Source organism: Myotis daubentonii, chromosome 6 (genome assembly GCF_963259705.1).
Source record: "Myotis daubentonii chromosome 6, mMyoDau2.1, whole genome shotgun sequence".
NCBI lineage: Eukaryota > Metazoa > Chordata > Mammalia > Chiroptera > Vespertilionidae > Myotis > Myotis daubentonii.
In genome coordinates this window covers 39,829,358-39,941,841 of record NC_081845.1, presented here as the reverse complement: position 1 = coordinate 39,941,841, position 112,484 = coordinate 39,829,358, and the positions used below count along the sequence as shown (strand labels likewise).

The 112,484-nt window shown below is 46.3% G+C and overlaps 2 protein-coding genes and 1 long non-coding RNA gene across 10 annotated transcripts; 1 reads left to right on the top strand and 2 right to left on the bottom strand.

Moving 5' to 3' along the window:
• Positions 1-10,323: 10,323 nt before the first annotated feature.
• On the bottom strand, positions 10,324-15,030 carry LOC132237029 (uncharacterized). Its single transcript, XR_009453446.1, has 2 exons — positions 14,806-15,030; positions 10,324-11,965 (listed from the first exon to the last, which is right to left on the bottom strand). It is a non-coding gene; the product is annotated as an uncharacterized LOC132237029 (long non-coding RNA).
• Positions 15,031-41,035: 26,005 nt separating this feature from the next.
• Positions 41,036-56,111, top strand: MTRES1 (mitochondrial transcription rescue factor 1). 6 transcript variants are annotated; one of them, XM_059700807.1, is made up of 5 exons: positions 41,082-41,218; positions 44,446-44,651; positions 49,227-49,705; positions 51,844-51,916; positions 55,909-56,111. In XM_059700807.1, exons 3-5 carry the CDS (start codon positions 49,239-49,241, stop codon positions 56,086-56,088), a joined length of 720 nt encoding a protein of 239 aa, XP_059556790.1. In that variant the 5' UTR covers positions 41,082-41,218; positions 44,446-44,651; positions 49,227-49,238; the 3' UTR covers positions 56,089-56,111. The 6 variants fall into 6 exon arrangements, with proteins under 6 accessions (XP_059556793.1, XP_059556790.1, XP_059556788.1 ...); XM_059700810.1 differs by lacking the exon at positions 44,446-44,651 and having other exon boundaries at positions 41,036-41,088; XM_059700805.1 differs by lacking the exon at positions 44,446-44,651.
• Positions 56,112-68,799: 12,688 nt separating this feature from the next.
• Positions 68,800-101,643, bottom strand: BEND3 (BEN domain containing 3). Of its 3 annotated transcripts, XM_059700802.1 has the most exons (4): positions 100,794-101,639; positions 85,585-85,632; positions 84,906-85,108; positions 68,800-71,455 (listed from the first exon to the last, which is right to left on the bottom strand). In XM_059700802.1, exons 2-4 carry the CDS (start codon positions 85,619-85,621, stop codon positions 69,206-69,208), a joined length of 2,490 nt encoding a protein of 829 aa, XP_059556785.1. In that variant the 5' UTR covers positions 85,622-85,632; positions 100,794-101,639; the 3' UTR covers positions 68,800-69,205. The 3 variants fall into 3 exon arrangements, with proteins under 3 accessions (XP_059556785.1, XP_059556786.1, XP_059556787.1); XM_059700803.1 differs by lacking the exons at positions 84,906-85,108; positions 85,585-85,632 and having other exon boundaries at positions 100,794-101,643; XM_059700804.1 differs by lacking the exons at positions 84,906-85,108; positions 85,585-85,632; positions 100,794-101,639 and adding an exon at positions 84,603-84,857.
• Positions 101,644-112,484: the final 10,841 nt, after the last annotated feature.

Below are 112,484 nucleotides of genomic sequence, written 5' to 3'. Positions count from 1 at the left end.
ATGTATACATGTACACTGATAGTCCGACAGAAAACTTTATGACTCCGTTTGATATTATCAGTGGGACTTTGCTGCTGCATCACTGATGACAGAGATTTTACATCAGGTTTATATTTCATGACCTTCAGAGATATGCACGAGCTACTACTTTCATCCATCAGGCTACTCCGATTACGAGACTTAACAAAATCCATCACAGAAAACAAAGATTCACAATTGTAAATGGAAGATTATAAGAGAGGGTTTCACGTGCCTGCAAAAGTTACTGGCGTGCCATGTTTGGCACGCGTGCCAGTGGTTGCCCACCCCTGTACTAGGATGTTATTGTAACACTATTTATGGTAGAATAATTAGAAAATACCTAAAAGTTCATCAGCAGGAAATTAGATACATAAATTGTGATGTAATTGTATCATAGACTGCTCATAGAAGTTAAATAAATTGCTGTAAATACTAACTTAGCATGGATTGGATACATACCAAATTCCTTATAATAATTGCTTCAAGGAGGATAGGAAGAGAATGGGACCAGAGAGAGGACTCCAGGGGACTTCAATGGTATGTGGATTTTTTTTAAAGGTCAAAAGGTAAAAAAACAATTTCTTTAATTTAAAATATTTGTTTGAGCCTGCCGGCATGGCTCAGTGGTTGAGCATCGATCTATGAACCAGGAGATCACCATTCGATTCCTGGTCAGGGCACATGCCTGGGTTGTGGACTTGATCCCCAGTGTGAGGCATGCAGAAGGCAGCCAATCAATGATTCTCTCTCACCATTGGTATTTCTATCTCTTTCTCTCCTTTCCTCTCTGAAATCAATAAAAATATATTTAAAAAAAGAAAACCTGATCTTCAAGGGTCTCCCATTTCAGAGATCACCATCCATTCACTTGTGCACCTGAAAACTGGGAGACAACCTGCACCCCTTGGTGTCTGGAAGAGAGGGTGGCTGGCATAGAGTAGGTGTTCAATCAATATTTGATCAAAAAATATTTTTTAAGACTCCTTATTCTTCACCCAGGATATCCAATCCATTACCAAAAAAGTGTTGATTTTATTTCCCAAATATCTCTTCAATCCACCCACTTTTCTCCTCCACTGTTAGAAGTGGAGTCTATTTATTTCTCACCCAGATTATAAAATAGCCTCCTCTTTGGTGTCTACACCTCTGCTCTGGCCACCTTCTACTCAGTTCTAAGCTGCAGGCAGGCCATCTTTCCAAAACAGAGATCTGATCATGTCACCCCAACCCCAACTCCTCATGACCAGGGCTGAGGTGTTAGGCAGAGAGGAAGAAGGAGGAAAGGACTCAACTTTACTCTCCTTCACCTTCCAGATCTCCTGCTGGTACCTCCCACTTGCCAAACCCTCCTGGGAGCCAAAGAGCATGGGAAACCCAGAGGCTGTCCGTACAGGTCAGCCTCCAGGAGCACAGCAGACGGGGTGAAGCCAGGTGAAGAGTGAACTTGAAGTGACAAAGTAAAGTGTTAGTGCTGGGGCTGCCATGACAAAACACCACAGACTGAGTGGCCTAAGCAGTAGACATTAATTTTCTCACAGTTCTGGAGGCTAAATGTCCAAAATCAAGTTATTATCAGGGTTGATTTTTTTTTCCTGAGATCTCTCCCCTTGGCCTGTAAACATCCTCACCTGGTCTTTTCTCTGTGAATGTCTGTGTCCTAATCCCTTCGTATAAGGACACCAGTCATATTGAATTAGGGCCAACCCATCTAACGTTATTTTACCTTGATTACCTCTTTAAAGACCTACCTCCAAATACAATCACATTCTGAGGAACCAACAGTTCGGACTTGAACATAGGAATGGGGGGATGAGGTGCACTACTCAGCCCACAACACCATGCGCTTAGGCTAAAACCCAAACTGTGTCCATGGCTGTGCTGGAGAGCTTTGCTTGGTCCCTTCAAGTTCACCCTTCACCCCGTCTGCTGTGCTCCTGGAGGCTGACCTGTATGGACAGCCTCCGGGTTTCCCATGCTCTTTGGCTTCCAGGAGGGTTTGGCAAGTGGGAGGGACCAGCAGGAGATCTGGAAGGTGGACGGAGAGTAAAGTTGAGTCCTTTTCTCCTTCTTCCTCTCTGCCTAGCACCTCAGGTTGACTGTGTCCCTCTCCTGAAGCCACATTGCCCATCAGGCAGCCCTCTCCACACGGGGCCAGACTGGATTCCAATAACTGCTCCTCCAAGTTTGCTAGTTAAGGGCTCCCTGCTGGTTCCAGCCCCCTCTTAGCCTTTACTAAACTCTGCCCACAGCTTTGTAAATAGGCTCTTCACTCAACTGTCCTGGAATTGCCCAATTGAATGTGTTATCTGCTTCCTGCCATCAGATCGAAAAGGCCTCTATGGTCTGGTCCTTGCAAAACTCTCCACCTTCATCTCACACTTCTTTTTTCTTCTTCTTTTTAATATATTTTATTGATTTTTTTACAGGGAGGAAGGGAGAGGGATAGAGAGTTAGAAACATTGATGATAGAGAAACATCGATCAGCTGCCTCCTGCACACCCACCACTGGGGATGTGCCCGCAATCAAGGTACATGCCCTTGACTGGAATCGAACCTGGGACCCTTCAGTCCACAAGCCAATGCTCTATCCACTGAGCCAAACCAGTCAGGGCTTCATCTCACGATTCTGTCATCACTCTCCACTACAATCACTCTAGCCTTCTTTCAGTTCTTCAGATGGGTCTGCCGATCTGAAATATTAACAAGCATACATTCCTATTACTTTAGAACTATATAAAATTACATAAAGATGCATGTACCATTTTGTCTTAGGTCCCCAGAGAAACGGGTGCTGAGAAGAGATTCATGTGCAAGTTTATTGGGGAATGTCCTGGGGATCAACACCCGTGAAGGGGTGAGGGAGGCAGGGCTGGGCAGCAGAAGCAGCTGGGCTGTGATGCATTGGAACCAGGCCCCTCACATGGTTCCATGGAGCTGGAGCAGGATGGCCCTTCAGAGCTGACCTGGATTGAGGCAAGCAGGCTGGGTCCTTGGACCTCCACATCAACAGTCACCAGAAGTGAGCTGGCCCTGGGAGATGCCATAACCAAGGTGGTCCTGGAAAGTGAATCTGTTGTGAGCTATCCGCAGTGAACACCCCAGGAAGTGGGGAAATGAGTCCCTGGGTCCTGAAGGGAGGATCTAGGTAGCATCCACCATCCACCAAGAAATCCTACTTCTAGGAAGTTCTAAAAAGGACATATGGATAAAAGTAAAGAGCTAGGTACAACTGTGCTTATAAAATATTATTTATTTATAATGGGTAGAACATTAGGTACCATCTAAATATCTAATAATAGGAAACATTAAAGTCTGTAACACGTTGTACCTATTTAAAAACCATGTTGCAGAAAGGAATAATCACATGAGATATTATTAAATTAAAAAGCAGGTTATAAAACAACTTTGTTGAAATGTATATGTTTGTATGCCCAAGAATGCATATAAATGCATGGGGGGGGGGGGATGATGAAGAATATACATCAAAATGTAAATTGTCATTGCTAGGTGTTAGGATTATAGGTGGCTTGCCATTTCTTTTTAGTACTTCTTCCCCCACCCCCCCGCCCCACAGCTCCCACATTTTTAGCAATGAACATATATAGCTTACCTAATCAGAAACAATGAATTCAGGGATTCATTAATTAAAAAGTATCATGGTTGTGATGGCACAGAACAGTAATTTTCAATTGTTTTGCCTTGAAATTTTTTGCTTAATTAAAATTTACATGTAAACCTCCAATGTGAAACAGATCCCCATGGCAGTGCTCTACTTGGATGGGGTGTAACAGGAAAGGGTGTGGGGCACAGTCTGCTCAGGCCTCTCCTTCACTGTCTCCCCCACCCTCACATGCCCTTGTTGGGTCCCTTCACAGCCTGTTTGAAAACCATAGACCTCTGTGAACTGCATCACCGATTTGTTTGACACCTCAGTGTGGACATGCCATGGTTGCTATTCAGCCCTGAGGGGGTTCTTTATTTTAATGACATGATGTCAACTTCTGCATGTTTAAGTGTAAAACTTGTTCTTAAACAGTAACTGGAGAAGCCAAAGTCAGAGGAGATAACTGCAGACTCTCAGAGAGGAGAGGATAGTGCAGTGGCAGAAAGCAAGGAATCACATGACATGAGCTCATATATCAGTCTACCAAGGGGTGACCTTGGGCAAGCTACCAAACACCTTTCTGTTTTGGTTTCCTCATCTGTACAAAGGTGATGATGATGCAGGAGAACTGACCACATAGGGATGTTTCAAGTATTAAATGAGTAAATATATGTAAAAGTATTTAGAATAGTGACTATACATGCTATTTGCCATTATTGCCGGCTCAATCCATATCAAAAAACTCAGTTACAAAAAAAAATACTCATGGAGGATGTTGTCCATATATCCCTCTAAATATTCAGATTTTTTTTCCTGTAAGTATTTAATTTCAGAGCTGCATATTTGGTTAGCATTATTTTAGCTGCTAGCAAAATTACTTCTGCTAAATTATGCTTTGCTATGTCTTGATGAAATAACAAATAGACATAAGGAGTTTGCTGTTGCACTTATTGCAGGGATAGTGCCAATGGCAATGGCATTGACCCAATTCACCTCGAAGCCCCTTCCTTAGGACCCATAAAGAAAATTTATCCTCAGAACTCAATACTTCAGGTTTAGTCATGTGTTTTAAATGCACGGGCAATTTAGCTTCTGTTTCTAATCATGGCCCCTTCCTTTAGCCATAGCAGCTACTCAGGGCCCCATGACAGGCATTCTTGAATTTTCTCCATAAACTCATGGGTTTTTTTCCACCCTTATTTATACTCTACCTCAAATTCATATTTCTCTAAGCTGACTCAAAATCTCGTTTTTTTTACTAGAATGAGACAGAACAAATAAGCAAGTAATAAGTAAATGCAAAACCAAATGCATACTGATGAACGTAGGTATGAAGAGGCTACAAAGGGAGACAGTTTGCTGGTTGTATTCATACCCTAGTCTCTACCAGGGTTGTGTCTCTGGTTGTATTTCACAAGCCCCGTCAAACAGTTCACGGTTGTTGCAATCTCAATCAAGATGGACAGCAACTACCAATTAGACTGCCCTCACCTATCAGTAAGAGAAACCCTTTCCAAGTCTTCATAAAATGCAGTAGGGTGCAAAATGACAACCAAATAGAAGAACAAATAAATACGATGAACGCCCAGTACCTTGATAATAACAATGAGATTGCATTAATTTTTGTAAGCTCAGCATGGACTACTGAGCCCAATTTTTCATGAATGGGAGAGCAAGCTCACCAAAACTCACAGGGGAAAAAATGTAACATTCTGAATCACGATTTTTAAAAATGTGGATAGAATCTTAGTATTAAAACAGGAAAGTATCTCCAACAAGTCCAACCCTCTCAAAGCCCAGAGACACAGGAGGCATGCAGAAAGTTTTCAGACCCAGACTGGGGCCTGGATCTGCTGATGACAGCGTCTCAGGCACCGGACCCAGCCAACTCTGGCATGAATTCCTGTGCTCTTTTTGAATTGGGTAGAAATTCAAACAAAGGACTAGAGGAAAGTGACCTTACTTGTCTCTAATAACAGCCCTGATGTGAGCATACTTGCCAGGCACAAGGATTTGGAGACAAGGGCCAGGACTTTGTCTTCTTCTGCAGCCCCTGCCAGCCGGTTGGTCTCAGAGAGCAGAGTTGTGCAAACCCGCTTTCGGGCCTGTGCTTCTCAACTTGGCTGTACTTTAGAATCCGGGGAGCTTTTAAAAACTACTGATGAGTGAGGTCCACTTGACCAATTCAATCAGAATTTCTAGGTAGGTAGAGGTGACTCCTTCTAGCCCACCCCCAGACATCGCTATTATTAAGAAGCTTCCCAAGTGATTCTAATACGCAGTCAGCATTGAGACATTGAGAACCATTGCTGTGGGTAGATAAGCAGGCTGCCTATCTAATGGAAACTGAGCAGCCTGAGAGACCAGCCTGTTTAGAAATAGTCCTAACCACCTTCTCATGGGTCCCACCATGACCTAATATAGTATCAAAGGTCTGCCCTCTACCTCCCCTAGTCATTCTGGTGACTGCTGGCTCTTCTACTTACTCAGCATTAATTGAGCACGTACTCTCAGTCATCCATTCAGAATTTAGAAATTCCTGACTCAAAGAGATCATACACAGGTCCACACAATGTTCATATATTAATAGAAAAGAATGCTGGTCAATGTTTATCAAGTACTAGCAATGTACCAGACTTTGTTCTAAAACTTTGTGTATTAGTCATTTAATTCTCCTAATAACCTTACGAGATAGGTACCATTACTATCAAGTCCATTTACAGACAAGACTCCTGGGCCACAGAGAATTTATATAATTGCCTAAGCTCCTTTAGCGAGTCATAGTTGGGCCAAGAGTCCAGCTGAGGCAGCCTGGCTCTAGTATCCAGCCTTTAATCGTTCCACTGAGTTGGATGAGTGGGTGCACTCAAAGCCATGGAGGCATGACAAGATAGTGTGGATTCAGAGAACGATGAGCAATCCAACATGGCTGAAAATGGGGCTGGAAAGTTGGTTTGGAGCCAGATTGTGAAGAGCCTTACAGAGCGTGAATGGGGATTTCTCTTTTATTTTCCATAGGCAAAGGGTAGCCAGTCAAACTTTTTGAAAACAGATTTTTAAATATGTTTTTGGTTTATTTTTAGAGAGAGAAAGGGAGAGGGAGAAAAAGAGAAAAGCATCCATGGGCTGCTCCTTCCCTTCTCCCCTCACTGCACACACCTCGACCCACAACCTGGGCATGTGCCCTGACGGGGAATAAACCAGCGACCTTTTGGTGCACAGGACCACGCTTAACCAACTAAGCCACACTGGCCAAGGCGCCAGCCAAACTTTTAAAGTAAGGAACAGCCCTAGCTGGTTTGGCTCAGCGGATAGACTATCTACCCAAGGACTAAAGGGTTCAATTCCAGTCAAGGACACATACCTCCATTGCAGGCTCCATCCCCAGCCCCGACCAGTGGTCCTGTGGGAGGCAACCAATCAACGTGTCTCTCTCACATCAGATGTTTCTCTCTGTCTCTCCCCCTCCCTTCCACTCTCCCTAAAAAAGTCAATGGAAAAAATATTCTCAGGTGAGGATTAACAAAGAAAAAGTAAATTAAAATCAAGTGAGGGACAAATAATCAGATCTACATTTTAGAAAATAACCTTGGGGTGGGGAGACGAAGGGCAGAAAAACAGAGCTTGGCCAGTTGAAGTGAGTCGGTGGAAGGCCTGGGGAGGGGAAGGGAAGACGGATGCCTAGACAATTCTGACTTACAATTGACAGGATTTTGCGGCTGATTAGAGATGGGGAGAGGAGAGGAAGGCTGCTCCCAGGTTTGTAATGAGAGAGACTTGGCAAGTCGGTGCTCTGAATAGAGAAGCAGGTAATGTGGAGGGAAGGTAATGAGCTCAGTTTTAGACATGTTAGGTTTCCCCGAACCTTAGCATCTGCCAGGTGCTGAGAAGCATGACAGTTAAACTAAGTCAGACCCTTTGGGCTCACAGAGATAATTCTTTGCAAAATCATAAATATGGAAACTTCCTGTTGTCTTACAAATGCATAGGTTTGTGTGTGTGTTTTTTACATTTAGGTGTAATTTGAAGAGAAACTGAGAAGCAAACTGTGATGGTGATTTGCTTGTTTCAAAAAGTGCCATCCTTCCAAAATTAGAAAAAAAAATACTCTCTTTATACTAAGGAAGGAATGCAAAAATAATCAAGCCAACCCCAAATGAGGTCTATGAGAAATGAAAAACTCATACTTTTTAGATACCTAAATATTTGAGTTCTATTTTAAGGTCAGTGGTGGCATTGGGTTTGTGGGTTTAGAATATGTTTAGTTCTAAATAGATTTTTCTCATCTTAACTTTATGGCTTAGTGCTTCAACTATCTGCTCATCTATAAACTGTTTGCTTTTATCTACTAAAGCTAAACTTAGTTCAAGGGACAGTCACACAGTAGCTACTCATTACTGAATTTAGCCCTAAATTATATGTCTAGTGTTTAGGTGTGAATATTTAAAATATAAGTCCAAAATAGAATTTTAAGCATTTTTCTGATAAATAAAACAGCCCAGGTTTGTTTAAAATCATGTTCAAAAAAAATAGTTGAAAAAGTAATTCTGTTTCTTCCTCCATGAGCATTGATGATTACTTTTTAAAAGATAGACCCAAATTTTCTTATTGCTTTTCTATAAATGTATAGTAGATCAATGGTTGCTGTGATGGTCTGTTTTAGAATTTCAGAGCAAAGCCCTGCCAGCCACAGTAGACAGCAACTCTTCTTTGAGAAACAGGCTTTGGCTTGTTACCGAGCGTTAGTAAAGACTAAATGCTTAACCACAGACCACCCTGCACCCTGAATGCCCAACATAAACTGGGTGTGGTCTAACCCACCAATCCATAAAGCTGGGTGTACACAGCAGTACTCCATTGTCAAATGAAAGTGGCATTTATGATACTGGCTCGAGCACGTCCTGAAGATACCAGTAAGTTACATGAGGAAGTAACCCAAATGACCATGATTCCTATTCCTGTCATATTACTTTCTCTTTCCCAGCCTGCACCTATGGCCACATGGGCAATTCCCTAAGATCAGTTGATGAGAAAAGATAACTTGGATCTGGTTTACAAAATGTTCTGTACAGCCCTAGCCAGTTTTCTCAGTGGTTAGAGTGTCAGCCTGCAAATTGAAAGGTCCCAGGTTCGACTCCGGTCGGGGGCACATGTCCGGGTTGTGGGCTTGATCCCCAGTGGGGGACTTGCAGGAGGCAGCTAATCAATGATTCTCTCTCATCATTGATATTTCTATCTCTCTCTCCCTTTTCCTTCCTCTCTGAAATCAATAAAAATATATTTTAAAAAAAAAGATTCTGTACAGAATGCAGGTACCACCCCAATGGGGACAGCCACAGCTCTACAACTCACTCTGAGACATCCCTGAAGGGCAGTAGTGAAGGAAAAGACTCCCAGTGAGCAGAACTATAAGCAGTGAACCTGGTTGCTCATTTTCTTGGAAGGAAAAGTGGCCAGAGGTATGAGTCTGTCCAACTCGTGGGCTGTGGCCAATTTTGGCTGGAGGGACTTGGAAGAAGCATAATTGGAAAATTGGTGATGAGGAGGCTGGGGAAGAAGTATATGGATAAACTTCCACATAGGAGGTTTATAGGAAAAGAATGTGATAGTATTTGTGTCTCCCATGTGAATGTTCACCAAAAGGTGACCTTAGTGGAGGTGACCTTAGTGGAGGATTTAAATAATCAAGTGGGTAAGATAGCCCATTCTGCAGATGCCAGTCCCCTTTCCCTGGCCATCACTGTCATCAACCAATAGGCTCACAAATGAATGGCAGGGGTGGTGGGGATGGAGGTTATGCAGGGGCCCAGCAACATGGACTTGTAGTAGGGCTGACCTGGCCATAGCCACTGCTAGGCACCCAATCTGTTGCAGCAGGGACCAACACTGAGTTCCCCATGACACCATACCATGGGGTCAGCAGCCAGGTGACTGTTGATTACATTGGACCACATACACCATGGGAGGGACAGCATTTTATTATTAGAATAGACACTTATTCTGGATATGGATTTGCCTTCCCTGTATGCAGTGCTTCTGCCAAATTATCATCCATGAACTTAAATACCTTACCCACCATCTCAATGACCCACACAACATTCTGATCAAGGATGATATGTGGCAGTGGGCCTGTGTCCATGGAACTCACTGGTCCTACCGTGTTCCTCACCAGCCTGAGGCACCTAGCTTGATGTAACAGTGGCCTTTTGAGATCCAGCAAGACGGCAATACCCTGAAGAGATAAAGCACTGAACTCCAAGAGGCTACATGTGCTCTAAATATGGTGCTGGTTCTCCCATTGCCAGGATTCACAAGTCCAGGAATCAAGGAATAAAGATGATAGTGGCACCATTACCCCCAATAAGTGATCCACTAGCAAACATTTTACTTTCTATCCCTGAGACCTTATATTCTGCTGGTCTAGAGATCTCAGTTCCAAAGGGAGTATTGCTTCTACCGGGAGGCACAGCAATAATCCCATTAAACTGAGGTAGAGACCGACCCAACCACTTGGAGCTCAAGCCTCTGAATCAACAAAGTAAGGGGAGTTACTATGCTGACTGGAGTGATGGACTACCAAGGGGAAACTGGGCTGCTACTACACAATGGAGGTTAAGGAAGAGGATGTTTGGAATACATATCTGTTAGGGAGTCTCCTAGTACCATGCCCTATGATTTCAATAAAAAACTACAATGAGTTGCTCTTTCAGCCATTTTTTATTTACAGTTTGTGCTCAATGCAAATCAATTCCATAAAATGAGAAGTCACTATGAATCAAAGCATAAATACACAAACACAATATACAATCCAAAATAGATATACAGCATTCAGGTATGAAACAAAAGGGAATGTTCATTCACACACACACAGTAGCTTAAGATCTGCTGTATGATGTTCCTGGGTAAGTTTCTAAAGATGGAAAATAATGACTTTTGGTTATCAAGACTACTGTTGCCATGTTAAATACTGGAACATCTAAGCATCAGTGTGTGACCATGCGAACAAAAGACTTTAGGGCGTGTCTATTTTTAAAAAGGTTCTGAGCATTGAGGCAATTGTGAAAAGATTTACTTTCCAAAATTAAGCCTACACATTAGAGGCTTTGGATCAGGTTCTAACTATCTAAAAATATTGACCAACAACAGAAAGTGTTCCCAATGTGGTTATTCTGATTCGTTTTTTTAAAAAAAGTATGTACAGGAAGAGTATAAAAGTTTTTCTGAATTTAATGTAAGCTTCCAGTCTTCACTTCCCAAACACCTAATTTACAGTTTTGGCTCTTTCATATATTTGCCTTTTCAATTTTAAGGTTTGCCAATTTTACCTTCAAGACCAATCATTTTTAAAATTATAAAAACGTATTCAACATATGCAGAAATAAAAAGCATTTTGAAATTAGTTGAGGTCAGTGTACTACTACTCTTCAGAATTAGATTAGCTAAATGAATTTGGCGCTCTTATTGAATATCAGCAAAATTTACCCATTATGCTTGGATTTGGAGTAGGTTCCAATCCATCATTATCCTGGCACATATAAATTACCACACAAAAAGTCAAATGCTATGTCAAACCCAGAGGCTCAGAGGAAAGAGTCCAGCTCCCAAGAGAACAGTGATAGCTTAACAATGTAAAATTTTATTTTGAGTTATATGGACATTAAATTAGAACTGTAAAACAATACATTGGGGGTTACAGAAACACTTGGAAGTTCCTTCTAGTATGCACATAAATAGAACCGTATCTTTTTGCATTACCTAACTGTTTTATGGCCATATAACTTTAATGAACCAAATGAAAACTGACTGTTCCAAATGCCATCCTTTATCTCTAGATAAAATCTACTGATTTTCAAGGTAGAATTGTATGCGTCCATACTTCTTAAGCCACATTTAAGGAAGTCACCTCTGAACTAATTTTGGATGTGTCTCTTCATCTTGTACGTGAAAAGTCCAGCAGACTTAATATTGGCATTCATCATCTAGTCAAACCCTGACCATGCTCTTCAAGCCAATCAAATTTGAGATCCTCAACATTTTCTGTGTCAATAAAATTAGGTGTGAATTAGCAGATTCAATGAAGACCTGTTTCTTCCTTGTCACACTGGATATCTAGATGCCATTTGGATTGGGTTTAGAAGATGGAGAAGTACGGACGTTTCTTGCCCGAGTCTTTTAACAGTAGAGATGTAGAAGAGCCAACGAGATCACGAAGACACTGGCTGTTGACTGCAGAGCACCGCCACTTGCCCTGGTCGTGGCATTTGCTGGACTCTGGGTCGTCGAAGTATTGTGGGAGGGGTTACTTACAGGTGTTACAGGAGTTGTTTGATTTGAATAAATCTAAAAAATATCAAAAGTTACATTGATAAATTTCCACTTGTGCGAGTTGCCTCCACATACACTTAATATGCAATTAAGATTGATAAGACAGGTTGCTCTTGGCCCATTATTCCCTTACCCACATCATTTAATTCTGAATTCTTCCTTAGTACCACCAAGATAATTCTCCCTAGTTTCAAAACAAACTACCAAGAGATGCCAAATGTCTGCAACAACCAAAAATCAAACAAAAATGTTCTTCAATAACTATAACTCCCAAGAGTATTTTATTTTTAATTCTTTGTCAATTAATATAGAAGTTTCTGTGACTATAATGATTTACTGGCATTGCAAAAGAGGTTTCCTTTCTTTTCCCAGAAAGGGGGAAGTTTTAAAGTGCACAAATAATTTGGATTTATATTATAGTATTGGGACTTATGGTACTAGAATAGAGTCACTTTGTATACTGGATTGGCTAGATAACATTCCTATTTAATACCCCCTTGGTTTTAACTTAAATGGACATAGAGTATCTGCTCCCTTGAAATCTTTTTTTTTTATTTTTTTTTTTATCTTTTTTTTTGTGATTGGAGAGAAGAAGGGAAACATTGGTTGCCTCCTATGTGCCCTAACTGGGGATCGAACCCATAACCTTCTGGTGTACCAACCAACCCAATCACACCAACCAGGGCAGAAATCTTAAAATTATATATTAAAATGGCCACGGTATTGGTTTTAAATGTAAATATATAATGAGCCCTTTCCTTAAGGCAAAATGATTTCACCCAAAAAACACCAACAGGGTTTGGTGTTAGTTTTCAGCAGCAGCCTCCTGCCTGGTCACCAAGCCCAATGCTGTGGCCAAGAACTAAGGTTCCCCAGCGTCCCGGCGCCTAAGTGGCATCATTCACCACACTGATTTTTCAAGTCACAAAATGCACAGTCCAGTGGGGCACGTGATAATCTCTCCTTTATCCCGGAACAAAGGCAGATGGGAGATTTCAGCTCTCCCTGCAAGGGAGGGTTTACAAGGGCTTCTAATTACAGGCAGGATGGAGGATGTGGCACCAAGCAGGTCTGGTCCACATGTACATTGGCTGCCTGTTAATCCAAAAATAAAACCAGTCTACAGCAGCACCAGCCCCTTTTGTTGTAAAACACATAAGGTCATTAAGCAAATATTGACCCAAGTGATGTACAAATCCTATACAAAATAGACTAATTAAAAAAAATCCTGATCAAGTCAAATACATTTACTGGGCACCTACTGTGTGCAAGATTCACTTGCCCTACCCGGAAATAGCACTCCCACTAAGAGAAAAGAATTAATAATATGGAAAATTACTTAAAACAGGGCACTGTGCTTGGGGGCAAGACCTGGCTTGGGATCCCTGAAGGTAATCTACTTTCATTCATACAAAGTATTTTGGTGCAGCAGGTGACTTCTTAAATAGAGCCCAGTACATCAATAGGAGAATCTAAGTAAGGACCCTCTGCAGCACCAAAAAAACCCACAAAACAACAAAAACCACAAAACAAACTGTAATGTTAAGTTGACATTAAACAAAAGATTTCCTACCAAACTAGATTGATGCTCTCATCTAGAACCTTCTTTGTAAAATGGGGGCGGGGGGGGTCTCTTTGGAAAGGACAAGGGGCTGGGAGAGACCAGTGGTTTCTTGCAGCCGCGCCCCTCCCCCCACCGAGGAATCGTGAAAGCCTCGGAGCGCAGCCGACCCGTAAGACAACAATAGGGTACAGTTACCCGCCCGCGGAGGGCCAGGCGAGGAGCGCTCCAGTCGCAGGCTGCGCTGCCCGGTGAGCCGCGAAACTGGCCGTCTGGGGGCCAAGGACCCGGGGCACCCAAGTTTCTGGCTAAGCTCAGGAGACACTCCTCACAAAGCCCCAACTGAAGGCGGTGGAGAGCCAGCCCTGCCCTCCAAGCCCGACCTGCTGGAGAGAAATGCGCCTTCGCGCCACCCTCCCCCAACCCCACACCTCCCACTCGGGTGTCCCAGGCTCAGACCCCGGCCGGCCTCGAGGCCGTCGCGCACCTCCCGCCCCACCCCCCCGGTCCTTCCCCAGGGCAGTGTAATTCCTAGTTACTGCGCTTGGAGCGAGGTCCGATCCCGGGATAGAGGATTTGGGGGAACAAAGCCTGGTGGGGACTTGGGACAAACCCGCCGCCTGCCCAGAGCTCGCCCATCTACGCTAACGCGCGGCTTCGAGGTGCGAAGAGATGGACATGTAAGGTCGCACCTGGGAGAAGGGCAGGGTCAGGAGAGGGTCCCCGCCCAGGCTTCAGTCCCGAACCACGCGGGACGGGGGTAGGTTAATAGGGCCAGATAGTCGGGGCTTCCTGGGGATCCCCAAACTAGCTGAATGGAAAATGGTCGAGAGCGGCGCCCTCCGAAGGGGATCGTCCCCTCTCTTTGTGTGGTGCGCTAGGGGCGCGAACACTCCTGGAGGGAAGCGGAGCGCTCGGGGGATCCAGGGACGACCTCCCCAAAGAGTCTGAGGTCTCCGGGCCCTCAGGGCGTGGGGAGCGCATTCTCTTCCCCGCCAGCGCCTCGGACCCCTGGGTGACAGCGGGTGCTGGACACAGGCTGCCTAGAGGAAGGAGCGACGTGAAACCTGGGTGGGGCAGGGTCTTCCCAGCCCACGCGCGGACCCGCATTGTTCTCGGGGACGCGACAGCCCGCGAGGAACTGGAAAGTGGGCTCCACACTGCCCTCCCCCTGGTCAGATTATGTTAGATCCCCTCTCTGAGTCGCAGTCGGCGGCCCCAGGTAGGGCGATGGGCCAGAGCCTGGGAGCATCCCCAGCCCCTCGGGCGCAGCCCCCGCGCCCCGGGAACTCACCTGCGTGGGTAGGAGCAGCGCCAGAAGCAGCAGCCCCAGTCCGAGCCTGGCTACCATGGCTCTGCCCATGTCCGCTCCGTCGGTGCGCCGCGAGTTTCGCTGGATACAGAGTAAGGGGAGAACCGCAGGCTCGGGCGGGCGCAGGCAAAGTGGGGAGCACGGCCCGCAAGCGGGACTTTATATACCGGGACGGCTACAATAGCCGTGACGTGGCGCCGCCCGCCCACCCACCCGCGCTCCCCTCCTCCGCCGCCACCGCCTCCCGCGCGCGCGCCCGGTCGTCGTCCCACCCGCCCCGGCCCGCCCCGCCCCGCCGGGCTCCCCTGCGCCCCAGCCCTCGGTAGCCGTCCGGCCGCCGCCCGCCCGCCCGGACACCCGCGGATGGCCCGGCCCGGCAGGTGGGCGACCCGGCGCCGCCTGCTCCTGGAAGGGCGCTTTGTGTTTCCCCGAGTGCGCGGCGTGCAGGCTGGCACAGGCGCCCGGCGGCTCCCACACCGGACCCGGCGCCAACTCGCTAACCACGCGCGCCGCTCCCCGGGCCCGGCCCAAGTTTCCTTTGTTCCCCTGACCAGCCATCTTAGCCCCCAAAGAAAAGTCTGCGCCTCCCGCGCGGCGGGCAGCGTCCAGTTCCCGCTCGGACTGCGGCGCGGGCGGAGGGGAGCTCCCTCGGCTTGGGTTTTCTCCGATCCTCGCCGCAGAGGAAGGGGGGCTGTGCGGGCTTGGTGGGTACCCCGAGCCTGGCGACGGGAACGGGGCGCCGCCACGCGCGTGCCCTCCCTGGGCTGATCCGCGGGGCTCGCCGGCGGCGCCCAGGCGCAGAGAAATGTGTGTGCTCAGCCCCCGCGTGTCGCGCCCGCCGCTGGCCCAACTCGCCGGCTTTGTTTTTGAGCGCCTCACTTTCGCCAGCCCCGCCTGCGCGCGGGGACCTCCCGGGTCCGCATCTCCCTGCGAGTCGGGGAACCGCCCGCTGCCGAGACCCGGCAGGCTGCTGGGTTCTGGTCCCTGGCCCCTCTCCCTGCTGCGACCTGCGGACGGGGGCGAGGAGGCCACGGCCCGCTCGGAGGGGTGGCCCGGTCCCCACGCGGCTTCGCTCCCAGGTGCCACCCAAAGAGCAGGAACCTCTCAGCTGCCCCCACTGGAATTCGCCGCTCCTCCGGAACTCCTGGGGACACACTCCTCTGGTCTCCGTTGCAATGCACTTGTTCGTCTTTCCTTTAATGAGCAAAAGCTTTCGGAAGAAGGCATTTACTTTTCCATGGCTGCCATTAGGCAGTTTAATGAACTGGAACAAATATTTCCAATTGTGAACATTCCCGAACATACATCCAAAGTAGAAATAATTTTACTGGTAGAATATTTTTGGTGTAATTTTTAATTGCCGGACATAATCCTTTTATTTTAGGTTTGCCCTAGTGTTTTGCCATCTTGAAAGCAAACAACAGAGACCGAACCTAATAAGATTGTTGTAAATTTGTTTAAATTTCACTTTTGCAGAACAGCCTTGTATATATACCTATCTATATATGTAGTTAGATATATATTCCCTCTTTATCTATCTATCTATGCACACATACATACAGAGTGACAATGTAATTAATCCCCAGTAGTTGGTCTGTGACTGAATTCACCTGTGTCCTAATGGTCAGCCACTTGAACGCAGTAACTTTCCACGTTAGTGTGTGCTTGGGAAAGCAGGAATGTCTGTCGTGCATGTAATCACACTGTATAGAAATAACCTGTTTGTGTTCAGCTTCTCTGCTCCTCTTCCAGGGCATGAAGGGACTGTGTTTCCATCCCTACTTCCAAGGCAGAGCCCATAGTAGATTCTTCAGAAGCTGCTTATAAGATCGATCCATTCATGTTGTCCTATATCTTTTTGTTCTGTTCCTCCTCCACCACCTCCTCTCCTCCTCTGTCTGCCTCCTTCTCCTTCCTTATTAGTTTAAGGAGATGGACTAGTAGAGTGGTAAAGACTACAGATCCTAGAGACAGGCTGCCAGGGTCCAAATCCTGGTTGTGTACTTTCACTTGAGGCAAAAGGCCTCAGTTTTTTCATCTGTAAAATGGAGATAATAGAACCATTAGGGTTATTGTACATAAAGTGTTAGAACAGTGCCTGCCTCATACTAGGAGCTGTCAAGTATTTGCTCCAGCAACTTAAAGTCCCAGGAACCAGCTGTATGATTCATGAAAGAAATATCAAGCACAAAAGAGTACCCAGGATTGGTAAGACCCTTGGGATCTATGCTTTGTGAGCCACCTCTTCACCACCAGCTAATGAGACTGTAAAATTTACAAAGCAAAGTCCTTCACTTCAGCCTAGCAGCACCCCCCCCCCACATACACACACACACAAACACACACACACACACACACACACACACACACACCTCCCCACCCCACCCCTACTCCCTCATCCAAAAAGGCTGTTGTCCAGGGTTTGGCAATTCTGTACCCTGAAGGCTTAGCCCTAGTAGTGGAATCCACCCCATTCTATTTCCTATATGTCAAGAAACTCAGCAAATCTGCCTAAAACTTTCCCTTGAAGTTCTTTTTGTTTATAATTCTTTCTGTTCATTCTCCTCTTCTGTTAGTTTGCCATAGTTATTTGTTTGCTTTGCCCTTTGCCAACAATAGCATTGAATAGCAAAATGGATATGAAATATAACATTAATCCAATAATAGATATTCCTTTTGTGCTTTACAGCAGGAATGGTGGCTGGGATAATCGAATATTTTATTTAAATTCTATTCTACAATATGGTGCTATTCTTATTTATGTTCATAATACTCTTTCCCCTTATTCTATGCCATCCTAGATTTGGCTGGCATTTAATGTTTTAATTTACTCTGCTTTTTTAGCTAAGCTTTGCTCTGCATTGAAAAACTCCAGCCAACTCCAATCTTGAGATGCAGTGAAGGTAAAGTGAATTAGCGTTTCTGACTGAACTCTAGGTCCTAAGTCCCAGGGCTGGAGCATGAGTTGCAATCTGACGCTCTGTGGGGATGTGCTGCCCCCTGCTGGCTATAGGGGCCCATCAGCTCTCACTGTTAAAAAATGAAGTCCTTTGTGCTGACTGTATTTGAAGCCTTATTCTAGTACAGCTAATAAACCACAATAAGCTTCTTTGAGAATAGTTCCTTTATTTCCTCTCAGAGTCTCCCAAATAAATTCTCTCCGATTTTAAGCTTTATCCAAGTGAGAAAACAAATGTAAAGTGCGGGAACTGTGACTATTTTCAGATGCAATTGAGTAGTAGAATGCCTACCTGTAAATATCCTAGGGACTTTCTGCTCAGGGAAATGAAAGAAGAAGAAGTAACTCTTAATCCCTTCGGCCAGAATTTTAAAATGGCATCTCCATTGTGTCAGCCAGGATGTGAGAAAGCAGGCCCTCTCCTCCAGGCTGAAGGGATTATGGAAAGAATTTGACATCTATCAATACATTAGACCTAGCATTTCTAATTTTAGGAATTTAGCCTACAGACATATTACAGAAAGCAAAAGAATATATATCTAAGGGTTTGTCGCAGCGCTGTTTTACTAACAGTCAAGGATTGGAAATCACCAAATTAGTCAAAGGTAGAGGCCCAGTTAAAGAAATTTCATGAAATATTTTAAATCGTTAAAAAGAGCAAAAGACCATGCCCTACCCACCGGGTGGCTCAGTTGGAGCATCCTCCAGCACACCAAAAGGTTTTGGGTTTGATTCCCGGTCAGGGCACATACCTTGGTTTCTGTTTGATTCCAGGTGGGGGTGGGAAGGGGAAGCAACAGATTCTCACATTGATGTTCTTCACATTGATGTTTCTCTCTCTCTCCCTTACTCTGTCTAAAGTCAAACATATCCTTGAGTGAGGCTAAGAAAGAGAGAAAAAAGAGCATAATATATATGTACTACAAAGAAAAATCCCCAAGATAAATTCTGAAGGAAGGAAGGGAGGGAGGGAGGGAGGGAGGGAGGGAGGAAGGAAGGAAGGAAGGAAGGAAGGAAGGAAGGAAGGAAGGAAGGAAGGAAGGAAGGGAGGGAGGGAGGGAAAGAGGGAGGGAGGGAGGGAGGGAGGGAGGGAGGGAGGGAGGGAGGGAGGGAAAGAGGGAGGGAGGGAGGGACAGTATATACAGATATACAGTATGGTATTCCCTGTAGTTAAAAACAACCTAGACATAAAAATAATATTTCCAAAGGGATCCATAAGAAATTGATAGTAGTGCTTGCCATTGAGGAGGGGAATTGGCTGGCCAAGGCACCCAAGTAAGACCCACTTTTTATTGCATACTGGTTTGTACTTTTTGAATTTTGTACCATTGTTTATTCACAAATAGTTAGACAAAATCATTTAGATTCATAAATCAGGGCATTCTGTGGCCTTCCTTCCCTGACTCCCACAACGCAAGTGTGAGGAAAGCCAACTTTTTCCAGCCCCGAGGGCCTCAAAATCGCCCTCCCCTCCTCAGGAGCCCCCCCCCCCCCCCCCCCCCCCGCTTCTTTCATTCGCAGGTTCTTGAACAGAATTTATAGTTTTGCCTCAATTCATCCATCCTATGACAGCTGTGAAACCAATTCTCTTGAGTCCAGATGGTACACACAAAAAAGCTTTCAGGAAAAATGAAGAAAAATGAAAAACTGAGCTGTAGAAAAAATAATGAGAAATCACTTGGCAAAGCATCCGTTTCCTCCATTAGTGTCCCTGCGACACCTCCGGTCAGGAAGGCTGTGGGGGATGAAGAGCTTGGGGTTGGGCAGTTAGCCTCACAGAAAAGCCTGAGCTGGGTGGGCTCACTCCCTTTAAGGGATCTTCTTGAGGTCCTCCTCCACTCCTGGGCAGCAGGTGGATTTGGGACCTAATGGGAGTCATTAAATTCTAGTGTAAATGAAATCCCACTCCCACCTCACAGAAGAAATGTCCAAAGCTATAGAGAATTTTTATGAGTTTATTTGAGCCAAACTGATGACTATTGATGGGAAGCAAAATCTGAATGGATTGAGAAAATGCTCCAGCGAATGGCAGTTTTACAGCTTATTTTATATACTACACCCAAAGAAAGAGATAAAGGGTTGGGGGGAGGGTTACATGAAATCCATTGGTGATAGATTAGGGAGGAGGTGTTACAGAAGACCAGAGAAAAAACCAAGCCACACTTCAAGAAAGGGAGTTACACTTTATTATTAAATTCTGCACAGGCCCAGAGAAAAATGTGTCTTTCAAATTCTGGACCCCCCAACATGAAGAAAACTCTATTTATGCTTTTTCCAGTCCTTTGTCTCCCAAATTTGGAATGAGCCTTCCGGGCCTTCTGAGAAAGAAGGCCTGCGTGCTGGGAAGGGGCCATGAAACCATATCTCAAGGCCTGGCCTGGTGCCAGCACTGACAACTCTGTCTGGGGCATAGTTTATGGCCTCTCTGGAATGGGAGTAGCCTCATTTTCCTTATTGTTTAAGCAGGCAAGCATTTACAGAAGCCAAAATAGCAGGATTAAAATTTCAACCAGCAGTTTTTATTTAAGATGGACGCTTCAGAGGGAGAAAGCAAAGAGGGGGAAATCTCTGGGATTGGATAAAAAATTAAAATGGAGAGGCACGTACTTCTTTTACATTCGTGGGTACAGCATAGTTAACAACTAACATTTACAGCACGTAGAGATGGTGTGGGGGCACCAGATAACGAGGGGTTCTGTGGTCTCCTGCTCTGGGGTGGTGTGATATGGTGAGGGGTCCAGACGAAGGACGGAGCTCACTGACATTCCAAGGGCATGTTACCCTAGATGCAAAAGGACAACGGATAGGCTTCCTTAAGGACAAGATTGACCTTTGTTGAGAGAGCTACAGGCCTAGGATGTGACTAACCACCATGACTCATTTTCAGTTAGGAAGTTTTTGTTCCAGACCATCCTATGTGGTTCCTGAGTTTGTCCGGCCCACCATGCAGGCCTCCCCTGTGCTTGGCAGGTTTCATATGTGGCCTCTTTTTATCCACAACCCCGAGTGATCCTTGGCTTAGAAATAATGAAACTGGAAAAGTAGGAAAGGATGTGTATTTTCGTGCCAGTCTGATTTTGAGTCTTATTTCCATGTCCCTTTGTTCTCCCAGATCTTACACTTTATGTTGGGCTTAAAGCAGGAGGGTTCCTTATGCTAGTAGAGATTCGTACAATGTTAAGTGGCCAGGAAAACCGGATTAAATATTTTATAAGCCAAAAAGAGTGTTATAACATATCACACCATGGTACATGCAATGCAATGTTGCATTGAGCCAGAAACAGGGACTGCATTGTTAGACTTCGTGGAATCTTCTCTAAATCTATGGCCATGGTTGTTGAAGATTCGACTCAGCAACATCTAAAGCAGATGCAGCTTCCATCTCAACCAATATGGCTTCAGGATGTCATTCTAAGGAAGAAGCACTCTGTATTAAAATAAGACCAGATGAAAAAAATAAATAAAATAAAAAAATAAGACCAGATGAATTTAACTAGCTGGTTGATAGGAATTGCTCTTTTGAGAGCCATGTATTTCCATATAGGTTTGTGAGTTAAAAAAAAAAAGTTCTCAATATTCGTTTACATATTTTTTCAGATTTTAAGAGTAATACATGTCCAATATTTTTAAAAATTGGAAAATATAGAAAGCTATAACAAAGAATATTAAAATTACCTACAGCCCACTAACCAGAAGTAACCACTAATAAATTAATATTTTCTTTCTGTTTATATATATCTATATATTTAAAATTTGCTTATTTGCTTTGCTAATTTGGAAACAAATGTACATAAAGTTTTTAGCTTGCTTTTTTCACTCAATGAAAATAGAAAAAAATTAATCACAAAATTTGAGGTCACATTACAGTTGAATGAAATAAGTGGGGTCATAATAGTGAAATTGCTGGGTCTCTGACTCCACCTTGTTCAAGCCTGCTTTGTTCCCATGACATCGAGGCTAATAGCTTCTGCTTAGTATTGCATATAGACATGCTAATCAGAGGAATTCTGCTTGCGGCTTGAGGAGATAAGGGAAGTATGCATCCTTTGTCAAAGATTTATAGGAACCCCATGACCAAACTCACATCAACTAGCACCAGATGTCTGCTGTGGTCACTCACCTCCTGCCCCACGCCCATTTCCCCTTTTCTTGACATAAAAGAAACCTGAACTCTGTACTTTCTTTTTTTTTTTAATTAAATCTTTATTGTTCGGATTATTACAGTTGTTCCTCTTTTTTCCCTCCATAGCTCTCCTCCACCCAGTTCCCACCCCACCCTCTGCCCTTACCCCTCCCACTGTCCTCATCCATAGGTGTATGATTTTTGTCCAGTCTCTTCCTGCATCTCCCACACCCCTTTCCCCTGAGAATTGTCAGTCCACTCCCTTTCTATGCCCCAGATTCTATTATATTCACCAGTTTACTCTGTTCATCAGATTTTTTATTCACTTGACTTCTAGATTCACTTGTTGATAGATGTGTATTTGTTGTTCATAATTTTTATCTTTACCGTTTTCTTCTTCCTCTTCTTAGAGAATACCTTTCAGCATTTCATATAATACTGATTTAGTGGTGATGAACTCCTTTAGCTTTTTCTTATCCGTGAAGCTCTTCATCTGACCTTCAATTCTGAATGATAGCTTTGCTGGATAAAATAATCTTGGTTGTAGGTTCTTGCTATTCATCACTTTGAATATTTCTTGCCATTCCCTTCTGGCCTGCAAAGTTTCTGTTGAGAAATCAGCTGATAGTCGTATGGGTACTCCCTTGTAGGTAACTGACTTTTTTTCTCTTGCTGCTTTTAAGATTCTCTCTTTGTCTTTTGCCCTTGGCATTTTAATTATGATGTGTCTTGGTGTGGTCCTCTTTGGATTCCTTTTGTTTGGGATTATCTCTGCATCCTGGACTTGTAAGTCTATTTCTTTCACCAGGAAGGGGAAGTTTTCTGTCATTATTTCTTCAAAAAGGTTTTCAATATCTTGCTCTCTCTCTTTTTCTGGCACCCCCATAATTCGGATGTTGGTGCGCTGGAAGTTATCCCAGAGGCTCCTTACACTACCTTCATATTTTTGGATTCTTTTTTCTTTTTGCTTTTCTGGTTGGGTATTTTTTGCTTCTTCATATTTCAAATCTTTGACTTGATTCTTGGGATCCTCTTGTCTGCTGTTGGATCTCTGTATATTATTCTTTATTTCAGTCAGTGTATGCTTAATTTCTAGTTGGTCTTTTTTCATATCCTCCAGGGTCTCACTAAATTTATTGGCGGTTTCTAGAAAATTCTTGAAAAACCTTATAACCGTGGTTTTGAACTCTATATCCAGCAGCTTGCTTTCCTCCATTTCTGTCATTTGTGACCTGTTTCTTTGTCTCCGCATTTTTTATGCTTCCCTGTGTTGGTAGAGTGGCTTTCTGTGCTAGGTGTCCTATAGGGCCCAGTGGCTCAGCCTCCCCAATTACCTGAGGTGGACACTCTTGGTGCACCCCTTTGTGGGCTGTGTGCACAGTCTTGTTGTAGTTAAGCCTTGATTGTTGTTGGTATCACTGGGAGGAATTGACCTCCGGACCAATTGGCTGTAAGAATCAGCTGTGTCTACAGTGGGAGAACTTCTGTGCTGAAGACACCCTTCTGGGGCAAGACTTGCTTCAGTGGGGCTTTGGTGCTCACTGAGTCTTCCCCTGAGTGTGTCCCTTATGGATCTGAGGAGTTGTAATCTGGATGGTCCCACTCTGACCACTGGGTACACTGGCTCTTGGATCTAAGGAGGTGCTAATTTAGCCTCTGCCTGAGGCTACCCAGCAGGAGCTACGAAGAGATCTGCAGATTCCCCTTCCTTGTTTGGGGTTTGGAGGTGCCCAGATGAGGCCCAGCTGTGAAGCAATGCAAGCTGCTGTGGGGCCTTGGGCCTTCTCTTGGAAGTTCTGAGTCTGTCTGGCCCAGCTGCAGTTTGTTAGGTAATTTTCAGATTGCAAAGGGCCAGGGCATTCATATGCAAAAGCCTCTGCCTAAGCTTGGGTGGGGCAGGGTCTCAGGGAATCAACAGGGCGGAGCAAGCAGCTATGGCTGATCCTCAGCCCTGCCCTAAGGGGCCTCGCGTCTCAGTGTCCTGGTAATCGCTGCAAGCACCTCTGAGAGAAAGCGGCCCTCGAGTTCCGAGTTCTGCCTGCTGCCAGACAGTCCAGTTTCTCCCCGTATGAGTCTGGGTCCCCAGAGACTTCCCAGAACTGGAGTTCAGAGCAGTCGGGGGCTTCTGACTCCCTCCCGATTCCAAAAGACAGCCGCGTCCTCAGTTGCCAGCCCTTGCCTCGTGCACCTCCGTACCTCTGCACTTTACTTCCGCACCTCCTCTGAGTCTCTGTGTGCTTTTCTCTTTGCTTCTAGTTGTAGAATTTCCACTCAGCCAGCCTTCCTCTAGTTCTGGATGATGTCCGTTTTGTCTTTTAGTTGTATTTTTGAAGTTGTTGTGGGAGGCAGCAATTTCCAGGTGTTTACCTATGCCGCCATCTTGGTTTCTCATGAACTCTGTACTTTCTTAAGATGAATTTGAGGTGTCACTAAGAGGGCTCCCATCTTTTTGGTTGGCACCTTCTTGATCAGTAAACCTTTTCTTACTCCAAACTCTGCTGTTTTGAGTTTTGGCCTTTTTTTTTTTTAATCTCTCTCCTCTCCCTTCCTCTCTGAAGTCAATAAAAATATATTTTTTAAAAAAAGAAAGAGAGAGAGATAGAAACATCAATGATAAGAGAGAATCATTGATTGGCTGCCTCCCGCATGCCCCACACCAGGGATGGAGCTGCAACCCGGGCATGTGCCCTGACCAGGAATCGAACCATGACCTCCTGGTTCATAGTTTGATGCTCAACCACAGAGCCAAACTGGCCAGGCAAGTTTTGGCCTTTCTAAGCATCAAGCACAGACTTTGGACTGGTATCTGGGTGACCTGTACAGGTGGCCAGCCAGGATTTCTGCAAGATACAAATCCACCCAGATCCTGGCTTCAGTGGGGCGGACCTGGTAGCTTTTATCTGCTCCAAATCTCAATGGGGTTGATTCTGGGTTCAGGGGCTGGCAGGACTTCCAGAACAGCTGTGACAATTCCTGGAATCTTCTGAAGCTAAGAGAACCCTGGGACAGAACTCTCCACTTCCCTTATTTCCAAGAAGAGATGTCTGTTGTTTCCCCACCCAGCCTGTCCTCCCTCTACACTCCCCACACCTCAGAAAACAGGACTTTAGGGCACCCTATTAGAGAAGGGAAGTTGATGAGGATAAGGGTCAATTGTGTTATGTCTGAATTTGTGTTATCTCAAGATAGGCTTTTAGCAGGTTTTACTGTATTTTTTCTTTGTCATTACATGTTCTTCAAACATATTCTTTCTTGCATAGGTACTGTACAGGCTTCCAAGTCGTTCCTAATGATGCCACAATATTCTTTCTAATTGGACACTTGTTCCTATTATGCATGTTTTGTTTTCATTTCTGGATATTTTTTAAAATATATTTTTATTGATTTCAGAGAGGAAGGGAGAGGGGAAAGAGAGATCGAAACATCAATGATGAGAGAAAATCATTCATCAGCTGTCTCCTGCACACCCCCTACTGGGGATCGAGCCTGTGATCTGGGCATGTGCCCTTGACCAGAATCGAATCTGGAAGCCTTCAGTCCACAGGCCGACACTCTAGCCACTGAGCCAAACCAGCTAGAGCATTTCTATTTTTTTGCCTAAAAATTGAAGTTTGGGTCTTGAAACAAACTGCCACACTGTCCTCTAGAAATGCACACTCACAAGAGCACTGTGTGAGATTGCCTAGCGAACAAACCTTTACAGAATGTGAGAATTATCATGTAAAATACTTTTAAAATGTTATCAGAGGAAAATGTCTCATTTTTATTTGCACTTTTACAATCAATGAGATCCAACTTTTTCCCCCTGGCTGTTTATTAGGTAAAAGGGTTTCTCCTTATATGAATTGTTCCCCATAAAATATTCCTATCCACAGAAATGAGCTATGTCAAGAGTGTGCTCAGGGCGAGGAGATACTAGACTCAGATGTCATTTGGTTAAATCAAATAGAGCCGCTCCTCGAAAGGATTCAGAAGCAAGTCAGTGCAGACAGTTAGGCTTCCAAGTAGTATTTTCTAAGATAGGAACAACATATTTCTAGCTCGGTCAGAGTGGCTCAATGGTTGAGCCAGGAGGTAACAGTTTGATTACTGTTCAGGGCACATGTCTAGGTTGTGGTCACATGTTGGATCCCCAATAGAGGGCGTGCAGGAGGCAGCCAATCAATGATTCTCTCATCATTGATATTTCTTTTTTAAAAAATATATTTTATTGATTTGTTACAGAGAGGAAGGGAGAAGGATAGAGTTAGAAACATCGATGAGAGAGAAACATCAATCAGCTGCCTCCTGCGCACCCCCTACTGGGGATGTGGCCGCAAACCAAGGTACATGCCCTTGACCAGAATCGAACCCAGGACCCTTCAGTCTGCAGGCCAACGCTCTATCCACTGAGCCAAATCTGTTAGGGTTCATCATTGATATTTCTATTTCTCCCTCTCCCTTCCTCTCTGAAATCAATAAAAATATATTTTAAAAAAATACATCTCATTAAAAAAAAATACATCTCAAGTCAGACCAGCCATATTTCAAGAGCTCCATAGCCACTAACTATATTGGACAGTGCTATTCTGGAGCAACTAACTCCGGAGATCTGGGAATTATAGAGTACCAAACATGGGTGTAAGCAATCATGTTTCTCTATACAAACACACAAACAATCATGTGTTTATATAGAGAATTCAAGCTCAAAAGAACTGGAAGCATAAAAGTATAGAAAGTTAATAACATTTTGTTAGTTTTAACTAGAGGCCCGATGCACGAAAATTCATGCAAGAGTAGGCCTTCCTTCCCTCCGACACCCAGGCTTCCCTCCTCCAGCAGCCGGCAGGCACCCAGGACCCAGGCTGGCTTCCCCCGGGCCGCCCCCAGGCACCCAGAACCCAGCTGGCTTCCCTCCAGCCCCAACTTTGTCAGGAAGGACGTCCAGAATGACATCCACAAGACATCTGGTCTAATGAGCATATTACCCTTTTATTATTATAGATAGGTAAAGAGCTTATTACTACCATTTAAAATTATATTTTAAATGTCAATTAAAATCTGAATCCTCAAAGCAAATAGAGGCTGAAAAGTGGGTTTTGCACTTGTTTTTACTTCATGCTTTCCCTGGCCTATTGGGCAAGTGCTATAGGCTGAGAGAGAATTAAACAAAGGCAATTTACAGAAGGGTTAGGTGACCATAATGTCAGAGGGCTCCCAGGAAGATATCTTGGTAAGTAATCTTATACTTTTCCCCCACGATTCCTAGCAGGACCGCTTTAGCCAGTCAACACAATGAATTGATCCTTTCCTTGCATGACATTTTACTAGAAACAGAAGGCTCAGAGGAAAGATGAAGATGAGGGTATTTTGCAAGCAATTCTCCAGTTTCCCACTTGACTGCTATGTGAGGGACCACTGTATAAAGAGGATCTGATCCCTGTTAAATTAATTACATAAGGAGGCGGTTAGACTGAGGTGGCTCTAATGACTTGGCAGCTTACATCAAACCAGAACCTAAGCCTACCAATGACTCGGGGATATGAAATTAAAACTTAGGATAGCCAATCACAAACGGCTAACTAGGCTTTTCCAAATAAGATAGGTGTTGAAGCTATAACCAATCAAATAACGTCCTTGCTTTTGCTTCTGCATCTGTTCTATAAAAGTCTTAGCCCACCTCCCGTCCGTGGACCGCTCCTAACAGCTTCCGGTTTGGAGTTGCCCAATTGGGACAGATGTTTGCTCAAATAACCTCTTCACACTTTTAATATGCCTCAGGTTATCTGGTAACAGCCCTGAGCATGTGCTAGCATGCTGAAGAGGAGTGGCTGTTTCTTTACTAAACATGCATCCCACATGCAAGCCAATGGGCTCACCCCAGCTCCTCCCAGCTCTTCCCGTGCCACACGGCACTCAGTTCAAACATCAATTCTGTGTGCAAACGTGCACTCGTTTGGGTTCACATGATGTTCATGCATCTGTTCTCGTGCTTTCTCTGTCACCTCTCTAAGGACAGCCCCAAGCCCATCTGGCTTCCTGTTGGAATTTCCAGTCCCACCTCCCCACCCACCTCCATTTCCAGTAGGAAATGATAGTGCCTGATTTGCTTTTATTGGACGAGTAGGTAATAAAATGTTTCTCTCTGAATATGCCCCTTTCATATTCAGTGCAACGTACCTAACTACCAAACAGCAAATCTTCAGCACCCTGCCATGCAGGGTCAGCCTCAGCAGAGATGGAAGCATTGTGCAGAGGGGAAGCTGAGGGGCATCAAAAGAATACAGTGGCTCTGTCCAAGTCAGGGTTGTTTGCACACAGAAAGTAAACCTTCTCAATGTGCTAATCATATATGAAAGCATGACTTAATCAGAGTTATTTTCTCCTTCTTTAGCCTAAAACACCCTTGGCTCTGAGATAAGAAGTACTTCCTTTAGAGAACCTTCGTGCAGTCTACGTAGCCTCTCCCCCCATCTCACACCAAGGCTATAGTGTTCAAACCAAAATTCAACTGAGTAAATTTAAAAGATCTTATTGGTTTTATTTAATGTTTCATGAGTTGGGCAGCATCCCATCTGGCACGTAGAAAGGTGCTCTGAAGAGCTATATAAATGAAAATCTTTTATAGGCAAAAGGGGGTGGGCAAAGGAAGTTTCTAACAAAGAATGGGTTGTTTTAGGCAAAGTTACCTTCCCGTGAGGGACCAAAGGGGTCTCTCGGGTGGATTACCTCACTAGTGCTGACCAGGTAATTAAAGATTGGCTGGTTGCCCTAGCTGGTCTGGCTCAGTGGATGGAACGTTGGCCTGCGGACTGAAGGGTCCCAGTTTCCATTCAGGTCAAGGGCACATGCCCCAGTTGCAGGCTCGATCCCCAGTGTGGGGCATGCAGGAGGCAGCTGATCAGTGGTTCTCTCTCATCATTGGTGTTTCTATCTCTACCTCTCTCTTCCTCTCTGAAATCAATAAAAAAAATAAAAACATTTAAAGATTGACTGGTTAAAGGTTACATTCCTGGGAGAATCTGAAACAAATCAGGTGAGGCATTAAGTCTTGGTTTGATGATAGGGCTCAGCACAAGAGACTCCATTTTGGACCTATTGGTGTGTTTTTGTTTTGTTTGTTTTTTAACGAGGGACATCCAAGTCCTGCCAAAATGAAATAAAAAAATTTCTTAGTCATGGTTCCTCCTGTGACCATAACGGGTAATACAAAAATCTCCTAGATCTTTATCAGTGACTCTCAGTAGGATGAAATATAAGACTCATAAAATGTATATTAAAACCAGGGTAGAGAAATGACAGTGCCTAATTTGATTTTATTGGGCGAGTAGGTAATAGGAAGAATAGTGTACTTATAAAAATGCCCTTGCTCATTAAATTATTGTAGTAGAAAGAGTAACATTATTTTAAAAATTGTGTAATTCAAGGAGTATTGTGTAATTCAAGGGAGAGAGAGAGAGAGATTAACTTGTTGTTCCATGTATTTATGCATTCATTGGTTGGTGCTTGGATATGCCCTGGTCAGGGAATCAAACATGCAACCTTGGCATATCAGGATCAACTGAGATACCCAGCCAGGGCTTTAAATTTTTTTTAAATGTTAGCTTTAAAAAAAATGTTATTAAAATATTGAACTTTGTTAATAATTTGCTTTTTACTTTTTAATTTTAGTAGGCAATTTTGAATATTTTAGGAAAATAACTTTTTAAAATACATATATTAAATAATCTTACTTTTTGTATTGTTTGTATTTATTTTAATATACATTTTAATAAAAACTATTCAACTAATACTTGAATACAGTCATACTTTCTTTTTTTAAAAAAAAATATGTTTTTATTGATGGTAGAAAGAGAGGAAGGGAGAGGGAGAGAGATAAACATCAATCAGTTGCCTCCTGCTGCCCCCTACTGGCAGGTCAAGCCTGCAACCTGAGCATGTGCGAGGACCAGAATCAAACCAGTGACTTCTTGGTTCATGGGTAGATGCTCAACCACTGAGCCACACCAGCTGGGCTATACTTTGTTTTTTTGTATACTTTCTTTTTTTAATCTTTTAGGTCATTGCTTAATATCTGCCTCACCTCCAAATCAACAGCCAATCAACAGAACACTCAGATATATGCAGTAATAATCATATTTAGTCACATTTACCAACTTTCTGTCACGTGAAAACCAGCACATGTTTTATTTTTTGTCATTATGAAGGTACATTGATCAATGTCGGAGGATAAAGCACATTTCATGTAACAGTTGTTCACTTGATTTATAGCTCTTAAATGCTTCGACACTTAGAATGCACCTTCGTTTGTATGCTCTCCCTGCGTGGCAGGGACCTAGAATGAATTAGGCGCCTGTTTATTAATCCATCAGAATTAAGAGCAGTATCTGACTGGCACATTTACTCACAACTGGAATCCCTGCGGTCATTCAGAAAGAAGAGATGCCCTTTTAAAAATGAAGCTATTCCTGAAAACTGTCCATTTATAATGCTGTCTTATGATTGTATGTTGTGGACAGTAATGGATGGACCGGAGACATCCTTTGTTAAGTTACATGCAGAAAGGTCATACATCACAAAGGAAAGAGAAAAACTCAGCAGGAGAAAGAAAGCAAATAAATTGAAGTAGACATCTTAACTGTTGTTGAAAAGACCATATCAATGAGCCCATGATAGATAAGAGGATGAAATTTTGTCAGGCTTAATAGCCAGGGAAATGAGAAAAGAAATCAGCCACTTCTAGAGAGGCAGGCACAAGCTGACGAAGAGCCTGTAAGAAGCAGCAACTTGTTAAGAGAAAAGAGGAGTAAATGCACAAGGAAAAGGGCAGGAATCAGGATTTGTTGAACACCCACCAAGTGCCAGGCCCAGTGCCAAACACAAACGTACCTTGACACCTTCAACTGCCTGACACACAAAAGTTTTTAATAGGATTTCACATACTAAAGCTGTCTGAGGGAGACTACTTAACCCCAATGCATATAGGGCGAAATTCAAACTGGTTAATGAAGCACCCACCGCCTGGTCCCAGTCTCCCCTCCCCCAGCACATTGCACTTCCTCTGTCCCCAGCACAGCAGCCATTCCACACTCTGACTTGGTAGGTCAGGAACAGCGCCCCAGTTTGTGAATGTCTAAGTCCCCAAGTGATGCTAATGCAGATAATGAGCCTGGTGTCACACTTTGAGAAGCACTGCTCAAAGTCATTGATTGCTTCCGCCCTCAGCTACTTTTCTTGCAGTTCCTTACAGGGCTTGAGTCAGTTCTTCATAACGAAAACATGGGTAAGAGAGTGTGTGCTTACGGAGAGGGGGCTTAGTTATCTCTTTCCCCACTGTCCTCCCCCGGAAGGTCAGCACTGCAGGCTGGATACGTGGTGGCTATTGCCAGTAACATGGCCCAGTGGGAATGTCACTCTGGACCATCTTTCAGCTGATTCCAGTCACCTGGCCAGCACCCCGGCCGGTGAGCATGCTGGCCCAGAGCACACCTGCGCAGAGAAGGGCAGCTTTTTCCTCAGAGGCTCACAGCCTCCCCCTCCGCCCACTCCTCTCCACAGGTCACTCAGTTTGCCCCCTTTAACTTGTCCAGGCCATTCTGCTAGGTCAGCGGTTCTCAACCTGTGGGTCGCGACCCCTTTGGGGGTCGAACAACCCTTTCACAGAGGTCGCCTAAGACCATCGGAAAACACATATATAATTACATATTGTTTTTGTGGTTAATCACTATGCTTTAATTATGTTCAATTTGTAACAATGAAAAAACATCCTGCATATCAGATATTTACATTACGATTCATAACAGTAGCAAAATTACAGTTATGAAGTAGCAACGAAAATAATTTTAATGATTAGGGGTCACCACAACATGAGGAACTGTATTAAAGGGTCGTGGCATTAGGAAGGTTGAGAACCACTGTGCTAGATGATGATCGTTTCTTGTCAAGAAGAAAATCTGTAAATATGTAAGGGCTTTTGACAAAGGTCTGTCTTGGTCATTTACAAAAGAAAAGTTTATATTTTCATGGAGAGGCTGTAGATAAGGATGACTGGATTATCCAGTTCATTGAAGAGTGTTAGAGACCCTACCTGTCAGCAAAGATCCAAAACTCACCATTTCTGTTTTCTTTAAGCTACCGTTTATATATTACATGCCATGTGCCATGCACTGTTCTAAGTACTTCATACATATTAACTCATTTTATCCTCATTATCCTTTAAAATATATATATTATCACCCCTATTTTACACTTAAGGAAACTGGGACACAGAGGTTGAATGACATGGGCAAAGTCACACTGCTACTGAGTGGTAGCACCAAGACTCAAACCCAAGGCACTGGCCTCAGAACTCATGCTCATCACCATTCCATATACTTTTGGTGCTTTCTGTGCCTCTCACTAAGTGGACGGGAAAGTTGGTGTTGACCAGTCAGCCAGTGCTGAAGACACAGCCAACCTTTTAACCTCTTGCCTGAATTTCTTTCTAGTAAGCATTTATCCTGCCATTGGCACATGAAGAACACATTGAAGATACTAGATGGCAGGGGTAGGAAAACAGGAATAAAACACGGTTTTCACCCTCCGGGAGCTGACAATCCGGAAGAGGGTAGAGAGGTCAACAGCCAGCTGTAATTTACAGTTTACCTTAGGTCAGTGCCAGCTTCGTCTGCTGGATGAGCTTTGTGAGATGCCCTTCTACTTTGACAATATCCTTGATGAAGTCATGGAAAACAGCTCTTATTTATTTGCGCCAGGCACTGTAATAAGCAAGTAAGCATGTGCCACGGGTAGGGTTGCCAGATAACATAGAAGCCGCTCAGTTAAATTTCAATGCCTATGTCCATTGCAATATTTGGACGTACTTAACTAAAAAAGCATTTGTTCATCTGTAATTCAAATTTATTTGGGCATGCTGTACTTTCAATTGCTAAATCTTGCAGCCCTGAACACCAGTTGTCCTTAATGCTCGCAACAATTCTTTGAGGAAGGCACTATTATTATCTCCATTTCACAGAAACTGAGACATAGTCAAATTAAGTGACTTGTCCAGAGTCATACCTCTATCTGTTAACACACGCTTAGAAACCAAATGCTCAGGCCGCTTTGTTTCCACCAATGGCCGTTTTGTGCATTTATGTTGAAAACTACCATCACCTGTCTCGCTGAAACTTCTTTTCTGATCTTGTTCTCAAATTACCAGAGTAGGCCCCATTCACTGACCAATATGCAAAGCGCTGGGTCCCAATTTTCAGAGTCAAAAAAGAGATTTAAGTATTATATAAATGAAGGATAGAAATAGCACTGGGGATGGCAAAAGTCAGATCTGCAATTTCTAAGAATGTGTTCTATTGCCAGAGTACACATGCAAAGGGAAGGGACAGAAAGACCAGAGGCTGGCACCTCATGGTGTCAGAAAACTGCCACTGAACGACGAAGCTGCTGGGGGACAGCTGGCATGAATGGCCCTGGAAGGTCGCACACTGGAGCACCTGAGACCACTCAAACGGCAATAGTCTTGGTTTTTCACATGACAATTAAAACTGCCCGACAGCGAGTAAACGAGTTTAACTTGATTCTTTGTGAGATTGATTCATTCTGCACTTCCCATCCCCCTAGCAATCGTTTTTCTCCAGCTGTTTTTAAAAGAAAACAAAGGCCATCTAATACTGTGCCAAGCATTGGAAACACCACTGAACTTCCCCTTTAAACACAAAGCAAAAGCTAACTTCCTGATTAGACTTATACACTTATCAAAAGGTCAACATTAAATTAGTAGCCTTGAGATTTAAGGTTTACCAGCATATGATGCAATTACTTATGGTGGCTCTTTTCTTTTCTCCAGTTTTTTTCCCTTACCAGAAGAGGGAGTTTTCATGACCATGCCATAGGACTTGTTTCCATTCAAGCTTTAAATATACTAGTGCAGGGTTGAGCCACATGAAACTGGCTCAACCTGATCTTTCATATTTCTGGTCAGTTTAGACTCCCCTGATCTTTTCCTCACTGAAGATAACATCTAGCCCTAGCTGGTTTGGATAGAGCATTGGCCTGCGGACTGAAAGGTCCCAGGTCTGATTCTGGTCAAGGTCACATGCCTGGGTTGCAGGCTTGATCCCCAGTAGGGGGTGTGCAGGTGGCAGCCGATCAATGATTCAGTCTCACCATTGATGTTTCTATCTCTCTTTCCCTCTCCCTTCCTCTCTGAGTCAATAAATATATATTTAAAAAAATAATAATAACTATGTGAAGAGATGATATACTAATTAGCTAGACTATAGTTATCATTTCACTATATGTCTATTTCACTATATATATCAAACCATCATATTGTACACCTTAAATACATACAATATTCATTTAAATTTTAATTTTTTAAATATATATATATTTTTATTGATTTTTCACAGAAAGGAAGGGAGAGGAATAGAGAGTTAGAAACATTGACAGAAGAGAAACATCGATCAGCTGCCTCCTGCACACCCCCTGCTGGGAATGTGCCCACAACCAAGGTACATGCCCTTGACTGGAATTGAACCCAGGACCCTTCAGTCCACAGGCCGACGCTCTATCCACTGAGCCAAACCGGTTAGGGCTAAAAATTAAATTTTAATTTTGAAGAATAATCATGAAGTAAATCAATGCAACCATCCTTTGTGATAGACAGAGCAGAGTAAGGTAATGGGCCAGGTACAGAAACTCACCAGGGCAGAAAGTTCCGGATGCCTAGCAAGGGGTAAAACTGGGCAAACAAGAACCTTGCCCCCAGGGAAACCTGTCCTCCAATCGCATATCTCTGGTCAGAGGGTTTAAACCCCACCCCCCACCTTCCCTCCCTAAAGATTACATCCAGGCCTCAGTTGTATTTCAGCTCCGGGCTCAGAAAAGCAGCAAAACCGGACAATACCTTGGCGGCCTCAGGACCAGCTACATTGACTAAGCATTCCCCTGCCCTGGCACCGACCAATCAGTGGAGACCACAACCCTGAAAGAGCACACCGGAAGCTGATGGATAGTCTATTAAGATCCTCCCCGCCTGGCTGGTTTGGCCAAGTGGATAGAGCATCGGCCTGCAGACTCAAGGGTCCCGGTTGGATTCTGGTCAAGGGCACATGCCCTGGTTATGGGCTCGGTCCCCGGTGGGGGGCGTGCAGGAGGCAGCCGATCAATGATTCCCTCTCATCATTGATGTTTCTATCTCTTCCATTCCCTTCCTCTCTGAAATCAATAAAAATATACATGGGGGGAAAAATCCTCCCCCAAGACCTCCCCTAAGATTTCCACCTGCAAGAAATACAAATATGCTCAGGACAAAGGACCCAGTGCATGCTCTCCCTCCAAGGGGCCACCCGTGCGTTTTCCCACAGACACGCATCCCCCGGCCTCTAAGTGACCCCATGAGACTCACCGCCGGGGAGCAATGGGCAGCAGCAGCTCGCCCCCCGCCACCCCCCCAACCCAGAACTTGTCTCTAAGGCCCCCTTTCCTCTGTGTAGCCCTTCCCTTTGGGTATCCCCATCCCCTATCCACTTTTTCCTTAAATAATTTAATTTTCTTTCATCACTATCTGAGGTGGGTATGTAGCCTGCCCACCCACCACCAAGTTGAACCTTTCACGTTCTTCCTGGTCATTGTAACAATAACAACAACAGAATTCTCTAAAAGTTTCTAGTTACCTGTATGATATACACACACGTGTGGATCTTAGAAATTGTGGGATTGCAGAGAATGAACAGTGCAAGGGGAGTGTTCATGGAAAATTAGAACAAATTGTGAGAAGAAGCAAGTCATCTTTTCTGTCAAAAAGCAGTGTAGACAGCCGCATTTTGGACTGTGTAACGTGGCAGCCACCTTATTGGCTGCAGGGCTTGAAGCTCCCCTGGGGGCTGCCATCTTAAAACAGCAAAGGCCAACCCCTCCCTTTGAATTAGCCGATCATGAAAGACTGTGCGCCTGAGCTCCAATCGAGAGTAAGAGGCCCTGACAGGTTTGGCTCAGTGGATAGAGCGTCGGCCCGCAGACTGAAGGGTCCCAGGTTCGATTCCGGTCAAGGGCATGTACCTGGGTTGCGGGCACATCCCCAGTAGCGGGGGTGCAGGAGGCAGCTGATCGATGTTTCTCTCTCATCGATGTTTCTAACTCTCTATCCCTCTCCCTTTCTCTCTGTAAAAAATCAATAAAATATATTTTTTTTTAAAAAAAGAATGAGACAGGTCACATGCATAAGGGATTATAAAGCCAAGCAGCCCACCTGCTCCGTGTGCATGCGCTTCCTGACCATGTGTGTGCACCCACCTACATAGAAGTAAAGATGTTTGCCTTGCTGCCTGGCTCCTGGTATGTTTTGTTCTACCAGGACCCCTGCATTGGAGACTTGCCTTATTTCTAACAAAATTACAGATTCCAAGCTTGAACACAACTACACAAAACATGAAAAGCTGCCGAGTGGAGAGCTAGAGCTTTGTTTTTTGTTTTTAAATATATTTTTATTGATTTCAGAGAAGAAGAGAGAGGGAGATATAGTAACACCAATGATGAGAGAGAATAACTGATTGGCTGCCTTGTGCACCCTCCCTCCTCCCTACACACACACACACACACACACACACACACACACACTGGGGATCGAGCCTGCAACCTGGGCATGTACCCTGACTGGGAATCGAACCGTGACCTCCTGGTTCACAGGTCGATGCTCAACCACTCATCCACACCAACTGGCCAAGGAAATAGAGCTTTGGCTTGCTCTTAAAATACCTTTAGTGATTAGCTAATCTTGAGATTTGGGATAAGTGGAAGGGTATTGGGGTCCAACGCCAGCAGGTCCAGGGGTCCCCAAAGGTGTGGACGGAGTCGGTAAAGAAGGAATGACACGGAGACAGCATTCAGTTGATTGGCAGCCTAGCCAGGATCTCCAGCCAGGATCTCCAGCCAGGATTTCCAGCCAAGTTCTGTCTTTTATTGCCTAGTTACATCTGTATTTATAAGAGTTGATTTTAATCCTGTCAATTTCTATTCCAAAGGTTAGGGCATTTCTTATCTCCATTCCAGGGAGTAAAGATTATGTAGCTTAAGCGTGATTGTTCGTAGTTAAAGTGATTAACTACCCGCTTGGCATTTAGTTAAGGAGTTTTATTCCCTCCCTAACTTCAGGGAAAAATCCCTACCTGGGGAAACAACTTTTCTCCAAGAGGTGACCTTGGTTAAAACACATAGCGCCAAGAAGGGGAGCAAACATATTAAGAACAGTATGCCATATACGCCAGGTCCCTTGAAACATATGCTGTGCAGATGTTTCTTCCCTGCAGCGACTGTGTCAAGCAGTAAGGATGGACCAGCTTCCGGCAGAAGGGAACTTTCTTCTCCAAGTAATTTTTCTCCACTTAAACAAACAAATAAACAAATACATAGTATATAAATTATAGGAGAAAATATATGGAAATAAAACCCAACCATACAATGTTCAGAGAATTGAAAGTAAAGCTTTTCCACCCTGGCCGGGTGGCTCAGTTGGTTGGAGTGTTGTCCCACGCATGAAAAGGTTGTGGGTTCCATTCAGTTGGGGCTCATACAGAGGCAACCAATCTATGTTTCTCTCTCACATGGATTTGTTTTTGTTTTCTCTCTCTCCTTGCCTCTCTCTAAAACAGTAATAAACACATCCTTGGGTGAGAATAAAAAAGAAAATGAACTTGTTCCTCCTGCATTAAAAAGTAACTTTAAACTCACCTGCAGACCCCAACCAAAGCGCTATCTGATTTGCTCCGCTCTTATGTAAGATTAAGTACTTAAGCTAAATAAAAAGCTGGAGCCCACAATTGTAGGTTCAATTTCGAGCTCAATTCTGTGTTTGTGGTGTGCATTGGGGCAGCCCTGATGAGGGAAATGAGAGCTTAGTCTACTTTGCATTCTAAGCCTCTAAAAACTACAATCCCCATAATGCAATATAGCAGGGGCTGCTTCAAATGAGGAAAAGAAATGTGGGGTTTTTGTGAAAAAAGTTAGAAATCATAAATAAGAAATAAAATGGAGTCACTGTAATCGAGCTGTTAAATTACTAACATCTATTAAGTTAAGGTATGAGGAAACAATTTTATTCTTGTTCTAACTAGCTTGGGAATTTAAACTTTTGAACTTTCTAGTTCTGCATCAATGCCTGACTATACATCAAGCCTCCAGATCACCATCTGATAACTCCTGAAGGACTAAGGAAAGAATGTTCATGTATCCAGGCCACCTGACATCCAATATCCAGACCACCGGTTATCTAGAGCAAGCATGTCAAACTCAAAGGCTAACACAGGCTAAATAAACGAGGCATGCAGCCTACAGGCCGCGAGTTTGACATGCTTGATCTAGAGAAAACTATCTCAGACCAATGCAGGGCCTAAGAATGCAGGACTGATTCTTCTTAAGGATATACTTTTTACCATAAGAACCCTCTCCGCTTTTATTTCTTCTTCAGAACACTCTGGGTATTGCCTAGTTGTAATTCTGGTTTGCAAACCCTAAGACTCTTGAATAAATCTTTCTATTTATTTCCTTCCAAAGCCTCCTAATTCAGTTATGCTCAGTAGACAAACACAATACTTGTAACCTCAAAGCAATTTTAAAATATTAATTAGCATTTTTAAGTTAAAAGTTTAACTTGATTCATCTAATGAAATATTTATTTTTTAAAATATATTTTATTGATTTTTTTACAGTGAGGAAGGGAGAGAGATAGTTAGAAACATTAATGAGAAGAAACATTGATCAGCTGCTGCCTCCTGCACACTCCCTACTGGGGATGTGTCCACAACCAAGGTACGTGCCCTTGACCGGAATCGAACCTGGGACCCTTCAGTCCACAGGCCGACGCTCTATCCACTGAGCCAAATCTGTTAGGGTGAAATATTTATTTTTTAAAGGCCAATGACCAAGCTGATTTATGTAATCCAATATCACTGTATTCTTTTCTTCCGTAATCATTCATGATCCTATGGCAATTTTGTCTGTTTATAATAATAAATGATTAACTCCTGTTACTGGAAGATTAAACAACACATCTGCAATTTTTTACAAATGTCTTAAACTAGTAAATGCAACTATGTGTCACCTGTATAAAATGTCAACAGTGTAAACTGAACTGATATGAAGTTGTGATACAGTTGTACTTAGCTAGTTCTTTTTTTTTTCTTTTTTTAGCTAGTTTTTAATAATAGGAAAGGAGCAAAGGAAAGGCCAGATATTATAGGCATGTCATTTGGGCAGCTTCACTAGGAAGCTACTTTACACTCCGTAGGGGTCCAACAAAGGGAAGATAGACACATGCCCAGTAAAGGTGCTTGCTGTCAACCACACCTGAGGACAGAGATGGTTGGCCAGAATGGGCGTGGCCACTGCAAGAGTGCAGACACTGGGGATGCAGAGCCCCTAATCAAAGAAGTTTGCTCTCCTGCTCTCTTGTGTGCTCTTGGCTCTTTTAGGACTTGAGTGACTCTGAGATTATGGGGCTCTTTTGCTCCTGTGTTCCTGCATTTGCCCACATGGCCCATGGCCATGTGAACCCCACACACAATGGACGAATGGACCGTATCTAGCCTGATGCTGAACGGGACCCAGCTCCAACAAGGAAAGGAAACTCTGGACACTGGCTTTGTTTCTAGCTTTACTAAACCTCAGCAACACTTCTTCTATGACTGGACTAGGGAAATCGGACTTTGGAAACCATGGTGTAATTCCAGGGAAATAAAGCTTTGTACTATATCTCGGGGACCTCTGGAAATGCTTATTCTAGCAGTACCCCAAGAACCCCACTTCCACTAGCAATGGGGGAAGACAAAACATTTTTTTCCCCAATAACAGTTGTATCATTTCAGCAATTGAAAGAATTTCTGCTTTTTCTGATTGCACAAATGCAATCAAGTAGTCACTGTGGGAAGCAGTGAAGAAGCGGTGGAATGAAAGTGTGTAGGATGGGAAAAGGAAGGGAGATCACTCTGAAAACGAGAAAAAAAAATACTTTCTAATTTAACAGAGCATGTATCTTCTTGAGCATTAATGTGAACATGTACGAAACTTCATGCAACAGGTTGTCCTTAGAAGTTCTTCCTTTAACTTCTGGTTCATCTTTTTACATCGCAAAAGGGCTGTTTCCACTGCTGAGCAGTATTTTTTTCAGTTGGGTTTTTGTTTTGTTTCATGCTGTCTAATCACCTACTGCCTGACCAATAAGCTGGACAGGTATGACTCAGTTGATCTTTTCATCGCTTTGTTCTTTTTTCTCTCTTCATTTTCTTTTTGTTTCTAAAATATTTTTTATCAATTTTTATTTTTTAAAAAAAATACTTTAATTGACTTCAGAGAGGAAGGAAGAGAGGGAGAGAGAGAAACATCGATGATGAGAGAGAATCACTGATAGGCTGCTTCCTGCGCATCCCCATCTGGGGGACTGAGCCCGCCAACCCAGGCGTGCGCCCAGACGGCCAGACAGGGAATCGAACCTTGACCTCCTGTTTCATAGGTCCACATTCAATCACTGAGCAACACCGGCCAGGATTTATTTTTATTTTTTTTAGAGAGAGGAAGGGAGAGGGGAAAAGAGAAACGTGATGTTCTACTCTCACATCTGTCTGCTGCCTCCTGCAGGCACCCTGGGTGTGTGTGTGTGGAGGGGGTGAGGGGGTCGAAGCGGGGATTGAGCTTGAAATCCTGGCAGGTAATCTGACTGGGAAGTCAACCAGCAACCTTTTGGCGCAGGGGGAGGACATCCAACCAATGGATCCACACCTGCCAGGGTTAATCGCTTTATTCCTGAAAAGATGTTCTGAACTTCCTTTATATTGTCAGTAAATTCTGGCAGGTGTATCTGTTTTGCTGAAGATTACGGCCTATAATTCTCAAAGATGTTCCAACGGGTATGACTCCAGAGAATTCAGGGCCCACGGCATTAACAGAAGCTCTCTGCAGCCACGTGTACCAGCTCCGCGCTGGCTTCCCGCTGGGCTCGGAGCCGGGCGCGTCCCGCAGTCCGTCCTCCGCGCAGTCCTCCGAGGCGCAGCTTCCAGCAGGGGTCGCTGCGCCGCCGCCGTGCCCGTGCGTCCGGCCCGGCCCGTTCTCGCCGCGCCTGCGCCGACGGAAGGGGCGGGGCACGGGCAGGGCGGTGCCTGGAGGCCGGAGGTCGGCCCGGCTGCGGGGGGGAGGGGGGAGCGGCTCTGACGTACAGGTAACTGCGTCCCTGCCGGGTGCGTGGCGCCCCCGGCCCGCGACCCCTCTCTGTTGCTTCACCGCGCGCACCGGTGAATAGGGGCTCGGCGCGCGCCGCCGCCCCGCCCGCGCCGCTGCCGCATCTCCGCGTGAGTCTCCCGCTTCGTGGCCCGGCCCGCTTCGCCTCCCCTCGTGACGCCCCGGGGGCCCGGGGGCTGAAGGGGCCGTGGGAACCCGGCGGGCCGAGACGGTCCGCCCCCACGCTCGGCACCTACTGCTGTCTCCCGGCGCAGACCGGGAGCTCGCGGCCGCTCGTGCTCCGTTCCCCTTGACCTTGAGGAGCGGGAAGGTGCGCAGCCCGCGGGCGCGGGGCGGGAGCGAGGAGAGCCGGGCCTCGCCCCTGCAGCCAGCCCGGTCGCCTCTGGCCTCCGGGGGAAGGGAGGCTTTCTAATGGCAGTAAACCTGCAGCAGGGAGACCAGGTCCTCCTGATGGAGTAGCGAGCAGGCTCGGGGACTGCACCGACCCCGCTGCTCCCGGACCGCGTGGCCTCTGCAGCCTTCGGTCGTCCACAGGTTTTATCTCTCCGGAAATCTCGCCCGAAACCGCCGTGGGGCTCACTGCCTCGAGCACCCCTGTGCGCAGTCACGGTGTCGCCAAGGAAATCTTTTAAATACTTTTAATACTCTCCTCTCGGGTCGCTTACCTCCTTGGGACCTTTTATGGTTCCCGTGCCCTCTGGGTCAAGTCCAAGGAGATCTAAGATAGGCGAGGCCTTTGGAGACGAGCTTCTTGCCCATCTTCTTGGTGCTCTTTCGGACTCCAATGTTCCAGCCCTGATCTCCCGTCATTCCACAGTCATTAAGCACTTTCCGCGTGCCGGGTACTATCCTGGGCGCTTAGGATTGCGCCGAGGAAAGGGCCCAGGTGAAGATCCCTGCCCTTGCAGAGTGTTTATCCTAGCAGGGGAGACAGGCAAAAAATAAACATTAAAAGGCCACCAGTAAGTTAGATCGTGATAGCAGGTGACCAGTGCTATGGGGAAGAAACGAGAGCAGGGTCAGGGGACATCGGGAGGGGGAGATGCCTGTTAAGTAGAGTCAGAATGAGTGGACCTCATAAGTGAGGATGCGCTGTCCGTGGGGACATCTGGGGCGAGGGTGTTCCAGGGGCAGCTGGCACAAGGGACTCTCCCCAGCAATGTGCCTGTTGTGTATGAGGAGCATCAGGGAGGCCTGTGTGGCCGGAGCTGAGTGAGCAAGGGCCAGAGAGGCAGGACATGAGGTCAGAGAGGAAACGGAGGGGCCAGGTCCCAGGAAGCCTTTAGGCCAGGGGTTCTCAACCTTCCTAGTGCCGCGACCCTTTAATACAGTTCCTCATGTTGTGGTGACCCCCAACCATGAAATGATTTTCGTTGCTACTTCATCACTGTAATTTTGCTTCTGTTATGAACCGTAATGTCAATATCTGATATGCAGGATGTATTTAGGCGACCCCTGTGAAAGGGCCGTTCGATCCCCAAAGGGGTCGCGACCCACCGGTTGAGAACCGCTGCTTTAGGCCACGGTAGGGATTTTGCCTTTCTCGGTGCTTGCGTAGAGTTTTGAGGAAAGTAGTGACGTGGTGTAAATTACTTTTTAAAAGAATCACTGACCACTGGAGAGCAGGCTCTCACAGAGCCTTCGTGGGTAACCTGGTGAGAGAGGAGGTGGCCTGAATCTGTGGTAGCAGAGGCAATGGTGAGCTATGGAACTTGGTGTCCTGACATCATGCACATGGGCCTGAGAGAAAGGGAAGAGTCGAGAATGACCGGCAGCTTTAGTTCTTAGCAACTGGAAGGGTGGAGTTACCACTGACTGAGGTGGGGAAGGCGGCCGCTGAAGCAGATTTGGGACTGGGGATGTATCAGGAGCTTGTTTTTGGACCCGTTGTTTCCGGTGCCTGTTACACACTTACACACTGAACTGGAGATACGGAACAGGCAATTGGATATTGTGTCGGGGGTCCCCAAGGCCGCCTCCAGGTTCATTGAGTCACCGGGAAGGCTGAGTAGAACTCAGCTGTGGGTCACAGCAAACGCATACAAAGCACAGCCAGCGATGGAGAGGATGCCTGAGACAGACGGGAGGAAGCCAGGGTCAGTCTTCCAAGCCGAGAGCCCTCTCCCAGTGCAGTCACATTGGATGTGCGTAATTCTCGCAGCAGCACATTGTGACAACGTGGGAAATGTCTATCAGGAAAGCTCATTAGAGAGTCAGGGCCCCAGGTTTTTATTAGGGTTTAGTCACATAGGCACCCTCTGTCGAGAATGAACCAAAATTCCAGACTCGCAGAAGGAAAGCGGGTGTTCAGCATAAATCAAGTACAGTGGGGCCTTGACTTACCAGTTTAATGCGTTCCGTGACGGAGCTCGTAACTCAAATTACTCGTATGTCAAATCAAGAAGTGAACGAGTGAGACACGTGATGCTGGGCTGATGCTGTGGCATTCACTGTGACGTTCGCTGCGCCAACTAGCGGTGGGGTACCTGAAGCTGGCTCGTAACCCGAATTTTAGCTCGCAACTCAAAGCAAAAAATCGGCCGAGAGAGGGTTCGTTTCTCGAAAAACTCGTTCGTCGGGACACTCGTAAGTCAAGGCCCCACTGTAGTTTGTACAGACAGAGTAGGCCCAGTGAGCCACTCCTGTCCGTTCTGTGAATGGTGAGAACCCTCCTGAAATCCAAGTTCCCAGACACCAGCCAAGGGCCACCTTGCAAGCGGGCTTTCTAAGGATAGCAGTCTCAGGCCTACTATAGTAACTGTTCTGCACAGACATACAAGTCTGGAATTTGGAAGAAAGGGGTGATATAGGAAGCCATTGGCATTTACTAGTAGGTGGTATTTAAAGCCACGGAGATGCCTGGTGTCTTGATAAACATTTGCCAAAACTGATCGAGCTGGATGATGTGAATGTAGAAGAGGATCAGAGGCTGAGCCCTAGCGCCCTCCAACATTAAGATGTCAGGGAGAAGAGAAGGAAGCAGCAAAGAAGTGTCGAAAAGCAGCAGCCGGTGAGGTAGGAGGTAAGCCGAGAATAGGGTGTCCTGAAACCAAGTGGAAAAGAAAAGAGTGATTAGTTGTTTCAGATGCTACTGAGAAAGTAAGATAAGACGGGGGCAAACAGCTGACCTTTTGGATTTAGAAATGAGAGGCACTGAAGAGAGTATAGACAACCCTTTTGGGGAGTTTTGTTGTAAAGAGGAGCAAGAAGAGCAGCTGGGGGGTAGTGGGGTTAAGAGGTTCGTTGGTTTGTTTTGAATGAGAAATAACACCATGCTGATGAGAATGGTTCACTAGAAAGGGAAAAATCACTGTTGTAACTTTCTGTTTCCTCAAAGCTCCATTTCCGGCCACTTTTGCCATCAGAACTCTCCTCAGGCATCCCTGCTCTGGCTCCAACCTGCGCAAGAACAGCCTCCTCGACCTCAGCTTTCACTTAATGTTCTCTGACACCCACATCCCACTTCAGTGGCAGCTTCTTGACAGGACTGTGTTTTATGTAGCCCTCGCTGGCCACTTGGCATATGAGTGGACGTAGTAATAGGTAGGATGCTCATTTCATTTCGCGAAAGTGAATCTTCAAGTAGTCACTGGTTTTTGTGTGTGCCGAGCAGATTGGGGATGGAGTGAGAAATGGGGTACAGTTCCCGCCCTGCCACTGCCCTTAGGAGATAAGAATAGTACAAAAGACATACAGCATTGGTGCAGATGAGTTTGGAAAGGGGCACGGTGAGTGGGGGCAGGGGAGGGTGGAGGAGAGGCCTGGATTTTGGGTGAAGCCTGGAAGAAAAGAGGCCATGTTAAAAGGATAGAAACTTTTTTGCAGTAGTAGAGTCCTTATTTTCAATGAAATACAACGAACCCCGGTATTCACCAGCACTGCTTGCTGTTCTGGTTGAAGAGGGGTTGGGCCTGCTTCGTTAGCCCTCTCCTCTGGCACTCCCACGTCTCTGACTAGTTTCAAAACTCTGAGGCAGAATCTGGGTTTCTAAACAACAACAACAAAAAATGTTTCTATTGATACTTTTAGAGAGAGAGGAGGAAGGGAGAGGGATAGAGAGATAGACACAGCATCGATCGGCTGCCTCCTGCATGCCCCACACCAGGGATCGAGCCCGCAACCTGGGCAGGTGCCCTGACAGGGTCAACGTTCAACCGCTGCAAATCTGAGTTTCAGAGCTCTGGGCAGAATCAGAGGTATTGCTTGGCTTGCCATTTTGGTTATGTTTATTGTAATTACATGAGTATGATTTTAAAGTTATTTTGTGCTAGTAAACGTTTCCTAGTGTAGGTAACTATTAACTGTGATGTATGCAGAGAGCACCATCATATCTGGCATTCCTCACAGAGACAACAGTGTGGTACACCGGCAGGACTCTGGGATGGGGTATGTGGGAGTCCAGGGACTGATCCAGAGAGAACTTCCCTCCCCAGGAATGTCTCCTCTTAGGATTTCATCTACACGAGGACGACACTTCCAATCCACTATTCCTGAAACTCTTCATTCTCTCTAGTATTGCAGTCGGTGAAGGTTAGCTTTTGTCCAAAGAAAATGAGAAATGTCATGGTGTAGCACAGTGGTTCCCAACGTGGGGCAATTTGGTTTTTAAGGGGGTAATTCAAGAATGAGTTATTAACAGTGAATTTTTTGCATTTCTTATGGTTCTAGGGGCCTTATATACAGTATATAAATATATATTGTGACATACTTACGCATTTCAGTTCTCATATGTTTTGAAACTTTGCTATTTTTTCATATCACTTCATATTATTATTTTTTTAAACAATTTCTTCGTGACTTCTTCCTCAGTACTTCAACTGTCCTTTTGTTCTTTTATTTTTCTCTTTCATGGCTGCCATGTTCTTTGGAAGCTTGTTAGACCTAGTTAATGGCCTTTTAGACTTCCTCCACGTGAATAGGAGTTCACTTTTTGAATAACAAGAATTATATGGCACAGGGTCGGGGGGAGGTATCAGAATTTTAGAGATGCTTAGGTGGGGCATGGCCAAAAAAAAGGTTGGGAACCACTGGTGTAGCAGAAAGAACACTGGATTTGGAGTCAGAAGATTGGTGGGCGATTCAGCATGGTAGCGAAGAGCCTGGACTAGGAGCCAGGGAGCCTGGCTTTGAGTCCACTTAGTGTCTGTGTGGCCATGTAACTTAGATGGGCTTGTTGGAAGGAATAAATGAATTCATGTGTAGAGCAATGCCTGACCCATAGTAATTAGTGAGTGTTAAGACTTGTCATTGAAATCCTGGCTATATCACTTACTAGCTGTATGACTTAGCAACGTGTTGAATTGGTCCAGTTTTAGTTTGTATTCTTTTGTAAGATGAGGAGCTTGCACAGAGTTATCCCTGAGAGGCTGCCTTTGCTGTCTCTGCAGACAGGAACAGCTCTGGGAGTGTTGTTAATTGGGATGGAACATGAAGCCAGGCCTGAGCTCCAAGGCATACATATGGCCTTTGGCATTATACCTGATAGCAAAAAAATAATTTGCTGAAGTCACTTAGACCAGTGTTTTCAAACTTTTTGTTTATTGTGATCCACAGTAAATGCATTTTACATGATGACCCAGTGTGTGTGTGTATGTGTGTGTGTGTGTGTGTGTGTGTGTATACATACATATATGCATATGTGAGTAAATGTAACAAAAGTTTCATGAAGCACTGTTAGCAGTATTTACTCTTGCTATATGTGATGCACTGTAATATTTTCTATACCCTTCAGTTGTAGCTCTTAAAAAGTAGACATTTTCATAATGGTTCATGACCCACAGTTTAAAAAACACTCACTTAAAGATGGGCAAATCATTATTATTAATGTCAGTCTTCGTCTTTTCCATTACATGAGCATCTTACAAACCAGTCTGGTCTAGGCCCAACAGCAGGGGGTGATTTCAACCAAGACTGTCTTAGCCCATAACTTAGACATCACCTGGATAAATTCTAATGAGTCTAGAACTTAAGCCCAACACAGAATTCCTGAGGCTGATGATGGAGAGCTCTGGCCACTTATGGTGAACCTTCCTGTTTTGGTTGAGTGGTTAGGTATGAGAGGACCTGCTAGCAAGGGAATTATTTTTCTTAAAATTTTACACTGTGAAGAATATATACCAAAAATGTGAACAGTAGTATCATAGAGGAGATGATTGGTAATTTGACTTTTTTAAAAAAATTTTCAAAATTTCTTTTTTTCAAATTTTATTTATTTATTTATTTATTTTTAGAATGAGAGAGGAAGGGAGAAAGGAGGAGAGAGGGAGAGAGAAACATCAACCTATTGTTCCACTCATTTATGCATTCATTGTTTGCCTCTTGTATGTTCCCTGAAAGGGGATTGAACACAAAACCTTGGCGTATTGGTATGATGCTCCAATCAACTGAGCTACCCAGCCAGGGTTCAGATTTTCTGCCATGAAAATATATTTCATATATAATCATTGAAATCTCTTTTAAAAATTACATTACTACTAAAAATTCCTTCTTGGCAAAATAAAGGGTAAAAAATACTTTACTTGGTAAAATAAAAAGTAGTTCATCATTAGGTAACTTTAAAAAAAATTAATTGTAGTGGGCCATAAACTATTTTCTTTATCACTGCTGATGTAAAATTTAAAGTTCTTTCTATGAATGATTATCTGTTCTGTATTAGATTAGATAGACCATGTGTATAAATATCAGTATTTCTCTTTAAGGTGCTTCAAGTAATTTCTAGTCAGTATTTTAGAGTACTCTAGGGATTTTGTAGCATTTAAAAATCATTTCAAATTATAGTTGTGTTGAAAAACAGCCCTCAAATTGAGCCTGCTTTATTTCTCATTTACAGCTCACATTGGGGTCCCAAGAGCACTAAAATATAGAGTTGAGCTTCCGTAGTCTGCCTCATTCATGCCAACAAAAATAAGGCCCAAAATGTTAACAAATGTAATTTAGAAGTAGCTAGCTATGAGCTGTTGAGTGAGCTTACAGGTAATTGCTGTTGTCAGCTTTGTGATGAATGGAGAGTAAGAAGGAGAAGTCGTGCGAATCATTACCAGATCAGTCTGAAAGGATAGCCGTGGCGCAGTCACTTGCAGATTGAAGTACGCGGGTACTGACCACATGGCAACCCTTCTCGCATTACTATTCATGGTGTTAAAACCATCTTGATGGACATGGGAACAGTCTGCCACCGTCATAATAATATAGTTTCTACTGCCTTTGAGGTACTGTAGGTATTGGTTGCTCTCTGGCATGTCAGCACCTCCGTGCCTCAGGAAACAATTCCCTAGCTTGTGGTCTCCAAGTCTCTTTTTTCTTTGCTAGCTAATGCCTCTGCAAACAGTGGGAAGATGTCAAAGGTAAAAGGTGGTAAAATGCACACTTGTCCAGTTGGTTCATTCCTAGCTCTGCTTTGCTGGGGTTGAAGGCTGAAATAAAGTTTAGAGATTCACTCTGGGTTTTAGGAAGACATGATCTGGTGTCCTTCCTTGGCAAAGTCAATAGTGTAAGGATGCACTGTATGTCCGTAGTCTTTCTCTCCATGAGATTTTTCTTTAAAAAAAAAATTGAGAACTATTGTTAATATTTTTCAGTAGCAATCAGTACCAAGCTAATTCAGGGGTTGGAAAGAGTAGAACCAGTGTGTGCACAGATATTAGTATCTAGTATGACCCTTATGGCCACCCTATAAGGCAGTGATGGCGAACCTTTTGAGCTCGGCGTGTCAGCATTTTGAAAAACCCTAACTTAACTCTGGTGCCGTGTCACATATAGAAATTTTTTGATATTTGCAACCATAGTAAAACAAAGACTTATATTTTTGATATTTATTTTATATATTTAAATGCCATTTAACAAAGAAAAATCAACCAAAAAAATGAGTTTGCATGTCACCTCTGACACGTGTGTCATAGGTTCGCCATCATTGCTATAAGGTAAGCACATTAATTGCAGCTTGAAGACTCACCATAGTACACTGCATGGCCCTTCGTACATGCAAACCGACACGGCCTTTTGTAGGGAGCTTCAGTACCGTAGAGGTATAAAGCGTTCGTGGTGTGTGTGTGTGGTTTGTGCAGTAAGAATGCCAGGACACGGCACTTGTGAAGTAAACTGCGTCATTGTCTGTTGCAGGTTATATGCACCATGGCTATGACTAGTGTCAGATTGCCCACCAGTATTTTAAGAAAGCCAGATGCCTGGATTGGACTCTGGGGAGCGCTACGAGGGACACCTTCACACAAACTCTGTGCTTCCTGGAATCGGTACTTCTATTTTTCTAGTACCAAATTAAATGCACCAAGTTATAAAACACTTTTCCATAACATTTTCTCACTGAGACTCCCAGGACTTTTAATAGCTCCAGAATATATTTTCCCGTTTTCTATAAGACTCAAAAGTAATATAAGCTCTAAAAAATCCACTAAAAAGACTCTGCAGAAAGTTGAAGCTGAAGAGGACTCTGATGAAGAGAGCGATCATGAAGTGAGTGAGCAAGAAGAGGAGCTGGAGGAAGACCCCAGTGTGGTCAAAGACTATAAAGACCTGGAGAAAGTAGTGCAGTCTTTTCGGTATGATATTATCCTGAAGACAGGCCTAGATATTGGCAGAAAGTAAGTATGATGTGCATTTCATTACAAAATCACTTGTCTTCTTGTTGGTTATTTTAACGTAGCATTATCAGTACTGTGGTGAAGAGTAACCATAGATGTGAAAAGACCTTAGAGGAAACCTCTTTCATTTCTATAGACAAAAAAATTGATTCCCAAAGAAGTCAAGTGACTGCAAATCCCACGTGCCATATTTCCTTGTTTCTAAATCTCCCATAAGATTGTAAGATGAACCATTAATAACATCTTTGAGGAGAAAAGGAATCACTGTGTTAGATGTATATTGAAAAAAAAAAAAGATGTATATCGTAAGCATAAATGCATGTGGGTTTTACAAATACTGCAGCGTGAAAAAATGCCTCTTAGAATCAACGAAAGCAGTATAATGTGGTTAAGAATGCAGGCTCTGGCCTGGCTGGCATGGCTCAGTGGTTGAGTGTTGACCTATGAGCCAGGAGGTCACGGTTCGATTCCTGGTCAGCGCACATGCCTGGATTTCAGGCTCGATCCCCAGTGTAGGGCGTGTAGGGGGCAGCCGATCAATGATTCTTATCATTGATGTTTCTTTCTCTCTCCCCCTCTCCCTCCTTCTCTGAAATTAATAAAAATATATTTAAGGGGAAAAAAATGCAGGCTCTGGCCCTGGCCAGTTTTCTCAGTGGTTAGAGCATTGGCCTGTGGACTGACTGAAGCGTCTCAGGTTTGATTCCCAGTCAAGGGCACATACCCCGGTTGCAGGTTCCCCAGCCCCATTAGGGGCGAGTACGGGAGGCATTCAATTGATGTGTGTCACATTGTGTTTCTCCTTCCCCTCCCTCCCTTTCACTCTAAAAATCAATGGAAAAAATACCCTTGGGTGAGGATTAAAAAAGAAAGAAAAGAATGCAGGCTCTGCAGCCAGACCACTAATGTCTGAATCCTGATTCTGTGTATGACCTCGGGCATAAATTCTCTGTGCTTCAGTTTCCTTATCTGTAAAATGAGGATAATAGAACCTGCTCTAGAAGGTAGTGGTAGGATTAAATGAGTATTTCTCTATGTATCTAAAGCACTTATAGCAGTGCCTGGCACATAGTAGGTACTCAATATGTTACCCGTGATGACGAAAATACTGTGTGTGTTCATATATAGTGCACAGAGATAGTAAGTATAACTTTCAAGATTTCTTTAATCTCATTCTCTCTTAGACTATAATTATATAAGAATAATGACCCTCATTATTCATTCATTCCTGTAATAATCATTTTGTGCATATTGCACTCAAGGTAAGAATTGCGGTATGAATGATAAATTCAGAAAGATTTCCTTACGTAATTTGTACCTTTATGACCTAACTTAATGGCATAGTTTAGTTGTTTCAATCTATGGAGCATAAGGACTCATAAAGGTGACTCAGCCCATAGGCAACCTGATTAGGATTTGTTGAATGTTCTCTAAAATCTGACAGACTCATAAGGGGTCCTCTCCTCTCCCAGGGTAGTAGCTGCTGCTGCTGCTGTAATTAAGCAGAACCCCAGATGTCAGTCACTTGGAATCAGAGCTTCAGGAAGAAAGGGCATTGATTTTTGTCTGCATCCTTCCCTGGTCTAGTTGCCCCAGTGATTAAATTCAGACAGATCAGCAGCTGCTGGATTGGAGTTTCCCCAATCTCAGTGCAGACCAGTGAGGGTTTCTTAATGGCCTCAGCATACGTGTGGTGCCTGGCTTTTCAGTCAGAGCACAGAGCAGGTATGTGAGGAGGAGCGAGCGCTCATTACTTTGTTAGAGAACCACAGGCGCTGCCACCTTGAAGGGAGTTGCTGCACAGGGAGTCAGGTGGAGAACCTGGGCCCCCTTCCAAGAGGGCTGGTGCGGGTACCTTGGAAAGCCCCATCAAGGTTACCTGCCTGATTACCTGCCTGATGGTACTAGCAAATCTTTGCAGCAGGTCAGCGTCTACTTAGAAGTACCCTTTGGTCTCCCTGTTTTAGATACATAGGGAGCAGTTGCCTTTCACTTTCCCAGCACCCAGGCTGAAGATTTTGTGGGGAGGTACACGTCACTGTCAGAATAAGCATTAATGGCAGGTGTGTTTCTCAAACTTGTGTAATGGTTCTGAAATATATTTCTATTTTAAAGCACTTTGACTTTTTTTTTTTAAGCAAAGTGGAAGATGCATTCTACAAAGGTGAACTCAGGCTGAACGGGGAAAAATTATGGAAGAAAAGCAGAACGGTGAGATAATAAGACAGCCAGATGTTTTTGTCTGTTGCTTTGCAAATACTCAGTTAATGCCCCTACCTTCCCCTCGGCTCCTTACTTGGGGCATCCTTGTGTCTGTCTTACCATTTCTCAGGTCTCCCCAGTCCTGGTCACGCTAGTGAGAGTGAATCACCAGCTGGCTTCAGTCACACAGATCACTTGCTCTTTTGCAGCCATAATGACTTTGAGGTGAAGCTTCCCCCTCCCCCTTTTTTTTCTTTAAAATTTCAAGATGACAATCAGAACTGGCAAAAATCTATTATTTAAACTTCTCAGTCATAATAACCAGGCTAAAAAGAAACATTTGATCTATGGAGAGGTTTTTTTGGCCCGCTGTTACCTGAGCAGATGTGTAATTCTGTGCGGGCGGAGGACACCCCTCCCCCCAGCACCTGCTGGGTACCCTGCTCTGTGCAGGCGCTGTCACACAGGAGGGGTCATGTTCTCTTGACAGCTCCACATCAACACTACTGTAAGCAAAAGAAATCACTTAGAAAATTTATTTCCAGTATCCAGTGTTACAGTAAATCATATTTGTTAATTCTGTTAAATATATGTATTTTTGTAAAAGTAAATTACATAAATATATGCATCTAGAATTAAATTATTAATATTACTAGTATTCTTTGGGTGGGGCATTATGGGTTATATTTTCTTCATGCTTCTTATTATCTGGATTTCTTACAAATATGTGTCCCTTTCATAATTGGGAAATACAATAATGAAGGTAAAAGTTAACAAAACAAAAATATGAATGACAAAGACCCTTAAAAAGTTAGGAAGACAGACCTCTGAGGCATTGGCAGACATAATCTACCTCCTAGAGTCCAGGGAACCAGTGTTCTGGGCAAGTTAGACACACTTTTGGACGTTTTTATTTTAGCTTCTCTCATATTTCAAATCATCCCAGAGGTTGGAGGCCCTAAGCTGTCTCCCGTTGCCCTGGGACCTGGTAGGGTGTGAGCCGATGGCCATGGACCTGGGTGAGTGCTGCGGCTTTCTTCAGAGTCCTTGCAGGATAAGGGGACCCCTCAGCGCTGGGTCAGCCGCCAAGTCACAAGGCCCACTCTCCCTCTGATGGCACCTGACTAGCTGACTGGGTGTCAGTCATTGCTCTGTGAGCCGCAGGAAATCAGGCACTACGGCCACGCTTCTGGAGACGGGGGCCTTCTCCACCCTTACTGCTTTTTCGGGGTTGTAGTCCAGCCCCTCTCACCAGCTGCAGTGTTCCAAAGGCAGGACCCTTGGTGCACGGTGCGCCTGTGCTGGGGTCTTATTTACAAACGCCACAGGCCTATTCTCCCTCTGCTAGGAGATATTGTTAACTACAGCCTAATTGCTGCTGCTTTATTCTGCCTTGGGTGTAATGTTATCTCGGCTGCCTTCCAGATTTCTCCTGAGGGTCAGCAAAGGAAGGGGCCAGTATTAACATTCTGCTGCCTGTTACTAGGAGACCTGGTAGCCATAGTAACTGCAGCTAAGAGGAGATTTGAAATGTAGATATTTGGAACTGTCCCTAATCCCAGTTTGCTTTGTGTCTGCTGTGCCGTCTCCCACATTAGGAAGGACAGGGCCTTGCAAGGAATAAAGAACACCTCCCCGTGCATGGCCTGCTCCATGGGGCCCGGCCCTGGCTGCTGGCCTGAAGGATCAGGCGCTTGCCTGATGCTGCAGCTGTAACCCTGGCTGCCTGCTGTAACCCTGGGCAGAGCTGTTCTGTGAGCTGCAAACCAGTTGGGACCCAGAGGGCTGTAGGTGCTGGGTAACTGGTGCTTCAGATAGGAGCGTGCGGTGAATCCAGGTGTGGGGATTGAAGCCTTCCTGAATTCTCTTTCTGGGATGGGGGTGGGGGCGGGGGCGCGGAGAACGGTTCCTTCCCGCTTTTCAGGTACATGTGAGCCTGCCCTTCCCTTACAGTATGTCTATGAGAAGGTACACAAGAGGGCATGCCCTTCCCCTATGTCTTTTTAAATTTCATATCATGTGCATACATTACTTAATTAAAATGAGTTTTAATGAAACACATTCCCAAGCCTTGTATTTTTGGACGTTAATTTTAAGTGTCCACACAGGTGGAGCTGTGTGGTTATTATTATTATTTTTTAACTGAACCCAGCAGAACCACAGGAGGATCCCCCCACCCCAGGTGATTCTTAGGTCAGTCCATCCTTCAAACCTAGGGGAGAAGCAGTCTTCATGCCTGGCTGTGGTGTGAGCCTTTCTGGTTCTCAGCCCAAAGGGGAGAGAGTTAATGGTCTAAAACAGGCCCCTGTGTGGGTTTTTCACCCGCCTGCTCTGGGCTGTCTGGATTGACCAGTGTGGCATCATGGTGAGCAGGTGTGCAGTCCCCTGTTGTAGACTGAGTATTGTGCCTACAAAAGCCTAGTGTGGGTGGGAGAACAGATGTTCCGAAAGCATGAAATTATGACTGCCTCAGAGAGCAGTCATTGGAAAATAAGGTAAAAGTCGGCATCTGGCACCATGCCTCTTAACCAGAAGCCTTCTAGTGGGATTTTAAGTGGTCATGTGTGTCCACTTCAAGTCCATGGCCCACACGTGGGTCCCCCTTCCCCTTGGAAGAAGGTGAGCAGTCTGAGATGGCCCTGGTCATCCCTGCTTGTGTTCTAGTGGAAGAAGCACATGGCATGTGGGGCAGTTTAGCCCCTTCCTTGGTTGCTGGGCAGATCCCCTGGGATCCGGCCTTCCTACGACCAGGGGTCCATCCTGGGCTCTCAGCACCCTGGCAACAGTGACTGAATGCCCTAGGCATGCCCTGTACTGGCTCAACCCAAAGCTCCATCTGGGCAGGAATGGGTTTGACCTCAGCCCTTTGAACCTACTGAATCAGCATCCAGCTTGACCCTCTTTTCTGGGGCATTCATCTTTGTGAGTCCTGTCTCTCTTTTTTTAAGTATAGTTGGTATATAATATTATATTAATTATATTAGTTTTAGGTGTACAATGTAGTGATTTGACATTTTATACCTTAAAGTGTGATCACTTCATTAATTTTAGTAATCACCTATCACCATGCCAGTTTATCACAATATTATTAACCGTATTCCCCTTCACCTTTTTCACCTGTCCACATCCCCTGCGCTCCCCACCACCACCACGCCCCCCACCTTCTGGTAACCATCCCTTTGGCCTGTTTCCTGTTTCTCTTGATGATGTGGCATACTGGGACCAGTCAGTGCGAGAAAAGCAGATACAGCTTTTTCCATTTCTCCAAGAGGTACAGCTGAGCACTGTTCCATAGTGACTTCCAGCAAACTGCCTAGAGCTGTGGTTCTCAACCTTGGCTGCACATTAGAATCACCGGGGAATCTTTTTAAAATCCTGATTTCTGGGCCTCATCCTCCGGAAATCCTGTTTCTCTGTTATGGGGTGGGGCCACAACATTAGTAACAAAGAAACAGAATTTTCAGAGGATGAGGCCCAGAAATCAGGATTTTAAAAAGATTCCCAGGTGATTCTAATGTGCAGCCAAGGTTGAGAACCACTGGTCTGGAGCATGACCATGTAGCGCATCTGGATTGAAATCAGTGAAAAGTGTTAGACTGGAAATTGTCTTCTCAATGCATGTAGTAATTACTATGCACATAATCTCTAAGACTGTGCCCCGCTTTTTGTCTTTTGCCATTGTTATCAAAATAAGTACCTCCATGCAGATGTGTCTTTAAATCATCCAATAGAGGTATTTGAGTCACACCACACAGGGACTGCCACAAGCTGCCAGTTGTCTAGGTCTGAAGGCAGGACACTGACTGGTATTGAGGTGCGCGTGTTGGAGGCAGGCAGCTGAGTGTGGCCCTAGGAACCAAGCGACTGTTACAGAGGAGTCAGGATCTTTCCTCACCTGCCCCTGGGTGATGATCACCTGGTGAAAACTCAGAGCAGAGATGTTTGCATTGGCCTGCATTTCCCAAGATGTAATGAAGGTTCTGTTGGCTCTTAAATTTCAGGTGAAAGTGGGAGATACGTTGGATATTCTAATTGGAGAAGATAAGGAAACAGAAACAGAGGTAGTGATGCGGATTCTCCTGAAAAAAGTGTTTGAAGAGAAGACTGAAAGTGAAAAATACAGAGTGATCTTACGACGGTGGAAAAAGTTAAAATTGCCTAAAAAGAGTGTGATGAAATAAATGGATTGCTTTTTAACAATAAAGCGTTTTCTACTGGTGGGGGAAGGAGCGAGCTCAAAAAGCAGGCATTTTTATTAAAATAAAGTTCTCACCATTTGTGGAATCTGCTGAACCATGTTGGAGCAATCAGGATCCATATCTTGGAGTCTACCCCAGCCTGGATTTCTGTCCTGGGCTTGATTTGTGCTTAATTTGACTCGGGAGCATGAGTGACATGTATGCCGGAGGAGCTAAGCCCAGAGAGGTTTTAATGACTAGCCTGCTGTTTCCCACGTTCACTACCTGGGAGGGAGGGTAACATAAACTGGCTTTGTTAGTGTTTTCATTTCAATTTGAACCCTGATGGCCAGCTTCCCTGAGTCCAGGCTTCTGAAGGCAAAGCCAGGCCCAGTGAAGGTCACCCTCGTAGCCTCAGGGGAGCATTGGGAGACCTCACTCTGCTCAGGCCTTTTTGAATTGCCAGCATGGTGGCTTTAGTTCCCCCTTCCATTTATCTTCAGAAGTCTGGATGAGTAAAATTCCGAATAGGCTAGTTAGGGCCCATTTAAAATTAATTGTTTAGGGCAGGGGTTAATAAACTAAGGCAGCCAGAGGCCTTTTACATTTTTAATGGGTTGTTTAAAAAATACAAAGGATGCCCTTGCCCAGGGGTGGGCAAACTTTTTGACTCGAGGGCCACAATGGGTTCTTAAACTGGACCGGAGGGCCGGAACAAAAGCATGGATGGAGTGTTTGTGTGAACTAATATAAATTCAAAGTAAACATCATTACATAAAAGGGTACGGTCTTTTTTTTCAATAGTTTTATTCATTTCAAAGGGCTGGATCCGGCCCACAGGCAGTAGTTTGCCCACGGCTGCCCTAGCCATTTTGGCTCACTCTGCCTGAGAACTGAAGGGTCCCGGGTTCAATTCCAGTGAATGGCACATATCTCGGTTGCATACTGCATCCCCAGCCCTGGTTGGGGTGCCTACATGCAGGAGGCAACCAATCCTTGTATTTCTCTCACATTGATGTTTCTCTCTCTCCCTCGCTTTCTCTTTCCACTCTCTCTAAAAAAAAAAAAAAAAAAAAATCAATGGAGAGGATTAACAAAAACAATATAAAGTGAAAAATTTCTTTAAAGACAAAACAAAGGGATATATGACAGAGACCTTATGTGGTCCACAAAGCCTAAAATATTTGCTATCTGACCCTTTAGAGAAAAAATGTAGTGACCCCAGGTGGAGGGCAGGCAATAAGCTGAGAGTTTAATTTTCAGGTGAAAGTAGAAAATACGCCGAAACCGGTTTGGCTCAGTGGATAGAGCGTCGGCCTGCGGACTGAAAGGTCCCAGGTTCGATTCCGGTCAAGGGCATGTACCTGGGTTGCGGGCACATCCCCAGTAGGAGATGTGCTGGAGGCAGCTGATTGATGTTTCTCTCTCATCGATGTTTCTAACTATCTCTCTCCCTTCCTCTCTGTAAAAAATCAATAAAGTATATTTTAAAAAAAAAAGAAAAAAGAAAATACACAGATTTTATCAATGAAGAGAATAAAGAATCAGACTGTTCTAATTCTCGAGTGTTATAAAAGGGACAAACATATAAAGTAGTAGTAGAAGGGACACACAAATATACATCATCTAAGGCAGCGGTTCTCAACCTGTGGGTCGCAACCCCTTTGGCGGTCGATCGACCCTTTCACAGGGGTCGCCTAAGACCATCCTGCATATCAGATATTTACATTACGATTCATAACAGTAGCAACATTACAGTTATGAAGTAGCAACAAAAATAATTTTATGGTTGGGTTACAACATGAGGAACTGTATTTAAAGGGCCAGAAGGTTGAGAACCACTGATCTAAGGGCAAGGTCATTTGCATAAGTCAGCCAGCGATTCCTAGGAGCTGTTTCAGGCACTGGAAGGGTCAGCTCAAATAGATTAGGTTATGTAACGTCAGAAAGACTGTGTCTGGCTCCAGCAATTCTTGAGAACTCGGGTTAACTGACAGTGAAGGGAAATGTCTGTAGCCTGGAACAGTGGGCTATTTGGGCCCATGAACCAGCTCAGGTTTCAGAAGACCCAGGAACATCAATTTTTTAAAAATATTTTTGTATTGATTTCAGAGAAGTGGGGGGAGAGAGAAACATCAATGACGAAGATCATTGATGGACTGCCTCCTGCACGTCCCCTACTGGGGATTGAGCACACAACCCAGCCATGTGCCCTTGACCAGAATCGAACCCGGGACCCTTCAGCCCGCAGGCTGACACTATCTACTGAGCCAAACCAGCTAGGCCTGAACGGCTCTTTAAAACTATTGGTCATTAGTACCTACCTTAGCTATTTGGCAGTTTGACCCATTCCAGACTTCTCTGTTTTTAAAACTCAAACTAAGAAGATATCTGATGATGGAAAATGTTGGTTTGGTCACAGCTCGTGGCAAAAACTGATCTAAACAAAAGCATTTCATAAAGATTTATGGACTCTTGAAACACACTCATTCCTACTTGACACAAATGACAGCGGCTTTACGTATAATGCTGTGTGGCAAAGCCTCCTCAGATAAAAGATTTGGATATTTCTAATGCCGTGGTTCTCACCTGGGGGTGATTTCGCCACGGGGTACATTTGACAGTGTCTGGAGATATTTTTGGTTTTGGGATGGCATGGACATGGAGTGGGTAGAGACCAGTGATGCCGCTAAATATCCTATGGCGCACCGACAGCCCCCACAACAGTTATCTGAGCCAGAATGTCCAGAGTGATGAGGTTGAGACCCTCCTCTGATGGCATGACAAGGAAGAATTTTTTTAGTGGTTCTTGTTTTCCCGGAGAAGTATGGAAATGCTGCTGGTGTATGTTTGCAGTTTTTAAAGGATGAACAATTTAAAGTTATCACTTGGTATGTCGTGGCAGAATGCACGGGAGAACGATCGGCCAGCACTCTGAGGGAGGAAAGTTGAGCCTTTATTTCGCAGATCTGGTAGTCCAGGAGAATTCCGAATCCAAAGCCTGAATTCTACTCATGGGGAGGCTCTGACCTATATAGCCCCTCCTGTGGCGGGCCCGAGGGTCCCCGCAGCTCCGCCCAAGTCAGCTGTGGCGGGCCCTGGGTTAGGCTCCGCAGCTCCGCCCCAGTCAGTCAGAGTGGGGAAGTAAGACTACAGTTTTAACCTGATGCTGAACTAGGTTGCAAGCCCTCCCTACCCCCCCCCCCCCCCCATTTTCCTTTTCAGGTAGAGGCCTATCTAGACCTTTTACCAGTAATGGTTAATCCTTTCAAAGAAATAGCTTTTTTCCTAGGAAATATGGTGCTAATTGCATTTATCAGCCAACAAAAAAGTAGACATTTGGGGGATAATTTGTGGTTTATTTGGTCAATAATGATTGGGGAGATAGAAACATAACTCCCATTTTTCAAGAAACGAAGAAGAAAATAGATTTCAGTTGGGGTGGTAATGCCCGGTCCATGAGCCTTAAAGGGTGAGCCGTGTGTATCATGACTTCCCACTAGAGTTCTGCCTTACCTGGGACATAGAGATGTTGGCCTTCAAACAGTTACTGTTACTGACGACACTGCGGATCGCAGGGAGCAGGAAGGAAGCTGTAAACTCCATCATGCAGACTTAGGAGAGCAGCAAGGGTGCATCTCCCAGACTGTCTTTGAAAATCAGCCCTAGCAGGGTAGTCTGAGTAAACGCCATGAATCAGAGTTTATTTTCCCTTGAGAACCACTGACCAACATGTTAAACATTTACCAACACACCATTGGGTGGAATGGGGACGCACGCCCACACGGTTTCCCATTAGGACAAGCCTCGCACCAGTATTCACCCTGCAAGTTCTTTCAGGTTATTTTTTCTCCTCTGTTGGTTTCATGTATTCACAGGTCCTCCCTGACTTTAGCCAGCTATTCTAATGGGTGTAATGTGTTATCTTTCTTGGTATCATTCTTGTAAAATGTGTTTTGCTGTTCTCTACACATTTAAATTTCATAAATGGCATTACTATATATTTCATTTTGAATCTTTTTTCACTCAGAATGGTTTTTAAGATCCACCGATGGCACTCACTATAGGTACATCTAATCTATTGTTTCTCTCTGCTGCATAATAAATCCCAGTGTGCATCCACATTTTGCCTACCTTTTTTTTTTTTTTTTTTAAGAGAGAAGGAGGTAAGGAGAGAATGAGAGAAACATCCATTTGTTCCACTTACTTATGTATTCATTAGTTGCTTCTTGTATGTGCCCTGAACAGGGATCAAACCTGCAACCTTGGCATATCGAGACAATGCTCTAATCAACTGAGTTACCCGGTAAGGCCTTGCCTATCCTCTCTTCCAGACTCCACCAACTCCCCTCACCACAAATAACAGTGCTTGCTTCCTCTCCACAATGGCTGCACCAGGCTGCTCTCCCACCAGCAACACACAGTGCCTGCAGGCCCACAGCCTCACCCAGCCCCTGGCACGATGACCCAGCTTTTGGACTTCTGCCAGTCTAATGTAGTCTAAAGAGGTGCAGTTGTAACAGACTTCATAGGTTCTCCTTTCCTATAATGCAAGTGGAGTAGGCAGTTAAACAGCATGAGCAGAGCAGAACCATGGGCCAGGTGCAGAGGGTCACCAGGGCGGAGAGCCCCAGGTGCCTAGCAACCACAAAACGACAAGCCCTTGCCTGACCACTCCCTTAAGCATTAACTCCTGGAAGGTGACATCTAGGCTTCGGTTGTTTCAGCTCCAGGCCCAGAGAAGCAGCACCATACCAGGACCTGCTGCACTGACTAATGACCCCCTGGCACCAACCACTCAGTGGAGGCCCTGAGGAGACCGGGGGTGGGGGGGGGGGTGGGGGGGGGGGACATGCTCTATCTAGATCTTCCCCTGAGACCTTCAGATAAAAGCTCTAAGGAGCATCCAGCCCCCTTCCCCACCCCCTCTCCCCAGGGCATGCTCTCTTTCCTGGAGTATGCCCTTGCGCCTCTCCCTTTCTCCTCCCTTTCTCCTCAAGATGCATATCTCTTGCCCTCTTTCTTCTAAGCTCCAAGGGCCCTTTTACTACTGTCACTTTCTAAATTTTCCTTTAAGTTCCTTGGCTCTGAATTCTTTCAAGCCAAACTCAAGGAGGGAGGTTGCTGAACCGTCCAGCCTAACGCATGGCTAAAGCCAGGTGCCCTTTTCCCACCGCCAACACAAGCTCCCACAGACTGCCCATCTATAGCTTGGACTTTCAGAGGGCTCTGAGACCGCCTCTCCTGCTGCTCTCGAAGCCATGCTGGCTGGCTTTTATATTTTTTGTTCATTGTTACTGGTTAACAGCCCAGGTATATTAAAAGGAGGATGGTGGAAGCCTACCATTCTGTCTCATCATTGATGTTTCTACCTCTCTCTCCCTCTCCCTTCCTCTCTGAAATCAATAAAAATAATATATATTTTAAAAAAATAAAGTGGGAAATTTCTATTTAGAGGTCTGGACTGGTTATATCCGTTTTCTGGAGCCCCACTCAGAGGGGTTAGATCAGGGGTCCTCAAACTTTTTAAACACAGGGCCAGTTCACTGTCCCTCAGACCGTTGGAGGGCCGGACTAGTTTTTTTTAAAAAAAAAACAACTATGAACAAATTCCTATGCACACTGCACATACCTTATTTTGAAGTAAAAAAACAAAACGGGAACAAATACAATATTTGTATTTGCATGTGGCCTGCGGGCCATAGTTTGAGGAGCCCTGGGTTAGATACTATTAGATATTTCCCCACAGAGTATGTGAGAATTTTCTTTAGGGTGGTGGGGGAAATCCCTTAACTCTTGATTCTGAGACAAAGGTGAGGCTGAAATGATAGGAGCCAGCTCTGGATCTCGGCAACACCACTGCTGTTAATAACCTGAGGAGAAGGCGCCCATCCCCATGGGCTGAACGTATGCTGGAGCATGTGCCTCATCGTGCCTGGAACTGTGCCTGTGCGGAGATTTCAGCTCATCCAATCCAAGGAGACTTGGCTTTAATACCTCGTGTCAGAAACGGAGCCGCAGGAAGACCAGGGCATTGCGTTCTGCAGTGCTGTGTTCCGGCCTCTGAGCAACAGGGGAGCCGGGGAACCGGAGACCCACAGGTGCACCTCGGACCAGAGCCTGGCCTGCTCCACCTGGGCGGGCTCGGCTGTCTGCACGGAAGGCAGGAGCCAAGGCCTCGGGCTGCCAATGCCCACATGCATCTGGGAAACCAGTTCCAGGCCGGAGATGTCAGGTTTTGTGCTGTTTACCACCAGAACCTTCTCTCCAAGCTAAACAGGCTTCACTACCAACGAGGGAGGCTGGGACTTGTTAGAATCATGGAACAGTGCCCAGGAGGTAGCAGGTGTTTCAAATGCTTTTGCCGAAGGAACTTCCTTTGAGGCAGAGAAGATTCCTCCTGCATTCCTTGTTGTGTTTCCTGTGGCATTAAAAGTTTTCATGAGTCAAATTCTCTCTACTTGGATGGATCCAGAAAGCTCAGAGACTGTAGACAGTTAGCAAAAGTTAAACGTCGGGGACTACTAGGTAGAGAGACGGAGACATTTACTCCACACAGCTTTGCAAATGGCAGCACAGAAATCAAGAGCACACACTTTGGAGTCAGCCTCGCCATCTCCGCTACCTGTATGACCTTGACCAAGCTACTTAACCTCTGGAAGCACCCCCTTTTGTAAAATGGGGGAAAAAAACATCTTGCTCACAGGGTTTCCGTGAGGATTAAATGGAATAATGCTTGTGAGGTCCCTAGCACATTCCTGACCCATTACAGGAGCTCAGAAAACAGGAGTGCTTATGAAAAACAGAACTCCCTGTAACAGGGACCTGCCAGCCCTTCTGAACACACAGCTGTCACACGGGGGGAGCCTGCGGAAGGAGGGGCTGTGGCATTATATGCTCTCAATCCCTGTGAAGGACACAGCTCCCCATCGGGACCAGCAGGACTATAAACTCTATTTAGAAGAACAAATGACTTCTCACTCCTTCAAATAAAATCAACGGGCATGCTCTACCACGCAGAAATGTTCTGGCAAAAGGCATCACATTCGGCAGCGCCCCTAAGCCCTGATGCTGAAGCAAGGCAAACCACCTCTTCCTACTGACCTAGAAGCTAAGATTTAGTTTACCACTAGTGGAGGAGTCGTCAGTTTTATTTGAACACAACAGGAAACCACTTGTTTCAGCTCAGATCTCTTTCTAATGGTCAGGAAAGTGCTAAGCCTTCAGTTCCTGTATGTACACAGATAATCACGGCGGATTTTGTGAAGTTACTGTAGTGAAGTAGGTCTCAGAGTGCAGCCCACAGCACCGGCATCTCCCAAACCTACGGATTCAGGACCGCTGAGGGGCGGGCCCAGCAAGCTGGCCTAACATGTCCTCTGGCGGTTCTGCCCCTTGTGGGTGCTGATGGAGTCCCACCCAGACCCCTTTGCCACTGCCTCCATCCTGTAGCTGCAAGGGCCAGTTACCCTCTTCCCACCTCAGACCCATCATTAACCAGCCCCATGGCTTCAACTGGGACTAGTTCTGGCGAACAATTCATATCCTAGGGCAGTGATGGCGAACCTATGACACACGAACTCATTTTTTTGGTTGATTTTTCTTCGTTAAATGGCATTTAAATATATAAAATAAATATCAAAAATATGTCTGTTTTACTATGGTTGCAAATATCAAAAAATTTCTATATGTGACACGGCACCAGAGTTAAGTTAGAGTTTTTCAAAATGCTGACACGCTGAGCTCAAACGGTTCGCCATCACTGTCCTAGGTTTTCTCAGTGGATGGGGAGGGAGCTAGACTGCAGTGGAAACCACACGCTTGCCCGTGTCTTTTCCCTGGACGCATCTGCTTTTCCCATGCTCCTCCTGACAGCACGCCCTCAATCAATTGCACAAGAACCCCCGTCTCAGATTCTGCTCTTAGGGAATGCAATCCACAGCAGTTAATTTCACAATCTCAAAAAGTGCACTACCACCAGAACATGTCTGTCCACAATTCCCAGTTATTTCACTCAAGGCAATTCTCAAACCAGCGCACCTATGCCTAAGCCCCCTAGAGCAGTGGTTCTCAACCTTGGCTGCACATCAGAATCACTTGGGAATCTTTTTAAAATCCTGATTTCTGGGCCTCATCCACCGGAAAGTGTTTCTCTGTTATGGGGTGGGGCCACAACATTAGTAACAAAGAAACAGAATTTCCGAAGGATGAGGCCCAGAAATCAGGATTTTAAAAAGATTCCCAGGTGATTCTGATGTGCAGCCAAGGTTGAGAACCACTGCCCTAGAGGCTTAGAGGAAGCGGTGACAGAACACGGACTTGCAATTGCTTTTGGATCTGAACGTTTGTGTATTGTGACTTGGGGAATGTAGTGTTTTAGTTCCTGAGACGGTGTGATATGGTGAGACAAGCTTGGATTCAAATCCTGGCACCACCATTTGCAAGTTGTGTCAACTTGGACAATAAAGCTACTTCTCTCTTCTTCCTCCTTACCACAAAGCAGAGTGCCCAAAACACTGAGTTTTTATGAGAATTAAATGAGATGGCATAGACATCACTCGGGGCCTTAGCTTTCTTGTCTTAACAGGCAAAATTACGGGATCTATTCACAGGGCTCTTGAGGATCCAGGTACAGCTCTCACGTGGTATACACTACACGGATGTTAGGTGCCATTATAAGGAGCAGGCTTGACACATGCTCACTCCCTTCCCACCACAGGCCAGGGGTTCCCGATTCACCTGGAAGCTCCCTCAGAGTCCACTGCAGCTCCATCCCGGCGACAGTGGAAACGAATGTGGTGCGGCACCCTTCTCTCTGAGATTCCCTAAGGAAGCTCACACATATGGAAATGCTCTGAATTTTCTCTTTGGTAGAAAACAAAGATCCTTACAGCCAGAAGGGGCTTCAGAATTTAGCTCTCCGTCTAGTCCTGCTTAAACTTGCTCATGTATTTTGCCTCTGGGGCTCCAGCCCCTGACCAGTCCCAACCCGCACGCAGCTCGGCGGACAGGGGTCAGGCTCCCAGCAGCCCTCACTCACCGGGGAAAAGTGTCCCCGTCACAAGCCACAGCTCACTTCACCTACTGTGGCCCTTGGGCCAGAAAAAGTTCCTCTGACAGCTCGAGACATTACTTTTACTATGAAATATTAACGCTGATGATTTGTAATTAGCCAAAGGGTGAGAAAAAACAGGCATCCTTTTGTTATCCGTTAATAACACGTTAGCTCTGAGGAACGAAATCCCATTTAATCCAAAGGGAAAAGCACTCTGCCGGGGGGGGGGGGGGGGGGGGGGGGGGGGGCTCAGGCGGGGAGCGCTGGGCGCCCAGGAAAGATGAAGTGAGTGCGCCTCCACCAGTGTCCAGGAAGCGGTTTGTGTAGAAACGGGCTAGGATTTATTAGGTGACTTCTCAGTCATTCAGCTGTGACAAACTGAAATCCTGTGAGCTTCCGACACCCCACGTGTGGAAGCCCCAGAGGCTGGGGTGCCCCAAGCATTCATGCCCGCCGCCCCCCACCCCCCCAGCAGTGAGGAGGCCGCAGAGTAAGACAAACAGACCAAGAAACGTCTTCCCTAAGGAAATAAGATGTTACGAGGCCATATTTTTTCGATTTTTAAACATTTTATATAACTCATAAAACAGTGCTTGTATAAAAATCCACACAAAGTCGCTAGAGAGCATACAATTTCCAAAAAGGTCCTGGGTTTTTGTTACATTCAGTTTTCTAAGGACGCACTCAAATCAATGGTAAGATGCAGACATTATGTGATAGTTCATTATCTTTGGTAAAACTATGCTCATTATTTTGTCTCCTCACAGTATTAACTCTGATATCCACTTTGTGCAGGGTCTGCTATCACTAGGATGTCAGAAAAACATTAAGGCTGGATCTACGCGAGGCAAGTATTTCCAAATGGCAGTAACAGCCCTTGGCCTCCAGCCCCACTTCCTATCACCTAGCTACACAGGCAGGGAGAGAGCGCCATGGGCTCCAACCAGGGGTCTTGAGAACCCCCCTCCCCCATCAGGCAAGAGGCAAACGTTTTGGGGAAAGGAGGAAACTGAGGCCATTGCTACCGGAACCGGGTGCCATGCTGTGGTCTGGTCAGGCCAGTGACGCTTACCATTTAAACAGCTAATCCATCCATCACTCAGTAGATCCCATTGGTGGGTTGATGATTGCAGCTGACATGATGCCCCTGCCCCTCAACTTACAGAAAGGAAGGTTCAGGGCTGACATGGAATGGGGAGGGGCACACGAACACCCTCGACACAAGACACGACTTTATTCCCTGTCAAATGGTTGCTGTCATGTAGACACAGCCAAAGTGAACTGAAGCAGGATTAGAACACTTAGTACATTCAGGACTACCTTCATACATTCTTTTAAAAGTTCCTAACACAGAACATGAGGGACGCTACCACCTAATGTGACTAGCTATTTCACTTAACATCAGAATGTGTCTGTGCTAACTCTTTACTTCTCCGGATACAAGGCAAAAGAACACCCCGAAAAACAAGTGGAAACCAAAAAATTTAGATAGGGGGAAGGGATGTGCCAACAGATTTTATGGAAAACATTACATTTAGAAAAAAAATAAGTAGTTTGTACTTATATTGCTTCATGTAAAAACTGCCCCTGAGCCCACCTGCATGGCTGGGGAACTGAGTGCACCATACAGGCCACAGGGCCTGCATTCGCTTCCGGCCGACAGTCCAGAGGGACAGCAAACAGCTCCCAGAGTGTGGCCACCTCTCTTCACTGAAAGGGACACTAAGATTTGGGGGGAGGCGGGGGCGCGGGGGCGGGGGGGCGGGGAAGAAGCCCTACACAGGAAAGGTATACAAGGAAACCACCCAAATACAGTTTCCAAAAACATGATCTAGGTTACGGAGACATAGTTCATCCTTAGAACCTAGAACCTGTTGATTTCTTTAACGTGGGTACATAGGGTTTTAAAAAATGATTGTGCTTCTGAAGTTGCAGGGTCACATTCCACCCTCTAGAAAGCAGGACAGTTTTCACATGGCTTGGAATCCTCTCGGATACATCCCGGAGACCAGAACGAATTCCTCGGCACTCTCCAACCAGCAGGGCTGGCGGGCGAGTGCCACTGCCACCTTTGGGTAGGGGGTAGGGCATGTGTGTATATGCATGCATGTGTGCATTTGCGTGCGTGCATGTGTGTGTTTGGGAGACTAAGGCATAGAGAAAGGCGCAGGTGAGGGGGCGTGGGGTGAACCTCCTGGCTGCTCCAGTCCCTTCTTCTTTCCAGGCACAAAGAAGTTGCAGTTGCTTAAGTAGGTCCCCATCACTCGTTTTTTAATAAGAAATGTGTGCGTGCGCGTGTGGGTGGGTGGGAGAGTCATTAAATCCCTGTGCATTTCTAAATTTCAATAATTTAGGACTGCAGTGTCGACAGAAATAATCTGTAAATGACAATTAAAAGCAAATTTAATAAAGCTAGGTCAACACGTAAACATTGTTCAAAATCCTGTCATATATATTAAAACAAACAAACCTGCTGGGTGCAGGCAAAATGCTGTCCTACAGCCACCGGAACCGAAGTCCTTGTCAGCTGTATAAAGACAATTCACAGATTGTTTCTGTTGTTTCTGCATTTTAAGGTAGCCAATATTTAAGCCACGGGGTTTTATGACTACCCTGTGTGATTCATTCATGTTTCCAGGTTTCTGGTATGATGCATTCAGTTTGAGTTCTAGACTGTTTCCTTTTCCTCTTAGGCATTTGGCCCCCAAGTCAGGTCCATAAAAGTATTGTTTTCAAGAACTTCTAACTACTGGGGAATTTCCTGGTCAGAACTCCTGGAGAGCATGCCACTGGCCTGAAATAGTCTGACCTTCCCAACCAGTGGGAAGAGAAGAAATGTCACAATCCAAGGCAAGGGGCCAAGATGTAGGACAGCAGGGCCTTTTAGGGGGTCTGAGGGGGGAGCTCTGAGTGGACCCTGGGAAGGGACATGGCAGCCCCATTTGAGATGACCTGTGTCCTTCCAATACCGGGCATCCCCAAGAGGGCCTGAGGGTCTGGGCCTGCCCTGAGGAACAGGATGCATACTGATCGGGGGAGCTAACACGGAGCTGTGGTGAAGTCGCCATACGGCTCCCAGAACCCAGGTTTTGTACAAATACACACACAGAAAGTAAACAGTTCTTGGTGAGTCCAAAGGGACCCGTCCTTACATCAAACAAGAAGCCAATTAATTCACACACACTGTTCTCCAAGGACATGTGTCGGCCCCTCCAACCAGCCTCCTCGTATGGAGAGGGAAGGGGCAATGGAAGGACACAGCTCAAATGACACTGTGAACGTGTTCCCACGTCTATCTACATTCATCTCATCATCATCATCCAGTGTTCTTGTCTACAGAGAGTGAGCACAGCATCCTACCCACCCAGCAATGACGAGCACTGCAGCGGAGGGAGGGAGCGAACATGGTCAGGAAGGATGTCACGCCACCCCGTTCCCTCCACTGCCATCCAAGGGGCATCCTGACCCTTCAAATTCAGACAAAGACAAGGTCAGTCAGCTCGGTGGCTATGCCCCCTGAAGCGATTATTAGCCACCATGCAGCAACATGGCCACGCTAAAAATTTCATCAATCTGAAACCACCTTCAAAAGAAATCCCAGCAACTGAAGTCATCTAACAGTATTTCACCATGAATATTTAAAAGACTTTTTTTTCCCCCCCTAAGCAAATTGGCCCCCAAAGAGCCCAAATGATCTTTTAAAAAAAAGGGTTTCCTTTTAATTAAAAAAACAATTGATAAAAATGGAAGATGTAAAATGTGGGAAGAGGAACAAGAGTTGCTGAATTTGTGTTTCAAATTGAGAAGAAGGGGAGGACAGCCAGGAGAGAGAAGCCTGCTCCTGAGGCCTCGGCTCTCACAGCTCAGCCATCCCCAATCTGGCTGCACCCCTGGGGAACTCGGGACACAGGTCGGAAGTAAGAGAGACCAAATGTAAGGCTTCGTTCTTGTGGTTGGGTGGGTGTTTGTGTGCAAAAGTAGTAAGCCACTTCCCACTGCCATAAGGTGCGTGTCTGTGGATACCATACACGTGCTCCGAAGGAAGGCTCGGGCCCCAGGGCACCGTCACTTCTCCACCTTCTTGGCTTTCTTCAGGATGTCACATTTTTTCCTGTTGGGGCGGCGGCATCGCTCGTCGATGCTGGGGATACATTCGTAATGCCACACCTCCTCCATCTTCTCCACGGGGTACACCGCCTCCACGTAGTGGCGGATGAGTCTGAGCCGCGTGGGGTCCAGCTGCTTCTTGTTGCAGGCCCCCGAGTGGTTGTACTGCAGCCGGAGGTTCTCGGCCGTGAAGAGTTCGGGGAAGAGCCTGACGAGGAGCCGCGCGGCGAAGTTGCCCACCGAGAGGCTCTGCTGCACGATCTCGCGCACCTCCTTGTCTGACAGCAGGTACGGCGAAGGCACGGGGAAGTCGGGCGAGGGGACCACCAGCTCGTCCAGCGGGATCTTGCAGAAGTCTTTGCTACTTCTTTCGGGGGGCAGCGGGGGTCCTTCGAATTCCTCTCGGAACCTCTCGGAGTTGACTGCATAGCTTGCCAGGTCCCTGCACTCGGGGCCTGGCACATGGACCTTGCGCTGCTGCTGGTAGGAGCGCCTCTGCTCCGTGTCCCGGCGGCGGCAGCGCTCGTCCAGTTTGCCCACGAACTCCAGCGTCCAGACGCGGTCGTTCTTGGCCCGGGGATAGAGCAGCTGCACGTAGTGGCGGATGAGCTTGATGCGGGACGGGTCCAGCTGCTTCTTGCCCAGGGAGCCGCTGCAGTTGTACTGTTTGCGCAGGTTCTCGTGGGTGAAGAGCTCGGGGAAGAGGTGCACCAGCAGGCGCGAGGCGAAGTTGCCGATGGACAGGCTGCTCTCGTAGATGCTGCGCAGCTGCTCCTTGCTGAGCAGGCAGTCGCCGCCAGGCACCTCGAAGTCGGGCTGCGGGACCTCCAGCTTGTCGAAGTCAATGGGCACCAGCCAGATCTTCTTGGACCGCCGGCCGGGCCGCTCGCCCTCGAAGCTGTCCTCCACCTTGATCACGGAGATGTCGTCGGGCAGGCTGGAGGAGTCGTAGCAGTCGTCCCGCGGGGGCTCGCCCTCGCTGCCCCCGTCCAGCCCCAGCCCCTCCAGCTCGTCGTTGATGCGCTGGGCGCACTGCTGCAGCCAGGCCTCCTCCTCCTGCATGTCCGGGAAGTAGATCTCCGTGTAGTTGCGGATGATCTGCAGCCTCTGCGGGTCCAGCTCCTGCTTGCCGCCGTCCCCGTAGCAGCTGTACTGCTCACCCAGCTTCCGGTGGTCAAAGAGCTCGGGGAAAAGCCGGTGCAGCAGGAAGACCGCGAACTCTCCGGGCGAGGAGGCTTCGTCCAGGAACTCGGTGAGGTCCTGCGTGTCCACCACGTGGTCCGAGGCGATGGTGCTGCTCCGATCCAAGGACAGGGCCTCCTCCTGGTCTTTGCTGTCCAGGAAGTGGCCGGCATCCACCGGCTCAGCCTCAAAGAAGCCGGCGACCTGGCCCGCTGGCTGGCTGTCCTCCATTTCCCGCTGGGCCCAGAAGCGGCTGAAGAAGTCGTTCAGCTGAGGCAGGCACTCTGCCTGCCACACGGCCGTGTCCTTCACGGAGGGGTAGTAGACCTCCACGTAGTTGCGGATGAGCTGCAGATGCAGCGACTCCAGCTTCCGCTTGGCTGCGAAGCCGCAGGCGCTGCAGCCGCGAGAGAAGTCCACGTCGCTGAAGAGCTCGGGGAAGAGCTGCACCAGCAGGCGGCAGGCCAGGTCCCCGCCCGACAGGCTCTGGTCCACGATCTGCTTGAGCTCGGCGGCCGTCAGCTGGTACTCGGGGGGCGGCTGGAACTTGGCCACCATCTCCGTGGGGCTCACCTGCTTCTTGATGCGGCTCACCTCCAGGGACAGCAGGTCCACCTTGCTGTGCAGCTGGGACATGCTGGAGGAGAGTGTGTTGAGCATGTAGAACATCTTCTGGAGCAGGAAGTAGATGTTGGGGTCGCCGTCGGCGGTGGCCGAGGCCGCACTGCCACTGTCCCGCTTCTGCGTCTCGTTCAGGAGCCGCAGCGGTGAGGGGCTGTTGCTGGGGTTTGCCTTCTCCAAGAGCTCATACGTGCTGAGCATGTCGCCCGCCGGCGGGTTCTTCTTCTCCATGATCTTGTGTGAGATGCCGTACAGAGGCTTCTTGTAGGAGGGGGTGGTCGCGTCATGGCAGGGCTCCTCCTCACCCGGCCACGCGGAGACCAAGTGCTTGCCCCTGCCGGCCTGCTCCCCGTTGCCCTGGCAGGGTGAGCTGTTCTCCCGGTTCCTCATGCCTGCCAGGAGCGCCTGGAAAACAAAAGGTGTGTTAGGGGATATTCCGATTTACTACACTCGACACAGGTCTGTGCCACACACAAGGGCCAACATCAACTGCAGGAGCACGTGAGGAGCCGGTTCCCTCGCCCTGGACTCACTCTGTCCAGAACGCACCACGAATACAAACACGCGTCTCAGTGTGAACCTGTTCCACCCCCTACTTCCTGAGAGAGGTTCCGACTGGACCCGGAAGGCTGCGAATTGCTGCGGGAAACCAGCGCTGGGCTTTCTACCCAGGGCCCGACAGGAGACACAGCACCATGGCTGGCAAGGCCGGGCAGGAACCCTGCTGGGGGTGGGAGGGAGACCATGGGAAGGAGGAGCTCCTGGGCAGCTGACCTCACTGACCGCAGCCTCAAGGCGAACAGGCATTTCCGTGTGGACAGCTGAGATGCCCGGTGGTGGGCACAGAAGAACGGGGTGTAGACAGTGGCAATGAGCTGCCCACTCCACCACCGCCTGGAATCACATCTCACCTCGACTGGAAAAGGGCTAGCCCAGATGTTCCAGAGCCCGTGCTACTGAGAGTCCATGAAATGATGGGGCCTCCCAGGTTCTAAGCTTTGGTCTCCCAGAACTCCAGGAGGACAGGAAGCCCCACTGTCCTAAGTCACCCACAGTCTGTAATGAATTAACATGTATCTTATGCATCTAAGAAGGGTACTTGCTATGAATGATCCACTTTGCTCAACAGAGGTCTGTGAGAGAATTAAGACTTACCAACAAAGGTCTGGGGGACGGGTTCCTCCAGTCACCCAAGGATGGTACACACTGAAGGCCCCTTGTTGCCAGACACCCAAGGAAGCTCAAGATACTCTTTAAGAACCTCAAAGCTGGACTCCACACCCCACCACGGGACAGAAATCACCCTGACCACTGGGAACCCAGAGTTCTCAGTGCTTTCATCAGTAGTTTCCCCACTGCCAGGCCCTGAATGTTTCAAGAGGCTTATTTACATACATGTGGACAGGCGGTTTTTGAGAAAGGTTCCAAGGCAAGTCAGTGGCGGTGCTGGCTCATTCTACCATGTGCCATACACAAAAATGAACTCCAGATGGACTGTGGACCTAAATACAAATCCCAACTTAAAATTCTAATACTTCCAGAAGAAAACATACGAGAAATCCTTTGTGACCTTGGTTTAGGCAAAAATCTCCTAGAATACAAGCACAATCCATACCATAAGAGAACAAATTGATATATTGAACTTCATCAAAATAAAAAATTTCTGCTCTTTGAAGGACACCATTAAAAGAATGAAAAACAGCCTAGAATGGGAGAAAATACTGGCAAATCATTTGTCTGATAAAGGACTTGAGCCCAGGATACTTACAGTACTCTCAAATACAGTGATAGACAACTCAATCAGTTATTTCAACAGCCACTTCAAAGTAGGTATATAAATGGCATATACGCACATAAAGGACGCTTATTAATAAAATGCAGATTAAAGCCACAATGAAGGGACTCTTTCCCCCTCCGAGATTCTTTCCCCTTCCCCACGTGGGACTCTGTACTTGTTCTTCAATAAATTTCCACCTTTGCTATACCAAAAAACACAAACAAACAAACAAAAAACCCACAAGGAAATGCCACGTCACACCCACCAGAGTGGGTAATAAAAAAGATGATAAAGAGTCCTGGAGATGAGGTGAAGGAACTGGAACCCTCAGACACTGCTGGCGGGGATAGAACCACTTCGGGAAATACTTGGTACTTCCCAGAAAGTTAAACATACATGGACCATATGAACCAGGTATTCCATTCCTAGGAATTTACTTACCAAGCAAAATGGAAGCACAAGATCATATAAATACTTCTACGCAAATGTTCACGGCAGCCCTATTTGTAAATAGCCCCAAACTGGAAACAACCCAAATTTTTATTAGCATGTATATAAACAGTTATATTCGTACAAAGGAATACTACTCATAATAAAACTGCTACACCATGATAAATCGAAGTAATTATGCTGAAAGAAGCCAGACAAACAAGAGAGACCATACTATAGGATTCCATTCACATAAATTTCTGGAAAATACAAACTTATCAAAAGTGACAAAAAGCAGATTAGAAGTTATGTGGTGTGCAGGGAGGATGCAAAAGGGCACAAAACTGTAATGGTAGCTGATGGATATGTTTATTATCTTGATTGTGGTGACGGCTTTACTGACATACACATGTCAAAACTTACCAAATGGTACACTTTGTGTGCCACTCGTTGTATTTCAGTCCTAACTTTATAAAGCTGTTTTTGGCAAACGTTGAATTTGACCCCAAAATGTATGGGAATATATTTCCCAGGGTGTAATCAAGCAAAAGCGCTCATTGGCAAGCACTGGTGGCTGTCAGGGCAGCAGGAGGGCTGAAGCTTTCCAAACGGTTCACGTCCACAGACATGCCTGTGCCCAAGGCAACTGCGGGATGGACGGGAACAAGGTGCATCGGAAGGAAAACGTGGCTGGCTCGGCTGGCCCGGCCAGGGCTTCTGAAATGCAGTCCCTGGAGTCTTGCTAGAATGAGATCCTGATCCCTGGGTCTGCATTTCGAACGCGTTCCTGAGTGGGCGTTGGTCCTCTCCAGGGCCCGCTCTCCGTTTTCCTCATCCAGGCAGATTCAGTGTCATTTCTAAACCTTCCGATAACTCATGCCGCATCAAACAGCATGTGAGGTTTTTCCTCTTGCAGGGCAAGGAACAATTTCAAGAGGCTGGGGTTACAGTGGCAGGTGAGCAACGTGGTGTGAGAAGAGGTAGGCCCAGGGTGAAAACAGGCCGTGAGGGCACATCATCATAAAACCTTGATCCTTCTCAACTTCCATGCTATTTTCATTTAAATCAATCAACTACTTCCTTGACCCTCTTAGATAACAAAATAATGACTCATATTACAGAGAGGTTAATTTTTCTCTGATATCTCTGTTGATAACCATGCCAAAGAAAAGCTATTTTACTCTCCTAGGAACCTGAAGACATAGGAATTCTTGTGTTTTAATTTTCCCACAGAGCTGCCCAATACTTTCTCAGGGTTCATCTGTCTAGGCTGATGAAGGGTCAGAGGCACTGGCCCCTCCTGTACCTCACCGCACCCCCACCCCCCAAGAGCATAGGAGCAGGACATGCTGGGTTGGGGAGCCTGCCCCTGCCCTACTCCCTCCTGGGGTCTCCATCCTCATCAAATAGCAGGATGGTTACCTGATGGGAGCAGGCCATTCCTGAGTCTACCCCCAGTGCCAAGCACAGTGCCTGGGACACAGAGAAGCTCAATGAATGTCAGTTAACCACATACAAGGAAGTTTAAAGCAGAGCAAGGGGTTCTACCACTCTCAAATACATGCTTAAGACAGAGGAGCAGTTCAGACAGGCCACTAGCTTCATGAATAACTTGACTGTAGGGGTGAAAGGAGTGGGTAAGTGTTCAGCTCAACTGTCATGCTGTCTGCCCTCTGTGTGACCTTGGTTACATTACATGACCTTTCATGTCTCAGCTTCCTGTGCATAACTCAGGGATAAATAATGTACCGGTCTCGTGGGGTTCTGAGGACTTAATGTACATAAGTACTTAATATTTATTATTACAATATGATTATTATTTTGTTGTTGTCATTAATCCTCACCCAAGGACATTTTTTCTATTGATTTTCAGAGAGAGTGGAAGGAAGGGAGGGAGGAAAGGAAAGGAGAGGAGAGGGAGGGAGGGAGGGAGAGAGAGAGAGAGAGGTATGTGAGAGAGACACAATGATTGCTTGCCTCCTGCAGCACCCCACCTGAAACCCAGGTATGTGTCCTTGACCAGGAATTGAACCTGCGACCCTTCAGTGCATGGGCTGATGCTCTAACCCACTGGGAAACACTGGCCAGGGTTATGATATTATTAAATAACTAGTAGCCCTGCACACGAATCCATGCGTGAGGAGCTCGCTGCCGGCTTGCCTGAGCTGGCCACCCGCCCACCGCCGCTGGTAGCTCTCCGCTGCTTGTAGCTCGCTGCCCTGCCCTCCTGTACCTCTCCCCGCTCCTAGCTCGTGGCACGCCCTCCTGTAGCTCTCCACCACTTGTAGATTGGTCGTGATGTTACAGCGTAATGGATAATTAGCATATTCTCTCTTATTATATAGGACAGCCGTGGGCAAACTACAGCCCGCGGGCCAGATCTGGCCCGTTTGAAATGAATAAAACTAAAAAAAAAAAAAAAAAAAAAAAAAGACCATACCCTTTTATGTAATGATGTTTACTTTGAATTTATAATTAGTTCACAAAAACACTCCATCCATGCTTTTGTTCTGGCCCTCCGGTCCAGTTTAAGAACCCATTGTGGCCCTTGAGTCAAAAAGTTTGCCCACCCCTGATATAGGATGTTACTCCTAAGCCAGAGCAGAGGTAACCCTATGGGCCTTTTATAAAACTAGTTGTAATGATTACTCTCTACTGGTAAACAAGAGAGCTTGCCTACAGCACCAGGAGCAGGGTAACTCACTCACGGAAGGTGCATCTTACAGGCCTGTTTGCCAGGGGAGGAGTACAGGACAACTGAGCTAGAGGTGGGGTTTTAAGCTCTTAATATATTTTTTTGTTCTGCTATCTGGCAGAAAGCAAAGGAATAGGAAGGAGGAAAGGAAGGAAGCCTCCCCGCCCAAATACACGCCTCAGAAACTTGGAAAAAGGAAGGGATAGAGATAATTAGAAATCTTACCCCTAATGCAGTGTGTTTGGAACAGTGGGTCATGACCCATTAGTAAATTGGTGCAATTGACTTGATGGATCATGACTAGCATAAGAAGAAAGAGGGAGGGAAGGAGGAAGTATGAAAGAAAATAGAATAGAAAATACCACAGTGCACTGTGCATGAATTAAATTCGGGAAAGTTTCGTTTCATTTCTGGGTGTAGCTACATAATTACATGTAAACTCATATATGTGAGCTGCATTTCTCTGCAAGATGGATTATGGCTGTGGGTCACTGTTGAAAAGCACTGCCCAAATAAATTCAAAGGGCCTTACGTGCTCATTCCTGCAGACTGTAAATTAGATTTTTAGCAACTTATGCACCTTAAATTCTATTATACCAAAATAACTTTGGCGGTCCCGTGGATCATGAGATAACTAGGAGGTTTTACCAATATAGAGAAATTTGAGTGTGCCACGCCAGCACGGCCAAGGGTGAACCTGAGTGGGGCAGCTGAAAGGCTTAGAAAAGACAGACAAGAGAATGAAAGCCGGGTCTCGGTGGGACGCTGCTTCTCTGAGAGACAGCGACAGTGCCCACAGGCTGTGTCTTTATTTTATAGACGGATTCCACGAGGCAAAGTAAGGGCATGATCAAGATGTTTACAACATTCTCGTGGTTTTCAATCCTACTCGACTACACACACCAGAACTTTATCACTCAGGCACGTGGGGCCACGTGTTCGGACCATAGGTTCAAGCTTGCAACGATAGTTGTTGGCTATAATTGTGCTGGGAGGGCTCTGCCCTCCAAGCTGGGACTTGGACTGTGCCCTCTCCTCAGTCCAAGGCTTGAACCTGTCCATACACTGTAGCTGCTCCCACATTTGAGTTTGTAATCCCATCACTAAAGAAATCATAACTGCATTAGGAATGATTTTAGCAACAGGGTCTTTGTTTTACAAGTGACTCCACTAATATTTTTAAAAATGATTCTGTGAAGAGAGATCACCAGAAACCCACATGCCAAGCAAAAAGAGTACAGGTTCTAGAGCAGTGGTTCTCAACCTTCCTAATGCCGCGACCCTTTAATACAGTTCCTCATGTTGCGGTGACTCCCAATTTCACTGTTACAAATTGAACATAATTAAAGCATAGTGATTAATCACAAAAACAATATGTAATTATGTATGTGTTTTCCGATGGTCTTAGGCGACCCCTGTGAAAGGGTCGTTTGACCCCCAAGTTGAGAACCGCTGTTCTAGAGGGAGATCTGAACAAACCAATCCCAGGCTAGAAAGTAAGCAGGGGGGAAGTTTCTGGGTGAACTGTTTGAATACCAACAACAAACAGACGTCCTCTGACTCCCCTACCTCCCCACAGCAGGCAGAAGGCCAGGGTACATCGGAACTGGAAATCCCCCCTATAACTCTCAATATTCAGCCTCATTAATAAAAACATTTCAGTTTCTACCAAGCATGTTAGGAACAGTGCCACCCGCCGAAACATTTTTGGCTAACCTGCTTGAATAAAAAATTAAGTTTGAGTCCCAGTAGAGGGCAACATTCCTCACTCGCAGAGACCTCGGATACACAATTCAACACAAAACACAACACCAGCACCAAAGAGAAGGTTCTTAGACATCTCCACAGCGGTGACCTGTCAACTCAGTGCTCCAATGAACTCCACAAATGCTGACAAGGTGACGACGGGCTGGCTGCTCTGGCAGCCGCTGATACAATCTCTGCTCAGCTGTCTAGGAGTATCAAGAAATCTTAAATCTGTGCTACTTGGCACTGGGTGTCTGGCTGACACACTGTTCGTGATTCTCCAAGGTTCATCTTCCAACCATATGGGAACTCGGCAGCAGAGCTCAGGCTCGGCAGTGCCAGCATCTATCCTGGATTTGATCAGCACCCTCAGCACCCTCAGACTCAAGAGGGAATGCCCAAATCTCTCAGCTGGAGAATCTGAACAAAAAGGTTGACGCTGGGTTGCAGGTGAGGGGCAAGTAGACTACTTAGGGGAGATTCCACGTGTCTGTGCTCAGCGACATCGCAGGGATTGTGTCACCACGGAGATGCTTTACGGATTAAACAGCTTTCTCAGGACTTCAAATCCAAGAACAGTCACTGATTTCAGTTCAACAAATGATGAGTTGCTAAATGGTGCCCAGAGAGTCAGCAAACTGGAACACCAAGAAAGCAGCATGCCTTCGAGAGAGCAGGGAGTGGAGCATTAATGCGGCGTCAAGGCAGACGTGTGAAACGTCTCCAAGTAAATGAAGCAGGAGTGACGCTTACCTTTTTCATTTTCAATAGAATGTTTCTTCTTCTTCTTCATATCATCATCATCATCATCATCATTAGTTGATCAACTACTGTTTAGCAATAAGGTATGGAAGAGCTCTCTACCCCACAGGCCAGTAAACAAATACGACTGAGTGCCCAACATCTGGCAGGCTCTGTGCAAGGCCATGGGCACACAGGGAATGAGCCAGACACAATCTCTGCCCTGGTGGCTTTTCCCTTGGGATCATCCTCATACTGCCAAACAGTGTATGATGAGGATCAGGAATGATGCCTGAGAAAATAAGAATCTGGACAGAAAAAGCAACCACAATGGAAGTGAGAAGAAAAAGAAGGGACAGCAAGGTATCAGGGCAGGACGTCCTCAAAGGCTCCTCACAGCACCTTATAACTACCCACAGCCCTTAGAGCCACCATGGTGCCTAAGTGCACAGCTCCCAATGGAGCAGGCTTGGCAGTGCTGACTTCCTGCACCTCGTGAAAACAGGAACGGCCATAATTCCTATCGGCTATGGCTGTTGTAGAAACCATTCTAAACCCCCAGCTGGTCCCACAGTAACCGACATGGAGGAGGTGTTCAGTACATTTGCACTGAATGAGATGGCATTTTTGTTCTCCAAAAACAAACCACAGTGACACTTTAGGATAAAAAACAAACATTAACAAACGCCCCCAGGAGAACAAAGCTAACTTCTGCCTGACATACAGCTATTGAATATCGCCCCCATGTCCATGAACAAAAAGATGATTTCCAATAAAAGTGCTAGCTGCTTACCTTCTACATCTGCTGTGTTTGGCTATGAAGCCTTTTCCAGCAGAGGCACCAAATAAGGCTTTATAGAGCCTTTTGTTAAATTTTTTGAGGGAGTTTTTATTTTTCCTCTTAATATTGTACTAAATGTCACTCATGAACAAGTCATCGGCCCTGATGAGTCTGCATGTGACGTACCTTTAGCATCAGAGTTACCACTCAAATTCTCCCGTCACCTTCCTCCCCTCCCTTGGGTTTGGGGAAGAAGACAGAGGTGGTCTCCTGTGCTCAGACTTGAATGGTGTTCAGAATCAAGGGTGCTCAGGCCTGGGTGTCCTAACAGGCATCAGATGGCTTCCCTTGGAGGGAGGCAGTTGAATAGTGACCACAAGGGGTGGAGTTGATATGGGGGGGGGGGGGGGGCAGTAAGTAAACAGTTCTGAAGGCTGGCATGGGTCAGGCCCTGTGCTGGCTCCTTACATGGATCTCAATGACCCACACAGGAAATGAGTGAGCAGTATCATCCCTCATCACCATGTAGGAACCTGAGTCTGGGAGGTCACTAGTTGGCCAAAGGCCCCAGGACGAACTTCCCCTTATCTGACTCTAGAACAGGGGTGGGCAAACTTTTTGACTCGAGGGCCACAATGGGTTCTTAAACTGGACCGGAGGGCCGGAACAAAAGCATGGATGGAGTGTTTGTGTGAACTAATATAAATTCAAAGTAAACATCATTACATAAAAGGGTACGGGGTTTTTTTTTTTTAGTTTTATTCATTTCAAACGGGCCAGATCCGGCCCGCGGGCCGTAGTTTGCCCACGGCTGCTCTAGAATCTCACCTCATTCTGCTACTTTGTGTTCCTATAGGCTGGATAGGAGCAGGTGGGGCTCACACCTGGACGGGGAGCAGGGGGCTGAGCGTCCCAATCACTCTACACCAGGAACAAGGCTGCCCCACCGACATCCCAGCACTTTACTAACTTACATGCCTGAGTTTTCTCATCTGTCTGGTGAAGATATTAATCCTCTCATCACTAATTTATTATATGGATACACGAAATAAGGAATGGTGGTATTTGTCGAGTAGGGACTCAACTGTGTTTTTTTTGTTTGTTATTGTTATTACTTTCTAAAGAATTTTTATTGCATTTATTGGGGTGACACTGCTTAATAAAATCATATAGGTTTCAGGTGTACGAGTCTACAATACATCATCTGTATACTGTATTGTGTGTTTACCACCCCAAGTCAAGTCGCCTTCCATCACCATTTAATCCCCTGTGCTCCCTTCTACCTCCCCCCAATACTGTTACTGCACTTGCTTCCCATCTTTTGATGACTGCTTGTTTCAGCCTCCTGGTGCCTCTGGTCTCACCCTGTGAAGACTGTGCTGAAGAAAGCGGCACACACTCCTTACCTCCACCTCCACCACATATGTAAGAAGGATCAGAGAAAACTCAGGGGGAGAAGGATAAAGGACTATTCACTCTGAACTAGGACTAGTACCATTCTGAAAAATCAACATGTACTATAATTCCATAAAATTGATGGGTTGTTCTGAGGTCCCCAGGGATCTGAGGCTCCTGATATACTGACAAATTGACTCACACAAAGTTTAGAAGGAAATACTGCCTTGAAATCACATGACATCTTTCTACACAGAGCTCAAGAGTTTCAAAAGGTTTTACTTACATATATTCTTTTTGCAGAACAGGAAGGGGTGCAGGGAGATCAACCTCACTTTCTATACACTAAGGACAATGAACACAGCTAACACCCAAAATAAAACCCAGGAGTAAACATGTCTTTTCCTTGCCAAAATCTAATGAATTAGAACTATAGCAATCCATTGCAAAGTAAACGTATGTGACCAATTAGAATATGTAAATTGGACCAGTCATACTAGAAATATTCAAATATATTTTGGTTCCCTTTTCTCTGAACATGTCAGAATTCCCGGGTGGTACCTGAAGCTTGGGCCTGACAAAGCTGAAACCTCACATCACTCATGTGATGTGCGGGCATTCCCTCCACTGTGAACCTCGTGGGGCGCTAGCCCAATGCCAGGTCTTTTCTGACTTGCTTCACATCCTGAAGGATTCAACTAAAACACAAATCATAAGCACCTTCTCTCGATCCTTCTGCTCCAAGAATATGAAGATGCTCCCTTCTCTATGATGCCGTGAGAACAGAAATTTATTGAATGAAAGCATAAAGAGTGACACTATTTGTGTCCACGAAGGCCAGAACCCAGGCTTCACATGGTCAGAATGCCTCCTAGATGTGGAGCGTGCTGTTGCTCACTGTGGTGAATTGTTGATGAGAACGGCCACACCAGTTGCCCCACCCTCTGTGACAGCCTCTTTGCAATGGGACTTGGCTGCTCCTGCCGTCAGGGGTGGGATCTATTTTCCCACCCGGGCACCCAGGTTGGGCCACATGACTGACTTTGACCAGTGGGATGGTAGCAAACGTGATGCAAGCAGAAGCCTGATGAGTCTGCAGTCCTGAGCTTGACCTGTCTTGCTCCCAGGAACTCTTCCGTGTCATGTGAACAAGCCTGGACTGGCCTCGGGGAGGGTGAGAAAGTGCACAGGGGAAGCTGCAGTCCTCCCTGCCAGCCCAGGGGCAACCCTGGATGTAGGAGTGAGGTCATCCCAGACCACCTCGCCCCAGCCATGTCAGGCCAAGTCAGGAGAACTACCAGCTGACCCACATAATTTTGAATAAAATGGTGGTTGTTTTAAGTTTGGGTTTTTTTTGTTTTGTTTTGTTTTGTTTGTTTTGGGGGGGGGGGGGTTGGCATACAGCAAAAGTGAATCAACAGGCTCAACTCAGTGTCCCACTTGAATTCTGGCTTTACTTACACACTTGAAGGGCTGTGTAGGATTTTTAAAAATATATATTTTTACTGATTTCAGAGAGGAAGAGAGAGGGAGAGGGAGAGGGAGAGGGAGAGGGAGAGGGAGAGGGAGAGGGAGAGGGAGAGGGAGAGGGAGAGGGAGAGGGAGAGGGAGAGGGAGAGGGAGAGGGAGAGGGAGAGGGAGAGGGAGAGGGAGAGGGAGAGGGAGAGGGAGAGGGAGAGGGAGAAACATCAATGATGAGAGAGAATCATTGATAGGCTACCTCCTGCACACCCCTTACTGGGGATCGAGGCTGCCACCCGGGACTGTGCCCTTGACCAGAATCGAACCCAGGACCCTTCAGTATGCAAGCTGACGCTCTAGCCACTGAGCCAACCAGCGAGGGAAAGCTTTGTAGGATTGACCATAAGCAGATGACAAACAGAAGAAAAACTTTTAGGAGCTCCTTTAGGAGCTAACAGTGCTTCTCAAACTTCTCAACACTTTCAGAATAACCTCGAGGAATCCAATCCAGAGAACACTCACAGAGGGGCCCAGGTTTACTTACATGGATGGTCCTGGGGCACTGCTGTAAGAGTATAAAAGTGCAAAACACCTAAATGCCAATCATTAGGGGAAAGGATAATAAATTATGGTTTAAAGTAAGACATAAGAAACAGCAAATGGTTAAACGTTTTTCAAAGAAACTATTCTACTATCTTGTAGCTTTCATTTGCCATAAAAGGTATCTCAGCAGACAGAAATCTGAGATTTAATCTGTAGTAACTGCTTACTGCACTAGAAACTGCCACTCACACAGGAAAATTTCCCCAGGGTAACAAGGTGTGCAGCCAGTGCTGGTTTTAGGAAGCCAGAGTCAAGGGTGGGATATCTCTAATCAATCCTTTATTTAAAAAAAAAAAAAGGTATAAAGAAAGGTATAAAAAATTCATGTAGGCATTAAAAAATTCAACCTATTTTCTGGGCACTATAGATCTTTAAAAATGTATTGCTCAAGTATTACTCATTATACTCAAAAGTGAAAGCAACTCAAATGTCCATCAACTGGTATCTTTACACAATGGACTATTACTCGGCCACAAAAAGAAATGAAGCACTGATACCTGCTACAGCCTGGACGAACGTGGAAAACATCTGCTATGTAAAAGAAACCAGATACGAAAGACCACGTATTCTAAGATTCCAATTATAATAAATGTTCAGAATAGGCAAGTCCAGAGACAAAAAGTAGATGAATGGTTGCCAGGAGCTAGAGCAACGGGGAATAGGAACTGACTGATAATGGGGACAGGATTTCTTTGTGGGGTGATGAAAATGTTCTGGAATTTATTGTGGTGGTGGTGGTTGCACAACTCTATGAACATATGAAAAACCGCTGAATTATACACTGTAAATTAGTAAATTGTATAGTATGTAAACTGTATGTCAACAAAGCTGTTTTTGGAGGGGGGACCTAGCTAAACAAATTGATAGGTAGATTAAATAAATAAACAAACAAACAAATAGTTAGGTAGATAGATAAATAAATGTATTGCTCAATGTTCCATGATGTGGGATGCAGGTCAGTACTCATTATAATGTAGCGTACACATGTGTACTTGAATCCTGGTGAAAATCTTAACTTCACCAGTTTGCCACTCAAAGAATCGTTTTTACTTACTGAAGACTCAGTCGCTAAAATCCATAAAACGCCCAGTTTATTTGGAGCTTCCCTAGCATCTCATAGTAGATAATGAAAACAAACCAATAATAGTCCCAGGATGATACCCCATGGTGTTCTGGCTCATGATAATGAGACGTGAAAATGGGGACTCTTTTGGACAGACATGCAGAAATTGAAGTAACTGTCTGGGTCCTCCCAAAGAGAGTGAGTCGTGTGTGTGTGTGTGTGTGTGTGTGGTGGGGTTGGAGAATTTGGGAAAATGTTCTGAGTTTGAGGTGTAATCTGCTGACCCATGGGAGGCTCGCTGACAAGATATCCCAGGGGACCCCCTTCTCGTGTCCCTCCCAAGTCTTCACTGTTTTTTGTTGTTGTTTTAAAAATATTTTTTTAATTGATTTCAGAGAGGAAGGAAGAGGGAGAGAGAGACAGAAACATCAATGATGAGAGAGAATCATGGATTGGCTGCCTCCTGCACAACCTACACTGGAGATTGAGCCCGCAACCCAGGCACGGGCCCTGATCAGGTATCAAACAGTAACCTCCTGGTTCATAGGTCAATGCTCAACCACTGAGCCACGCCAACCGGGCTCAGTCTTCACTGTTTTGTGTACGTGTCTTATCTCCCATGTGGACTACAGGCTGCTAGAGAGGGCCACTATGTCAGTTCCACTTTCTCAGAATTTAGCAGAGTTCAATATAACCGGCAGGTGACTAAGATATAAAACAAATGCATAAAATAGGAATAACAGATATGACATAGAAGAATTCCCCACTTTGCAAAAATGATTCACTGAACAGTTTCTTTAGGCAACAAACTCCCATAATAGACATAAAAGATGAATTTGATTTAGGAAAAGACCTGCTCACCCTTGGCACTTTCCCAGGAATCTATGTTAAGGGTGCACCACGGAAAACTAGACTTGCCGTCAACAAGTTCCTGCCTTCCCTGAGAGCAGATGCTGCGAAGACTCCCTGCCCCTCTGAACCCAGACAGACAAGATTCCAGTTAAGGACACTTTCTGCTAGACACTCAAGCCAGAGACGGGACAGCTGAAGTGAAAGCCTCCTCATGCCCAGGCGTTGAGGAGTAGCCCAGATCCCACGAGCAGAGATTCAGCATCTTATCAGAGGGTTAGCGCCCAAGCAGGCACAGACAGGGTGGTCCCTTACCTCGGGAATCAGCCGCCGCCTCTTCACGCTGGAGACAGAGTCTGGCTGACCCTCGCTGAGCTGCTGCTTGCGCTTGCTGGCGTCCTGGAGGGTGTTGAAGACACCGTCTAGAAGGTGCTTCTCCGAAGACCTGGAATTCACTGAGCAGTCCAGGGCAGCATCCTCAGCCTCCGCCTCCACTTTCACAGTGTTATTTTTTAGAACTGCGGCAGAGGAGAGAGAGGATTCAGCGGGAGAAGACCGTGGGTGGCTCAGAGATCAGCAGGGTCCCCCCCCAGTGACAGGCTGTTTGTGGGCTGCCCTTCGACACGACCACTCAGATGATAAAGTCTAGTCACAATAAAACTGCACCTTCCAACCAAGCAATTTTTATCTTACCAGACTAGGGCCACACAATAAAACCCCTTCCAAGGAACATTTTGTTCAAAACTGGTTTTAAAGTCTTTTTGGAGGGTGGGGGAGAGAGAGGAGGTGGAGGGAAAGAAATACTACCTTTTAAATGATGCTTTTAGAAAAAGTAACTCTGGAAAGACACATAGATAAGGTGCATGGGTACCGGGGCAGGGAGACTTTTCATTGATTTTTTATTTTGTATCATTTTATATTTTTGAACCCTGTGAATGTATGACCCAATAATAGTATTAAGTTAAAAACAATTTTAATAAGTATTTTTTTTTACCTTCTTCTACATCTTCACTGAATTCAGCTGAGTTCATCTTCTATTCCACTACATGAAAAGACAAGACAAAGACAAAGTCTTGATTTATTGCTTGATTTATTTCTTAATTTTCCCTCCCCAAAGGAAATTCCCTTCCCCTCCCGACCCTGGCTCTGGATAGTAGAAGGTTAAGCCCACACTGCTCAGCAACGTCATGGAAAATCGCATCCTCTTATTCTTGTTTGCAGTTGCTCAAAGCATCCAGGCCCTCTGTGCACCTGCTGGGAGCGCTTCTCCAAGACTCTACGTGGGCAGAACGGGTCTCCCAGCTCCGACTGAGAGCACTTACGGAGCTAGGGGAACGTCACTGAAGAAAAGCAGTCTTTTGCACAGACTCCAGTTTAAATCATCTGTGAGTCCCTGCTTTATAAATTCCAGCCACAAAAATGAAAAGGCTGGCCAAGGAGGAAGCTGTGGGTCCTGCGGACCGAGCTGAGGCCTTAGGACTCCAGGTGGTCCCAGGAGACCTGTGCTGCCCGTCAGCATAGCCACTGGCCAGGTAGCTATGAGGACTGGCCATGTGGCTGGTCCAAGGGGAGACGCACACTCTGGATTTCAAAGACTTAGTTCAGCTCAAAGAATGTAAAATAGCTCATTAGTAATTCTGTATATTGATTACATGTTGAAATGGTAATATTTTTGATTTATTGGGCTAAATTAAATACTTTAATGAAGTTAATTCCATCTTTTTTTTTTTAAATATATTTTATTGATTTTTTACAGAGAGGAAGGGAGAGAGATAGAGAGTTAGAAACATCGATGAGAGAGAAACATCGATCAGCCGCCTCCTGCACATCTCCTACTGGGGATATGCCCGCAACCCAGGCACATGCCCTTGACCGGAATCGAACCTGGGACCTTTCAGTCCGCAGGCCGACGCTCTATCCACTGAGCCAAACCGGTTTCGGCAATTCCATCTTTTTTAATGTGGCTACCAGAAAGTGTTAAATTACATATGTGGCTTGCATCACATTTTTATTGGATGGTGCTGGTCTAGCCTTCCCTTCAGAAACAACTTTCCCTTTCAGAGAAAGAGGTGCTGTGGGTTTTTATAGCTCTCGAGTTCCACACAATCTGTCCAAACCCTTCTTTTTAGTGACGAGGGAATGGGGGGGGGGGGGCGGGCAGGATGGAAGGTGCCCTGCATGGGTTTCGGGGCCTGGTGCAGAGCTGGCCTGACTCCCACCGCCCCAGCTGGAATGGGAGGGCCACCATGACTAAAAGCACTAGTACGTCTCTGAGACTCCCCGATTTCCATACCAGCACGCCCGTAACAACAACAGGAATACGTGAGGCAGTGCGAAAGAACACACGTGACAGCCTTTACTATGACACTGGGGAGCTGTGGCTCCCACAACTGACGGACGGCAAATATCAGTCTCACTCTGGTGAAGGATCAGGAGAGCAGGACTAAGGAGCATCGCTCAAGAAATTTCTATAAGGAAGCGGGATGCCGCCTACAAAGTCCAGTAAACCATCCGAGGAGCTGGGGAACGGGGTGTGGTCCCGGTTTACACCAGTGAGTGGAGTGCTGGGGGATGGGGCAAGACAGAAGGAGCAGCTCGGTGACCTGGGCACAGCATCACCTCCAAGTTCACTAGTAACAGCCCCGCAGGCACAGTGCTTATGATGGGACGCACTCCTCTGGGCGCGCCACACAGCCTTCTGACAGGCACATCCTTCAATCCCTGCCCTGCTCATTTTCAGAGGAATGAATAAGAAAATTTAAGGTTTATTTGAACCTGAAATTAACACTACAATAATTCCTACTTACCAAAAACTATCATCTCCCATCGGGAAAACATAACACACAGGTGATACTGAGGGAAAATAAACGGTAAGTAAACTTCGACAGTCCAAGAATGGTTTTGCCAGCGGTGATTTCAAGCAAGTGCACCTCCTCCGTATCCCAGGCCAATAAGCCCCGTGCTTGATGACATCACCTGCTCTGGGCGTCTCCGAGGGAGGCACCGGCAGGCAGGCAGGCAGGCATTTCCCATTTGCAGGTCCAGCCCACCACCACGGCATTTCGGACAGGAGGGTGACCAATGGTAGGCGGAAATGCAACCTAGTCAGGGGCCCCTCAAGGGGACGCACTTCAGGCTTCACCCGAAGGCCCGAGTGTGGCAACTGCTCTTGGAAACCTGCCACAGGGTCTTATAACCAGTTCCCTCAAGCCTAGGGCAGAGGTGAGAGCAGCAGAGCAAATGGGAAAATGAGAAAATGCTGGTGGAGGGGGTACACTATACAAAACAAGCACATTCTGGAGAGAAAAGGAGGGAGAGGGAGGATGATTTATTTGCGGGGGGCGGGGGGGGAGAGGGGTCAAAGTGGAAGAAAACCACAAAGACTCTGGCTAAGTAGAAAGCTTTAAAAGGAGGAGTAAATCCTAGAAAAGAAACAGGAGCCAATGAAGGAAACACATTGACAGAACCACAAGTGCTGAGCAAGGACGGAATCACCGTCCAGTATTACGTCCACCCACCTGTATTTCTCACAGGAGCTCAAGGAGAGCATGAGGCCTGGAGTCATGGGCTGGGTGTGGCCCCTGCCGGGTTGTGGCTCAGTGAGCAGGAAGGGTATTTTCTGAACCACCACCACGTGACCCGACTGCAGGCAACTCAGCACCCGAACTCTGAGCTCCTAGGATTATCCTGTCAGAAAATCACAGAGGAGGAGCACACACCTGAGCCACCTGTGTCGTGAGGAAAAGCCGAGGGGGAGCTAGAAGGGGCGGCTGGCTTTATGAGCATCCAAGATGCCCAGATGCATCTGCTTTGGGAAACATGTCTGTGCTCATTACAGACCAGTGACAGATGCTGCATCAGCCCAGAAGGAACCCGGAACACGGAGCGGCAGGCCCTCCCTCCCGGCCAGCCAAGCAGCCGTGCTCTTCGGGAAGCTGGGGAATTCCCACAGCTACGTGGCGCCGTGTGGTAGGGAGCGAGCGAAGGTCCTCATTCCCATCTGCAGCCTGAACTGCGTCCAGACACCGCTGGCCACTGTGTGTCTCCATCTCACCCTGAGCTATTTGAATCCCAGTTCTACCAATAAGGAAACTGAGGACATATGCCTCAAATATACACAATTTCTATTTGTCATTGAAGCTGGGAAAAAATGTTTTTAAAGATATATATATATATATATTTTTTTTTTTTAAGAGAAAGAAGGAGAGAAAGATCGATGAGAAAGATCGATTGGCTGCCTCCTTCATGCCCCCTACTGGGGATTGAGCTGGAAACCCGGGCATGTGCCCTGACCAGAATCAAACCAGTGACCTCACAGTGCACGGACCACGGTCAACCAACTAAGCCACACAGCCAGGGCTGGGAAAATATTTTTTAACATTGTGATTAAGGAAATAAAACACTTGAATACTGGAGTCCAGCAGGCAAAGGAGATTGGAAAGGGGGGGAGGGGAACAGAGGGCAGGTAACTTGCCAGTGCCACACAACTGTCAAGTGGCAGGACCAGCGCTGAAGCCCAGTCTGTCTCTCTCCCGTCAGCCGCCAGGAGAGGAACTGCGAAGAGAATCCTCAATCTTCTGTTGAGGTTCTTCTGCTGAACATGGGGCCAATTTTCAGCCTTAGATTTCTCAGTCCAACAGCAGCTGGAACATCCAAATCTTTCACCTCCAGGTAACCACCTGGAAAACCTGTGTGCCCTGTGCTTATGAACAGACTCCAGCCCAAGCACAGAAGTTTCTCCAAGCGGAGTGTGTGGGTCACTCCAGGCCTCCTGGGCTGAGGCAGTGACAGCACATCAACGTCAGGGCCCGAGAGAGGGGACGGATATAGTGTCTGCTACCTCCACTTCCTGGTCATCTGCAACATGAAGGTCACACAGGGCTGCTCATCCTGGGTGGATACGGAGTATCCGGATGCCAAGCATGCCACAGACATTCCTTCCGTTACTTAACTACAGGTTATGGAGGAGCCACCAACCACCACAGCTCCCGCCCACCCAGGCTGCGAAGATTGCAATCTCCTTTGCCTGCTGGACTTTGCAGAATTTCTTATGCTAACATTCTCTCCTTTTCAAAATCTTATTTCTCTCACCACAATCTCAAATTGTGAGACAATCTAGGCATCGACAGGCTCCTGAAAATCAGCTTTCTTCCCAAGGGTGGCTGTTCTACATCCCTCAAGAACCTCTGACCAAGCCCAAGGGAAGATGATTCAACTGAATGAAGGGAACATGTGCCAACAAGACCTGTGCAGCTAGCTGCTGCTTCTAGTTAAACCAGCACAGGTTCTAAGACATCAATGAGCTATCGAGGGTAACTCTCAAACAGAGCTAATCTCCAGTGGTTAATCTAATAAGTGAAATGTTCTTTCACACACACACACACACACACACACACACACACACACAGGGTAGGAAGCCTGAGGCAAAGTGACCGTCATTGTTACAGAAAGGTCTGCAATGTTGCAGGGCACACAGGAGTGTATATAATTTTATTAAAATGCTTCCTAGTCGCTATCCTTCTGGGTAGAGTCAGATGGACAATACTCAGTTTTCCACGCATGGGTGTAATTCTGTGTGTGGCTGCGGGAAGATCAGAATGTTCTCAGAAAAGCCTTTAGTTTACAAAAAGCACAGAAGAGCCGGTAAAAAGGTAATCCCAAATGTTCGAGAATAAGATGCTTTAGCCACTCAAATCTCAAATTACAAAGGATAAGTTGCTTAAAGTGGCTGCATAAATGCACCAACTGGTGGAGCTGCCCCTGAGCCTCACGCTGAATTGAGGCTGAATCTCAATCCCAAATATCAGCATGCACCTGGCTTGGGCTGGAAAGGCGCTGAGGAGGGAAGGGAGTCTGAAGCAAGACAAGGAGGAGACAGATGTGAGAACCATCCACTGGTGCTCAGAACCAATTCTACGAGATGAAACAGAGATGGGAAAACTGGAAAGATTTACAGTTATACAATTATAGGTCAATTTATATTTTTAGAGTTCATTTTAAGAACGGAAGACCCTTAAAATCCTTTTTTTTTTTTTTTTTGGACTAGGTTTTACATGCACGTGAAACAAAATTCAAAAGCTATAAAAGAATATTCGGTTAAAAGGTCCAGTCCTCCAGTCACTGGGTTACTCTCTTGGAAACAACCGTGCTATTTTCCTTGTGAGTCCTACCAGGGACGTTCTGCCAGTGGCTCTCAGTGCGCTTCGTACACAGTGGCTCCCTGCAGGTGGCCTACACAGGCTTGTCCAGATCCTCTCATCCCCAACTCCAGTGGCTCCCTGCAGGTGGCCTACACAGGCTTGTCCAGATCCTCTCATCCCCAACTCCACCGCGAATGGGATCAAGCTGGTAGCTTGAAATTGCCCATAGTGGGAGAATTTACACTGTGGAAATTGACACTTTCACTACCAGGGCATTTTCTTTTTCTTTCTGGAGAGCACGTTTATCAGTACATCCAAGACCCTTTCAGGGGGGTCCATGAGATCATAACTACTTTCACAACACTGAGATGTGCTTGCCCCTTCTCTCACACAGGCACACAGGAGCGTTTCCTGAGGCGACATGATATGTCAGTTTGCAGAAGACTGAACTGCAGAAGGTAGAATACAGAAGCAGATCTGAAAATGTGGCTGTCTTCTATCAAGTCAGATATTGAAGAGATCTGCAAAAATGTAAGTGATACCATTCTTTTCACAAAGATTGTTTCTTTGGGAAAATAGTTATTTCCCCTAAAAATGTTACTGATATTAACATGTAATGAATTTATTATGGTTAATTTTAAAATGAATTCACATTTAAATATTTTTGTTTTAATTTCTAACACATTAAATATTGACAGCTATCACCCTCATAAATGGAAGATATTTGGGGTCCTCAACAGTTTTTAAGAGTATAAAAGAATCCTGAGAATAAAAGGTTTAGGATCCTCATTCCTTGCTTTTTTCACTTAATGTATCATGGAAATTTTATTTCTTTTTTTAGTTTGCATTCCCCCAGAGGCAAATTTTGAGACAGGGATTTGGAGTCGTTTCTTTGGGAAGAGAGGGAAGGGCTGAAAACCTGTAACAGGCAAATTAACAGGCGTCCGGCGAGGAAACCCCCTGGCTACAGGCAATGCCGAGGGCACCACTGCAGGTGTCCAACAGGGTCTCTGGGAGCAGAGGGTCGTCCCAGCCCATCTGGACAAGTCCTGGAAGACAGCAACCCCACTGTGCCACCCTGCTGTGCCACTGCTCCCCACACTGCATCCCACACTGTGTGGGCGGTGCCCTGCTAAGAGCTTCCCAGTAAACTTAACCTAACAATCCTATGAGGTAGAATCCTGTTTGCCTCATTTTACAAGTGAGGACACAGGCACAGTTATATTTGTTTGTTTGTTTGTTTGAATCCTCACCCGAGGATATTTTTCCATTGATCTTTTAGAGAGAGTGGAAGAGAGAGCGAAAGACTGAAACATCAATGTGAGAGAAACACATCGATTGGTTGCCTCCTGCACACGCTCTGACCAGGGCCCTGGCCAGGGAGGAGCCTGCAACCAAGGTACGTGCCCCGGATGGAATCGAACCTGGGACCCTTTGGTCTGCAGGCTGATGCTCTATCCACTGAGCCAAACTGGCTAAGGCAACAGGCACAGCTTTAGGGCCAAAGGGACCTCAGAGAGCATCTTGCTTTACAGGCGTGGGACTCGGGGCTCAGAGAGGTTAGAAACACGCTCCCGATCACTCTGTCAGGAGTGGCCTTTCGCCTCCCTTCCCTGGGCTTTGGTGGCCACATGCCCCACTGTGTGACGGGAGCTGTTGGTGGCACTGCCCTCTGCGCAGGGAGTCCACTGAATGAACCCCTTATCCAAGGGACCACAACCAACCCATGGGAGGACCTGGAGGATGAAGGGGGACCTCTGGGAACTTCTGTCCAAGGGGGATGAGAAAACGCCAGGAAGGAAAGAGCAGCCAGAGCCCCAGGTTAGAAGGTACTACGTTAGGGTTTCTATAACAGGCTGCGTCCAGGGCTGTGCAGACGACCACCCACGCTTACAATTCTGTGCTCCAGATACAGCTGATTTTAAACTTCTACTTATACCTACAAGACGCTTTTCCTTTGCGGGGGAGAGATGTTAATCCAAGAAAATCCCAGTTGGGGAAAGGTCTACTTTGAAAATAATTTTGTCAGTGTTCAAATGGGCGTATCTTTTTCAAAAAATTAATTTTCCCTTTATTGATTAAGATATTACAAATGTGGCCTTATCCCCCCAATGTCCTCTCATCCCCCCAATCCTGCCCTCACCCTCACCCCGTTGTCCACATCCATCGCATATGCTTATATGCATACCAAATGGGCATATCTTAATCTTCCTCAGCACTTTCAGGGTAAAAAGACCCCAAAGCAAGCCTTTCTGTCGCTTCCAGAGCCTCACACACTCGACGGCTATGATATGTGGTCATCACGATGAGCAACGGCCGGGAGAGCTAAACACAGAGTCTGGGCCAGTAGGTCTCTTCTTTCACAGGTGGTCTTAGGTCAGGCACAGCCAGGGACTCTAGGGGCAGACCACTCTTCGTGCAGAGGACACCCTCCAAAACCACCAGCCATAATTCACTACCGATAAATTGCACAAAAAGCTGCAGAGAAAATGGAAGGGCCAACAGTGGAATGTGACCTGGACAGAGACCATCACACAAAGTTAGGAAGTCAACGTCCACCCATTTTCTCAACACACGACCTCAACCTCTACTGACAGCAAGAGCCAAGCATTCCATGTGTAAAAAGCATCAATTGTTCAACACAGGGCTATCCAGTCAATAACAACATCCTTCCCAGTGCACTGGGGATATCTCAGCGACATAATTAAAAATGCCATACAGCAGCCGGAAGCAAGTATGCCAAAATGGTAATTACTTCCAATTAGGAGGATTATGGATAGTTTTTTTTCTTTATGTTTTCCTCTACTTTCCTAATATTTTACAGTGAGCATGCAATTCTTTGGAAACAAAGAATAAATTTTTAAATGAAAATAGTAATAGTCCTTACTAGGGAGGTAACATTGTAAGTTATGTCCACACATAGATACAAGCTAAGAATGTAAAGTCAGATCATTACATTTCAACAACTGACAACCTAGTGAAGACCTTTCATTTCATAACTGTCCCTGAATCATGGCCTCTGAAGGTATAGAAAGCTCCTCAGTATGGGGAGAGGGGGCATCAGAAAAGTCTCCGTCAGAAACCCAGGAGTGAATGAGAAGGTGCAGGGATCAGCTTTGTCGTTTCCTGGTGGGCGCACTGTAGGCTCTATCAATGCATTTGCCTGACACTTGAAGTATTTATCAAAGTAAGCCGAACTTCACAGGAGGAGAACAAAATTAATGCGGGACCAAATCTTCCGAAGGAGGGGTCCGAGCTGAGTGCGGGCGGGCGTGTGGCTGCTGGGGAAGCGAATGGACTGAGAGCCGCTGGGTGAGTCACCCGGCTGATGCCAACCCTGCTGGGTGTCTGCACTCTGGATGGCGGATGACGGATGACGGTTACATGTGGTCCTTTCTCCCGGGTTCTCTTGCGTGTGAGCACCCTGGGAGAGGTTCTGAGCCCCTCCTTCCTCGACACCTGAATGCTGGACCGAGCTGGGCAATCGGAGGCTTGCTCCAGGGGCCCCGGCTTCAGGGTGGAGCGGCAGGCAGCAGGGGGGACAGAGGGGAGGTGAGGAGGCCTGGGGCGCTGAGTAGTGGCCGGGCCACAGAAAAAGGGAGTGTAGGGAGGTCACTGGTTAAAAGTGGGTAGTAAGGAGTCACGCAAGAATCTGACTTGGGAAATTCTCCTTGTGAAGAGCTGGATGCAAGACCACAGCAACGAGAGCAGGGGGCACCTGGTGTGGCGATTCCTTGGCAAAGGCAAAGGATCGTTGGCCTCATCCCTAAATGTCCCACAGGCTTCCAAAGGAAAACGTTCTCTAGCACTGCCCACAGGGCGGTGGTGCCTCTCCAACCAGTTCTTTTAAGAGAACTGGCCAGTCCTGAGTGATCAGCCAGACCAGGCCTCTGGTGAGAGCAGCACGAGGCTAATCAGAGGCGCCAGAGGCTTGTGGCTGGCCAGTGTCACACAGGATAAGCAGCAGGCCCAGAAATGGGAAGTACTTGGGCTTCCTGAAAGCCCGAGGTTCAAATCCCAGCCAGCTGACTCAGGATCCTGCTCCACTAAACCAGAAACGTCCACTGATTGTAGGACTCGCCACTGGGCTGAGCGCAGGTCTGGAAACAGCTGGCCCTGCCCTGCAGCCTGGCCTCGGGCATGCATACAGAGGCAAGTCCTCCTCACCTCCCATCAGGTTTCTAGCTGTGAGGTGCAGCAAGCTCTCCCCGCTGAAGACAGTCTCCTTGAGAATGTGAGCCCCAGGAGGTGAATGTGACTGGAACCTGAGACCGTGGGGCCGGGGCTGTGCAGCACTGCCACATACAGAAGGCACAGCAGAGAGAAGAGGCTCAAACCATTTGACAAGCGTTGTTAATAAAACAGATCCAGAGATTTAAAAGTTTTACTAAGACCTAACGAAACCTACCAGTACTTCATCCTTTTCTCAACTGTCACACCCTATGATCTGACACCTCTCTCCTGCAGGGCATAGTGATTTAAAAAAATGAAACAGAAAAGGAGGACAGCAGCTGACATTCACGTAGGGCCAGCTCCACGGTCTAGGTGTTTCACATGTTAGCCACGCAGTCCTCACCAGAGCCCTCTTTGGTTGCAGATGGAAAACCAGGGGGCCAGCAATCTGCATCTCCCATGGAGGAGGTGCTGCAGAGATGGAGGAGAGGGAAAGGAGCGGGGTGCACGCCGGGCTGATGGTCTCATCCCCGTCTTCCCAGAAAAGCTGGGACCCGATGGGGCATGACCATCCCTTTCTGCTGAGCACCCATCAGGAGGCTGGGCTCAGATGCAGGAGCAAGTCCACTGGCCACGTGGGCCCTCAGACCACAAGGCAGGGATAGTGCTGCTGATCTCAAAAGTAGGATCCCCTACTAACCTTAGAGCCAGCCAGAACTAGGTTAAAACCCTGGCTCCACCTATGTTTGGTTTCTAACACTGGGCAAGTTGCTTACCCACCCAAGCCTTGGTTCTTTCTTCTGTAAAAAAAGAGCTGATCACACCACCGCACCTAGTATAAGTGAAAACTACAACGGGGAAAGTGCCTGGCATGTAGCATCCAGTACATGTTATTACAAAGCCTTTTTGAAAAGATGTTTAAAGTGCATCTTAATAGTGACTATTTTTTTAAAACTTCAAAATTAAATGACTTGCAGTGGTTCTCAACCTTCCTAATGCCGCGACCCTTTAATACAGTTCCTCATGTTGTGGTGACCCCCAACCATAAAATTTCGTTGCTACTTCATAACTGTAATTTTGCTACTGTTATGAATCGTAATGTAAATATCTGATATGCAGGATGTATTTTCAGGGGTTGCGACCCATAGGTTGAGAACCGCTGAAAAGCCTTTGGAAAGGTTAGTGTAACTTGTCTTTCAAATGAAAGAAACTGGAAGGGGGTGAAATCAAATCAAACGGCCTCCCTAAGGACGGGAAGAATGTTCCCATGCCACACTCTCTCGCAGGCCGGTCTCTGGGTTTACAGGAACGGCTGGGAGCCTTGGGGCTCTCAGAACCCAGCCCTCCCGACAGTGGCATCCTGCCCATGGGACTTTGCATGACATGTTTGCAATTTGTTTTTATTTTTGGACACATCTGCACACGCTGTTTGAAAAATAGCAGTCCTCACAAAACCAGGGCAATTTTCTCCCGAGTTGTTCTAAAGCTGTAATTGCCAATGCCTTCCTCATTCAGTTAGAACACAAACTCATCCTTCAGCATGCAGCGAAGTACAACCACACAACCCTGCTTGCCTTCAACTCTCAGCCTCTTACCCTTGCGACACTGAGTTTTCTGAATGTGACTAAATATGATGTCTTCCTCAGCAAAGGAAGGGCAACTGCTTTCAGTGTCCATGGCAGGAGGCATAAGACTCTGCTTATAAGTTTAACCTTGGCATAAGGAGGAAAGGAGAGCCAGCACATCCCAGCAGCCACCCATGTGACTGACTGGACAACGATGACTAATTTTCCTGGGAGGTATAAGCTGAATTTCCTCTGTACTTCCCACTTTTTCATCTGTTGTCTTATGACCACACGAGCTAATTAGAGTTGGGGCATAATCTGGTGTAAACTAAACCCCCACCTTACCCTACCCCCAAACCTCTACACAAGACCACTGATTTGTTCAAGCGAGCAATCAATGCCTTTGTACAGACTGATGCAACTATTTCACTGTCCAGTGATAACTGAAGATCAGACAGGAGAGAGGAAAAGAGGTCATTGGTAGAAAAGAAAACACTAAGAGGGCTGCGTTTACACACGTTGCAAGTTGGATTAAAAATGGAGGCAAGGTATTGTGCCAGGTGAGCTGCGGAGAAAAAAAACAGCTCTGAAACCACAGCCTGGTCATTCCGGGATGAACAGAACCCGACACTCCAAGTGAAACGGCACTTCTCCCGTCTGACACACTGAAGGCCTGCTGCCCGCATGGAGAGATCTCAGCTTGGCAAGTGCCGGTCACGTGTGGCAGCTGCGTCCAGAAACCACAAGAGCTCTGGGCTGAAATCATAACGTTGCAGGAGATATTGGAACACCAGAAGGGAGAGAAAAGAAGTGTCTAATTTGGAGGGGGAGGCAAAAGCACGGTGATGCACACAAAACACATTCAAATATACATGTTTTTGGCATGTGTGTTTTATGTGACTTTAAACTTTTTTAAAATTATCATACAGTAAAATCTACTCCCTGGAGGGAAGGTGTACTGTTCTATGAAAAGGCAGATGTATAATATCTCCCTGAAACCACCAATGAGAGTGCTGGGAGCCGGTCCATCCTTGCTGTTTCAAGGGACCTGGCATATATGGCATACGGTTCTTAATATGTTTGCTCACCTTCTTGGCACTGTGTTTTAACCAAGGTCACCTCTCCGAGAAAGGTTGAATCCCCAGGTAGGGATTTTCCCCTGAAGTTAGGGAGGGAATAAAACCCCTCAACTAAGTCCCAGGCGGGTAATTAATCATTTTAACTACGAACAATCATGCTTAAGCTACATAATCTTTACTCCCTGGAATGGAGATAAGAAACGCCCTAACCTTTGGAATAGAGATTGATAGGATTGGAATCAACTGGTATAAATACAGATGCAACAAGACAGCGAGACAGAACTCAGGAGACAGGACTTAGAAGAGAGAACCTACAGACAGAACCTACAGACAGAACCTACAGACAGAAGAACTTCGCTGGAGAGAACATGGCAAAAGATCCTGGACTGAACCTGACTATAGAAATATGGCAAGAGAACCTGACTAGAACCTGGTGACTGAACCTGGCTGGAGATCCTAAGCAGAACCTCTCTGGAGATCCAGACCAGAACTTGGCTGGAGATCCTGGCTAGGCTGCTGATCAACTGAACGCTGTCTCCGTGTCATTCCCTCTTCGCCGACTCCATCTATGCCTTTGGGAACCCCTGGACCTGCTGGGGTTGGACCCCGGCATGAGAGGGTACTAAAAAGTCCCATTACCCAAAGATTAATTCCACAAATAATTCCTCCAAACTTACTTTAGCCAATAATGGCACAATGACTATGAAGAGTAGCAAACATAATTCGCCACCTGCCATCAAAATTAAGTGCCAGAAACAAAACACTTCACCCCAACCTCCAAATTGTGGCACTTCACTCATACCAAATTGTTTTTGCTGGTCGGCAGCAACCTTCACGTTTCTACATTATAAAATTTGAGATGCATGTTGTTTCCTTCCTCAGTGCTTCAGGGGCTTTCTAGACAGCTCGAAAGAGTGGTAGACGAGCCCTAGCCAGTTTGGCTCAGTGGATGGAGTGTCGGCTGCAGACTGAAAGGTCACGGGTTCGATTCTGGTCAAGGGCACATGCCTGGGTTGTGGGCTCAATCCCCAGTGGGTGGCGTGCCGGAGGCAGCCAATGATTCTCCCTCATCATTGATGTTCCTCTCTCTCCCTCTCCCTCCTTCTCTGAAGTCAATAAAAATATGTATTTTTAAAAAGTGGTATACAAGCCCTAACCGGTTTGGCTTAGTGCATAGAGCGTCAGCCTGCGGACTCAAGGGTCCCAGGTTCGATTCCAGCCAAGGGCATGTACCTTGGTTGCGGGCACATCCCCAGTAGGAGGTGTGCAAGAGGCAGCTGATCAATGTTTCTAACTCTCTATCCCTCTCTCTTCCTCTCTGTAAAAAATCAATAAAATATATATTTTTAAAAAATATATATTTTTTAAATGGTAGACATTTCTGCAGGACATTTTCACCTAATCAGGGTTATTTCAAAATTTTCTCTTCCTAATTATTAGACATTCTGCTATTCCTTTGCTCACATAATGGATGCTTGGGAACTTAGAAGTGATCAAAAGGGAGGGTGTGAATTAAATGTGTCAAATACACTTCAACAGATTGGGATGCTATGTCGTCTGCTAGGTCCTAACTGGTCTCTTTTACTGTTACCAGTGCTTTGGTGGTAGTGGTGGTGGTGGGGAAGACAAAACTTTTCTTTTAAATTACCTCAACAAGGAAATGGCGTCTCTGGTAAAACCCGTGCTCAGTGGCAGGAGTTTTCATGTGCCAAATTTTAAAGGCTCTGTGAATTACATTTTAAGGACCAGGCACAGACAGGCTAACCCACCAGCAAGAACAGGCTGCACGGAACCCACCTTTCTTCTGGAATCCAAAGGGCTCTCCATTCATTTAGCAAATGTTTACTGAGCACCTATCAAACTCAGGTATGGAAAACTCTTAAGAAGATACAAAATCTTGGGCAAATCTCATGATTGAGGGCGCGGGAACTGACAGGGTCCTGTATGGTGATACAAAGCCACAAACCAGGACTGGTTGTTTAAAAAAACAAAAAGGGGTGGGGTTGGGGAGTGGATAGCAAAAGAACCTCCTCCATCCTTCTTGTTTATATACCGAAGCCAGCCCCAGAGCTCAGTTCCTTGCCTCAATTTTCTGCAGCCGTAGCTTTCTGCTACCGCACGCGTTGCCCCCTCCCCGTGGCACGTTAAACATCCCCAAGTTACTTTAAGAAGGTGAAGTTGAACATTTCCGACTCTGAAGTGCTCAGCACCACTCCACGCACCCTTGTCTGGTTAGCCTCGGCGCATAAAATTCTTCCAGATGGGCCACCTGAGCACTCACTCTTTTACCTTTGTAAAAACACCTGGGGGAAAATTCTATGTCTCGGTACACAGGTCCTTCCAGGGGTTCTGCACAACTCACCACTGAGGCGAGGGCAGAGTCTGCGTGGGTAGTCACGTTTGCAAGAGGAAAAGGGGGGAGGTCAGGAGCAGCGGCGAGCGCCTCAGGCTGCAGTCCGCGGCCGGCCACGAAGGCCTCGCGCCAGCCGGGGTGCACACCCAGGGCGCCGGGCCCGCCTCCAGCTCCCAGGCAGCGGGAACCGCGAACCACGCCGTGGAAGACGGGGAGGGAGCGCGGCGCCCCCTGGCGGCGGGGCCTGTATCCGTCCGCTCCCGGCCGCCGCCGCCGCCGCGGGCCGGCCTCACTCCATTTGCAGACTCCGGTGGCAGCCTCCCTCCGAGCCGCGGCTCCTCTGGCCTCCCGCGCCCCGCTCGGCATCTCCCTCCGGTCCCCGCCCCCTGCTCCGCTCCGACACCCCCTTCTTCACGCCGAACCGTCCCCCGCCGCAGCCCGGCCGTGCGCGAGCGCCGAGCCCCCACGGGCTCCGCAGAGCCTTCCGGCGGCCCCGGCCGCTCCATCGCGGCGCCAGGCGGGGGTGCGGGGCCGGCGCGCGGCGCGAGTGGGGCGGGCAGCGGCGGCAGTGCGGACCATTCCACTCCGCGTCCCCCCCGCCCCCGCGAGGCGCGCGTGCTCCCGGGGACGCCATGGAGCCGCCGCGTTCCGAGCGGCACAAAGGGGTGCGCGGCACAATGGGCGCGGCGAGCCCGTGGGCGCCGGGTGCTCGCTCGGCAGCTCGGCCCTGCACGGGGGTGGGCGCTCCTGCCGCCGGGCGCGCTCAGGGCAGCCCCCCTTCGCGTCCCCTCCCCTGCTCCCGCCCCCACCCCGGCATGGATGTTGCAGCCACTCTCCCGTCCGTCTGCCCCGAGCCGCCGCCGCGCAGCCAGCTTGGTCCGCCCCGCACTTACCTGGGACACGAGTTCTGTACTTTACAGAGCGGGTCCGCGCCGAGTTTGGCGCCACGTGGGGTGCGGGGTAGCGCAGGTCCGGGTGGTGGGGGACGCGCGCGGAGGGCCTGGCCGGGGCGGCCCGGGGAGTTGCTGGGGGCGGCGAGCGGGCGCCGTGTATTTTCCCCTCTTTGTGTGTGTCCGTGCGCTGCGCTCTCGCGTGACGTGACGGGACTCCGTGTGTCATTTCCGCACAAGGACACAGGAGCCCCCGCCGCATTAGAACCACAACCCCTCCGCCCCCACCCTTGGCCCGCCCCTCCCCCTCAGCGGGGCACACGCGGGACGAGCGGTGGCGCTCGGGCGTGAACGGCCGCAGCGGGGAGCTGGGGCGCGCACTCCGGGACCCGGGCGCCCGGCGCGCTCAGCGGGTGCCGCGCTGCTCCACGTGGGCCCGCGCCGGGTGCCCGGGCGGGGGGCGGAGGCCGCGCACCCACGGCGCTCCGGGCCGCGCTGGCTCACAATGACCCCCGCGCACCGTGTGTTCTCCCCCCGCGAGTCGTGTCTCTAAAACGTGGTTTCTCAGACCCGAGGAGTTTGACCTGAAAAGCCTCTTTTTCTACTTTTTTTTTTTTTTCTCTCCGCGGGACGGCGACTGTGCGGGGCGTTTCCTTCCCTAGCGTCCGCGCCTCTCCCGAATTCTTAGCATTTCCGCGGCACCCCGGGCCCCCGGGCGGGTGTTCCCGCGCCGAGCTCGGCACAAAGACATCGGGGCGCAGGGACCCCCGTGGCCCCGGAGACCCCGCGGAGCCGGCATGGAGCCGAGGGCTGCCGGAGAGCGACCGCAGCGCTGGGAAACGCTGGGTCTGGCCACTCCCCCGGGGACTGGCCGCCCTCTCTTGTGAGCCGAAGACTACAAATCTGCCTCCTACTTGTTACCCGAAGTTTTGAGGCTGCAAAGCGAGAGATTCAGAAGTGCGCGCGCTCCACAGACGAACCCACAGGATAGCTGCGCCCAGCGCTTCCAATAGAGAAACACGAGTCACCCTCTGAATAAAGGTGGATTCTTTGGACTAATTCCCGACCTGGAGGTTTCAACTGGATAAAACTGCCCCTCGGGTATTTCTCAGTGACTTGAAGGGGTGTGGTTGGGGAGGGTCAGGAAAGCCCAATCCAACAATTAAACCACATATTTTAGGCAAACAGCGAGAATGTATTTTGGAAAGAAAAAAAAAATCCTTTAATTTGCCTGTCGAAGAAAATATAAGGAAAATGCAAATGATCCCATCTGCTGCTCACAGCTGGACCGGCTGCGAGAGAGGACCATGTGGCCCAGCCCTGCGCGGTCCGTGAATAGATAAAATGGATTTTAAAATAAGGCATATGCCGGCTCCTTCCCGGCCACTCGCGGGGAAGGTTTGAATTAACGTCGAGTTTTGGACTACTGTATCTTCCTCCAGACCACTCCAATTGGGAATTTAGTAATTATGCAAGCTCCTCCTCTTCGGGCGTGAAATAAAAAAAGCACAAGGTTACCCCAGATCGCTGAGGAACCACGTGGGGCATCCTCAAACAGTGTCTGGATAGCCCGCTTGGAGAAGTCAGTACTGATTGCTATGCAAAAGCAGCAAACTGCCTGGAGAACGGAGCCCTGCATCCAGGGGGTGGTTTTTATAAAAGAATCCATACGTGCTCAGTGTCATTCAAAACAGGATGATGAAAAGAATGGAGCCCAGATAGCAGCCCTTCAAATTCAAAAGGCTCGAGTCGCCCTATCTACATTTAAAATAGGGCGGAGGAGGAAGGGAGGAGGACCGCTGGGCGAGAGTGGTTAATTTATACGTTCAAAGAAGACAGAATGGAGGCACGCCGATTTCTGCCGGGGACTTGACTTTTACACTCGCACATTAAATAACATCGGACATATTACGCCACTTGACTTAGGTAGCAGATGCAGCAGTTTCAGTCTCACCTCCAATTTAATGTCATAATTAGGATTTTAAAAGGACAAGTTGTATTTCATTAGTTCCGTTTTCTAGGATTTCCCCGTAGGAGAGTTAGGAAGAGCTGAGACTAGCGTTTAAACCACTAGTTATTTTAAAATGTAAAATGACGTAACTTTTTGCAAAGGCGGCTAGATGAAATGTGTGTTTTGAAGGATATATCATTTATATATCTTTAATCAGTCGTTCACTGTGTCAACTCGGGGTATTTAAGGATAAGCTAAAACAAGACAATAGAAATAAAATAATAGAAATTAACACGTCTTTGTTCATATTGTTTGAAACCAAAGATGTTATCAAATAGTAGAATGATTTTACTAAAAAATAGCATCTAGGGCAGTGGTTCTCAACCTTGGCTGCACATTAGAATCACTTGGGAATCTTTTTAAAATCCTGATTTCTGGGCCTCATCCTCCGGAAATTCTGTTTCTTTGTTACTAATGTTGTGGCCGCTCCCCATAACAAAGAAACAGAATTTCCAGAGGATGAGGCCCAGAAATCAGGATTTTAAAAAGATTCCCAGGTGATTCTAATGTGCAGCCAAGGTTGAGAACCACTGATCTAAGACAATAAGCATGCTTAACTGACAGTATACTTTTTCACTAGCTCCTAAACTATACAGTGAGGTTGAGTTATTGTAAATAATTTACACAACTGGATCAATCTACTTAACAAAGTGAGCTATTTATTCCAAATAAGTTATTAACAGAAATGGAAATCATTGCTATTTAGGAAAGGAAACATCTACTTTCAAATGGTTTTGTAAGTTCATATGAGTTTGTTTTCTTTAAATAAGCAATGTTTAAAAAAAATTCCACCAAGTAAAATCGAAGATCTAATTGGCTTTATTAAGGAATTCATGAATCAGGCAGCATCCCACCTAAAGGAGGGTGGGGTAAGGGAGGCGTTGGAAGAAAAGAAAGGATTATGTTTAGGCCAGGACACCCTCCTCAGGGAAGTAGCTTGCGGCAAGGGTTTTTATCATGCAGATTGCCTCTTCTTTCTTCGGGGGGGAGGAGGGCATGGAGAGAGCCCATGTGACAAGCACCATGTGACTGGTGCTTGACCAGAAATTTTCAAAATAGTTGTTTAAGATTACATTTCTGGGAGAGGTTGAAACTGTAATTAGCTCAGGTATTAAATCTAGGTTCGATATCATGGGGTTTTAGCACAAGTGACATCATACTGGGCCTGTGGTTTTCTCTTTAACAGGAGGAAGGGAAAATAATACATAAAGGTGAAACCAACTGCATCAGAGTAGTTGTATTCCAGTTGTATTCTGGAGCCTTTAAAAAATAGTAGTTCTGGAAATGCTATTGGATAAAAGTAATGCCTTATCAAAAATATGATTAAACATGGAGTAAGATGAGGAGAGAAGTGAGGTATGAAAAACACAATTGCGCCTGGCCGGTGTGGCTCTGGATTGAATGTCGTCCCATGCACCAAGAGGTCGCTGGTTTGATTCCAGGTCAGGCCACATACCAGGGTTTCGGGGCTCCACGATCCCCAGTGGAGGGCGTGCAGGAGGCAGCAAATGGATGTTTCTATCTCTCTCCCTCTCCCTTTAAAAAAACAAAACATTTTGAAGAAAAGAAAGACACAATTGCTGCCCAATCCAACCCAAAGAAGTCAGTAGGAGTGACTTCATGATTCATAAGGATGTGCATAAAGACCTGAAAAAAACAACCTGAGTTTCAGAGGGTCTGTTTGGTTAGAAATTTCTTAATTAGAAATGCATTTTTCAAGATTTCAAATTAGAGTTGCTGCAATTGATATAATGAACTCATTTCCAATTTTTAAAAATATATTGTATTGATTTTTTTACAGAGAGGAGGGACAGAGAGTTAGAAATATCAATGAGAGAGAAACATCCATCAGCTGCCTCCTGCATACCCCCTACTGGGGATGTGCCAGCAACCAAGGTACATACCCTCGAACCTGGGACTTTTCAGTTCGCAGGCTGACGCTCTATCCACTGAGCCAAACCAGTCAGGGCTCTCATTTCCAATTTTATGAGTAAAATGCAGCAGGGTGGGGTGGCAGGAATTGGATACTTGGCCATATAAAGGACTTGTATAAAACACTGTAAAATCTCAAATGGAAAATTATGTGACAGTGAATGAAGAATGGGATATATATATATATATATATATATATATATATATATATAGTCAAAATCTATAATTAAGGGTAGTGGACAGACACATTAGGTTTCAGGTATCTGTTACCTATTACTCTAAAGGTTTTATCATTGTTAAAATATGTTTATAGTTGCCAAAGCAATATTTAGTAGGGATTTTTTTTTCTCATTAGTTTAGTCTTAAAACAACGCAACAGATTTAGCTATTACCTGTGAGACATTTCCCCTTTATTTTTTTGCCTGCTGGATGCATAATTTTGCCAAGACTTCAACTTCAAACAGAAGTAACTGGCGGGTCCAGATTCTGTGAATACTCAAAACAGAAAGGTAAGAGGGAAAAAGAGGAGCACTATTAACTTTATTAAATAGAAGTTACAGAAAGACACACCTTGCTAAATAACTTGCAAAACTGAGTTTTGGTTGGGAAGTTGGGCCCAAGGAGTTGAATTTAACACGTTGTGTGCTGAGGGTGGGGGGTGGGGGAACCAACTAACCTTAGTGGAATCAGGAGCAGGTAAATGACAGGACGCGGCAGTGCGGGGCAGAGGGGAGATGAGGTTTTGAATCAAACCCTGAAGAGAATTTGTGCTGGGCAGTTTTCCTTATGTGCAGAACTATTTAATAATTTATAATAGCTTCAGATGTGAAGTACCCAACGCAGCCATTAGGACCTGGTTTTAGTTGAATAACTGCCTTGCACAATAGGATTCTCAAATAGATACTAGGAAGAGTGAAAAACTGCTGCAATCCCACTCTCAATGTCAAGCCCCTGAGAAAACGCCAAACCGAACTGTAGCTCACTGTGAGCCTGAGTGCTGGCTGGAGGCGCTGCAGCCACCAGGGGCCCCTCGCCGGAGGGGTGCCCAAGGGCCTGCAGTCAGGAGTCCACACTGATCACAGAGCTGCAGCGACAGGCGGGAAGCAGGGAGGTGGGGAGGCTGGTTCTCTCCAGTCAGACCCCATTAGAAAAGAAGAAGCCCTGGCTGGTGTGGCACAGGAGATAGAGCATCCGCACGCTGACTGAAAGGTCCCGGGTTCAATTCCAGTCAAGGGCACATGCCCCGGTTGCATGCTCAATCCCCAGTAGGGGGCGTGCAGGAGGCAGCCAATCAATGATTCTCTCTCATCATTGGTGTTTCTCTCTCTTCTTCTCCCTTCCTCTCTGAAATCAATAAATACATATTTTTTTAAAAAAGAAGAAACAGACACACATACTGCTCTAGTAATTGTCTGATTAAAAAAAAAAGTCATTTCATGCTGTGATTGACTGTAAATGAAATGGGATATATATATATATTTGACTTGCCTAAAACCTTTTCTGTAAAATGAAACATGTCATAGACATAAACTCAAGATCCAGTAATTCCACTTCTAGGACTCTATCCCTAAGTAATAGCCAAGGCTACATCTACAGAGATGCTCTCTGCAGGATCGTTCATGATAGCAAAAACATTGGCGAGAGCTTGGGAACTATGGTACACTATGTAGGCTTTAGAAAAAAAGAAAGGCACTCTTTTTTTAGGATTCAGAAAAATGGCTATGATGCATTGAGTAAAAGAATGTTACAGCTAGCTCGTGGCTCAGTGGTTGAGCATTGATCTATGAACCAGGAGGTCACGATTCGATTCCAGGTCAGGGCACATGCCCGGGTTGCAGGCTTGGTCCCCACTGTGGGGTGTGCAGGAGGCAGCCGATTGGTGTTCCTCTCTCATCATTGATGTTGAGAGAATCTCTCCCTCCCTTCCTCTCTGAAATCAATAAAAATAAAAAGAAAGAAAAAAAAGAATATTACAGATCTATATATAGTGTAATCCCATTTTGGGAAAAAAATGTATGTACACATATCTGGGTGTGAATAGAAAAGGTATGGGAAACATAATGGTAACAGTGGATAATTCTGAGGCATAGGATGGTAGAGAGGAAAGGGACTTTCATTTTTTCAGGTTATACTTTTGTGTAATGTTTTTTTAAAAAAGTATATTTTATTGATTTTTTACAGAGAGGAAGGGAGAGCGATAGAGAGTTAGAAACATCGATTAGAGAGGAACATCGATCAGCTGCCTCCTGCACATCTCCTACTGGGGATGTGCCCGCAACCCACGTACATGCCCTTGACTGGAATCGAACTTGGGACCCTTCAGTCCACAGGCCGATGCTCTATCCACTGAGCCAAACCGGTTAGGGCTGTAATGTTTTATTTATTTTCCCCTCCACAATGAGCATCTATTGCTTTGTAGCCTTTCCTGTTCCCACAGACTAAGAACAGAGTGGTCACCATTGCCTAAGGAGCAGACAACCTGGTGTGAGAGCCTACATGCACTCCCCTCACCAGTCTCTCCTTTTTCTACATATTCTATGGCTTTAACAGAAAAAAAAGAAAGGAAGGAAAGAAGAGACTCAACATTAGTAATAATGTTCCAAAAGTAAACATGGCATTTGGCTACAGAACCATGGCTCCCTTTCCCAAAGCTTCTGAAATGTCAGCACAATATTTGAGAGCCATCCCTGTGAGGAATGCTGAGGATTTCCCTAGAATCATGACACATTAGGGCCTGAGAGGTAATAGATGCCAACTGCCTGGTTTTACCAATAAGGAAACCGAGGCAAGAAGGAAAGGTGGCTTGCCCAAGGCACACTGGCCTCTGGAACAGTGTTTTTGGGTCCTTCTTTCTATGTTATTTCTATCAAAGGCCAAACATTACAAAATGAAAAGATCAGATTCCACCAAAGAATAAAATATGCACGGTCTATGCCTCAGAGAGTTGTGTTCATTTAAATTATCAGCTCCTGACTCCAACCTTGTCTTTTAGTCCTAAGCAACTTCCATCTCTTTCTAAAGAGACTTCCTACGTACCAAGTCTGAGTTAGAGGCCCCTGCTGGGCATTTCCACGGCACCTTGTTCTTTCTCTGTCATGGAGACTGTTGTGGACTGAATTGCAGCCCCCAAAGATTCGTGTGTTAAAGCTCTGTGCCCCGGTACACCTCGGAGGGTGACAGTAGTTGGAGAAAGGGCCTTTTAAGAGGTAGTTAAGGTTAAATGAAAGCATATGGTGGGCTTCAGTCCAATATGATTGGTGTCCTTATCAGAAAAGGGAAAGACTCGAGGGATGTGCCACCACAGAGAAAAGGACATGGAGAAGGCAGTGGTCTGCAAGCCAAGGAGAGAGGCCTCAGAGAAACCAGCCCTGCTGGCACCTTGATCTTGGACTCACCACCTCCAGAACTATGAGGAAAGAAAATGAAAAGGTGTGTTGAGGGGGAGATGAGGACACATTTGTAATACCTTAACTAATAATAAAAAAGAAAAAGGAAAAAAAAGAAAAGGTGTGTTGTTTAAGCCACCCGGTCTGAAGTATATTATTATGGCATCGGAGCTGGTTAATACAGAGACTCTGCTCACACAGAGCTGTAATTGCCTTTTTATTTGTCTGTCTCCCCAACTAAAATGTCTCATGGAGGGCAAGACCAGTTTTGACAACTCTATCTTCAAATACCTGAGACATAGCCAATTCTCAACAGATATTTGGTGAGAGAATAAACGAATCATTGTTAGATATCTATGTTCCATTCCCTTTCTGCTGGGAGCCGGTCCATCCTTGCTGTTTCAAGGGACCTGGCATATATGGCATACTGTTCTTAATATGTTTGCTCACCTTCTTGGCACTATGTGTTTTAACCAAGGTCACCTCTCTGAGAAAGGTTGTTTCCCCAGGTAGGGATTTTCCCCTGAAGTTAGGGAGGGAATAAAACTCCTTAACTAAGTGCCAGGCGGGTAATTAATCACTTTAACTACAAACAATCATGCTTAAGCTACATAATCTTTACTCCCTGGAATGGAGATAAGAAACGCCCTAACCTTTGGAATAGAGATTGATAGGATTGTAATCAACTGGTATAAATACAGATGTAACAAGACAACAAGACACAACCTATACAGAACCTAGACACAGAACCTAGATATGGAACCTAGACACAGAACCTAGAGACAGAACATGGCAAAAGATCCTGGACAGAAACTGGCAACAGAACCTAGAGTCAGAACCCAGCAAGAGAACCAGGCTGAAGATCCTAGAGACAGAACCTGGCTACAGAACCTGGATAAAACATGGCAAGAGAACCTGACTAGAACCTGGTAACTGAACCTGGCTGGAGAACCTGGACAGAACCTGGCTGGAGAACCTAGCGAGGGAACATGGCTACAGAACTTGGCTGGAGAACCTAGTGAGAGAACCGAACCAGAACTTCGCTGGAGATCCTAACTAGAACTTCGCTGGAGATCCTGACCAGAACTTGGCTAGAAATCCTGGCTAGGCTGTTGATCAACTGAACGCTGTCTCTGTGTCGTTCCTCTTCGCCGACTCCGTCCACACCTTTGGGGACCCCTGGACCTGCTGGGGTTGGACACCAGCACCTTTCCATCGTATAGATGAAGAAACAAAGGGTTAGGCACAAGACTGTCCCTAGTTTATAGGAAAGGTACCTCCTGTGTTGGTACCGTGCCACACCTATGCTATTATGAGGGAATATCCCAAAGACAGCTAACTCATGGCAGAATCTGAGCGACAGGCCAGAACCCCTCCCCCCACCCCTTCCAATCTAGGGGTCCATCCACCATAGCACACCAACTCTGAAATAATATCATCCAGCTATCAAGTCCTTTCCATAGTTGTCTTGGTCTGCTCAGGCCATAACAAGATACCACAGATTGTGTGGCATCAATAACAAAGTTATTTTCTCACATTTCTGGAGGTTGGAAGTCCAAGATCAGGGTGCCAATAGTTGGGTTCTAGTGACAGCTGTCTTCCTGGCTTGCCACCTTCTTGCTGTGTCCTCACATGGTGGATAGAGAGCGTCCCTCTTCTTATAAGAGCACTAATCCACTATGAGGGTCCCATCCTCAGGACCTCCCAAAGGTCCCATCTCCAAATACCATCACATTGTGGGTTATGGCTTCAACATATGAATTGGGCAGGACATAAACATTTAGTCCATAACAATAGTGTTATCCTTGATCACAGGTCTGAGAGAGGTGGAACAGGTACAGCACCTCCCCACACCAATCCAACCCATTTTTATTTTTATTTTATTGCTTAAAGTATTACAAAGAGTATTACATATGTCAACCCATTTTTAAACTGGTGAGAAAAAATGTCCAGAAACATTACATGGTTTGTAATTCACCCCTTCATTTAGCAAATAATTACTGCAGGGCGAACATGTGCCAGGCTCTAGATACTACATGACTGGCAATTGCCATGACCTATATTACATCCAAGTATGAATTCTTCTGCTGTTTTTTTTAAAAAATATTTTATTGATTTTTTTTTACAGAGAGGTAGGGAGAGAGATAGAGAGTTAGAGACATCGATGAGAGAGAAACATCGATCAGCTGCCTCCTGCACATCTCCTACTGGGGATGTGCCCGCAACCCAGGTACATGCCCTTGACCGGAATCGAACCTGGGACCTTTCAGTCCTCAGGCCGATGCTCTATCCACTGAGCCAAACCGGTTTCGGCATTCTTCTGCTGTTTTTTAATGAAGTCTAGTTATTTCCTAGTTTAATTGTTCAAAACATCAGTAGTGCTGACCAGAATGAAGTGTAATCATTTCCTTTCAGAAAATTCAACTCTACTCCAAAACACAGGCCTGCTTACACACTCCTTCCTGCTCAGGCTCAGCACTTCTACCATCTCTGCCTTTGTTCGTGATGCTGCTCCAGTCCTCTGGTCAACTCCTATTCATCCTTCAAAACCCAGTCTCCACTGGGAGCTTTTCACTATTCCCCTTCCCCCCAGAGCTCATAGCACCAGGCCTATGTTCCCACAGTGCTCTACTTATGTCTTTATTACAGAGAGACCTTATCTCAGCCTAACTGGCATTACTTGGTTGTACTGTTTATTTGTATCTTCCAAGATGCTCTTTATTATTATTACTTTTTAAGTGATTTTAAAAATCCTCAGCCAAAGATATATTTTTCATCGATTTTATAGAAAGGCAAGGAGAGGGAGAGAGAGAGAGAAAGAGAGAGAAACATCGATGTGAGAGAGAAACATCAATTGGCTGTTTCCTGCAACCTGGTATATACTCTGACTGAGAATCGAACAACATTCCAACCAACTAGGCCATACCTGCCAGGGCGGAAGATGCTCTTGTACTAGACTCCACACAGTCTCAGAACACATTATCCCTCCTTGCTGTGCCTGCGACACAGGCACTGGACACTCGAGCTGACTTCACTGGGCTGAGGTGGACATGTGGATAGTCAATCCCCTCTGCATGTGGATGATGCCAGTCTTTGTGGGGTGCCTTGGTGCCAGCCTGCTCAGTGGAGGACTCTGAAGTGGACGCTGACAAACGCATACAACCAAATCTTCTTTAAAAAGTATACGTGTTGGGTGGTGTTTTCCTAGGGTTTCCCTAACAAAGCGTCACAAACTGGGTGGCTTAGAACATCAGAAATTTATTGCCTCACAATTCTGGAGATCAAGGTATTGGTGGGAGTGGTTTCTTCAGGGGGCTGTGTGGGAGGATCTGTCCCAGGCTGTTTTCCTACCTTCTCGTGGCCTCTTGTGTTCATTGGCTCATAGATGGCATTCTCCCTGTGACTTCCCATCGTCTTCCTTCTGTGCACGTCTGTCTCTGTGTCATGTTCTTTGTTTTCTAAGGACACCAGTCATGTTGGATTAGAGTCCACTCTGATGACCTCATCTTAATGTGATCACCCTCAAAGACTCTATTTCATATAATGTCACATGCACAGGGACTGGGGTGAAGGCTTCAATATGTTTTTGGGGACACAATTCAAGTCATAATAGTTGGGAAAAGAGTAGCATGCTCCCTTGGACTCAGCCCTAATATCCCAGGAACACTGGGTCCCAGAGTGATGTTTAACTGACAGGGTGGCTTCTTGTGCTACAGAATAGCTCCAAGCATTCTTGCAAAAACCTCTCTCACTGCAGGAATCTGCCTTACCTTTTTATCTAATGCAGGGGTGGGGAACCTTTGGTCTGCCAAGGGCCATTTAGACATTTACAACATCACTAGAGGCCCGGTGCATGAAATTTGTGCATGGAGGGGAGGGTCCCTCAGCCCAGCCTGCGCTCTCTTACAGTCTGGGAGACCTTGGGGAATGGGGCCTAAGCCGTCAGTCAAACATCATAAGAGCTGCTGCGGAGGCAGGAGAGGCTCTCGCCACTGCCACTGCACTTGCCAGCTGTGAGCCCAGCTTCTGGCTGAGCAGTGCTCCCCCTGTGGGAGCACACTGACCACCAGGGGCAGCTACTGTGTTCAGTGTCTGCCCCCTAGTGGTCAGTGCACATCATAGCGACTGGTCATTCCGCTGTTTGGTTCATTTGCATATTAGCCTTTTATTATATAGGATTTGCAGCCATACAAAATTATCAACTTAAAAATTAGCCTGTTAAATTTGGTCAAACATTTAATTAACTCACCCCTAGTGCTTCGGCAGGGCCAGACCAAATGATTTCTCCGGCCTTATATATATCCCACAGGCCAGACGTTCCACCCCTGATCTACAGAATGTGCCTAGTCCTGGCCAGTTGGCTCA

Bases quoted from the DNA above. Each gene is read 5' to 3' on its own strand.
- BEND3 (XM_059700802.1), bottom strand. From the start codon at position 85,621: ATGAACTCAGCTGAATTCAGTGAAGATGTAGAAGAAG. The intron at 85,109-85,584 runs GTAAAAAAAAAT...CCTCTGCCGCAG, and splicing joins CAGTGAAGATGTAGAAGAAG to TTCTAAAAAATAACACTGTG. The intron at 71,456-84,905 runs GTAAGGGACCAC...TTTGTTTTCCAG, and splicing joins GGCGGCGGCTGATTCCCGAG to GCGCTCCTGGCAGGCATGAG.
- MTRES1 (XM_059700810.1), top strand. From the start codon at position 49,239: ATGGCTATGACTAGTGTCAGATTGCCCACCAGTATTTTAAGAAAGCCA. The intron at 49,706-51,843 runs GTAAGTATGATG...TTTTTTTTTAAG, and splicing joins GGCCTAGATATTGGCAGAAA to CAAAGTGGAAGATGCATTCT. The intron at 51,917-55,908 runs GTGAGATAATAA...CTTAAATTTCAG, and splicing joins TATGGAAGAAAAGCAGAACG to GTGAAAGTGGGAGATACGTT.